The sequence below is a fragment of the Astyanax mexicanus genome, chromosome 9, assembly GCF_023375975.1.
Source record: "Astyanax mexicanus isolate ESR-SI-001 chromosome 9, AstMex3_surface, whole genome shotgun sequence".
NCBI lineage: Eukaryota > Metazoa > Chordata > Actinopteri > Characiformes > Acestrorhamphidae > Astyanax > Astyanax mexicanus.
In genome coordinates this window covers 26,857,708-27,001,886 of record NC_064416.1, presented here as the reverse complement: position 1 = coordinate 27,001,886, position 144,179 = coordinate 26,857,708, and the positions used below count along the sequence as shown (strand labels likewise).

Here is a 144,179-nt window from a genome sequence, read left to right as displayed (position 1 = left end):
CATGTTTTTTTCTAAAGACTTATGGGTTTGATGATGGATATTTACATGTGGAATTATATTTATTTTAGATCATTTAGCAACATAATTGCATTAATCACAACAATATTAGTACTGATAAAAAAGGAATCATGCAGCAGTTTGTTTGTGTGTGTGAGTAAGAGCGAGAGAGAGATTGAGAGAGAGACAGAGAGAGAGAGAGAGAGAGAGAAAAAAGAGAGGAGGGGTAGTGAGTGTCATTTATGAGATTTAATCCAAATTTTAGCATAAAAAATAAATCATTTAGCTTCCTTCTGAACTCAAAAAACAAAAGTGATGCTAAATAAATACATCACTAAATAAAACTAACCAGACTCAGTAGGACTTAGAAATGGGATTAGTTTGCGTAAAAAAATATATGGTTAATGTGTTAAAGTTTCCAAAATATGTATTAAAATTGACATCACTACATGTTAGTGTTTAAAGATTGTGTGCTTGACTGAGGATTAAAAGTTAGCAGAGATTATTTGTGTGTGTGTGTGTGTGTGTGTGTGTTGTTGGGGGGGGGGTGAGGGTGGCGTGGGGGGACAGGTTTTGAGTTTCACCAGGTGTATGTGTGCCGTGCCAAATGCCACCCTCAGTGCAGGGCGGGTGAGCTGTGTGTACGTGAGTGTGTGTGTGTGTGTGTGTGTGTGTGTGTGTGTGTGAGGGTGTGTGTGAGGGTGTGCGCGCGCACTGTTTTACGTTCCCCCAATGAATACTAATGAGAGCATGTGTGTGTGTCTAAATGTTATTCACACCAGATCAAACTAAGCCTGCAAAGAGGTGCAAAAGCGAAGCTGGCAGCCTCCCAACCCAAAACACCCTGGAAGCATGTCAATACATTACATGTACTTAACACATGTACCAGTGGAAAGTGTGTCAGCTACAATAACAATCATTCTGTGAGCAAGTTTTTAGGGTTATATATCTGTCATTCACGTAAACTGCAAACATGGCAACAACTGCTCATTTCTGCACCCTCTGTAAATACTGTAATGCACTAAAAATGTTATATTACAGTAGCAAACGATGCAGGATCAGTGAGGCTGCAAGGCATGTGTGAGATATGAGGAATGAGTCTCAGAGCACATTACTAGATTAGTTTAGGGGATGTTAAATGGTCTCGCAAAGTTTGAGAATTAGGTCACACTTTAGTTTGGAAGAGTCTATTGTACTCTATTCTATTTTATATTTTCTACACTATGTTTTTTTTCTATGTCTAAATAATTATGTTATCAATTTGGAATAAATACAGAAATGCAGGATATGGACATAACGTCAATTATTGTTGCTCACTTTTCTATTGGCCATTGTGCTTCCTTGTTAAGAATATCCAATACATTGGTTATTTATATTCCAATTCCAATGTTTTAATATTATTAATAATTTAAAGTTCATTGTTTTTATAAGAAATGTGTAATTGCAGTATTATGATACTATATTAACATATATAGGTACAACATGATCTTCAAATGTCAATAAAATAGCTAATCACAAAATTTTGTCCTAAAAACTAATACATATGGAAGAGCATTGTCCTGTTGGAATAGTAAATGTGGTAAATGTGGATGATCATTGTCCTGTTGAAATAGTAAATGTGGTAAATGTCCTGCTAGAACAGCACAATGAAGTGTGCATTTAGAGAAGGCAGGACCATTGGTTAAATGACCTTATTAATGGGGACTAAAGTAAACACAAATACAGTAAATGTCTAAAATAGTCTTTGAAAAGCAGAAAACTGTATTTTAGGACATTTTACAGTCTTAACTCTTAAGACCAGATCAATGCATTTCTCATATTCAAAACAATGCATGGATATAAAGTTTAGTCATTTGGTATATATAAAACAGACAACAACAATCCATAAAGCACAATTTGTATCTCTTTACCTATTGTATAATATGTGAATTGACTTTGGTTTGACTACAGAACAGTATTGCACTCTGAATGCCTCCAAAGTTGTTCCCAACACAACACAGTTAGCATCCATTAGCATGTATCATTGCAGTATTCTGGTTACATTTAGCTGGTAAACCACAAAGCAAACACTACTGGCCAGCAAGACATCATATATAGATACAGTATAAACAAGACATTTCAAGACTATTAACAATTTTAACGTTAAATTCTCACGCTAATTCTGTTTAGCGTACTTTGCAAGTAATACCTATTAATGCATAACACATAGTCCAATCATGTGTCTTTTAAAGCTAACTCTCACCATATGAGACAATGCAGTATGAGAATATTGAAACATATATGACACATCATTTTCCTTCTCAATCTGTAGATATATAAGTATACAAATTTCACTCCTGTTAAGAGTGCTAGCACAGCACTGCGGCTGCTAGCCATAGTGGGCAGCAAAGTCGTCATAGGTGTCAATGTCATTCAGAGTGGCTTCGCTATGCTCACGATTTGGGGCAGAGAGATGTGGTCTGGATAGGATTCATTTGCCTCAACCTTCTGATTGGCTGACAGCTGACAGCCTGACAAGGTCATTGGATGTACAAGCTCTCATTTAAAAAGTAGACGTTTGAGCGGGGCTCGGGTTAGTTGGGTCTATCAGGGCTGTCAATCAATTAATGACAATTATTGAGCAAGGACACCCAGGGGAGGCGAGAGACAGAATGTGAATGACGGTGGAAGGGAGAGCAAAGGGAGCAGGATAAATTAAGAAGATTGGAAAATAATGACGGAAGCTCAGTGGCGGAACAGCCCACACATGCAGATTTCTCACACAGGACTCCCGCATTGGGTTTTTTTGAGAATTGCTCTGTGCTGTAATATATTTAAGGTGCTCTGAGTTCATTTTTTTCACTACATTAACAGATGCTGTGACTGAGAGTTAGCAATAGGAACCAGAAACATCCAAAAGCATCTTAGTTTTTCAACCGCTCCTGCGCCCGCAGAGATAGGATTTGCTTTTGTACCTACAACATAATATCCTGTATACGTTATAAAAAGTTAATGGTTGCTTTGTTGTTAAGAACTTGCTAATATATATAAGAAGACGTAAAACTAAAGAGAAGGTTAGTAAACACAAAGCATATCAAAACCAAATCAGAGTCTTATTAACTGTGCTCACAGCAATGTTTCATTTGAACAAGCTCAGTTAGATGGTTAAGCAATTTGAACAAGGAAGGATCATGCATTTCAGTATGAAAGGAATACCTTTTGATTAATGGGAAAGCCTAGCATGGAAACCTGGTTAGCACATTTTAATGAATAAAAGGGAATACTTATGAGACTGTTTGTGGGAGGGAGAGATTGCAGGGAGTGGAGGACCTAAATAAATAAATATCAAACAAGGCATAACACAATCTCGAATACACACAGAGGAGAGAATGGGGAGGAGAGAGAGAGAGAGAGTGAGAGAGAGAGAGCGAGAGGGAGAGAGGGAGGAAGCTTTTTGAAATTCTCCAGCTGGCAGGCTTTAATTTTCCACCATTCTAATTAAAATGCAAATTAAATTTATAATTAGCAACCACAGTATCCGAGAAACCACCTTGTGCACAGCCCAAACATATGGGGCAGCCAGCGGTGGGCAGAGCCGGGCGTCCGTAGCGCTGGGGACGGCAGAGCGGAGGGGCTGGAGGGGCAGCCGCGCCCTGTCTGTAGGGCAGCGAGATGCTGGTGAGCATTGCAACAGCAGAGGACCCTGATTAGGCCCTGGTTCTCCGTAGGTTTCTCAACTGTAGGCTCTTCAAGCCCCCCAGACCCTGAGGGACAGTACTCCTGTCGCTGCGTGTGTCATAGGTCAACGACCGGGTCAGGCATGTTCCAGCAGAAGCATAGGTGCTTCTGCACCGCCTCGATCGAAAGGGCTTCATCCAAAATTAACCTCTGAAACAGCCAGATAATTTATTCCTGCTGATGGAGAAGAACAGCAAACACATCAGATGACACATTCTCCTGTGATCATGTTGTCTTGTGACAAGAAGAAGAGGAAAAGGCGAAGGCTGTGCCATTTACAGTTTTAAATGATCATCTTCTAATGGGTTGGGAGTTGCTGCATTTTCTACAGTTTCACAGCAGCCAAATTGGTAGAAATGTTTGACTCATATGTCATATGTCTAGCATTCTGGCATTTTAAGAAATTGTTCAAAGGTCGAAAGGATTTTGCAAACCATATTTTTTTGGCTTTTAGATGAAAGAGGACAGCGGGAAATGATTGATTTGTAACATTTGCTTGAGATACTGTGAGAAGCAGGAAACTGAACTAAACAATAACAATATTTGATTTTTTTTTGTTGGTGCATCCACCTAGTTATTTGTGACAAGTCTGTAAACCAGAGACAAGCTTGGAACCTGCAGTTTGTTCCATCATTAATTTCTCCTTTAACTGCCAGTCATGTCCGTGCTCCTTCAAGTCCTCTGATCTGTATGGGTCAATATTTCATTTTCTTTAAGGTGACTGGGCTGGACACTGATACCAGCCAAATGGCAGCATCAATCTCCTGTCAGCTGTCAAAGACTGAAGTGCAGGGTCAAGGCTGTTACACATCAGAATGAAAGCCACCTCTCCCTTTGCTCTTTCGCTCTGGACAGTGGAGGCTGACGCAAGGGCAGGCGCACAGGGACACCAAACAGACACCCGGCCGTTCTCCCCCTCATCGACCCGCTGGGTGCAGAGGTAACCAGTGTCGCGTATGATCTCCTCAACAGCTGTGTCATTCTGTCACCTGTGCAGGACCCCTCCGTTGTTTAGAGCCCTGCCGCCTGCAAGTCACTGTCAATTCGCAGTGCAGATCCAGCGGTGGCGGTGGGAAAATGGGCAGTAATTGTAGGTGGTTTCCGGCGATGCATGTAAATGGGGAGAAATGATGATCAAGAGATAATGATTAGAAAAGGAACGAAATCTAAGAATTGAGGTGAAATGATGGGAAGGTAAAAACAGATAAAATGTGTTAAAATGTATAGAAGGCCTTTTTTTGAGGTATGTGCTGGCAGTGAATTAATAAACACTAACATCCCTTACTACAAATGCGTAATCTGCTGCTGGTGTGATCTGCTCTGTTTTTTGGTTTAAAAGATAATACCAGACAAAAGGCCCGGGTTTAAAAAAAATACATGTTTGCATGGTGTGGATGCACTGGTGCCAATAGTGCCTGCTTAACAGTTTGATTAAATGCTTTAATCAATCACTATCCCAGCCTGTTTATTAATCACTTTATCAAGCATTTGATGCATTGCTGCCTTTAATGGACTCCATTTATTTTGATTTCTCCCCTCTTCGTCTTATCGGGAGGCTCTCCCAATCTGGCTCTGATAAAAGGGAGGGACATTGGTCTGTATGCGTGTGTGTGTGTGTGTGTGTGTCTGTGGGTTTGTGTGTCTTAGTGTGTGTGTGTGTGTGTAGGGGGGGGGGGGGTGTCGAGGCATGGTTAAGCTCCTGCTGCTAAGCACACCGGAGCCCACTTCCCTTAACTCTATTACTATCACTGCACAACTGACTTAACCAATTTATTAGAGGCCGCGTGTGCCCCGGGTGCCGGGCGCCGGGCGTACCACACAGCTCAGCTCCGATAAACAGCGAAACCCATTCGTTTGCCTTCTCACCTGACGTGATGCTGATATACGATCCTAATAAGATTAATATCCCCCCTCGTCTTATTTTCCCTCCCCTTCTCTATAGAGTGTCTCTAATGTTCCCCCTGGCTGATCGCAGTCTGTTGCTTCAAGCTTGCCATTCAAAGGAAAAGCTTTGATACGGGACTTATCGTTTTTTTAGGAGGTGGATGTCGGTCTGTTTTTTTCTGTTAGAGCAGTTCAGATAGTTCTATGGGAATACATGTACATTGGGACAGAAGGTGCTTGGGGGTGCGTTCTAAAGTGTGGAATCCGATAAGTGCTACAAACTCAATACAGCCGGGTGACAAAATGGGCGTTAATGGCTGGCCTTCTTTGTTGCACCTTGAAAATAAACTCTATTGCTTCTCCTTTTGGTGCCCTTTTCAGTAGATCTTTACACACAAATTTCCACCCCATTTTCTCATGTGAAAGCTTCGCTCGGTGTTGGGTTTCAACTATTCTTTCATGTGTTTTTATTCATAAAGCTTGGCTATGTTTTTTTTTTTTTTTTGGAGTAGTCCTTGAACTTGCCATGTTCTGGTCAGGAATGGCCATAATTAGCAAACAATCCATCCCTCTTTTTAGTCTGGCCATCCTCCCCTATACCTATCCCCCGTCCCTCCCTCCCTCCCCACTCCACTCTCCTCAGCACTCTGTGTCCCATCCATTTCTCTACCCTGTCTGGCTCTCTCTGCTCTCTCCTCATCACTCTGTTGTGTGCTAAAAAGCTATTGTCTGCATCATCTGAGCCTCTGTGAGCTCTCGTCAGACATCAACGGTGTAAAAAAAATGAGGGAGAGAGAGCGACAGAGCCACAGAGAAAGAGACTGAGAGAGAGAGAGACAGAAAAATGGGGGAAAATAAAAAAAGCAGTGAACACAGGTTGGAGCGTTGAATAGAAAATTGCACTTAAGTGGCCTGCTCCAGAACATCACCAAGAGCTGCTCCCCTTGCTCCTCGTGAGTGGAATGGCGAGCTTGGACTGGAAGGCCTGACCGGGGGGTCGGGTTATGTGGGAGGTTGGTGGTGCATTTGGGGGGGGTGGGGGTATGGGGGTGCTAGAGGCAAACTTTAAAGCTGCCATACATTTACAGCACTCTCACCCACCTCCCCACACGAAAAAAAAAATGTTTCACACCTGAAGCCTTTCGCGCATGGGCCTCCAAACGTCCCCCTTCAAGACATTTAATTGGCCATTGCCTCGCCGCTCGTTGAAGCGGGCCCCATTATGGGAAGGCGACAGGCAGCCAAGTATGCCGAATGAAAAGGGCCCTTCTCCCAGATGGGCCCCGGTGGCATTAAAAAGTGCCAGATCACTTCTTGCTGTTGACTGACAGGGAGGAGGCATGGCTCACATGTAGACACAAACACCTCTGTGAAAAGAAAAACAAAGGTGGGAAGAAGACGATGCTGTGAAAGTCCGAATGGCAGGCGAAGATATTCACGGTATCCGATTGCTTAGCGGGTGACTGGTAGATAGATAGATTGTGTCTCCTCCAGGATCAGGTATTAGTTATCTTCTGAGGCTGAGGGGACAATGGGTGATCTCTGAGGTTTAATCACCTCACCTTTGTGGAATAATTAAGTCTGAGCGAATGGGAAGGGTAAAGAGAGCTCTGCAGCGTCCTGTTCTACTTTAGGCGGGTGGGCGCCCACCTCTCAGATATGACTTTTTTTTCTCTCACTGGTGCGCCATCTGCCTCCTTCATTTTCTCTCATTTTTGCCTGAGGCGCCAAAGCCCTTCGAAGGCCCTGGTTGTGGAATGGGAGGGGTGCATTGCTGACTCTGACTGTGGATAGACAGTGAGGGGGCAATGAAAGTAGGTGCTAACACTCTGGGAGGCATTTTTTCAGGGGGGTATAGGGGGTTGAGGGGGTTTGTTGGTTATGATGTGCAAAGGCTCATGGGAAATCTGTCCCGCAAGTCGAGCAAGGGCCTCAACCAAACTGTGTGATTGCAAAATAGCAAGTAGATGAGCATTTTTTTTTTTTTTTTGGTTTAAAACAAAGGACAGTGAGATTGCACATTGTCATTACTGGATGTGTATGTCTTCATTCATTGTGCTCCTAAAGTTACACAGTTCCTTCAAGAAAAGACCGTTATTTATCAGGTGTCATTCTTCATACTTCATTCTAAAACGGCCCTTTTTTTGATGATATTTAATGACCTGAACAGACAGGCAGGAGTTGTAAACCTATGTCAGGAAAGTTGGGCGTTTCTGCAGCTTTGCACACAAGCCACCTTACTCAACCTACTCTCCTCACTAGCCTCCCAAATAAACCTCCCACCACCCCCATGTACCCCCTGCTACCCCAAATTCCCTCCCCTGCCCCTCCCACCCCAAACAAATCAGGGGCATGCGACAGCACCCATCTAATTATTCCTTCTATGTTTCCCCCACCTGCCAGTCACACGTTTTTGGGGACTAAAGCTTAAAACAAGTTAGCTCACAAATTATCTGCTATATTTATATTAACACCTCAGCTGGTTGCACAGACGGCCCCTGAAGGAAGGCAATCCATTAGAGGCATCAGCATGCTGGATAGGCATGCTCTGCCTCCCCATTATGCTGAATGGCCTAGTCTTAAACAAAATAACAAGAAAACATATTTGTCTCAAAACATGATCATAAAACCCGAGGACAGATTTATGTTTTCTCTCATTCTGGAGAGGAGGGGGAATATATATTTTCTAATATTTACAAATAAGACACATATATGCACGCATAAATTTCAGAGTGGGCAGTGCTGATGGTAATGGAGTTTAAATCGGCTTTGTGTGCCCCATTACTTTTATTGCACTGTTGCGTTTCATTGCTTTTATCGCGTTCCGTTGCTGATGCTTAGCAGAGGCGCTTATGGTTAAAGCAAAACTCAGGGCCGCACGACAACACAACACTTCTTACGCTTTTTTCTGCCTTTGTTTTGATGAAAACCGTAAGAGTTGTGTCACATGACCACTCCGTGATCTTTTCAGCCTCCCCATTCAATTTTATCCTCTGCAGAACGGCAGTCGGACGGATATTACAAGAGGCACTGGAGTCTGAGACACAGATCTAATCGCAAGGCGCTGCGGCAGGGCCGGGCGGCCGCCTCTGTAGCATCGGTCTTTGACATGGCGCAACATGATATCAGGAGAGTGTGTGTGTCTGTGTATGTATTCAGTGTCTTGGTTGCGCTTCCTGAGACCTCATCCTTCCGAAGGGGCAGACTGGAGTTGTGGTCAGGGAGCTGAACTGGTGACAAGAGGGCTGCCGGTCTGAGCTCCCAAGTGAGAGGTTCGAGCACCACACTTAACCTGAGTGCCTTCAGTACGCATCCGGCTGAATAAATAAACGCCATGCAAAATGTCAGAGCACAAGGCGCAAGACTCCCATGTGATACCAGCACACCCTACTCTTACTGACAGTGGCAGTATGGCCACGGTCTTTCAAGCATGCTTAAAACAATGCTTTGTTTTCAGCCTGGGCATAAGGGCCTTCTGGGCAGCTTCAAAAAAGCAGCCATGATGATTTTAGAAAATTAACAAAATGTGTTTCTCTGTTTTTCCTCATTCTTCTAAGCACAAAAAAATAAAAATTTTGATATAAAATGAAAATACATGAAAAAAGCACATAGTCAACTTTACATTACATTTGTGGCACTTGGTAGATGTTCTTATCCAAAGTTATTTTACAGTTTAAACCATGTATACATACATAAGACCCAAACACTAATTTATCATATGGTCGTGCAACAACACTACATATATCAACTCTACATAAACCACAAGGTTTATTGCATAACAACAAATTATGTAAATTACAGGCTGTGTATGAAGTACAGATGTGATAAAGACAAGTCAAAGTCATTTATTTATTTATTTTTTACATTTTAGGGTCTGTTTTCCAGAGCCAGATTATTCCTAGTTTTGGACTATAAAGCATTTTAATATAGAAAATATAGTGTACATCAAGCTATATTTCTTATTTGGGAAACTGAACCATAGTACAACAGCAAAATATTTAAAATAGCAAATGTTTAATGTTTATGTTATGCCTACCACAGTGTGTTGTGTTTTTCTGTATATCTGAATGTATGGTTACTGTCCAAAAAAGTTCTAAATATATTGTGTTTTAATAATAATTATGTTATTAACGGACATGGTCAGAAAAAGTCAAGAAAACTCTGATTTAGAGTTGGCAGTACTGTAAGACAAGAGGTAAGGAAAAACTTTCTGCACAGAAAACCAAATAATAATAATAATCTAACCTTAAAACACCTGAAGCCTAAGCATAATTGCATAATAAATCCAGCCCTAAATGTCAATAAGTACTACTTTCTAAACTCTGAATGGTATATTATAACAAATATTTTTCACTATTGTTATTAATATTAATAATAGTAGTATTAGTAGCAGTAGTAGTAGTGTTAATTAATCTCAAAAAAAAAAAAATATATATATATATATATATATATATATATATATATATATATATATATATATATATATATATATATATTGTACTAGGAGACCATCCAATAGTTAAAAATCAAAGTCAATTAACAGATTTAAACATTTTATTTTCAGTTTCTGTTTCTCATTTTTTCTGCCTTTTTAATTTTAGCCATTTTACAAGATCCCCATTTCTTCAGCAGTCTAAGGAATTATTTAATTATCACAAGCTTGTGAGTAGAGAATTCAGCAATCTACATCTGGCTCAGCTCAAGACAAAGAAGTGCCTGATGACACAGTGATTGAAAGCTGAGGTTGAGGAAAACATTTAATTTGGGTGAACTCAGATTCCTTCAAGATAAGTTACCTCAAACATAGCTGTCAAATATGTTCCCTTATAATTTATAAAGTTTTCAGTGAAAAGCCCCAGTGTTAAAAACACAAGCAGAAGCCCTGACGATTACCTCACTTCACCTCACAGCACAAAACCCACTTAACTTTACATAAATAAATAAATACAGACCCATTTTTTTATCGCGCAAGGCACTGTGTGACCCCTTCATATGCTAGGCTACATTATCACCATCCATACAGTTGAATTTTGAATGTATTTATTAGACACTGTAAATAAATATATTTTTGTTTGAGGAAGTAGATGTTTGTATACTTTTGCTCAGTGTGCGTGGTTTCAGATTCCAAATTATGATAAGTATTTTACAGTGCTGTGTTTTATGTACTCATTTTTTTTTTTACTATACTTCGTCATACATTTAACATAGAACAGTGTAAATGTTTTAAATTCATGTAATGTTATTTTATTTGCTTTTGAACAACAGAGAATTTTATTGTTATTCTCATTATTATTGCCAGCATTTCAGTATAAACAGAATATGCAAAGGATTGAAATTGCGTTACTCTCTGACCCAAGGTCTAGAAAAAACTTTAAATCATTTACACAAAACACACAAATACAGCTATGGAACAAATTAAGAGACCACTTCAGTTTCTGATTCAGTTTCTCTGATTTTGCTATTTCTAGGTAAATGTTTGAGTAAAATGAACATTGTTGTTTTATTCTATAAACTACAGACAGCATTTCTCTGCAAATTCCAAATTTCAATTTCATATAAATATATTGTCATTTTATTAGCATTTATTTGCAGAAAATGAGAAATGGCTGAAATAACAAAAAAGATGCAGAGCTTTCAGACCTCCAATAATGCAAAGAAACCAAATTAATATTCATAAAGTTCAGAAATCAATATTTGGTGGAATAACCCTGGTTTTTAATTACAGTTTTATGCATATTGGCATGTTCTTCTCCACCAGTCTTACACACTGCTTTTGGATAGCTTTATTCCACTCCTAAAGCAGTTCAGCTCCATATTACTCTTTATTATATTCCAGAGGTTTTCAATTTGGTAAAATCAAAGAAATTATTAAGTATTATTATTATATTATTATTATTATTATATATATTATTATTATTATTATAATTATTAATAAGTTATTTTAAGTGGTCTCTTATTTTTATCCAGAGCTGTATATAGAAATATGATACAAATAAGGTAATAATGTACATTAAGGTCAATAAGGGCTGCACAATATATTGTTTCAACATTGTCAATGCAATGTGAGCATGTGCAATAATCATATATTATATATTTTATATCATTATATTAATATTTGATATTTTACTTTAATCTTGGATTCGCAGAGTATTCTTGTATTTTTTTATTATCAATATATGTTGCAGAAAAAATGTAACAATTGTAGTCATAATCATAGTCATATTCCTCATATCATTTACAGACATATCCATATGTCCAGACATACTGTGGCCCTTTTTTTGAGTGAGTTGTACTAGTCTGTAAAGGAGCAAAATGCCACATTGTCCAATACAGTTACAAATGCCACCATCCAGGGATCATATGAGGCTAGAGAAAACTGCAAAGTAATATATGGTCAATATTTTCCACAGATATTGAATCATGGAATATATGACATTATATTTTTCAAGTATTTACTATATTATATACTAGATAATATACTCCTGCTGTTGTTGTCTATAAGCTCCTTTTAATTGTGCAAAACGTATGAAAAGGAACTTTGATCAGCAAATATAAAATATGTTTTTATTAAGGTAATCAAACTGGATCTGAACTCAAAGTAAGGCCAGAGCACCTCTGCCCTTCCTGAAGAAAAGCTTTTGGAAAGGGAACGGGACACTGGTGGAAGGCGTGAGTCGAGGCCACTCGGCCGAGGCAGGAGAACCTGCCCGCTTGCCCCACCGCGGCCCCTCCGCTCACCATCTCTTTGTTCCAGGTTCTAAGCAAGAGCAGGGAGACGAGGAAAGAAAATCAATAAAGCAGCAGGAAGATGGGCGGTCTCAATGGGTTTCAGTTCAGATTAGATACCGGGAGAACGAGGGGAAAGCAGGATGAATCGAGCGATGGAGTAAATGGCTGGATTTGGATTTTAACATTTTTATCAAAATCCCAATTGATTAAGTGGAGTGTAAGTGGTGACTGGTGATCCTGCCTGAACCGAAACGCAGTGGGTGCATGAGTCGCCGGCAATGATAGCCAATGACATGACATTTAGCAGAGAGAGGGTAGAGTGAGAGAAGGGGAGGGTGTGGGGGGGGTGCCAGCTTAAGTGATCTGGCAGGCAGTATGATGCCCTCCCTGTCAGAATCGATCAATCCCTGCTGAAATTAAGAGGTGGTAAGTAAACTGCACTTAATGCAGTGTTTTCTTTTTTTTCCCTTCCCTTCTCTTTTCTTCTCCACTTGATCTAGCTGTGAGCACCGCTGGCCTGGCTACTCTAGGGGGTGGTGTGGGTTGGAGGGGGCATGGACCATGACATCTAAACACACACTCAAACAAACAGAGCTCAGTCACCATCTCCCTAACGTTTCATTGACCAAGAACGGCTGAAATGGGTCTGGTTTTGGATTGGCTAAATGCTCCTCTCTGTATGTGTGTGTCTGTGTGTGTGTGTGGCCTGGCTACAATAATCTGGAGAGAACATCCCACCCAACAGACCCGCATGCAGCTTCCTTGATTCCTTGAAGCCTGAATCAGTGGCGGCCTGCCTGCCCTGTCCATAAATGTTAAAAAGGGTTCTTTACAAAAAAAGGACCCCTCTCTGTCTCTCTCCCTCTCTCTTTCTCTCTCTGCTGGAAAATAATCTGCTTACATCATTAGGCTAAGCTTGCTGAAACTAATTACCAGATGTTGTGTTCCTTTTTTCTCATTTTCTGTGTCTATGCAAAGTGTGTGTGTGCCTGCATTAAAAGACCTACCACCATTTGCCCCTCGCTAGCGCCCCCACCTTCTTTGGCACTTCCATACAATAAAGCCATTTGCAAAATAACAACAATTGAAAAAAGAGGGAAAGAAGTCCTTCCTGCTATTCAGCAGAGCTATCTTGAACCTTTCTTTTTTCTCTCTGTTTTTTTATATGCAGTAATGCGAAGCTTAATAACCTGAAGTGAGAAAAAGGAAAATACCTGGGAAGAAAAAAAGAAAAAGAAAGAAAGCAGAATGGACGAGGGCAATTGGGGTCTGCCTGTCGCATTTGCACTTGGGGGGGATTTTTAAGGGCCTAGTTTGGCTTATCACATTATTAGTCATTAAGAGATTAAAAACATATACACCCCCTCTCTTGTCATTACACCACTGAGGCCTGCTGGAGCACACAAACACTTCTGTCACTTTTTCTTTTTGGAGGAATCATTTCATGTTGCATTCACTATTGACTCTTTTAAATAATCCACTCCTCAAACTGCACAAAAAAAAATAATATATAGTTCTTGTTGTGTTATATATATAAATATATCTCAGCACATCAGCATGCTAACAACAGAAAAACACCTTTGGAACTTACTTTTTATTGTTGAGTAATATTTTTATGGTACTCATTTTTATTGTTTAGTAGTAGTATTAAGTTAAAAACAAAAGACATTTTATAATATTTTAGAAATATATATATTTTCACACTGAAACAAACGAAACTAATTGTACTTTTAATAATAATAATAATAATAATATATATATATATATATATATATATATATATATATATATATATATATTAAATATAATATTTTAAAAAGAATTTTACACCATTGTTTTAAATTAAATAATCAGTATATACAGTGTTTTATTAATTATATTATTTTCATAAACATGCTGATACATCTACAAATATTTAAAATAATAACGATAGTAGTAATAATAATAATAATAATAATAATAATAATAATAATAATAATAATAATAGTTATTTGCAGTATTTATTTATTTTTTTTTTTTTTGTGGAGATTGTGTGCAGGTGTTCTGATGGTGTTCTCCTGATTAAAGGCGGGCAGACTCACCAGTGTGTACCGCGGTGTGTTACTAGAGTAAAAAGAACGGGAACAGAAGATCCGCGAAGATTCTACACAACTGCTCTTTTCAGAAATAAAAGAATAAACAAACAAACACAACAACAACATTTCACTCAGGCCTGCGCGCGCCCGCCCGCGTGTGTGTGCCCGCGCGCGCTGCTTCTTTCCCTTATCACCGTCTGGACAGCGTTAGTGATTCATAGCAGTCATTTAAGCGATAATACACTCATTCACAACAGTAGCAAACACGAGGCCTCGGTTATCTGGAGCTGAGGCGCGCGAGAGGAGGGACGGGCTGAAGATGGTGCTGATTGATAAATTGACAGGTTAATTTTCAGTCGGATAATAAGAGGAAGAGGCCGCGGACGGAAGGAGGAGGAGAAGGCCCTGAGCTCCGGGCTCTAACTTTGGGTGCAGTGCCATCTATCTACTGCTCGCAGTAGAGCAGCAGGTAATATATACAGAGAAAAAGAGAGAGAGAGAGAGAGTATCGGTCAGTGTGGGGTGAGACAAACCCGGGTGTGCTCTGACAGATCTTCACACTCTCAGATCCTCTCAGAACAGAGCAGCGGTCAGTCACTGCACTGCCCTTATTTACAACTGATTCATCAGCTCTAAATAACAGCCAATTTCTGCCACACTTCTTCATCATCACTTTAACTACTTTTTTTCTGCTTATAAAACTCAATGTTAAAAAAATTATGAAATAAAAAATAAAACGTTATACCGAAAATGGAACCAGTGTTCAAAGCAATAGCGGCAGGCATAGAGAGAGTACGATCATATTAAAATAACTAAATAAATATACAGATGCAAATTTAAGTTACATTGGAGAACGCACTTCTGCATATCTGACCCGCATTACTATTTATTTAGCGCACTTGTGAAAAAAATAAGACGTTATTGCAGAAACTTAAAATTTTCATGTAAATTTATAAAACACATATTGCATATATAATATGACATATAATGCGTTTATTGTTATAAAATGCAAGTAAATATAAATTGTGTTCTAAAACTATAAAAAAAATAGTTGTCTTTCCTGAACAGTTTTTTTTTTCAAATATAAGATTTGACAATAAGTACCTGGCACATAATAATAATAACAGTAATAATAATAATAATAATAATAATAATAATAATAATAATAATAATAATGATAATAATGATAATAAAAAATAATAATAATAATAAAAATTACATTTCTTAAATTACCATTTATTCCTGTTTTAAGTAAGCTGGTATTGATCAGCTTAATAAAAAAAGGTCAAATGCGGTCTTTCTTCCTCTCTAGTCTATATTTATTTTTATCAACATCTAAAAAAATATTTAATATATTTTTTATGTTCCTTTTATTTTTTCTCATAGTTTACTTACAGCTCAGCGCCGCTTTCTAAATACTGCTCACAGATTAACACTGATTTCGGAGAAAAAGCGAACTGACTCGTTCCGGCTGGTGTTGTAAAGTGCTCGTTGTCTAAACACGCGGTTTTCTCGGCCTATTTTACCCAGTTTGCCCACTTTCTCTTTCCAACTATGGAAAGTTCGGTGACCCGACCACTCTCCACATCTTCTCAGAAATGTTCCGGTCAGAAACCTGCTTGAACTAATCTTCAAGAGTTCACCAAGACGCGGGTTTTCTCTCTGAGAGGAGACCCGCAGCTTTCTGGAACTTTTGTGATGTGAAAGAGAGTCGGCCGAGCCGCCGAACTTCCCCAGTAAAAACGTAAAGCCAGCTCTGCCCCAGTACACTCCTCACTGGTCTGGACAGTGTTTGTGTGGAAGTGTTTTTGCACATATTATAATATTTGTTTAGATCACTTTTTAATTTTGTTTATGTCGCTAACACATCATTATGACTTGTTTTTTTATTGTTATTCAATAAATATGTATTTAGTTAAAATTAGTTAACTTTTTGACATTGGGCCTCAGAATTGCCTTAACTTAAAAAATGTCATTTGTATTTTGTATGTTATAAAATAGTTAATAAATTATGAATGCATAACGTTATAAATATTAACAAAAAACAATCATTATAATACTACTAACGTCTAAATTTATTTATTTATGTATTTATTTATTTACAGACAGTGGTATATAGAAGAAAACTGACATTTCACCACAAGAAGTATCTACCGTATGGTAAGGAGTGACTGACTAATAGGAAGTAAGTCTGGGTCGCCATGAGCAGTACTTAAAAGGCAACCCAGTGTGACCCAATTAGTGTATTTCTCTGGAGCCTGCCTGTTGTACAGCTCCCAAGACCATGATCCCTTCTGGGTTGCTCTGAATTGAATTTGCTGGCTCGTGCATGCCTTTGCCCATCTCCCAACAGTGCCTTCATTGGCTGGGAGACTCTGGTTCGAAGTTCACAGCTCTGAACCCGCTGGCTCCTTTGCTATGCTGCAAAGCTGTCGACTTTGTGATCAAGACCCATGTTTCCAAAGCAGGTTATGAAATGTGACTCTTCTTCAATAATTTATTTCCAATCCCTTGAACCGGGCTGGAGAGGAGATTCTGAACAACAACTTCTAAAATATAGCTCACGGCAGGACCTTGTGCATTGTTTGTTAGCAGTGTTGGATCAGACATGTCTTTACCAAGCTTTTCTTCATTAGCGCTCAAATCACTTTCACTTTGTGGAATTATGGCTACAATGAAATGTACAATAAGTCAATAGTGCTATTTCAAAAATCAAAAAGTTTTTTTTTCATCATACTTCAGATTTCATTTGACCCGAAACTGTGTGTAGGCCTGTGTGTGTGTGTGTGTGTGTAAGACAGAGAGTGATAATAAGAGGGGAAAAATGAGAGAGCCAAAAGAAGTGGAAAATCTAGTTCATTAGCTGCATTCACTTCAAGGTAGTCCTTAAATTGTGTCCTTTGTTTTGCCGCTCTGCCTTGCCTGGAACCATCAGTCTATACCCAAAGGGGGAAATGCAAGCAGCAGAGCAATTTGGCATCATTGCAAAGCACAGCTACCTGGGTAGCTGTTGTGTTCAGACACACACTGCTCCAGTCTGGTAGGAATAGACCGTCCTGATGTGACAATGGAGGAGAGCAACGTCCCTGGAGTGGGCGGCTCCCTTGAGCCTTTGCCAAGTCTGCAGCGCTTCAACTTCCCTTCACTAAAATGTTCTTTCAGAACCGCCTAAAAAGCGAATAAAATAAAATGCAGAGAACTTTTGCAAAGAAACTCTTTGTTGTTTTTTGTATCCACGACAGAGAAATATAGGAAGTAAATAAACTTATACTCCATTTTACTTGAACTGGCCAACTACTCCTGCAGTCGTCATGGATATCGCATCAAAATCTTTTAAAGTTCGAGGCCATTTCATGGCTGGAGATGTACGTTAACATAGAGGCCATAGATTTGCATTAATCAGGCATTTGATGGATTTGGAGTGGCTTTGAAATAGCTGAAGTTCCAGTCTGAACAGGGAGGGGATGAGTTCTTGTGTTGGTGTCAGTCACCTTCTCCACAAGCGCCCGTCTGAAGGAGGCGGCAAGAGGCTCCGGTGACCCGACCGCTCCGACTGTGGGCCACACGACGTGGGACGCTGGCGCCTTGACGTCAAGTTGGACATAAGAAGCTGATGACCCACTTCATCTGGACAGGGCTGTAACTTAAACTTTTCCTATCGGTCAAGACCTCCGTTGAGTGGTGGGCAAGAATGCCCGCTTTCCCCTGCAACCCTTTGATTATTCATCAGGTCTTGGTGCGAATTCGACGTACCCATAAAAGCGCCACCAGTGACCCAATTATCTCAAGAGGGGGCCCAAAACAAGGATGAAGCAGAATGCAAAATGTGGCAATTCAAGAAGTTTGGCTAATATTCCTCAAGGGCTTTCATGAGTTCTGCTATTTTCTTGATTTTGTTTCATTGTGTTGATTGAGAACTCGAGCTTGTCGAAGTTGAATGGAATCATCGCGGGCAAATCTTCAGCCAGATGATGCGCATAATGTATTAAGACAGCTGGTTGAAGTACCTCTTGTTCATCACAACATCATCGTGTTATCAATTATACAAAATATCGCTTACACTTTTGTGTTGATTATGCTCTAGTTGTGCCCATCCTTAAAAAGGGATGGCAGGGGGTGGGGACTTAATAGGATGCTCTTCTCTTGCTAGTCTGAGCATGACAACAAACCCATGCAACAAAGCCAAACAAAACGACCTAATCTCGCAACTTTGCAGAGAAAGATTCATGGTGTGACTCGCAAATCTGCTGTGCGGCTGGTGGCCTTTCTTTCGTCACTTAGGGAGTAGCTTGGTGTCACCTGGGGAGGGGATGTGCTGGGTTCTTTCGCTCTTTCACATAAGCTGTTTCACCACCCCCCCCCCCTCTTCCCCTGCCTGTGATGGATAGACAGCCCAACAACGGCAGCCATTGATGCCATGCTACTGAGGGAAGGGTTGCAGAGGACACCTCTTTGAGAACTCAGCCAATCTTGGCCTCCGAAGGACCCAGCAGCTTGATCCCATGTCACTCGAATGGGGTATAGCTTGTCTTCCCCCACCACTCCAGTTTTGTCATTGAAAGCTAAATGGTTAATTGTAGTCAGAAAAAAAGACGAGAGTTCAAGCAAATGTTTGGCCAGAAGAATATGGATGTGGGAGGAGCCTCTTGTGAAAGAGCCAGGCTGCAAAATAAAGTATATGAAAAGATAACGAAAAATAGAATCAAGGGGGAATAATAAAATTAGTGGTGAGGGAAGAGAGAGAGAAAGAGGCAGCGAGAGAGCTAGAACAGAGGCACAAGAGAACTCAAGGCGCTGACCCTTATCGTCGCCAGTGAAGAGCAGGAGATTAGAAAGTGTTTCATGCTAATTTCCATGGAGATTTCTGTAATTTCTCCAAAACGACTCCTTCCCCCTTTGATTTGTCTGTCCCGCCTGGCCCCCCTGCCAGCATGGCTGGGGTGGTCCGGCCCGTCACGCTGCTGCTCTCATGGGTCTTGCCTCGGCCCCTCGCTGCGCCCAGCCGTCCCCAGATTACTGGAGCGGAGCTGACGTCTCTATCAGTCCACGCCACTGCCGTGCCCTTCCCTCAACAACCGCACACACACATACTCACCCTCCCCTCGCTACAAAACTCCACACACACACTCCCAGACCTGTCACATGACAGCTTCATCAGTTCATGCTGCAAACTCCCACCAGTCTTTCACTTTTTCCTTCCCTTTTTTCTCTCACCCCACCCACCCATCACCCCCCACCAACCCCCTTGAACACCAGAAGACCACCCCAACCACACGCGCTCGCACGCCCGCCTTACTGCAGACCATTTCACCTTTTGCTATTGCTGTGCCGTCTCCCTCAGACTTGCTGCCTGCTTCTCTGCCTGCCACATCAAAGGAGAGGCAGGGGTCAGAGAGCCACAGGCATGGAATAAAAATGCAGCCGGCAGCGTGGCAGTATGGGAAATCAATCCTCTAAAGATAGCAATATCTACCTCATGAACCCATCATCATCCTCCATCATGTGCAGCGGAGGATCCTCTGGGAGCTCCGGCATACGTGCATGAGATTACAGAACTTGCGGAGTAGTTCCATGTTGTTCCATTCTACACATAAGTTCACAATATACTTTTCTCATACTAGGAGTTACGATGCGATACGAGTCCAAGTGGAAAGTCTATAAATTCTTGATCATAGTGTATTTGAACAGTTAATATCAATCCTGCACTGCTAACCACATGTGTCTGCTTTATCGAAGCTCTTCTGAGTGAGCACAAATATGTTTTATAGACAAGGATACGGATAAGGGACTAGATTTTGGCCAGAGTAAATGTTACAATCAATACATCATCTTGGGTTGAAGTAGGTTATAGAAACAATGACTATTCGGTGGACATCTTTTGACTGTGAATGTTACAATCATAAACATTTCCTTGTTGGCTTTGTTGGGTTTTATTTGATAACTTCCCTAGTTCAAAAACATTTGAAGTACTTTGCAAAAGTTTAAGGCATAAATTAAAAACTGGAATGACCAGAACTCATTGTCAGTGCAGTAAGTGCTTATTTACTTAGTAAAACACACAAATAACTTTCAAACAGAAAATTGTTTTTTACTGTGTTCTTTACCATTTCCATAGCTCTCCTTATGGGACTCAAGTATTATTCATAATTATTATCCAACAGCTGGTTTGGTAAATCAGTGATTAATGATGTTAAATCAGGCAAGCTTGTGATGGAATGATGGAACACATTCTAGTCCTGACTGGAGGCAGCCTGGAAAAGTCTGGACCTGTGCTTTGTTTAAACTAGTTCACAAGACTAGTTCATCAATTATGTTCTTTAAAATTAGAAATTATTACTATGTGCTGCATTTTGTTTAATTGCAACTGTTCTAATGTGATCTAGATTCTTTACAAGCAGTAACATTTTTAATGCTGAGAGAAATAGATTTAAATTATACGTTCAGATGCCTAAATTATGTGCACTGTACTGTATATTTAGTGAAAAGTAGAAAAGTAATGTCATTACCTTAACCTTAACATTGCTTTATGGACCAGTGTAGGTCACTGCGATAGACTGGCCCAAACTGAACACCCACAGTTGTCTCATGTCACACAGTGCTCAGTGCTTGGTAAGTTGTTTAAGCGAGGCATACTGACTGGACAATGGATTGCTCTAACATTCTTCACGATTGTAGGGTGGTACAGATCATTGCTGGCAAATTTTGTAAAGTATAAACTAGTCCTGAAATATTTCCAATTCTTATGTGCATCATTTGGCTCACAACGATAAACACTATAAACCACATGACACCTTTTTTCTGAAAGGAAAGTACTCATTTTGAGCGACAGTGGCCAGAATCAACTTTCTATTCACGCAGCACAAGCCTGCGCCTCTCGTCGCGGGGGGAAACCCGATGGCATTGTGCAGTTTCTGGATTCATGGGAGAGAAAAAAAAAGTCAGACAGCTTATTGAGCAAAACACTGCAGTGGAAATATGTAAACAGCCTTTGTTGGAGGCCCTCGGCTGAAGCCCGCTGCCAGCCGGGAGTAGTCAAGCTTCCCGCTGTATGTCAATATCATGCTTCACTTTGATTTAAACATCTGTGAAATGTGCCTGTATCTTTTACCACGGAGATTGTCTCCTTGGAAATCTTCGATAACGGTCCTGGGGTAGTATTTTCTGTTCCGGTAAATGGTTGCGCAACCTAGCGTGCAACAGCGATAGTGTCCAAAAGATAAAGCTGGGAGAATGGGGGAAGGGGGAGGGTGGATGGGGAAGGAAAAAGGCAAACAAACTTGTGGAGCTGCTGAAGTCTGTGACAAGTGGAAATGAGGGAAATGCATTTTTTTTTACGCTTGTCACTAGACAACTTTGTTTGTGTAGGAAGCTTAATGTAGTGATTCCATGTGGGAGCTGTTGGCTTCGGCCTAAGCGTCACGATAAAAGACGTCTACGTCTCTGTTAACAGTGGGGGGGGGTCTGTTCTTGAGTGACACTGTGGTTTGTGGGGTGTGACAGAGAGCTTGTGGTTCTGTAACACCTGGGAGCCAAAGACCCCCGAAGACGCAAACAGATGTTGTCTCTTTCTGCTCTGCAAACACTCCCAACGCACAGTTTATATTAATGACAGATGGTTAATATTTGCTCAAAATTAGGTCATTTATGATAGCTGAGACTAGCTCCTAAGCTTACACAAGGTTTGCATCAAGAAAAGATATGCTTATACAACCAAAAATTGGCAAGATTACATCAAAAAGGCTTCCACAAAGTCCTGCTTAGAAGGTCAAGCGCATTTTTTGCCTGTACACAGATGTGTTTTTTTTAAAGCTATGTTGCATGACATTAGTGATAAGAGAAGGCCTTTAAAGCCTGCGGTCAGTTATCACTCTCTAGCACCCCCACTCTGAAAGATTATCCTTCTCCAGTGGTATGTCTACTGCACAGGGCCTTCTCGCTGAGCCGCAAGAAACCACAATATGAAAAGCTGTGCATTCAGCACATTGGTAATGCACTTAAAGCATGCCACAAGCGCACGGCCCAGCAGCACAATGGCCAGGATATGGGTTTTTCCACGCTTTCACAAAGTGGACATAGAGTTGTTCCAGTCAGAAACGGAGCCATAGAGTCTAGAAGATTTTTTTTTTTTTTCTGAAGTGCAGACATTTTCGAAAAATTAAATCTTGGCCGGCCCCGCGACCCATTTACCTTGAGCAGAAGGTGTGAGGAGGGGTGCTTGCACCAGCCACAGACCCTCAAAAAGTACCAGGCAGTGATTGTCCTGGTAAAGTGGCACTACATGATGAAGTATTATGCCAGATTCAAATGCCTCAAAGCCTGCCAGAGCACTTGGCAGACTCATAATGGGCCAAGGCAAAATACTATGCATTGAGTGTTGATATTGATTTGACAACGTGTCTCAAGTATTGCACGCAGCACTGTGTCAACAGAGGGCGATACAAAAAAAGACCCCTGAAACTTTTTCCCCCCACGGAGAGAGAGGATGTTTATTCAAATCGGCATGAAGTGTACTGGAAGCAATCTGCCCTTTGAACACAAGCAGAATTTCGATTGGTTTTGAATTTTGAGTTGGTTGGCTTTGGAAGTAACCATGTACCATTTATTTCTTTCCAAAGACAAATGTACAGTGTTTGTCCTTGATATGCATCTGTTGAGAAAAATAATGATCCTTTTTTCATATCAAACACTACTGTGCTGTCATTCACAACAGGTCTGTGGGTCAGTGCTGTAACTCTTCAATATCTCTTTATTTGGAGACCAGCTAAACAGGCACTTCATGATGCATGAAAAGGCACTAAATAATGTATTTTTTATGATATGTTTGAGGAACATTAAAGATATTAGCTGTTATGTGCTGTTCAATGAAGTAAATAACATTGCAGCCAAAATAAGAGATCTTAAGCTTAGTTATGAGTTGGTGATGAGTTTTATTGCACTGAAATACATAACTGTTATTCCCAAGTCATATAAATTAGAAAACCAAAGCCTAGGTGAGAATGTTCATTCATGCTGATTGTATCAAGGTCTCTGCCCCGTTCACATATGTTTTAGTATTATAAATGAATGAAATAGTGCCATTATGCCTTAATACACTACTAAAAATAAAAGGTTCTTTGAGCAGTGTCATAGAATGACCATTTTTGGTTCCATGAAGAATGTGTTCCATGTGTGCAAAAGAGATTTGTAAAGAAATCAGTTTAAAGCGGCTTTTAAACAAGTAAATAAGTAATTTAAACAATTAATAAATCAACTTGCAAATACAGCCATTCATAAATACTCAGAATTTGCTTTGTACATGTTATTCTATTCTAATGCATGGGTAATTAGCTATTTATATAAGAAAGCTCCAAATATGTTTGCTACCAATTTTCCCATCTTGGTCTGTGGTAGAAGTGTGTGTGTGTGTGTGTGTGTGTGTGTGTGTGTGTGTGTGAAGTGTGTGTATATGTTGGGAAGTATAGGGGAAGGAGGGTTGACATTAACCCCATTAACCTCTCCCTTCCATTTTAGGTTTCTCCCTGTTGGAAACTCTAACCTTCTAACCACAGTGCCAGCTGGGCCTGTTCATATGTTCATAGTAAAAATGAAATTTTGCATAGCATGCATTCCTTTATGCTATGCTTGTTTCTGACAGCAATTCATCAAAGACCCTTCTGAAAAATCCAGCTTTAAAACAACTTTTGCTGGTTTTAAATTGTCTACATTGGTCTGTTGTGGTCTACCAATGTGGTGATGTTGGCCATGTTGATCAACCAGCCTGGTCTAATTGGTCCACCAGTGTGGTCATGCTGCTCAACCAGTATGGTCATGTTGATCAACCAAGCCTTGTCTATTTTGTCAACTATTTTGATCATTCTGGTCAACTAGTGTGGAAAGACTGGTTAACCAGCTTGGTCATGCTGCTCAACCAGTTTGTTCATGTTGGTCAACAAGTTTGGTCATGCTAGTGGACCAGTTTGGTATTTTGGTTAAACATGTGGTCAAATTAGTAATGCGGATCAACCAGATTGGTCAAGCTGGTCTACCAATGTGGTGAGGTTGGCCATGTTGATCAACCAGCCTGGTCCAATTGATCAATCAGTTTGGCCATGTTGGTGAAACAGCTTAGTTATGCTGCTCAACCAGTTTGGTCGTGTTGGTCAACCAGTTTGTCTATGCCAGTGGACCAGCTTGGTCTTTTTGGTCATGTTGGTCAACCATGTGGTCACATTAGTAATGAGGGCAACCAGCTTGGTCATGTTGGTCAACCAGTTTGATCATGATGTTGGACCAATTTGTTCTCTTTGGTCATGCTTGTTGTCCAATGTGATCATGTTGGTCATGCTGGTCAACCAGTCTGATCATATTGGACAACCAGTTTGGTCATGCTGGTCAACCATGTGGTCATATTAGAATGTGGGTCAACCAGTGTGGTCAAGCTTGGTTAATGTTGGTCATGTTGGTCGTTTGCCTTAGTTGAGTTCATCCTAATCTTGTAGACTAGGTAAACTATTGAATGCTATCATTGCTAAACGATTGAAAGTATCATTGATAGTTTTGGTGTCATTCATAGCTGAAGACTATTGTTTCATTTTTTTTATGTTGCACAGACACAAAAAAAAAACACAAATTTGTTGTAACAGTGAAAACAGTGAAAAGTAATTTGAAGCTAAACCAACACAAGAATTCAAAAAGGCCTCGACAGTCAGTGCAGACATGGGCCCATTTCTGCCAGTCAACGACCAGCCCTCTTAAGAGCTCCTTGGTTGCCTGATGGCAGGGCCAGCCAGAGTAGTGTACTCTTCCCCTTAATGCCCCTACTCCATTGATCTTTCCCGTAACTGCAGCCCTTCATACAAACCCACACTGGAGTGGGGAGTGCTCCCAGCCAACACCTCCCCCCCTCCCCCCTACTTCAAAGGTACATATTTACTCTTGGAAATTTAGAGAAAGTGTAGCTGTGGATGCATCCAACAACCTCAATCAATAATGGGACTGGTCCTTCTGACCCCCCCCCCCCCTCCCCTCTGCTGTCTAATAAAGTGCTTCTCAGGGCCCAGTGGTTTTCCCTGCTAGTCTTTTGAGGTTGGCTCCAAGCAGCACTTAGAGGTTCCTTTCCCCCATACCTCTTCTCGTAAAGACCGTTTCTTTATTCTATGTTTTTTTTTTTATTATTGAAATTGGAAACTGAAGTTCTCTAGTTTTGTTGCAGCACATAGACAGCTGTAAATGATAGGATTTATTTTATTAATAGGAGAGAGCAGGGCACATTTGCAAACAATTCACACTAAAACAAGAACAGTGCAAATGTAACATTTACGCCATAGGCAAGTTTTTACTGTTACAGATGGCAGGGGCCAGTTCTGAAGGCTACAAAAAAAGTGTGGCTGTAGGTGCGTCAAAATCCAACATAAATAATTAATGATTTGATTGAGAACAAAACAAACAAGCTTTCCAACTGATGTGCAAAAAATACACATTTCACATAAACATGTATTTCACAAGCTTGGTAACATATAGAAATATATTTAGCACAGTGTGTAACACAATGTATTGGAAGTATTGTGTTAAAACCAAACTCCAAGGTGTGGAGGCCGTATTATAGCCTGGCTAGCTCTCACTGTGATTATACAGCATTCTTAAAAATAACATCATAATTATTTTCTCTTTTTTCTTTTTGTTTACAAGGAAAAAAACTCAGAAAATGGCAACTTTACAGGTGGTGGAAAAAAATCGTGTCAATTGTCAACAGGAGGCAATGTAAACTGTTTTATTCTAAGTATTTTACACTACTGGGCCTTTCTACGCAATGTCAAATCTATACGATCAATGGTGGTTGGATTGAATATGAGGTCAAAAATATCTTAACAGCTATATGTGAAGTAGTTTATTTATGATATATTGATTAGTTATAATACATATAATATCTAAGAATAGGAGAGTAACACTAATCAGAAATAAAGGTATAATTAAATTATTTCTTCAGTAAGTTTGACATTTTTCTTTCTTTATTTAATTTTTTTCTTAAACCGATACGTGTTTGATGATTGTAAGGATCCAAAGACTCCTTTGCCTTCATCCGTAACATCATTATAAATGCTTTCATTTGTTCTTTGATGATTTTAGGAATGCGTATTACATCTACTTGGGAGATCTCCTTCTCTCTTGTTTTAGACAAAAGTTTCCTGCTGAGAAGCAGATTATCGTAATTGTCTTTGCCACTTCTCCAAAACAAATGTGTATTAAGACAAAGGCTTCAGATAGAGCCCTCTGCAGTTGCAGGATTGAGACAATCACAATCTTTTGTAATTATGTGCAAGGATATTCTAATTACTGATGATTAAGGCTACTACACGCCGCTTGCTTCAGTTCGCTGCAACAATTAGGAAAACATATATGTCAGCTGTGCTTTGCCCATCATTTTGCTCAAATTGTGAATCGTGTGAATCTCAGCAAGAGATTTATTTTGGAACAAAGAGAATAGAATTTAGAATTTAGAATTAGAATTTTTAACTGCGTTTAACTTCAGAAGGTTTCATTCGAGCTTGATATTATGGGTAATAGTGACTGTGATTGCAGCATACTTAAGAAAACATCTTAGATATTAAAAAAGGTTGCTGTATATTTGTTTTGCAACTAGACAAATTGCTTCTGTGCTTATTGTATATATGTATTGTACACAGCTTTACCAGAGCTTAGAATATCATAGCTGATGTTTATTTCTGTGTCTGTGTGTTTGCTGTTGTAAAACCAACCAAACAAATGCATATTATACGTATCACACAGAAGTTTGGGAAAAAATGCTGTCAACATCCAGGGCTGGGATGAAACTAAATACAAATATTCACAATGCATTAATTAAGTATGCGTGTTTAGTCTGCTGTATATTTGGAAAAGGCAGTGCTAAAGCCTGAGTAGACTGATAAATCACTGAGATTGGTCAAAGAGGAAACCTAAGTAGTGAATGCAATACATTTCTAGGCATTTGAGGTGATGTGTGTTTGAGTAGTTTGTTGTTCAACATGGTTTTACTTCTTTGCTGTGGTTTTACTTAATTGCTGTGAGGATATTGTTTGACAAAAAGGGAAAAATAGCTTTATTTGAGTATATGTGAAGCTTTTGTTAAAGTGTTCTGGTGCATTCACTGAATTGTGGTCTAAAGAGGTAGATTTTAGTCAAATAAGTAAAGAAGCACATGAGGAGTGTTTGAGATTTTCAGAACTTTTTCAAGGCTAGTCCTGACTGGAGCTCTAATATTAAGTAGATTCCCCCCTAAAATGCCTTTATTTTTTTATTTGGTGTGTAAAGTATGGGTTGCAGCTAAAATATGCAAACTGGTAATGAATAGGATTAAGAGTAGGACAAGTAAAAAATATACTTTTTGAATAAAGACTAAAAAAAGGCTGCAAAAGAATCTCTCATACGCTGTATCAAGATATAATTTAGATATGTTTTAAACATTGTGGGAATATCCTTGCTGGTTATGTAATCTAATGGAATACGTTACTGCATTCAGCTATCATCACTACTTCATCACTACATATCTGGCCTAACAATGTTGCGTTGATTGCTCTTCATACTTATAGAGATTCCGTCAGCATGTTCAGTGGAGGGACACCTGCCTCCGCTGCAGTTGTTTGTGTTCTTAGTCACCGCCATATCTGTGTCAGCGCTGAAAACTCAGTCTTGGCTCACTATCATTAATCCTGACAGTTTATTCTGACTAGTCTCACTTTTTCTCTCTCCCTCTCTTTTTCTCTCTCCGTCTTTCTACCCCCTCTCCCTATGGCCTGCTAACATACTGACAGCCGTTTGTTAATAGGTATCAGTTTGCAGAGAGCCGGGCTGGAAGGACGTGTGGTAATCATCTTTATCTCGGGGCTGTGTTGGCAACGCACCTCTCCCTCACTATGCTGGCGGACACTTGCCATTGAGTGGCTGTCAGGCAGAAAGGGGGTGTGGGATGTGGGAGCGGGTGGCGCTGGGTCACGCTCCCTTCTCTTCAAAAGGCGCTGCAGCTAAAACCTTAAGTGGCGTTTTAGCTACCTGCACTGTCAGAACTGACACTCTCCACTCCTCTAACGAGGAGAGACCACCGGAGCTGCGGCCAACTCCATTACCTCTCCACAGCGGGTTACTCTCTGCAGCGTATGTGTCTGCGTTTTTGTGTGTGTGTGTGTGTGTGTGTGTGTGTGTGTGTGCATGTAGTGCAGAAGGATCTGCTGTCCATTACTGTCTGTAAAAGCCCACTTCAGCAAAACCCAATAAAAATGTTTTAATCGTGTTTTTAATGTAAATGCAAGATATTTGGCTTTTTTGGTTGTGAAGCTTGAGCTGTATTTAAAAAAAATGATATTACTTTGTCTGTTTTCACACAATCAGCAAATTAATCCAAACAAAAATGGGTCTTTAATGCAATGCCATATAAGTTTTGGGTATTTTAGGGTTTTCGAGACTTCGCAGAGTAGCATCTGAGAGAGTACTTTTATTGCAGGTTTATGTAAGTTGTTTTGTAATCTCTGTGTGCAAATTTCTTTTTTTTTTTTTTAATGGCATTGTTTTGCTCTTTTTTTTTTTTTTTAAATACTGTCAAAATGTAGAGAGCAGTTACATACAGCAAACCTGTCAGACCACTCTGTTTTTAGAATGAATGTATTAGATGTTACAGGGAGAGTCGCACGTGGAGCATTTTGATAGACTATTTTAATAGTCTTAATTAAAAAAAAAACATAGGCACTGGTGCATTAAAGTTTTTAAATTTACAATACATTTCTTTGTTTAATATTTTAATCTGTGATTGCAGTTTTATTATTGCATCTAATTCATTTGGCACATTTAGTAGCACACCTCAGTAGATGGATACAACTTCCTGACATGCATTGCATAAACTGAGCTGCATTAACAAAATGACAAAACACTGACATGCCAAATGTAATAGGAGAAGAGACATCGTATAAAGTCACATGAATTTTTTCCATGTTCCATGGAAGCTAAAGGACATTGCACTGACCTGTGTGATGTGCATGTGGGGCCTGTGGGGCACCAGTCACAATCATTACCACCCACTGCACTGTCCACTGTGGGTGGTAATGCCTTCTGTAACGTATTCCTGGTACACATGGCACTGTGGATAATTGTTAAGGAATGTTTAATGCCTGCACATCTTCATAGATGAAATTTACCATCCATTTGGTACCCACTATCAGGCCTTGCTTGAATTTAGCAGTGGGCCTAGGCCTGACTGTAAGGGACTGTAACTTTTTAATAATGCTGTAGCGCTCACTAATCATGGGATATCTACATAGAAATAAGAGTTCAGTAAGCTCTTTAGAATCACCCCTTCTCTAAACCACTAATGTAAGTATATCCAGTTTGCATGGCTAGGTGAGTGAGTTTGTACTATTGCGGCAATGGAACTAAATGAAACATTCAAATTCAGTAATTATGAGGGTGTGTCCCAATACTTTTGTCCACAAATTCAATGCAATTTTGGTAGTTGCTAGTCATGTCATGTGAGCGTGAGAGGCAAGCGAAAGAGAAAGTGAGAGATTGTGTGATAAATGAGGGGCAGGCAAGGTTTACAGACCTGTAAGATAGCAGTCTGACGCTCTCAAGAAAAAAAAGAGCAAAAATCTTTGTGCATTGTGTTACCCGAGTCAAGAACATTTTACAGGTTTTAGACCTATAAACCTCTTACAGCTGTTAACCATTATCCACTTGGGTTTTACTAATCTATAAGTATATGGTTTATAGTTTTCTTAAAAATGAAGAGTTTTAATTTAGTGTTTAGTTCCAGTGTTAGTTTGGAGTATTCTGATAAATTCCTTCATATGATTGTAGTTTACATGCACTCATCAACAAAATAATAGTTGCAAATATAGTTGAAAACAGATGGAAAGGTTTGTTTCCAATGTTATTCATAAGGAAGATAAAGTTACCAGGAACACTGATTAAACATATTAAAAATGTAGACTGATATGGGCAACTCTTTGTCATAATTATTTAATTAGCAACACATACAAACTAGTGTGTAACTCATGTGAAACAGCATGGAGTTGTAAAGGTTCCTAATGGTGTCCTGTGATAATCCATCTCATGCAGTTTGAATGTTCAAGAAGTTCCTGCAGATAATGCATACTGGATGTAGTATTGACATTGCGTCAAATAGCATCTCTTTTTTACTCTGAAAAAAAAGAGGCCACTTAAAAATGATGAGTTTCTTTGATTTTACCAAATTGAAAACCTCTGAAATATAATCAAGAGGAAGATGGATGATCACAAGCCATCAAACCAAGCTGAATTTTTTAATTTGAATTTTTGCACCAGGAGTGGCATGAAGTTGTCCAAAAGCAGTGTGTAAGACTGGTGGAGGAGAAGATGCATGAAAAGTGTGATTAAAAACCAGGGTTATTCCACCAAACATTGATTTCTTAACTCTTTGAACTTTATAAATATAAACTTGTTTTTATTTGTATTATTTGAGGTCTGAAAGCTCTGCATCTTTTTTGTTATTTCAGCCATTTCTCATTTTCTGCAAATAATTGCTCTAAATGGCAATATTTTTATTTGGAATTTAGAACAATGTTCATTTTACTCAAACATAAACCTATCAATAGCAAAATCAGAGGAACTGATTCAGAAACTAAAGTTGTCTCTTATTTTATATGTTTGTATGTGTATGAACATTGTCCTTTTGGAATAGTTTAGAAAATGTTAAATCATGAAATGTTGAGAATAAATAAATTAATATGATGACACTGATCATAAAAATTGGAAAAGAGGATCATATTTCTGTGAGTGGAATTAAGCCTCAAATGGCCTTAAATAACCCAGCCTGGGTTGGTATGGTAACAGCCAGCTGTGAAAGAAGAACATAGAGTTTTATTATAAAGGTGTACAAGTGTATAAAGTGTACAAAAGAGGGTTTCTGCACACAGCTCACTGCTGTTTTAATACATGGAGCTCCACAAAAGTAAATCTTTAATATACAGATTACTCGGTCCTCCTGAACCCATTCAGCCCGATTGTGATTTGCATTTTTAAATGCGGTTATTTCTAATGTGACATTATTTTTTACCCAGTTTGAAAGGTCAATTACCCAATCCACTTTTGTATAAATTCCCCTTATTACTAGTGATGCCCTTAACACTAGCAATATCAGTAAAGACTAGACTGCATCGCTAGGTGAAACATCACTAGGTAGCCATTGTTCAGAGGAAAGTGCTGGATCTTTAGCTGATTCATCAGCTAATAGATGTCTGAACTGACCAACATCATGCTAGGAGTGATTTTTTTTTTTTTTTTTTTGTAAATTTCTCTATTTTTCTAAAAAACAATATAACATAATAAACACATGCAAACAAAGACATTGAAAGCACCAAGTTTCTTAAAGACTTTAATAAGATTAAACCAGTATTTTGGACAGTATCTTCCTATTGTTGAAATGCTAGAGAGACTTTTACTACAAACGCTATGCAGCCGATGGCAGTCCAGAAAAACTGGGCATTTCTAGTCTTGGTTTAATGTTATTCTGCTTAATTTTATATATATATATATATATATATATATATATATATATATATATATATATATATATATCAACAGACCCTTCAACATATTTAGATGTTAGTTTTGCCTTTTGTTTCCTCTGTAGCTACATATTCAATCTAAGAACTAAGTATGGATATTTCTTTCTTAGAGTACAGTAATAATATTAGAGAACATTGGAGCTCCTGTCAGAATCCATACCTGATATATGACTTACAACAAAGGAGCCATTCAGCTGTCAGCTGTAGTGAGTTTGCGCTTCAGAACGTGTAAGCATTTGGCGTCTGCTTCTCGTGTATCATCCTCGTAGATGGCCTTCTGCTGCCCTGGCTTATTCTGAATACCTGACAGCAGCCTCCAAGAATGGCTTCGAGCAGTACGCCTGGAAGCCCGGCGGGTAAGTCGTCAGGCAGTAACAGTCAGAGCCATGTCATTGTCGGCTCTTTAGCAATGGTGACGGATGTGCTGTTGAATGGCTATTGGGTCTGGCTAAACACGGGCAGCCAAAGATTTACGGCTGCTGGCCTGAGGGGCTTCACAGAGGTCCACGCAATGCTTGGCTGGTCCGTTTTTGCGTCAACGTTGAAAGTGGCTGGCCGAAAGCGCTGAGGTGGTAATTGGCCCTGAAAACCACAGGCGAAAGGTGACTTTGAAGCGAGGAAAGGTCGTTTATTAGGATGACATTTGGGCCTTTTTTTGGGGGTGAGCGCTGTTTCTTGCCATGCGCTGACATTCATCTGCTGACAATATGCTGGGCCAAGTGAGCCAGAACCTGTGCACTTGAACTTTGTATAAACTTGTTTGGAATGGTAGCAGCCCTGCAAGATTATTCTTTTCTCATTGGTAAGAAATTTTAGTGAGAAATGCATTGTGAATGTGTCCTTATAATCCACTGCAGAGAAAAAGTGCAAGAGAAAATGGATTGCACTAGCTTTGCCGCTTTGGTGGGAAACTATTTGAGAAGTTGTTCTCTTAAGAAAAACTGGCAAGGGCTTCAGTGTTTTCCTCGACGCAAAGGGAAGAAAAAACAACACCTCCACTGTTGCACTTTGATGCAGAGGACACTCCCAAAGTTGATGTACTTTTCTGTGTTGTTCTTCTGCCTCCCTGTCACAGTTATTCTGCATTAATGCAGGTTCTTCCCTGGGTTCAACAAGCGGGGCCCTTGCAGTTCATGCTGTGTTATCTGGCAACAAAACTAATTAGCAATCAAAATCTCAAGTTGCTCCAAGAGGTTATCTCCCCAAACAAAAACTGCATATGAAAGAGAGCTGAGAGTTGCATGGATTGCGAATTGGCTCCTGCTCGATATGTTATGAGCTCTCGTAACCCAGACCGCGTGATCTTTTGAGGGATACCCTCAAGTTCACAGCAACAAATGCACTCAGTCACTTTGGGAGAAGCCGTGTCTCTCTGTAGGCCAATTACTGGTTTTTGAAAGCCTGGGGCATCCCACAAACTTTGACACTTGGAAATAAAGACCAATCTGAGAGAGAAACATGGCAGCTATTAAAATCTTTATAATTCTGCAAATCGCAAATGATTCGTTTTGCCCCCCGGCTTGTTGGGATACATCCTTACCGCTATTGCAGGGGTCAAAAGAGCACTGCAGTGGAGGGAAGCAGGCTTATTTTTACAACTGGGCCTGAAAGAAAACGCTGGGCTTCTTTTTTTTCCACTGTGTTTGGGGTGCCTGCAAACAGCCAAAGATCTCTTCTGTGTCATAATTGCCTGCAGTGAGTGAGCAAAAGCTCAGGCCTCCTAATGGAGGAGGGTGGGGAGGAGGTCTTTCATCAGGGCTTTGGAGTCAGAAATGTCTTTTAAAGGATCATCCTCCTGCGAGGGTTTCGGCCTGTGTTGTTTATGTAATAAAGCTTTTTTTGAAAGAGCAGAAGAGCAAACTCCTTTTTTGCTGTACTTCAAATGTGCTTTTATTTTACTACAGAAAGTGATTTTTTTTAAAAGACAGTGCTTTTTTAGTTGTTGTTTTCATCAGTCTTGGAAAAGCATTGGTTTGGCCTGGAATCATTTAAATTTCATGAGCTAAATATTTTAATTTTCAAATACTGAATGATATATATGTAAATTAATTAGCCATTCATACAGCGGTGTTAGATTACTTATCTCAACAAAGTGAAAGCCCAAAGTACCTGAGAGGGTCATGTAATTATGTGTAAAATCACTCCAATTAAACATTGCCGTGTTAACTTTTGGAGTGCACACACTCAGCTTTCAACTCCACATAATATAATTAGGATTCAGCGCAAAAAAACGCCTAAAATTAGGTGCAGGCATTAGCACTGGATGGGCTCATCTTGTTTGTGATGCTTTCGAGTTAAGAATGGTACTCTAACCCTGGCTGCTTCCCTGCTGGAGTGCTGATAGGCCCTCTGTTAGGCCCTCTGCGAGTGCATGAGGGCCCTGGTTGAGGAGGCTCTCATCCCACTGGTCTCTAATCAGTAGCCTGTGCCTAGTCCCCGGTGCCTGGCTGATGGACCACATGGCTCGCAGCAAGGATATCCCACCCATAAATCAGGTGGCCAGGAGGGGTGACAGCACACAAAATGTGCTGGGATCCTGGAGGTGCTGTCTGTGGTCCCCACTCCATCTACTCTTCCTCACAATGCATACAATTCTCCTGAATGTGCCTCCTGCAGGGGAAGAGTAGCATGGGTGCTCCACTAGATCCCCCATACCTTCCACCCCAACTCACCCCAACCCCTACCCCCAAACTCAACCACCAACCTCCATCTGGGTTCCCGCCTCCCCGACTTCTCCCAGGCAGACCCAAGCTATGAACTGCTTCCCGAGTCAGTTACCGGCGTAATTGAAAGTGCTTTGTCATGGCTTTCAGGCCAACACTGATGGATGTGAAGTTGAATGAGCATTGGGTTTTAGTTATACTGGGAGGAAGTCGGGGGGAGATTTATCATCACCAGCCCCTGAGGCCACCAGGGGCTGTTTGAAGCACAACCTCCCTCTACCTCACTGTGATCTGTTAATTATTACTTATTTAACCTGCACTGCTTAAATCACCACGCTTTATCTTGTCTGGAAAAGCTAAAGGGATGCCATGGGTGACGCCTCAGAGGGCAGGGAATTAAAACAGAGGGGAAAAAAATAATGCATTAGAGTAGATATAGCGAAAAGATGTTGATGTTGATAAGTAGTAGAATACATTACTTGGACTGGCTTCACTTGCTTTCGCTCTTGTTTTATAAAACACGCTGATATGTCGAATGACTTGGGACAGAAACTTGCATCATATATGACTTTTGCGACCTGCAGAATATGTGTGTGGAAGTACTCCTCCTCCTGCACTGCCTGTACTGACAATTCTAGCCAGACACTGCTGGTCACAATCATTATTACCCACTGTGCTGTCTACTCTGAGGGGTTACGCCTTGTACAGCTCTGGAAACCACTTAAAAATGATGAGTTTCTTTGATTTTACCAAACTGAAAACCTCTGGAATATAACCAAGAGGAAGATGTATGATCACAAGCCATCAAACCAAGCTGAACTGCTTAATTTTTTGCATCAGGAGTGACATAAAGTTATCCAAAAGCAGTGTGTAAGACTGGTGGAGGACAACAGAAGAACATGCCAAGATGCATGAAAACTGTAATAAAAAAAGGCTCATTCCACCAAATATTGATTTCTGAACTGTTAAAACTTTTTACATATAAATTTGTTTTCTTTGCATTATTTGAGGTCTCAAAGCTCTGCATCTTTTTAAATTATTTTAGCCATTTCCCATTTTCTGCAAACAAGTGCTCTGAATGACAATATTTTTATTTAATGTTGTCCGTAGTTTATAAAATAAAACAACTGTTTATTTTACTCAAACATATACCTATCAATAGCAAAATCAGAAAAACTGATTCAGAAACTGACACTGTGGATCAAGGAAAGTTAAATGCCTATCGACTTTGTAACTTTGGAAATATAATGTACTATCCACTATAAGGCCTCGTCCAAACTAAATAAGGCCTCAGTAATAATTCACGTTGCTGTGTCATGAGCATGCTAGCGAGTTTTTACCCTCAATCCCAAGATAACTCACAACTTATACAGGTGTTGGCCTGTATATCCGTGTCTTGGTATATCCGTGTAATGACCTCTTCACTCTCTTGTCCCTGTTTGTAGGAGATATTTGTAATTAAATAAAGCAAAGCAAAATCAAGCAAATAAAGAAATTCTGTTCTCTAATCCAACTGTGCCAATCCTGTCCCCGCTCATCTCTGTCTTTGTGCAGCTGAAGCCTTAAGTAGCACATTGGATGTGATTAAGTAAATCCAAGTTAAAAGAAAGTCCTTGACAAAAAAAGCACTGCCAGTACAGTCTTTCCTTAGCAGAATTTCAGATTTGATCACTACATGATTCAAATTCACCTCAGCATTGAAAGAAACTGGCCACTGTCCATTAAGACGGAATGAGTTTCATAAGAAGCAGTACCAGTGAAGGAACCTTTATATGTGGGTACAGAGCTGCACTTCTTTCATCAGCTTTATTTTTATGTAACCTGACAAATCAAATTTGATTTGTATTTCAATTTATATATTGTGTACATAATGTGCTTACCTGACCTGATCATGAAGACCTTATATTAATTTGAAACCTACAAGTCCTCGTTTAACCTTTCTGCTTCTGCCATTCATCTACACAGTGTTCATTATCTATGCAAGATGGCCTTTGTCACAAACCAAGCCAACACTTCTCCGATTTCAGGATACAAGCAGCAAACAGAGAAACGCTCAACTTCTTCGCACCCCAGAATGCAAAGCGCAGGAAGTCAGCAAGTTCTCATTGTCTCTTCTGATTAGAGCACGCCCCCAGCTGTCTGAGTCCTGGCGCGGGGCCAGTGTCGGGGCTAGCAGCTAGCTCGGCTCTGATCTGATCTCGCCTCCTTTGTGAGACAAGGAGCTGGGAAAGGCTTTTCTTTTCTGTGTTTTTTTTTATTTTTTCCTCTCGCTCTTCGCTGGGGCTGCTGCTGTCCTAGAGCCATGTTGGAATGCTGAAGCGGCGATGGAGGTGCAGGGGAAAGAAGTGACCTCGCCTTGTGATGTGCGAGTTGGGGTCGTGGCGCGAGGTTAGCCAGATTATAAATAAAGCCCAGCTTGGCGATGGGAAGATGGTGAAAGGTGAACGGCAGTGCTGGCAGCAGCGATGCCCTCACTCACTCCAAACCCTTGGCTCAGGGCTGAAAAGGCTCCATGTGCGAGAGAAGGGTTGTTTGATTGTTCCTTAGCGAAACTGTACTTTTGCGAAATGGCTACTTTCTCTAGCGCTGCTTTTTTCACCGCTCGATCCTCGCGGTCAGAATCGGTTCAGATACAAAAAGACATCATCCGCTGGCACTTTCCTCACTTTACGCGCTGTAGGTTGAGCTTGTTTTTTCGATCGGCCGTAGTGTCTCAGTGGGGGCGATACGTAAAGGACAGGAGCCTCAGAGTCAACAGAGCAGATAGGACCGGGGTGTTCATTGCATGAGAAAGTGAATTGGAATGTTAAAGTCACGGAGGAGGCCGACGTGCTTGGCTGCAGGCGAGCTTTGTGCATGTGTGTGTGGGTTATGGCAGCGTGAATGTAACGTATGTGTGTATGCTTTCTCTTGATGGACACAATTGGACAAAGAGCAGGACTCCGCCACAGGCATCAACACCTGGCCAGGGAGAGGGAGAAAGAGAGAAAAAGGCAGACAAAGGGAGGCAGTCTCCTGAGTAAACACAACTCACCTGCTTTAACCAGCCAACTTGTGAAACTGAATACGCCTCAGTTTCACACCAGTGTCCCCTTATGGGATGTCCCCCTGGACCGACTGCAGGCCAATAGCGAGGCTGTGGAAATAAGGACAAGCCTTTGCTTATTTCCACACCGAGCTTGGCGAGCTGAAGTAGGGGAATCAGATAAGCCGGGCTCGGATTTATCTCGGAGCTTCTTGAGAACACGTACAAAGCAGCACATGCATCTCGGACCGGCAAGTTTCGAAGGTAAAAATCCAGCGCGATTGGCAAAAGCCTGTCTCTATCTCATTCTTAGGTGTGAAGAAATTCACAAGGCAAAGCAATCAATGGCTAGACTGTTGCCTATGGGAAAATTAGCATGGTAAATGAATATTAACTTGCAGATGGTGTGGTATAGGGCAATGCGGCGGCTCCTAACTAACAATTGATTAACTTGTAAATTCCCATCGCCCAGCTGTTGTTCAGGCTGTTTACCATAAAGAAGAGAGGGGAGGGCACCGAGAGAGGATCCAGATGCTTTGGGTGCAGAGGAAAGGCAATCTGTTATTATTGGGAACTAACTCTGATGGATGTTGCTTTGAATGGGTATTGGTTTTAGTTAAACATGACAGAGTGAGGGATGATACGTCATCAGTCACAAAGGTTTCTAAAGGTTCGCCGATGACTCGGCACGGCCTCTTCTTTTTTGTTTTCGAGATGACCTCTTGTCCATGTACCAGCTGCTAATTAAGTCAAATGAGGCTTTTTTCTCTCTCTCCCTGTCGCTGATCGGGATAAATGGAGAAGCAGACTTCACTTCTTGGGACTGTGGGACTGTTCTGCCTGTCATTGTTGAGACATTGAGCTGAAGTAGTTAACATAAGGATGCAAAGTTGTGTAAATCCTTTTGTGCTGATAAAGTACTTAAAGCAGCAGTTCTTAAGTCATTTTCTTTCTAATTAACATATAGGTGGGAGGGGACAAAATATTCTAACTAATGTCTTCAGTGATTCGGCACATCCATCCCTGCAACGTCATATAAAGTAATTCATATATCAGAGCGTTCTGGTAGGTTTGTTAGATGAAATTGCTCTCCACATTGTGCACAGAATTCTCACCAAAGACGTTTGTAAACCCTCAAATCTCCAAAACTGACATGCTGTTGCTTTAAGGAAAATATAAGTGTATAAGTATAAGTGTAAAACAAACACTCTCACAATTTTATCTGAACAGACTGAATTATAAATTGAAAAAAAGCCCAAATTTCCATGAAAGTCATATTACCCTTGCCTCTGTTGCACAGTAAGACAGTAAGCAGTAAATTCCACTATTGAATCCTGTAGAAAGAAAACCAGATCTCATGGTGCTTAGGGTGACTTCTCAAAGAAAACACAGCACTTCAAAAGACTCGCTCATGGGGTTCTGCACTATACGCTCTGCCATCATGTGTGTGTCTGTGTGTATGTGTCTTCAAAAGGCCTGCTCATGGGGTTCTGCACTATAAGCTCTGCAGCGATGTGTGTGCATGTCCGTGTGCATGACTGTTCCTGTGTCTGCGGGAGGACAGGGGGTGCGCGTCCGGATGGAAACTCAGTCCCACTCGGTCTCCAGACAGGCCCGAACGAGCCGGGGCACGGTGAACGGTCGGCTGCACCCTGCGCACCCCGCTGACCCTCAGCTCCTCAGGTACACGCGGACCTTCCGTGCAGCTGCACAGGATCAGACGCGCTTCCAGCCAGCCAGAGCCACCCGGGACGCCACGAGGGGAGGCAGCCAATCACTGACCTCACGGGGGAGCCCCCCGACCGGGCCCCAGGTGAGGCCTGGTCAGCCAAACACAAGGCAGAACCAGCAGAGGGTCTCCACGGGACCGTATAAACAACACTTCTGCAGAACTCATCTCACACTCACCTCACACCAGCTGCCAAACCTTGTTAATGTCTCATCTCCATTCTTTAAGAGGATCAGAAGTCAAAACGCTCGCGTGAAGAAGAATTTGAGAGATTTCACGTTACCCCATTCGCGTCTGATGAACATGAAAACGATTAGGTGAAAATAAAAAAAATAAAGGATGGGAAAGGCATTGACTTATGTCCAGTGACCGTGAAGTGCACCATAGAATTTATTTATTTATTTTTTTTACTTTTGCTAAATTTTGACTTACTCCAAAACTCATTCCAACCTGTATCATTCACTTGAAATATGCACTGTGCCAGTACACAATAAAGAGCTATAATAGAAAGGCTTCTTAGACTCTTCGATGGTCTATATATCAATTGATAAGCCTCAACGTATCCAAGCAAGGAACCATTTAACCCTTGTGTGGTGTTCGGGTCTGTGGGACCTGTTTTCATTTTACATCAAATGATATTAAAAAAAAAAAATTCTAACTCAAACTCATTGGCATTGGCTCATTTTTTGTGAAAAACATATTTCAAAACACATTTTCGATGAACACACACTCTACATCCCCCCCAACCATTTATATTACATAGAGTATGTTTGGCCAAGGGCTAATAAACATTGCTTCATTTGTAAATTTGAAACTAAACACATTTTCTACTCATATCTTGAGTTTAATCCATTTTCTTTTACATTTTATTAAAAAACTAATAAAAAGAGTAGTACATTTTTGAAAGAAATGTAACATAAGAAAGGTAAAGGGTAAATATTAACCATGTAAGCTGTTTGTTTGGTGAAGCAAGCATGTGTAAAGCATTTTAATGTTAAATTGCTTAATTTTGCTGAATTAAATACAAAGTAACAAAGTAAAAATAAAATCACCAGCAGACAATTTATGCACAGACCATTCACGCATAGCTTGAAATACGTAGGAACACTACTTCATTGTCTGATCTCATAATGGTTCAGAATGGTACAGCAATTATATACAGGACAAGCTATTATTGTAGCTTGATAATCTAGCTAGAGGTCTGTTTTCATAACATGCTGATGTCATGATGGTGTAGCCAGAGTCACCTTTTAGTTGTGCATAAAGGCTGGTGTAGAGTTCAGTTCCCTGGTCATATTCAGGTCATTTTCAGTGTGATAAGATTATTAACTGTTCTTTTTCTTAGAAGCCATCCTTTTAATGCTCTGTCATTTGGAGAATCATAATTTGGTGAGAGATCTTCTTGTCCAGATCCAGGAAACATGCTTAACAATAGTGCCAATAAGCACATTTCTGCACATCTGATGATTTTGGGAATCATTTTATAGGCAGTAGCAGCATAGTTTTGGTTTTGCATATAATACAGCTTTGGAAAACATTAAGAGACCACTTTAGGTTCTTAATCTGTTTTTCTGGTTTTGCTATTTATAGGTATATGTTTGAGTAAAATAAACATTGTTGTTTTATTCTATAAACTACAGACAACATTTCTCCCAAATTCCAAATAAAAATATTGTCATTTAGAGCATTTATTTGCAGAGAATGAGAAATGGCTGAAATAACAACAAAAAAAGATGCAGAGCTCTCAGACCTAAAATAATGCAAAGAAAACAAGTTCATATTCATAAAGTTTTAAGAGTTCAGAAATCAACATTTGGTGGAATAACCCTGGTTCTTAATCACAGTTTTCATGCATCTTGGCATGTTCTCCTCCACCAGTCTTACACTCTGCTTTTAGATAAATTTATGCCACACAAATATCAAAAACAAAAATACATTTATTTTTCTTATTCCATATATTCCTATCTTTTTGACCATCATCAGTTCAAGCTAGATCACAGGTACAGTAACTAGGCAATATAACAAATCAAGACCTCTCCTCCATGCTGGACTGGATGGGCTGGAGTCACATAACAGCACATGAGGAAGTCGTTTTGAAGAGGACAGTACACAAACACACACACAGGGGGGGAAGTACTAACAGTTAACAACAAAACAAAATCGATGTAAATGCTATAAGCAAAATTAATTCAGAACTTCATTAATTCTTAATTAGGTTCTGAATGTTGGTTTCAATTAATTTTTGATTATTTTCCCACCCCTATTTACAGTGCAAACTGTCCCCTGGAAGCCATTTGTAATACACTGGATATATGGACCCCAGAAATCAAGTTTTAAATATGTGGCATTATGTACACCATAAAAACTATTGATTACCAATCAATTATTTTGTGTTTATATGGATTAGAAATCATTAGTTAATATGGATTGGGATGTTCTGCCTTTTTAGTTGGAGAAGAATCCGCTGATTAATTTATCAAATATCTGCCAATTACCGGGTGGCCGAAATATCAACATGGTCAAATATGAGTTGTTTTGTATGTGACTCTGTGTTTATTTACACCCATTTCAGGTCACATTGGGGGTTATTGCAAAAAGGCTGAGTAAAGGTTAATACATGTTAATATGGCAATTATGTTGACATGACTGTAGACAACTGTAGATCGTTGGACAGTCCTGGTTGGTGAGCCATTAGGTTTATATTTAAATGGTTTATAATTAGATGGAAAATCATACTTGCTTCTTCTCGTCTTCTCAGTTTCATGAGTGAAAAATGTGAATAGAATATTCAACGCGTTATGATTTATTTCCATGTTTCACTCTGGATTCCTTCATTAAACAATAAACAAGTCATTTTACTCTATTTATGTAGCTGTTTTGTAGCAGAGCAGTGGGGAAGGACAGAAGCTGTGGTGTGTTTTATTGTCTTGTTTTACAGTACAGCAGAAAGCAGCAGGGTTCTGTGGAAAGTATGAGCTGGTGCTTTAGTGTTTTAGCTGTAGGCCGTTGAGACATTGAGAGGCAAAAATGGGAGGAGATCCTAGGCCAGAAGTGGATTTATCTGCCCGGTAAGCTTGGATAGAATGAATTTACTTTAATAATGTGAGGACATCAAGCTGCCTTACATTTGTGTTACTTGTGTTGATAAAATTTTAAACTTTTGAATTTTAAAGTTTCTATGCCTAAATTATAAGTTAAATTAATTTAATTTGTTTTTTGTTTTATTTGATTTTGTTTCCAAATTGCTTTGCCGTTACAGTTAGGTTAATAACATGTATATTTTTGCTTTCAATAAACTAATATATTGATTTGAAATACTGAGATGGTGAAAGAAAATGCTATATAGAAGATAGCATAGCACACAGCCAACACATAGTTAGCAGCTCAAAATATGAGCCAGGTTTTTAATTATAATATATAATTTACAAGTTTGCCTAAGGTAGCCTGGGGGGAACGACTACACACTGACAGTCAGTGTCAGAAACACATGGAGTAAAAAGTCAATAGAAAAGAAGCTGAAGGTGGCAACAAACAAACTTGTTTATTAAAGTTTGATTTAACCCAAAGATCCAATCAAAGTAGTTGAGTAATGTTTGATATTTGATAGTAATGTTGATATTTGATTTTACATACAACAGACTTATTAGACTTTCTTTGTGGGTTTACAGTGTGGGTTTACAGTGCAGCTCGTCTTTATTTATGGAAATAGGAAAAATGGTGAGTGGTGGGGTTGGCGGGTGGGGGTCCTGGCTCTGTCTTGGTCTGCAGTAAAGAATGTTGGATCCAGGCTTTTGAAGGCCCAGCTTTGAGATCCCTCTGATCCGGACCCATGTGGCCACAACGATCGTGAACATGGCCACTAGCTGCAGCTGTCTGTCTGTAGCAGGTAAAAGGAAGAAGGGTCTCGTCGGCTCGTTTGAAAGGAGGCATGAGGGGGGTGGGGGGGTAAGGAAAAAGGGAGGCAATGAGCGTTTCAGCCAGCAGGCTTCAGACAGGAGGACTCTGGAGGAAACAGCAGAAAGCCATTAACTAACCACAGTATTATGGTGATCTATTTGCAAGGATGAGCTACAGACGGCTAATGAACTAGCCTTAACGCTTTTTCCCTTTCTCTCTCTCTCCCTCCACCACTCTATCTCTCTTATTCCTCCTCCTTCTCTTTTCTATTTTTTTTTACTCTTTCCCAGCCTGTAGCCTGGTGCTGGGGGAAGCTTTCGCCTGTACAAAACAGCATGACAGATCAATGCCCGATTCAAAAATCAAGGGAAAAAGGTTATTCTCCAGTCTCCGTGGGATTCTGCACTCTTCTTTCCCCTCTCCTATATCTAATGCCCTCCCCCTTTTCTCCATTTACAACCAAACAAGTCTTGCTCTCCCCCACACTCCCTAATTAAGACCAAGGCAGTGGGGCTTTTTTTTCATTCTTCTGCCTCTCACTGTTTTTTTTTTTTTGTGGTCTTCTTGGTTATGCTTGCAATGTTGGTGTGCGGAGTGTGAAAACAGATCTGATGGACTGCGTGCCCTTGGCTCCACCCCGCCCAGGCTCCAGCAGGTACAGCCCGCGTGATTGACAGCTCTCAGGTCAGCCGCCCATCTCCCAGCCTGGTGGAGGGTGGGCGGTAGAAAGGGGAGGCGGGGGGGGAGAAAGAGAAAGATTTGGAATGCCTGGGACTCTGATTGCTTTACAGCCGGCGCTGTCACAGCCATTGTGCGCCTCCGTATTATTAGGGCTCGCCATCTTTCACCGTCTGGGAGGCATCGTGTTTGCCGCTCCTCCAGCATAAAGGGACAACGGCGCAAAAAACCATTCAAAATCTTCTCTTTTTCTCTGGCTTAAAGGGAACTGAGGGGTATTGGTGGGCGGGTATTGGTGGGGGTTACATGGTGGGGGGGTACAGGAGGGGGTGGAATGGAAAAGACGAGCAAGAACCGTTCCAGTTGGGTTGTCAGGCAGTGTCACCATCAGGTCCCTTGGGAATGAGTGCCTGTGCCGGAAGATCTCAAATCCAGATTGAACATTCCGTACTGCTGTCGCATGCGTCTCAGATCATACGAGGACCACCAGTCGATGTTGGGTATAAGTGTGAAACAGGCGGATGCGAGTTACGTCTGGTTCAAAAGCTGTGTTACACTGTACAAAAAGAGTTACGACTATAATTCTGTCCTTGATTTTATAATTTTCAGCTATGCCTTACTGTATTTATTGCACTCTTTGATTTTTTTCTTCTATAAATATCTGCTCTCTTGGTGAAAATATGAACATTTGAATCCATAGTATAGAACCATTTAGAAAATCTGTCAGAATCATAACGCATCATAACTAAGTTATACTGTCTTAGTTAGCTGTTTTGATTATTACTATGTCATAACCAACACACAGTACTTCATTATTCCATTAATGCATTATTGACACTAAAAGCTTAAAATGCTAACATGCTAACAAAATACTATGCTAACATAGTATTTAATATAGTTATGATTTTTATACGCAAAACTTAATGGTGGACAGTAGTCCATTCACTCTATTAGTGAATGTATGTATTAATGGGTTTCCCTTTTTAAATTAGGGCAGCATCAAATGATTTTTTTAAGCAATTCATTTCATTTTTTCAATCATTTTCAATTAGTTTGCTATTCTAATGAATTTCAGTTATTGTAAATATATTTCTTTTAAAATTTTATATTCACCTAATAATGTTCTCTTAAAAACACATGGCACTTCATGGCATTATTCTATAGCAAAAAAGGCCTTTGACCTAAATTCTAGACTTAAATACTAACAAAAATCATTATTGAATATTATCACTGGGGTTAATATATAGTTAAGGTAATCATTGGAAAATGAATGCTAGCATCAATGCTGTGCCAGAAAAAAATATTAAAACTTTTTACTTAAAAAAAAAACCTCTTATGGTCAACAGCAACTGAACTAGGTTTATTCAAATCAAATAAAAACTTTGAATGATATTATACCTCAATGTATGCCCCTGAGTTAATGATTATACCCAGTTAATTTGCTTGTTACCACATGAAGTATTTTTTTTTAAATTAAACAGATTAACCACATACTGTAATAAATGAAAACTGAATAAAATGCTTGACTTCATGTGATAACAGACAATTGTATTTGCTTTACTCAACCTACATAAATAATTGTGGATTCAATAATGGTTTATTCAAAAGTAGTTACTTGAATTGCATAAAACCAGTTCAATTGTGTGTTGAAACATGAAGTCATTTTTAAGGTTTAATGGACAAAGCCTTGTTCCTGTGTACATTTTTTCAGTTTAACAACATATTCTGATGTTAGTTTAGGTTATTCACTCAGCTGAACACTGCTATTAAATTAAACACAAAAATATCAGAATGACTATATTACAATGTTAATGTAATGTTATACAAAAATGACAAAACTTGCTTTTAAGACGTGTGATGAAGGCACAGCGCTGTTATGCTGACCTCTCGACAAAAGTTATCCAGAATGCTTGTGCCTCAAGTGCTTATGCATAGCAGCTGTAGCTGCAGCCTGCTCCCCAGAGAAAGTATAGTTTTGCATTCTGTCAGTTTTAGACTAAGTGGGAAAGACATCATTCATATATGTCTTTCTTTTTCAAAACTTCAGTTATTTCCGGCTGTTAAAATCAGATTTTTAGTGGCAGCATTCTGGACCAGACTAGCGTAGATATAGGAGCAATTCTCCCTACTATAAACCCATATACACAACTACTATTGTGAGGTAAAATATTGTATCATTTCATTTAAATTTAACATTAGCAAGACTTGTTTTACTAGCAAAGGACTGAAGCCAGTTGTTTTATCAACTGCAACCATTTACCGCACATCAGATATTTGTTTCATGTTTGACTAACTGAATTTAATAATGGTGGTGAAGAAGGAAATATGACGCTACCAATCACAGCTGTTGTGGTCTGACTCTTATTATATTCCTAAAATATAATAATAACTATAATGCTACTGGAAGCTACAAACTACTAAAAAAACTCTACCTACCTACCTGTTTTGCTGCTTACAGGTGCTGAGCTATGATCGTTTTCCTAACAACGATGCGCATAGACTATAAACCCGATACAGCAGCAGAAATCGGCCTTTAGTGCTGGGCTAGCTAATGTTACTGTGGTTTTGACAATGACTTCCCATGACTGACCCAGTCAAGATTATATAACTTGGAAAAGCATCCAGTAACTATGAAGGAGGAGTGGAAGAGAAACGTTCTTTTTGTCATATAATTAAAAGATTTGAAACTACCATTGTCTACTCCAGCACCTAAACACACGTCTCCTTACCAATGCCTAATATCAATCAGACAGGTGTTTGTGTTGTAGTTTTTGGTAGTCCATCAATATCGTGTGTCTTACTCTCTACACAGGCATAAATACACCCCCACACACTCTACACACACTTCCCAACCCCCCCCCCCCCCCATCCAGTTTCTGTCTCCTGATTCCCCTGGCCAGGATGACAGACTGGCAGGTTGCTGGAGGTCAGTGAAGCTGCGGCTTCTGCGCTCCCCAGAGCCGGCCGATAGCCTGTCCGTGTCTTCAACTGCAGCTTTGGTTTGTGTGTCAAGAGGGTATGTGTGTGTGTGTGTGTCTGTGTGGTTCTCTCAAACTCTGTTGCTGGAACCCTGCCGACAGCACAACCTCGTACCGGTCTCTGTTGAGACACGACGGCGGGGGGGGACTGTGGTGTGGGGCGCTACCTTCTCACCTTTCTGGTCAGCGCCTTTCCTAGCAACCTCTGTGGGGACACCAGCCTAAACCAGCAACAGCTACTTCTCCTCTTTTTTTCTCCTCCATCCAGCTCCCACCTCCCCTGTACATCTTTTTCATTTCTCCCCCTTGTTGTTTTTTCTTTCCGTCCACCGTACTTTCCGATGCTGACGGTGGCTTTCCGGGCATGTAGCAGGGACACCCCTGGCTTGATGGAGGGTCATACACCGGTGAGATGTATGTGAGATAGGAGTGTGAAATAAGCAGATGCAAGTTCTGTCTGGTCCGAGAACTGCACTGCTTCACAATGTTTGTGTTGGTGCCCTGGCACGGGCCGGCCGCCACAAGGCCTGCTGGGACGGTGGACCTGCGAGTCTGGGCAGGGCCTGGGAGGGGGAGCGGCGGCGCGCTGGGACCGGCCCACGCTAATCTACACGCCCATCCCGCTCCTGTTATGTTTGGGCCTGGGGGGGTGGTGTGAAATCGGTCCCCGATGGTGTCTCCTGCTGAAAGATCATTTCGGAGTTGGCTGGAGATGGAGGCCCAGCCAGTACCCCCTCCTTTTGTCCCGTTATCCCTTTCTGTTGATCCAGCCCGGGGCCCTTCAGGATGTGCCTTTGTCACGTCGTCAGGTTACCGTGTGCACTGTGCCCATTTCTGTGTTTTTCCGCATACGCCACAGACAAGGACTCTGGGCCTCACGTGAGGCAGAAAGGTTTCGCGTCGATATTGATTTCGAAGCGAGTTGCGGAGCGACTATCCTTCGGCATGCACTGGTGCTTGTGTATGTGTGTGTCCTGATCTGAGAAATAAGTGTTAACCTGTTCATCGCTCTGCCCCGGCGTGTCCTCAGTGGACGCCATATTGATTTAGTTCTCGGCGAGATCTTCCATTGTCCATGCCCTTTACCGCTGGGATTAATCTAATTGTTTATCTCTGGATCTCTTTCCTGCCTTCGCTCCCTTCTGCCTCATTATGTGCCAAGATTTGACAAGTCGAGTCTCCACACTCTCCAATCGCGCTTTACAGCATGTCGATCAGCAGAACACTACAGATGGCCTGCCTCTCAGCAGACCCACCCACATGGAATGTTACAAACATGACAACATAGCACACTTGCGCACATTCAGCAGCACATGCGCGCGCGTGCGACAATCTACGGCGCGTATACTGTTGGATGCACTCGAGCACGCACAGGAAGAACCTCGCAAACGGCACGCTTGGTGACATTCTCACACAGACACAGATGCTCAGGTACACGTACAGACGCGTGGCGACGCGTACAAACTCACTCTTTCTCACACACACACATATTGTAGGTGCTCAAATCTCAAACACACACAAAAACACACACCTTTTCTCTCACACTCGAGTAGACTCACACACACTCTCGAAACAAGAAAGGCGCCACAAAAGGTTCTTGGAGTGAGAAAACGGAAACACACTTTGGGCTCGCTTAAGAACCATTTTTGTTAAAAATGTAAAAAAAAAAAGACATTTTATAAAGACAAGTGTTTATGCTGCATAAAGGTTCTTATGCCAGCTTCCTAGAACCTTGGCGTAAAAAAAGAGGCTATCAAAAAAAGTATCATCCATTTTTAAGGGAATAGCGGATTTCCTACTGTTTTAAGGAAATAACCTATTCTGGGACACTTTACCTTTACCTTGCCAAAGTGAGAAATACTGTAGTACCATATACTGTATACTAACATGCCAAAATCATGGAATAGCAGTATGTAAATTAATCATGAAGCGTTCCCTCAAAGAACGGCTTGGGAAGACGTTTGAGCAGAGGTTGAACACTCACAGCCAGAGTGCTCAAGGAAAGCTGAAGTGAATTGATAGTGGTCTGATAGAAGGTGCCAGATGGATGGTACATTATATTTCCAAAGTAGTGTGGACATTTCTTATGCTTATATTTAAAGTGTCACGATACTAAAAATTGTGTTTCATGACATGTGGCATATTAGTGTGGTAGCCACCCATATATCTGTGCTTCTTCCTAAAAAAAAAAAATATTGCTCACTTTATTATCATTCCTTTCTTTTTGTTCATTTTTTGTAAACTAAAAGTAATCAAAAATGAATCAGAAAAAATAATCAAAATAATAAAACATTATCTTCTAATTAAATCTTATTAAAATCTAATTTAAAAAGCAAGGTGTTGGACACCGATTGGACAGAAATCACATAATACTTTTAAGCTCGAAACTCATAGTTACGAACTTCCGCAGTGGACCTAAAGACATAATTTTACTAGGTCTAGAGTTTACCAAAAGGCTGATTGACTCTTTATATTGGAAATCGGGGCTTTCTGTAATATGTATACCTTGTGGAGCATTGCCATTCATATTTCTATCAGTGGTGAATCTCGCCCACACAAAGAAACATGTGTTTGCTCACACAGAGGCTAAAAACACACAAACACATGCACATTATATACCTACATGAATAGCAGCACAGCACACAAAGACACATCTTGAGTACAATACAAAAGGTAAATAAATGTACTTTTAAATAAAAGTACTTTTAAAATCACTGTGCTGAATTTTTTTATATGCAGTACGAAATGCACTTGGAGAGATCAGTCATTTGAAGTGTGCTGCAGTTGGGCTGCAATATAGACAAACAAAATAAATAAAGAAATAGATAAAACTCCTGCCGAACAGACAGAAATGTATCTCCATTTTTAGAATGTACACTCAAGAAGATCAACAGCTCTGGAAAAATGTTTTGAAAGATTAAGAAACCACTTCAGTTTCTGAGTCAGTTTCTCTGATTTTGCTATTCATAGGTATATGTTTGAATAAAATGAACATTGGCGTTTTATTCTATAAACTACAGACAACATTTCTTCAGAATTCCAAATAAAAATATTGTAATTTAGTGCATTTATTTGCAGCAAATGAGAAACGCCTGGAATAACAAAAAGATGCAAAGAAAACAAGTTCATATTCATAACGTTTATTCAATACAGTTTTATGCATCTTTATCATGTTCTCCTCCACCAGTCTTACACACTGCTTTTGGATAACTTTATGCCTTTTACACTCCTGGTGTAAAAATTCAAGCACTTCAGCTTGGGTTTGATGAATTGTGATTATCCATTTTCCTCTTGATTATTACAGAGTTTTTAATTTGCTAAAATAAAAAAAAATCATTTTTGTGTGGTCTCTGATTTTTTTCCAGAGCTGTACATAGCCACATATTCTTTTAATATGCTTCAACCATTGTGCTTCATACCATTATTTACGTCTGAACTATAGAAATATTAACTTAGGTTCAATCTGTCACATCCTAGCCATGGGATCCCATGCTTAATTTGATGTTCGTACAGCTGTTTTAGTGTGCCACAGAATATATATTGCTGCTGTCCAATAAAAACTGTCTCTTCATTTTTGGAACGTACATTCTGGGAGATTAAAGTATGCACACTATCCACACAGAGTTGTCAGTCAGTGTGCTGCAGCCAGGCTGCATTGTACATAAAGAAATAAAATAAAAAAACTCCTGTCGAAGAGACAGAACTGTCAGAGTGCTTCTCTCACCAGACATGAGGAGACTTTACTTGTCTTACAGGCTGCGATCTTTTTCCTCTCTGCTTTATTTATTTCTTTTCCTCCTCTTCTCTCTTTTCGCCCTCCCTCCGTATTGTTCTCCAGCAGCATCCCAAACGCTCTCAGGCCGCTGGTAGCCCCGTGGTCAGGTTTTATCAGTGAGTTAACTCTACAGAAGTGGGCCAGATCAATACCTACGTTCTCCAAGAGGAGTGGGGAGAGGCATGTTGTGTTTGTGTGTGAGCGAGCGAGTGAGTGAGCGTGTGTGTGTATGTGTGTGTGTGTTTGTGTTTTTTTTGTGTGTGTGTGCATGTGTGTGTGGGTGCCTTCAGGAGCGAATCGATGGGCTGACAGGGGCCTTGCTTTGTTCTCTCGCAGCACTCAGATGTTCGACGTGCTTTACATGATTGCTTAAAGGTTTTCGGTTGCTGGCTTGTTTGTTTGCTGCACACATTTTATCCTTGTTTTCTTTCACTTACTCTTCATTGGCGCTTGGTATGATACAAGTGCAGACGAAGACATGTCACCGCATTCAATGCCAGTTATCCCATCTCAGCTCGTGTTTTCAAAGTATTGTTGGGATGTTTCTAACCCGGGGAGAGCAGAAACCAGTCTGTAAAATAAAATAAAAATATTATGAGTACACTGTCATACCTGTGTATGTTCTCGCTGTCATAACAAAACCTCCCATCACTGAAATGGTAATGACATAGAAGAAAATAAATGAGTCAATTAATTACAATAAACATGGATGTAATGAGATTTTCTAGCAGACAAGTAGAGATGTGTGGATATTTATTCGCTAAATAATATGTCAAGTACATCAAACCATTGTTTTAGTCAAACTACAGAAGTTTTAGCTTTGGTTGGTTTTGTCACCTCCAATAAGGATGCCATGCTTAATTTGATGTTAGATACATACAGCTGTTTTACAGTGCCACTGTTTATACATACAGCATTCAATTCCATATATCTATGCTTAAATACTATAATTTGTTTGTTATAAATTGTTTTCTAATTATCTATCATTCCGAAAATAGCCTCATTCCAAGAAAATCACTTCCTCAAAATATTGGTGATATTTCTCCCTTTCTCCCGTTCTTTTCCAACTGCTACCTCACTACTGAAATAGAGCATTGGGGCCTTTTCTTTCTTTTTCTTTTCTTCTAGCCTTTCCATACAGTGTTCCAATGTGTATATGCAACATAAATGTACATATTTTACTATAGAAGCAACACCAATTAAATAGGCATTAAGACGGAGATAAACAGATTCCAAACACAAATGAAGATTACACTGTATAAAGAGACACTAGGGAAGTTTTTTTTGTTTGATTTGTTCTTGGGCAGGTCCCAAAAAGTATAAGCACTAACACATTATTCCTATTAAAAATGGGCTTCAATGATAGCACATTACATATAGTCAGTTTTTGATGTTATAACAACATAATGTTATAAGGACATAATGTTAATCTGTCAGTTACAAATACCTAAACCCATTAAGAGTTAGGAAGGCTTTCTTCCTGTAAAACTGCTTATACTATTGGGATTATAATAAAAACACTTTACCTCATTTACTTGAATGAAATGTAAAATATAAAAAACAAGTGATGATTCCAAGCTAATTATATGGGCTGAATTAAGGATGACCAGGACAAATGGTAGAGGTAAAATGGTCCAACTCTACTTTAGCTGTACTTTAGCTATCGGCTTGAAATGAAAAAAAAAAAAAAAACATTTTCCCCCCTTTCTAGGTAAACACAAGTATGACAGAAATGGATCATCTTGTTAGCTATTTTTCCATCAAGAAATCTTTAAAAAACTGTTTAAATTACCCTTAATTGACTCTAATGTTGATTTCACTGATAATAATGGTTAAACTGTTTCAGCTTCTCTATTGCATTCGATTCTATCGCTTCCACTACGCTTTACACCAAGCAGTGCAAGTTTGGCTAAAAGCAAGAACTTGTGTTTAGTAGCTGTTCATTTTCTTCAACTCTTCAAGTCTCTTAACCGACACTAAGGAGATTGCTTGATGAGCACTTTTGGAAATAATAAGCAAAACCAACAGGCCTCTCGTGCATACAGCGCAGAAAAACTTTCGAGATGCCGCCTGAACAAAATTCCCCACTCCAATTCTCAACAGCCCTGATAATGAACGTCGCTGAGAATGGTTTGAAGCCTGCAGCTGAGTGGCTGCGTCCTTGTCCTGCACATTCATTTGAAGGACTGTGTTTTTTTTTTTCTTTCCCTCTCAGACCGGGCAGCCCTTTGGTGCCCTTTGCCATCTTCTTAGTTTAAAGGATTTTTTTTTCATTCTTTCTTTCTTACTTTCTTTCTTTTTTTAAAGTTTATCATTATCTCCGGTCCGCCCCCTTGTGTGGCCACCTAAACCGAGTTAAGCGCTCGCCTCTGTAAATAAGTCCTCTGAAAATTACTTCCCACAAGAAGTTGCGCGCGAAGGCCGCTCCTCTCGTGAAAGGTGCTGACCGCCGAGGACAAGTAGGTGTCAATGGGATGTGCTCGGAGATTTGGCGGGACCTTGAGAGGAGCGAGCTCTTCTGGGCGCTGCTAATAAGGCGGGCACAGATGCAGCCCTTGTTTGAGCTTGGCCTTCTGTGTCTTGTTGTACTTTAGCCTCGCAACCCTCAGCCTCGGCGAGAGCGTCGCGCTGGCCTCGCGAGAGGGTCTCATTAGGAGAGGCGAGGGGAAAACCCGAGGGTCAAGGTACATAAAGGTGGCCCTGAGCTAAGGAGCGCGCTCACAAGATGAGCCGGGAGCTCCTCGGTGGATCAGGGGGGCAGCCACCTCCAGACCTCTCGCCCTCTCGGTGTGACCCCTTCCTAGCTCGGGCGTTACTTGATGAAGCGGGGCTTGATAATTATTTTGCATGGATGGAGAAGAGGGCACGCGGTGTGAAAGGAGAGTGTCACTCGGAGGGGAAGGATAGCAGGGGGATGACAGAAAAGAGAAAGCAAATCAGGGGAGAGAGGGAGAGAGGGACATAAGGACACACAGACCAAGAGAGAGGGAGAGAGAGAGAGAGAGAAAAAAAAGATCAAAAGCAGGCCTTTTGCTTTTCATGCCTCAGAAGGCTCCAAAGAGGATAAGGAACAATCGGGCCTGGGGTCTCCTGTCCTCTCTGGCAATTAGACTCAGCTGATGAAGTGAAAGGGATGAATGGCAGGGTTCAAGGCCCTTCTCTAGGATTCACACAACAGGGTGTGTTTTCCCCCCCTCTTTCTCTCTCTCTCTCTCCTTTTCTTTTGCTCTCCCCTCTGAGTGGCACGAATGCAGCTGAAATATTTCCAAATGAAGACAATGTGGTCCAAGGTGCCAAATCTTAATCACGGGGGCTGATGAGACTGAAGAAGAGGGATAGAAGAAGGGAGGGAGGGAGGGAGAGAGAGAGGGAGGGAGGGATGGAAGGAGGGTGTGAGAGCTGCTCAGGAGAAAACACACAGACACACACTTCTCATACACATACACACAGAAACACACACACACACACACACACACACACACACACATACATTCAGTCCTGTGCATATTTGCACCTTATCAAATCATCCAAAAAAAGAAAAGAAAAAAGAGGGATTTACTTACTGCTAAAAATCCCCTTTGTTTGTGAGGTTCGCTGTTGTTCGACTATATGAAAGAAAACAAATCGGTAAAGGACAAAAAAAAATGTATCTCAAATCACGACAATTACCAGCTCGCTTTAGAGTGAATGGACCTCACAGATGGAGCTTTGTCTGAAACTGATAGCACTCTGGTCTTTAAAAGAAATGGGGTGGTATATATAAGGGTGCAATCGTGGAGGATTAAATAAGGATCACTAAATATTTCCAAGTCTGATAACGCCGCCTTTAATGCCGCTTTTAACCCGACAGTACCAACAAAGCTACGTTGCAGAGTAGGCTAGATCTAGTTCGCTCCATAATGAACACGGAGCAGGAAAGGTTAGCGAAAGCACTCTGAGTCACTAAATATGGCTATCGGTCTCTCTTTAACCTTTACTCCTTTTCTTTCTAGATCATTCCTCCTATTCTATCTCATTTAAAGCCCAAACTCAATTTAGCATGGGGCTACGCTCTTCCTCTTTCTCTCCCGCAGCCCCCTTCAGTGTGTGTTCTCAGCCATTCCTAATACAGTATACGGCAGTAAATGGCTGCGGAGGCCCGGCCCATGCCGCCACACTGCACTAAAACCTTAAGATGCTTAGTGATATTCTTTAATCTGGCCCACTGATAATGTGTTTAAAGAAGCAATTCAGCTTCTCCAAACTTTGAGGGTTCAAAGTCTCAGAGGCATGGTGTCAGAATGCCAATGAGCTAAATACAGATTGGCCCGAATAGGCTTTCGGGGAGGATTTGAAACTTAGGCTCAGTGAATCCCTTTGATCTTAACAGAGTCGCGGGCCACAATGATGCCGAATATCAAATGCCAAGTTGCCCCTTCCGTAGGGGGAATCTAAAAGAGCTGCCCGTCGTATGGAGCAGTCAAGAACATTTACATAAGGGGCTCATCTCAGTGGTAAAGTTTGCTGTTTTTGTAGATGTTAATGTTCTGCTGCAGGACCAGCTCAGGAGATGAGGATGAAATTAGTAGCAGTAGTTGTTAATGTGAGTGTGCCTGTAAAGCAAAACAGCAGAAAAACCTGAGAGAAGACGGTCCCATGAAGCCTTTCTCTGTAAGCTCATTGCTCCAAATCTGCATGCTGCTTGTTCATTGTCCTTTAAAAAAAGAAAAAAAATCTGTAAATTAAATACAACCAAAGTTCCATCTTCAATTTACGGCACTATTTAAAAATACATATTTTAACAAGAATAATTAAATACATTATTTTTTATTAAAAATTTTAAAAAGATTTGTAAAAATAATAAAAGCCTATTATTGTCAAACTCCTAGCCACTTAATTATTGTACTTACCTCAAATAAACGAGAACAGTGCACCAACATCGCCTGATTACAGAATAATACAATAATGGTTTCATGTGAAATGCAACAGAGCTCAAAATAGTAATTCATTAAAGCATGCCTTAGCTGCTTTTAATTATGATTCACCTACTCAGTAAGAGTCAGTAAGATGTTCTCATTTAGAATGCAGGGCAATTTGAGATAACATGTCTTGAAATGTGGAAGTATGCGCATGTGTTTTGTGTGTGTGTGTGTGTGTGTGTGTGAGTAAAATAATATATCAATTTTAATTTAATTAGAATCAATATCATAGGATGTAATGTACATGCTACATGTTCAAATGTATCAATGTTTTGTGCTGTTATATCTTTTATAATGAAAAATATATTGAAATATTCTATATAAAGACGAGCAACCAGCAAGTTTCTTTTTTCAGTTAATGCTGGAGATCATGACTATATATAGGAAACATTACATGTGCAGCCCGAGTGTGTGTTGCTTGATAAATTCAGAGAAAAACAAACAAACTAAATAAATAAATAAATAAAAAACACAAAAAGAACAGTCAAGCTAAGAGTATTTAAAGTTTAAGAAAGCTGTGTTATAATGTTTTTTTGTATATACAAACGGGCAGAAATGTATTTTGTTAATAATACAGTGTTAATTTTTATAATTAACATACTGAATTGAGCTATTTTTCTCACTTACTAGAAATGTGCATTAGGTAAGGTGTATTATTTTGCAGTGTAATATTCTGCACTTATCAGCACTGTAAAGCACTAATTCACTAGCACCTGATGAGCAATTGTTAGGACTATATATTACATAAAGATAATCCAAAATAGCGCTAATGAAATGTGAATAGGCGGCCAAGATTTTGCAGATAATGGCTGTCTTGTTTTAATTGTTCACATATTTTTTCTTTTCCTGGGTGACATGGTCATTACTTGGCAGTCAACACTTATCGGCCAAATCACCCAGGATTAATGGTCTCACTCGGGCTGGTAAAAAAATGTTGAAGTTGTCCCGTTTATCAGTGCGGGAAAAAGAATAATGGTTATTTGTCATTGTGTTAGGCTGGGAGAATAAGTAATCTAAGAAAACGAGAGTTAAGCAAACTGTTAACCCTTCTCTGCTGCAGAAGGCTCTTTTTTTAATGTTATTTTTTTAGAGGATGTTTACAGGATGTGCTCTGTTCTCTGTTTACAACTTCATTGCTTTTCTTTAGCTGCCTCATTAAGGCTTGGGTGAGGCTCTTAATCACAGTGGAAAGTAATCCTGGTCAAGGTTAACTAGCACTCAAAATTGCAAAAGTACAATGTACTAACAGCACACAGCCCTACTGTACGTTTGAATGACTTGATTCACAGAAGATGCTGAAAGCCCACCTCAATGCCAAGGACGTGACAAATCGGCAGGTCAAGCGAAAGGTCAAGGTTGTGTTGCACATTCTGAAGTGACTGGGTAATTCAATTTTATAATCTGAGTTGTCAGCAAGTCTCTGTGCCAAAAGAAATGAGAATGACACAATAAAGTTAGAGATGGAGGAAAAGTACAAGTCCAAATTTCCAAGTACAAGTTTTCAGAGTTTACAATGATTAAAACATCCTGCATACAATTATAGATCACATTTTATACATAGAAATCTAAACTGTTAATTGTAGCTGGTCTGGTCTTAGTTTCTGTCCAGACAATTCATAGTACTGTTATTATCATTCTTATTATCATTCTTATCTTCAATAATCCTGCCTATGTTGATCACCTTGTTAAGGGCATTAGTGCTTCCCCTGAGCTAACATTAAGAAGCATGGCACTGTGGCAGAACGCCAACTATATATGTGAGGTCTCACAGAGATAAGTTATTTGCACGGTGTAAAAATATAAGAAAAAGATGTGGGGGCTTCCGCCAACTAGCATGGAGATATGGTGGTTGACACCTGCAAACAGAACTTACAGAACTTTATTTTACAGCAAAGTTCACTGCTGAATCTAAAGTGTACTCTTTTCCAGCCTTCCTTATAGACTTCACATAATCACGATTCGTGTTTGTTGAAGTAGCATTTTTCCCCATTACCCAGAAATGCTGTGTAATAAAACGAACGTGTTGACGCTGAATGAATGAGCTGACATTCGCAGCGGGGTCTCAAACAGAGGTGAATCCTCCCGTCTGTAACTGCGGTCACCCCGGCATGGCCCGCTGCACAGCGAGGGTGGGACTTTCCTATCTTCGTGGCAGAGCCTCCACTTCATCCCTGCCGCCGAGTGCAGCCATGTCCCTGCCTCTTTTATCTACGACATTCATTTTTCTTGTCTCCCTCCTTCAAAGTATCTATTAGCGACGCGCCGCTATCTGTTTGTGGGGTATTTGCTCCCCCTCTTTTTTTCCCCTTTTCCACATGAATGTTTGATATATTGGAGAGAGAATGATTGTTCGCCGCAATGAGACCAGCCCATGGCCTCAGTAAGACAAATTGCTCCAGAACGCCTAAATGGCAGTCAATGATAACTCATTGTAAGGAGAGTAAGTGACTTCCAATGGAGTGACTGGGGGGACTGAGAGTAATGGCGGAGCACGGGTGAAAAATAGATGTTTGGCTCTCTGTAATTACTCCATTAGGGGGCTCTCTGTTAATCTACCAAACCACTGCAAGTGTTTTCACCGCAGCAGCCAGTAAACACAATGGGCTGCCGGTGGACAGAACGGAGCCGGTTATGCTATTGGAAGTACCTTGTCAATAAAGGAAACTCTGTATAGTACACAGCACTGTTAGCACTTGATCGGGACCATAACAAACAGGGCTGCATGATATCATAATCACATCATGATTGGCAGATAATTGCTGAAAAAATGATAAATGGTTGACACTTTTAGGTGACTATATAGAAATTAATAATGTATTTTATTGTATAAGTTCATATACGTATATTTTATAAATGATCATCAAACGAAAAATTACCTAAAAGGGTAATGTCAAAGGAAAAGGCAAAAATGTGTAAATTAAAATTAAAAAATAAAAGTAAAATTAAAATGTAAGTAAACAGATTTTATTCCAAATTGTTCTAATAACAATGTAATAATATTGATTGACCTGATGTAAAAAGGCTGTTGCTTTATTTTAATTTTCAACAGATGCATTTTGGTGCATTTCTTCCAAAAAAAAAACAACAAAAATGTAGTCTGATGAGACTAATTAAACAGCATATTTTGTACCTTGCACTTCTATTTCAAACACTGTTGATTGATTCTAAAGATGTACATCTGGACCCCCTCGTCGCCACACAATATTCATAGCTTGATTAGCTTATTTTAGAAAAAAAGCCAAAACAAAGTTCTAAAAGTTCTAAAACATATTGAGGCCAATTATATTTCATTGAAACGTGTGTGGACCTCATCAACCTTCTACATCCCTCCCAGTGAGGGTACTACGCAACTCGAGAGTGAGGCACCGAGGACAAAAGAGGACAATCTGTCCTTTCACCATCCAAAGCTGCCCACCCTTCCCCATCCCCAGACAAACATAATGATAACAATTTTTTGACCATTTGGTGTCTGCAACTACTGCCTGTAGCTCTCTGGACAAAGACTAGGGAAGGGAGGGTAGCAATATGGTCTTAAGAGTTTGGTTTGACCAAACAATCTGCTTTCTTCAGCGGACTTTTAAAAACACTGCTACGAGCGGTGCCCACAGCTTTGCCATAAAGTCTAGAGCCGACCTAGAGCACCTCTCAGCCTGCACCTCCCATCTGCTTGCGTCCCCCACCCAGGATTCACTGATGGGCTTAAACCTGTTTTTTTTTCCTTTCTCTCCAAGCTGAAAGTCTTGACCTGCACTCTTTTTTTATTTTTTTCGCCTGAATGGCCTGTAAAAATAAACTGCCTTTAATATGTTCGCTGCACCATCTCTAAAGCGAAAGAGGACAGACCTCTTGCTTCTCTTTGCTTCGACACTCAGCCTTTGTCTCTGAACTTGTTGTGACACTGGTCTGAGGCGCCATGTTTGGGCTGTGTGGCGTTAACAGGTTAATAGCCTGTATTAATTATGTGGTCTACCTGCTATTACGAGGGCCTTCCAGTGGGGAAAAATGAATTAGTTGCGGTACAGCTACAGTGCTGAGAGAACTGCAGGCACCATGACATGATTCCTCCAAGAAATGTTTTGTAGAAATTGTGAGGTATCGGCTAGAGTGGACGAAATATGCATTTTCAAATATTCATGACTGATATGTTCACTGAGATTTATTAAAACACACAAGATATTTTTAAAAGACATTTACTATACTTAAAATTAAATAAAAAGAGTTAAGTTATAATTGTTGTTACTAATAAAAAAAATGACAGTTGCACACTGAGGGAATTAGCTTGCTAACAACATAACTCCTGTTAAATTAGCATCCAGTAATTAGCTAGAAATTGAGCTATAAACAAAACAAAAGCTATGCTATGAGAAATAAAAGTGTAACCTAGCTATTTGTGTACAAGAGAATATCAAAGTTATATCAAGTTATATCATATTTTAGAGTGTTTAGCTAACTAGTTAGTCGAATCAGTGTCCTAACACTAATAAGGCTCACGCTTGAGAACACGTGGAACATTATACACACTGAACAGAAGCATGTGTGAATTTCTATTAGTTAGTATTAAGGCTCTTTTTCAGTTACCTGATTATCTTACTTTATTAAGACTCGCTTTATTATTTTTTTATTTATTATTATTTAATAAAAGAAATAAGTAGCAGACATTTGCACAGCGCCTTAGTAACGTCTTGACATAAAATAAATAAATAAAGAGTCTCACAGCCTGTGTTTCAATTTGGTGGACTATAGCGCCGCCCAGTGGCCGAGACCCTGCTCTCACCTTAAAGCTCTCCTTTTCGGCACTTTCACACACACGCACACACACTGTCCGTACATATACGTTTATTTTAAACAAAATGCATTTGGCTGGTAGAATAATATTTATACTTTCACTTTATGTTATTTTTAGAGCATTAGTGTAACAAATAAAAACTCAAAAATATATATATATTTTTTAAACCTCAGGCCCTTGTTTTAATAATGTCACTTTCACATTTTAGTACATTTAATATCCTTTATCCAAAAGAACCCATGGTATCACAGACCTTTTAAAAGCTGTGTAAAGATCCTTACAGCACTATGTCTGTACTTCACTTTACTCAAGTTCCTAAGTGATTTATAACCTATTGAACATCCTGAGAGCATCACTACAGGACAGTGTGTGAGTATGTGTTCATTTATCTCACCTTATTTAACCTGCCTCTTTTTAAAAGTGTTTATTATTATTATTATTATTATTATTATTATTATTATTATTATTATTATTTGCTTATACAGCTCTGTTACAACCTTTTAACCATTCAAATGCTTAAATGTTGTGACCTGATTTTTAGAATAATCTGTTAAAATAGTTAGGCAATTGTTTTTTTTTGTTTTTTTGTCTTGTATTTATTTTAACCTAATATTTACAGTCATGTGCTCTCTCTTTATCACGGTACGAAAAAAAGTGTGCTGCTTGATTAATTTAACAAAATAGTTTTAAATTATTTTCAATATTCAGAAATATGGATCTTTGCACTTATTAAAAAAATGTACCCACAGTCTCATTTACAGTCTATTAGTTGACTTTTTACAAGATATATGTATGTGTTTTTGCTGATATTTAGTCACAGTTAAAGTTGCAAGAGTAACAAGTTTTAAAATATTACTCAATATTTTAACTCAATTTGAAGACATGGTAAAACAAACAAACTGAAAAAAACTAATCTGCAAAAATGTATAATCATATATTTTTCTCAGCTGTATATAGTGCTGTATTTATACAGCATATTTATGTGTGTTGTAGTGTTTTTCAGTCTAAATGCCCAGGGACTACTAACAATTTTAAATAGCTTATTAACTAATAAGCTAACAAACATAGATAGCTAGTGTTAGGCTAACGTGACACATTGACTTTAATATGGAAAGTAAAAATGTTTAATTGTGGGCTGTAAGTAGAATTAGGTAAAAAAATATATATATAAATAATAATAATACATAGAACACAAGCTAAAGTAAACTTTAGCCAATTTAATCTTGATAATAACTAGCTAACTAGTTAAGTTAGATGCCAAGCAAGCTGGCTAGCTTTTATTAGCATGAAATGTTGTTGTTGCTAGTAGTGTAAAAAGTGATATAATAATTTTTTTATATGGACAGTACAGTGTAAAAGACAATGGAAATACTAATTTAAAATAAATAGTCTGGATACAAATCAGAAATACTTTGTGATTTTAGATGTGTGGCTTAGATATGTTAGCTAGCTAACTAGATAACCTACCCAGTGCTGTGATAGATAAATTCATACCAGCTGAACACACACTAACACACACCACCAAAACCAAGTCAGTCTTACTGCAGCGCTGAGAAAGATTCACCACCCAAATAAAAGCTGCTCTGTGGTGGTCCTGTGGGGTCCTGACCATCGAAGACGAAGAACACAGTGAAAGACAGCTAGCTAACACAGAGTATGCAGAGAAGACTACAATCTGTAGAACTACAAAGTGGTAAGTAATTAAAACTGATCAAAAATAAATACAGCAATAAATGTAGAAACAGGGAGGTGATGTGTCTAATATTAATATGTGTATAAATATATTTGTGTGTGTTTTTTGTGGGTGTGGGATATTTGTTTTGCTAACACAGTTAGACAATGTCTTTATATGGAAAGTGAAGGTCAATGAAGAAAGCCTGGGAGTTTTGTAAATAGGTTTGACTTTACACTTAACGTTTAACAGTCGTCATCTCTCCCCTTTCTAGAAACGTGCTGTGTTGCTTGAAAGGTAACAGGGGCAACTGGCTCCAAAAGTAGAGCAGTGTGTGTTCTGACCTGTTTAAAAAGCAAGGTTTACCTTGATTAGCTTTGATTGATTAATTAATAACAGATCATTGAGCATGCATGCTGGGATCTAACTGCGAGCTGGCCCCCATGGCAAGGTGGGGGTCAGGTCAAGAGCTTGCTGGGGGTGTAATTGTGTGCAGCAGGGTGGCCTGGTGCTCAGAGAAAGAGCAAGAGAGAGAGAGGGAAGGATGGAGAAGGAAGGAAAGAGAGAAAGAGAGAGAGAGCACAGGAGTGAGGGATAGCGAAAAAGAGAGAGAGGAAAAGAGAGAGTGAGTTAGGCCTCCTGCTCTTGGGAGAAGCCTGTTTCAACATGTCCGCACGACGCCTCCACTCTACGACACCTAACTACAGGGGATGAGGAGAGACTGTGCCAGTTTAATGGTCTCCAGCCATATGTTGAAGGGCATTGTGGAACGTGACTTCTTGCTCTAGTAATCACGTCCTCTGTTCCTTTAATTTTTTTTTTCAACAACTCGTTAAAGGCTGTGCTGTGTGGGCAAGCTGCACTTTTTCAAAACTGTATTTATTTTTAAAGCAGGAAAATATCTCGGAGCATTTCGAGCAGCCCACAGTTCACGTTGCATTATTTTTTTAAGAACGGTTCATGAATAGGTAAAGGTTTCTGCTGAAAAGACTGCTTTTTTTCCACGCTCGTCCATTCTGAATCGCCACAAGAACGAGTAGACATCCCTGCTCCCTCGCTGCTTCCAGCTCGGCTGCCTTTGTGTGCGGTGGAAGACAGGTTCACAGGGTCTGTGGTCCGGGTTTCTCTGGCCTTCTTTTGCATTAGATCTGCCGCTCTTTATCTCATGCTAACATTGCACACAGAAAGATTTTGCTTTTTTTAAAAAGAGATCTGTTTAAGAAGAAAAGAGGTGGGAAAAAAGACTGCGTCTTGTGTTTGAAGCCTTAAATATGAGGGGGGACTTCAAGAGAGAGGCCTGAGACAGGCGGTCTTCAGGATGAGGGAGAGGAAAACAGGCAACATGCCTTTTCCTTTTTCTTGCCGGCCAAAGGAAGAGACTGTGGCCAGGCTTGATTATCCGAGATGAAGGATGTGCTGAGAGGAGCCGGGATTGCTAAGACTTTCAATTTCGACACCAAAGTCCCCCATAGTAGCCTTACTCTGCTCGTCTCTGTGTGCACATAGCTCTGTATTATTATATATATTTTTTGTATTATAGTGTATATAGGACTTCTATACATCTATCTAAGTTAGACTATAACTGTTTATTTATTTATTTGTTTTTTTTTGCTGTTATGTATGATATTGCATTACTATTACAGTTTCGCCAATTTAGTTTAATTTGAGCAGCAGTTTAAGAAGCTAAAACACAGCCTTATATTAGTCCACAGTCCATCATCAGACATAAGTACACCAACTGGCTAGTCACTGATGCATAACAGCTGGTTTGCTCAAAATTAATTCATCTCAGCAAATGGCATACATTTAGATGTGCAACCAATCCATTTGGCAAATGTGTCTACAATGTTATGACATATTTTAAAATGCATTTTGTCAGTCCTCAACATCCGCAGCCAAGTATGTGGTACATCATAAGGCCATTGTAAATATGCTAAGCCTAATGAACGCAGGCTGGTCGACATATTTAAAGAGACTGCTCTGTTTTTGGATTTCTGCGCCACGACAGGCTGGTAATAAGTCCACTGTGGTGTTATGTGACATCTCAAAGCGCGGCTTCGGGATCTTTGCTCCCTGGGTTTCGGGTGCCACTCAAACCCTCCCTGTGAAAAGCTGTTTTTCATTTGATGCTCCTGCCGCCAGTTATTGTCAGCATATTCGAGAGGTCCTAAGTCCTGAAATGAGTCCCGTATTATTTTAGACCGGCTTGAATATTGCTCGGCAGGAGACTGAAAATGAGACCTTCCATCAAAAGATTGCCTGCAGCGCGTTCTACTCTGTGCAGCATTCGGGAGATCTCACACAGAGAGAAAACACACTCTTTGACCACATGATTATATATTTATTAACAACTCTTTTGATGATTTTTTTTCTCCTCCTCCATCTCCCCCCCTTTTTTTTGCTTTCTGTTGTTAGTCGTTGGAGTAAAGGAGAAGGGAGGAGATAATAAAATGCAGTAAGAATATGGGCGGCCTTGCAGTTTTGGGAGCGTTTAAAGATTAGAGGCAGCGTTAGCGGCTCACGCAGGCGGAACTTAGTGAACCTTAAAATAAGGTGTTTTGTCACCTCTCTAAGCTTTGGTACACACCACAAACCAAGCCTTGCAGTGCAGAGTTTTTTTTTTCTATAGATGTAAATAAACAATTCTACGCCTGAATTGCCAAACTGCATTAGGCCAAATATGATACGGAAGAATTCTTATACATTTTAGTTTGGGATTAAATTGGATTTAATTATTACTAGACTTTTTAGTTGTATTATTTAGTATAATTAGGACACTGTAATTCTCATGAATGATGGATAATTTTTCCTCACCATCATACTTGTCCATAAGGTGAACATAACAGAATCAGAGAAGGTTTGGTGAAGTAGGATTGTACATAGCCCTGAATATGTTGATGGGTTGGCTTTAGCCATGCAGCATAATTGTTTATTTTTTCAATTTTTCAACCTGTCATTGTTGAAATCTTATCTATATCTTCTTTTTCACCACTGTGTATGTATTGTCGCTCAAAAAAGGCTATAACAGAGCCACTACAGCCAGGGCTGATGGGGTAGTCAAGTCACTTAATCCCACAGGTCAACGTAAAAAAGTAAGAAGACGGTAAAGACTGAACTTAAATTAACTCATCTGAAGAAAAAGGAGAGATCAATTTTTTTTGCGAGAATGACTTTTAAAAATTACATTACAGGTGAAACCTAGACAAATGGCAACCCTAAGTATACCATAGCTTTTTATTGGTGATTAGTTTCTCAGGGGGACGTCTTTGAAAAATATTTCACACTTCTACTCAGTGATAAAACTCTTGCATCCGGACTGCAGTATCTCCTCCATTTCCACTCGCTGTTGTGTTTATGTGAATCTCCGTGGAAACTGGCACCCAAAGTGTAATTATGGTGCATGGCAGTGGACAAATAGCTATTTTATTATGAGTTCTGACAGGACCAAAATTACCGGAGCACCACGGAGTTCAGCGAAAAACAGTAGGTAATTCAGCCTGTAATTTTCTGAAAAAAAAAACATGGTTGTTCCGGACGGAAATAAAATCACAGAGGACCCCTGTATCTGGCAAGAATTGCCCATATTTAACCCATATTTAATGCATTTAAGGGCCCACACACATATCCCACAGTGCAGTGTTCTTTAATCTCCTTGGGACGTGATATTACATACCAGCTACCAGCTGCACTGATACATATATATATATATGTAGTTCTTATAAATCTTATACATTTTTTAAAACAAGTCAAATAAACTACTAGTTTTTATAACAATGTCAGAAAAAATAATTTGATAATTTGAGGCATTTCACACCACAGCATAATCCAGGAAGATGATTATTTAAGACCAGATTCAAATCCAGAAAAGGTCAGAATTTCTCAGAAAGAATTTCTCAGAAAGGATTGGCCTGATAGTCCTGCAACGCTATAGCAGATAATTTTGTATTTCTAGTGTAAAAGTTCTTGTGTGTTTCACCTGAAAGCCAGTAGTGCATGATAAATATTCATGGTTATTTGACTAAACTGTATTTCATCAGTTGGTCAATGTTACGCTTTTCCTGTTCGTATCATCATAGGGCATGCACCATGAAAAAAAAATAACACAAACTTCCCAGGGATGCTCATTTATTTTCAAATAAACATTTCCTGGCGCTTTACTGTATGTGTTGACCTATGGAAAAGGTTAGTTCGATTGAGCTTAAGTTCAGTTCGTTAAAGAAGGCGCTGCCATTTGCATGGCAAAGTACTGCTTTCAGCAGGGAAAAAGTCAGACAACAAAACCCAAGGCTTAATCAAGGCAACTTCAACTGGCTGTGACCTTTGGGAGGGATCCATATCTCTTTTCCCTGGAAGAAATGGTGATGATGGCAAGCAGTAGTGTCCTTTGTGTCTAGTGAAGATATCGAGTGTTTGAAGTGTGAACACTGACACTAAGCCTCTGGGGCGAGCGGGCGAAGGCAGCGTGTCACACAATGGGATGGGACTTGGATCTTTACTTCCCCTCCAGTGACCTCTGACCCTGGCTGGTTTTCAGGGTTGCGCTGACTCCCGCTCCTCTGAGGCAGTGTCCGCTTTGATCAGATCACCAATTGCTCTGCAGAAGGAGTATTACATACCCCATGCTGAATGTTTTACAGTTTGCTGCACCCAGACCGGACTTGCTGGAGATTTCCAGCAAATTTCTAGATTTGAAAGATTATGCAGTCTGTACTGTTAGGTACACATCTCACAATATGTGCATCATTGTGTAGTCAACAACGTATTAATAAGGAACTAAGAAGTCTCAGCATTAGACATATGGAGTTTAATGAAAACAGTGGAAAACAAAATGCTCCAAACAAACCATACAGTATTGTGTGTTGACTTGGCATTACATTAAAATAGGTCTTCTGCTACATTTCAGCTTTTTATTATATATTGCTGCTGTTATTATATACATATACAGATTGTGTGCTGCTACTGCCAGAAATATGTAACTACCACTCGCTAAACAAAGCTGGCTGGTGAGAATATTATCTTGTGATCAAGTGGAAGAAAATAATTGGGTTACTGTACAGTACTGTATTGTACTGAATTATATATATATTTCGAAAGATTCTTTTTAGAAGTGTGTTGAAACTGAAAAAATTACTTAGTATGTTAACTATTTTTACACTGACATGCCCAAAGTCATACGATAGCTAAATGTTAACTCGTTGTCAAGTGTCAGCTTGGAAATGCCTACAACTGTAAGTTGTGTAGTTATGAAATATTATCTTGTGAGTTAGAGTGAGCACTGTAAAGCATGTTCATGGCAAGGCAACTTGAATTATTGACATTTTGATTCTTAGATCCAATATTTTACAGCACACAGGCCTCACTTATTAATAATTATATAAATATAATATAATAATATAATTGTAGGTGGTCACAGCACCACCTGCAGTACGGGAGGGCTCTTACATGAAAGCCAAAACGAAACCAAGTTTGAACACTTCAGAAGCAAGCTGTGTTTTAATAAATATAGCAAAGTTTTAACTTACTGAGGTCTTCACTGGAACCCCTGGTCAGCTTAGCATGATTGCAGTTTTCTGTCTGCCTCTCTTAATGTTCTTCTGTAGGATTGTTCAGCTGTCCAGTGTGGATGCATTCACAGGAGTTTTCAAAAGATGTTAGCACTGTACATAATAGAGAGGGAGCACATGCTAGCCTTTATTTTGCCAGCTTGGTAGCTTCATGTTATTGGTTCATGGGATAGCAGTATGTACATTCATCACAAAGTTTTTCTGCTTGGGAACACCCACACCAGTGTACATTGTGAGGTATTATCTTGTATCAGAATTCAAATGAGCCTAATAGTGGGTGCAAGATAGATGTGATTTCACATCACTGAAGGCATTACTACCCAGAGTGGAGAGTGCAGTGTGTGGTCATGGGATATAATGCTATTTCCTCTCCCATGACTTAGTATTAGTATGTACCTTTTTAAGTATCAGTCAAATCAGTCTATAGTAGTGTTCGTTTTTTTATGTAGGAATATCCACAAATCAAAATAATAGAAACATTGTGGCAAAAAAAATGGCTTACACCCTGAAGTAAATTTTTTAGACTATGATAAGCTATATCATTTGCAGTTTACTGTATATAATTAATACTTGATCTAAACATGGTCTATTTACAAACTACATATACCATTTTTTGTTCGTATTTAAACACATCCCTGCCCCCACCCCCCACAATAGGCCCTATTTTTTTTTTTTTTTTTTTTTTTTTTAGCAGTTCCGCCTGGTAGCTGCTGTTGTGATTGCCTGCAGTAGCCAGGCTGGTGTGATCCATCGAGGCTATACATGAAAGGGCTTGCCATTCACACTTAGAACATGGCTACCGTCTGCCTTCTCTCCCCCTCCTCCTCCTCCTCCCTTCGTTTTCCCGCTTCTTTGCAGCCTGACCCCGCTCTTCCCTTTTCCAGGCTACAGTGGCCGAACACGAGGGAGCTTTCAAAGGCACTGTCTGCTCGAATCAAGTCAGGGCTCCCTCTTAGACTGGGCTCAGAGATAATAGCGAGCTGGAGTCGGGGAGGATGCTGACCCTTCCCTCCAGGCTTGATCGGATCTTGGCCCAGTCAAAGCTGGCGGGGCCGCGTCTCTGGACGGCCATGTCTCCACGGGCCAAGGCTCTATGATAGTAGGAATGAGAGAGGGCACCAGCCCGAGCTGAAGCCCCGATGTGTCAGGTTCTGTGGCCCCGGCGGTCTCCCAGAGCAAACGGAGAGGGGGAGGAGAGCACAGCCAGCAGGCTGAAGCCCTGCGGTCAGACCAGCACACTGGGGCATGTCATGCTGGGGCTGTCCTCATGCTATTAGTCGTGGACTCAGGTCAGGCCAGAGATGGTGAGCCGTTTGCTTGAGACAAAAGAGTCCCTAAAAAAGGATATTTGTTCAGACAAGCCCTGCTGTAGTTGGAGTAATCTATTGTGAATGTCTTTCAAATATTTTGCCTCTCTCTTTTGTTTCTCTGTAAATAAGAAACTTTTAACTAGAGATGGGCTGATCTGTGTTTTTGGGCCTGATTCTGCTCAACAGCACATCAGTACAATCAGTCATTTGCCAATACCGATCAAGTGTGCGACTGATTGCCACATTAACCTGTCCAGGCATACTTGGCAGTGCATCATTGTGCAGGGCTTCTCTAATGTTTTCTAATGTAATGTTTTGCAAAATCAAATGTACTTTACTTTTTGGAATTTGCCACATTCAGAATGTACAGAACTCCAAAAGGTTGCTTATCACATGCTAAAAACTCAATTTATTTATTTGGTTTTTTTTTGGTTAGTTGTGTTTCTTAGCTCTGCTGTGTTGTGCTAATAGTTAGTGCTGTACTGGGCTGAGTGATGTACTCACGAGAGGGGTATCTGGTTAGGGATGTGTTAAAAGTCCTTACTCTGTTTTCTGCCCAAGAAATTTTATTTAGTTTTACACATTCTACAGATAAACTGTATGAGTTTAAGTATCAGGTCAGCACACCTTTAGTTTTTAAGTGTTGATTCCCGATTGCATACACTGTTTTGACCAGTATCAGACTGATACTAAGCTGAAACTAAGGATCAGATCAGTACACCCCTATTTTTTATGTATTCATTCCCAGTACAGTGCATACAGTGAATTTGATAAGTATCATTCTAAAACCAATATTGAGTATTAGATTAGCACACCCCTTAGGTTTTGTATGTTGATCATTTAAAAGGAAAACCTTCTCAACATAAATGAATTGGGCTGTTTATGTTAAAACCTTTTTTCAAAAACGACTGTAAGTTGATGTATTAGGCATTAACAGGCATATTCATAACCATTTCATGTCGTAACTTTCTATGCGGGAGTTCTTGTAGGCATTAAAAATGTGGACATCTGTTTTCCATCACCACCGAGAACAATTCTGTCCCAGTAGGTTTCTCAGCGTCTGTGCATTTAAAATTAAACCGCTCTGCATGACTTTATTTACATTGTAACTGTTGAATTATGCAGATATTTGGGAAAATTGTAGGAATTCCCCTTTCACAGCTTGTTGTGGCTGATACCACAACCAATAGCAAGCAATAGCAAGCAATAGCAAGTTCACTCTGTAGCCCATGTGTGAAGTGGCGCGAGCATAGGAGGACTTAAAGGCGTTTTATTGTGTTACGAGTTAATTGTCCATCTGAAATGATATTCCCTAGCCGGGACAAACGAGCTCTGTGTAAGCCCGCTCGTGCGCTGCAGGATATTGTTTGCTGGCATAAATTTCACAGCCAAGCGTAAGCATTAGTGTGCGGCCTCATACTTCATTGGTGTGTAGATTAAGCCCATCAAAGGCTGCCACGCCAGGCTGCTCTTCACTGTAAATTTAGCTGCAGGTTGGGATGGTGGGAGCTAACAGTCCTCATGTTGACACACAGGATTATTCCCTCTGTGATTTTGACCCTGCCCCTGCTTGACTTGGACCCCCTTCCAACACGCACTTGCGCACACATACACTCACTCTTCACACAAGATTCGTGCATTCATTAGGCTTCCGTATTCACTTAAAGCCCTGCTCCCCTTTACATAAAGGCGTGCAGGTTTTGTGGTCGGCCCACTGCGTGTGAGCGCGAGTGCGTATGTGTGTAGAAAAGGGGCTGAATTTCAAATGCAACGGTGCCTTGCCTTCCCATTGACCTCGCTGAAAAAGCCCAGTGATCTCATTCTCCGCTTCACTAGAATGCTGCTGATTCTCTCTGTTGCAATGTTACTCCTGCTTTAAAAGGAGCCTCAATGGAAGCTGACAATAGCATACCACTGCAGGCTACTTCTCTTTGCGTGCACCAAAACGAGAGGTTAGGAAAAATAGCTTAATTCATGGCGCTTTGATATGGAGATCCATGCCGACCTCCTGTTTTTCGAAGAAATTAACTCCCAGACTGGTAGAAGACATGAGTAGTCCCTCTGTGGTTGGTTCCTTTTGCTTGATGTCTTTTAGATTAATAAGCACTTCTGCTTTTTTTTTTTGTTGATGCTGCATGCAGCTTTAATGCGTCAAAGAACTACAGCTGTAGTAGCTGCCACATTGTAAACAAACAATAAATGCTCCGTAACAGCAGTCTGTCAACATGCTTGGGAACTACTGAGCCAAACAGACTTTTTATAACAGATGCAAAAAAGGAGCTACACAGAAATCAGTAATAAGACAAAAATAACATCAAAAGAAAAAGCCTAAAACCCCTGATCAAGCAAATCAAAGTTGAAGAAACTTTGTGAGAAACCAAGACTCCTCTGGTAAAATTACTTAAAATTTACTTTTAATTTAGATTAAAAAAAAAAGTCCACATAAATCTGTTGTTATGCTGAGATATAGTCATAGTAGTGATGGATACAAATATAAAATGATACAAAAATACATTTGATGGTACTGGACAAGTGGGCAGTCATTAACCTGCAAATAGTAAAGAGATGGAGGCAGTACTGATTGGATTATTGTACAGAGGACATAAACAGATTATCAGAGTGTGCCTAACAAATCTGTCTATAACAGTCTGGTTAAAAGGAGAGAGACAGAAGGTAACGTAGACATAAAAGCACCCTAAAACACCAGCATCCATCTTCCTCACTGTCCACAAACAAGCAGCAAATAATGTCCGAAGCTCTGCTGTAGCCTCTGCCTGTCCGCCCCCGCATCCCAGAAGGTGGTTGTAGCAAGTTGATACTGCTTGGCTCCATTGAGTGTAACCTGAGCCTGGTTAGTCTCAAGGTCTGGAGACCCAGGCCCTGCGAGGTTACGGAGGTAACGGCCATGCATGAAGAACACATTATTCCACCCACTCGCATGGATCAAAGGCTTAGATCAGGTGGCTGCGAGCCCCTGCGTTACGAACGGGGCTGAGAGTCTCACTTGGCTCCCCCAACCTCTTCCAGAGCGGAGGATGTGAACGTCCTGATCCACTTCCACTCGCTCTCCTCTGCTGTTTGGGGACAAACAGAGTTAATAGGGTGTATCTGAGGTACTTGACAGCAGTTCTTCAGGGGAATCAGTTGGCCCAGGAAAGAGGATACCCTCAACTACATCAGGGGTGGTTTACATAATAGCAGTCACAAAGGAAGGCTTTTCCTCTCCAGCAGCATTTCGTTCTCTTTTTTCGCCTCGTTTCCTGTGCTGCACCCCCTCATAGTCGACTTTAGCATTACCTCTCACATTGTCACTTAAAGACAGTCATGGCGATTGACTTTTATGAAGTGCTTTTGGGACCGTGCGATGTGACTTTAAGTGCTCTTTTCCCCTCATCTCGGTGTGACCGAGCGCATTTATTAAAGTGACACCCAACAGTCACTTTGAGACTCCCTCTGTCAGGCATCATGGCGCGCACAGCTAAGCACTCAGCATTCAGAGCGAGTGACAGGAAGGGCATCTCTGACAATGGGTAATTGTTGACCACGTATTCTTCTTGTCAGAGGATGTATTTGAGACGAGCGTTTTGTCAGACGTGGTTTACAGCTCATCCCTCACTGGGCTGTCTTTTCATTGTGTCTGCATTCACTGTCCACGGGTCAATCTCACATTACCAGCAATTGTAGGAACAGATTAGAAGGGATCTAGGTTAAGTCCCATAGGTTACAAACTGATGCTTGCATACCTTCTGTTGTGGTTACCTTGGATGAATTATTGCAGGATATATATATATATATTGTTGTTTTGTTCTATAAACTACGAACAACATTTCTTCTAAATTCCAAATAAAAATATTGTCATTTAGAGCATTTATTCGCAGAAAATAAGAAATGGCTGAAATAACAAAAAAGACGCAGAGCTTACAGACCTCAAATAAAGCAAAGAAAACAAGTTAATATTCATAAAGTTAAAAAAAAAAAGGTTCAGACATCAATATTGGAATAACCCTGGTTTTTAATCAGTTTTCATGCATCTTGGCATATTCTCCTCCACCAGTCTTACACATTGCTTTTGGATAACTTTAGGCCACTCCTGGTGCAAAGATTCAAGCAGTTCCCCTTGGTTTGATGGCTTGTGATCATCAATGTTCCTCTTAAATATATTTCAGAGGTTTTATATATGTATATATATATATATATATATATATATATATATACATATATATATATATATATATATATATATATATACATACATATAAAATAATTGCAATTGTGTCCTGTGATCTATAACACAATATAAAAATATCTGGTGAAAATTAATAAGCCAACATCACAATATTAACAACAACGTCACAATATTAATAATGCACTCTGTGTATCCAGGATTGAAGTAAAATAAATTGTAATATCTGTCTTTGAAATATATTTAATGAAAAATGAGACCAATACTGAGTTTGGCTTTCTGCATATTCTAATATTAAAGGCCATCTCAACATCTCTCTTTTTTTTTTTTTACTTTTGTTTTTCAATGTTTCTATCTACAGCAAAGAAGTACCATCTGCGTTAAAACTACCTTGACATATTTTCAGCAAGTCAGTTTTGTTCAAGTTTAACATTTCCCTCCCCACAATGTGCAGCTCCATGTATTATAATAGTGAATTGCTAGGAGCCAACACTCAGGCATTATCCTAAGAAACCTTGCCCCTTCAGGTCAGGGGTCAGAAGGCGTCCAGTCGTCTAGTCATGTCTTGTTCCCAGTCACTGTAATGACCTTTAGATGGAGACGCCAGTAAATGGAGCAGTTGTGATACCTCTGGACTGTCGCGCACAATGTGGCCTGATGGTTATCAAATGCGGCCTCTTTTGGGAACCCTTGGCCTCTGACATGGCCCGTGCCTTGTGGAGGGACATACAGCTCCATTTTTGCCCTTTGCAAAATTTAGCTGGAGGGGAGGATAGGGAGACCTTCAAAGGATGAGGGCATTGTGTCATTCAGAGACATTTCAATTGGCTATATTCTGAAAAGGTAATTAGGGCTATAAAAATACAAGAGCACAGGGCATTGAACATCAGAGACTTTGGGCATTAAAAAAGAAATAAAAATCCACTAGCAAGGGGAAGTCCAACTGTTTGTAACATGATATTCATGTAATCGGAATGGAAAATGGGGCCTTCTCTTATTTCAGCAGTTTTATTACAGTCTTATTTTTTTTTCTTTTGAGAGTGTAGAGTTACTTGTTTTTTGCCTTTTTAGGCTAGCCTAGTGTGTACAATGTGTGTACATTTTATTTTATTCTTTGTTGACAACCAACCTTTGGATGTGCATTTTAATTAAGTTTGTAATTTTATTAACTGCAAGAATTTTGAGTTAAACATAAAGAAAGGAGACAAGAATATGGGGCGGGGGGTGGTTGTGGTGGTTGGTTGGGCTGGAGCCTATCCCAGCCGGCATCGGGCGGAAGGCAGGACACACCCTGGACAGGCCGCCAATCCATCGCAGGGCATGTTCACATTTAAAAACATATAATTCATATTTCCTAACCAGTACAGTGTTGGATGCCAGTAATGACACATTGTCTTTTACATGAGATATGTTCTCCTTAGTGACCCATGTGCCAACATGGCAGTTTGTTGAGAAAATATTTTTGTTTTGCTTCTAGTGCTTCTGTTCTGAATCAATATCATTAAGAGCAGGAAGTGTTAAGGCATTTGAGTTCTAAAGCAGTCTAGGCTAAATTAGTGCTGGACAATTTAAAAATGTCAATATATACAGCTCTGAAAGAAAAATAGAGACCACTTAAAAAATACTTTCTTTGATTGTACCAGTTGAAAAGAGGATTCAAGAGGAAGTTCACAAGCCATCAAACCAAGCTGAACTGCTTGACTTTTTGCACCAGAAGTGGCATAAAGTTATTCAAAAGCAGTGTGTAAGACTGGTGAAGGAGAACATGCCAAGATTCATGAAAACCGGGGTTACAAATCAGGGTTATTCCACCAAATATTGATTTCTGAACTCTTAAAACTTTATGAATATGAATTTGTTTTATTTGCATCATTTGAGTTCTGAAGGTTCTGCATCTTTTTTATTATTTCCCATTTTCTGCAAATAAATGCTCTAAATGACAATATTTTTATTTGAAATTTGGGAGAAATGTTGTCTGTAGTTTATAGAATAAAACAACAATGTTCTTTTTACTCAAGATTATACCTATAAATAGCAAAATCAGAGAAACTGATTAGAAACTGAAGTGGTCTCTTTTTTTCCAGAGCTGTATATTGTGTCGTAATATGCTTCACTGTATTACTTACTCAATATTATTACTCAACACATTTCCAATATTCCAATACATTTACTGAATATCTCATTAATTAACATTCATTACAGGGTGCATTGCATGAACTGGCAAATTTATTTTTATGATGTTTTAAGATGTTTGGCAGTTTTTCTGTGGCTTTTAGAATGTTCATTTTTAAATCAGAATTGTATTATATACACTGACAATAAGAAATATATTGTCCATAGTGTCCAGCTCTAGGCTAACCTAATATAAATACATTTGTACAAATATACAAAACAGTCCTGTCCAGTTATTTCTAGTCCTGTTAAAACCTTAAATCTCAGTTTGGACTATAGATTTCTATAAACTTCCCCAGGATGAATAGTGACTGAGTATCCAAATTGTGAATCATAATTTCAACATAATTCTCCTTAGACTGTTAACTGGGTTTTTGAGTGCCTGTGAACATTCCTAATGTGCATCATGTACTTACTGTGGCTTTATGCTTTTAATTTAGGTTGATTATGTTTATATGTGTCTGTGCTGCCTAAATAACAAAAGATTGTTTAAAGCGTGAATGGCTGTTGGTAGAAAGGCCTGGTGTAACTACACAGGGAGAAATGATCTTTTGGTTCGCTCCTCAACTCAGCGGTTGTCAATTTAATGCACCTGATCGAAAGCACGATTTAGCCTAGCTGTGACACTGAGGTCAAGTAGTCAATATTTATAATTGTGCAGCCCACTGTGTTTCAGGAATTAATCTAAGATCCCTCTTTTTATCTGTGCAGGCAGTCTGTACAGAGCCCAGTGCACAGTTTCCTTTCCTGCACAACCTAGAGCCTGTAAAAAGATCGTACTAAAATGAGCTGTTTGCTTTTGGAGTGGATAAAATAGCCTCAGGGCTGTTAAACCTTTGGCCTGACAATGAATTGATGAATTGATGTCGAATTGACATGCAATACAATATTTTATTATTTAAAAAAAAATCCTCCTAATAATATGATGTATTTTTACACAATATATCTTATTCATACTATTACCACTATTTATAGTAAGTTTATTTATTTATTTATTTATATATTTATTTATTTATTGTGTGTTTTTGATTAAATTTCTTATTGTTCCTTTTTGCTATTTTTTTGTTACATTTTTAATTAATTTTATGTTGGAATATACTTGACTAACAACAAATTAAACAATTTTGCTTGTTGCCCACCTGCCACATTCATAGAATTCACTATATGGAGCAATACAAACAGTTTATACAAAGTTGTTATTGAGTTATTTATTTATTTGTGTTTTTGATTTGATTTCTTATTTCTTTGTCCTTTTTATTTCCCTTTTTTCTCTTTTTTAATCTTTTAGATCTATCTATCATTAGTCATTGTTTAAAGTAAGATGTTTTTTTTTTTTTACCTACAGCACTTGATTAAATGTCAATAACTTTGTTTTGCTGCCGCATTCGTGAAAATAAAATGTCCAATTGTATGGGATCTATTTCTGCATGTAAGGAAGTAGTGATGTTAAATTGAGTTGGATTGATGTAAAAGTCAAATGAATTCCAGTGTGGCTTTTCAGACTTGATGTATATTGGAAATATAGTATATCAGGTTTCAGTGTTCCGTGGGTTGGTCTAGAGTTGGACAGGGATTAAGCATAGTCTACAGACTACATATGTTTCAATGGAGAATCTCCATTCATAATGCTTTATAGTCGAGGACTAGGCCTAAACCTTGTGAAGGAAATCAGCTGATTACTTAATTGTAGTTTGACTTTATAATAAATAACCACATGACCCTGTTTATCTGGTGTAAATTGTACCTCTGTACAATAAAAAAATCCATCTTCCCATTTTACAATATTAATGTTGAGCTAATTCTGACGTTCTAAAACTTTTAAAAGTCTACATACAGTATGTTGTAGAATTCAGCTAATATTACAAAACTGGCATTTCATTTACAAAATTGGATATACAAAGTGTCAGCAAAAGAGTGAAAGCTGGAATAAATAAACGCATTAGACTGGGTTTACAGGTGCGAAGAACATTCACAATTTAACATAAAGCCTGTTATTTACAATGGAGGTATGCACGCCACAATAAGTTACAAGTTAGCTAAGTTAGCTCCCCTGACATTAGTATACTAGCCATGTACAGCTCATATTCATTAGCTGAAAAACAGCCAGAGGTCAGAAACTAAGTAAACTGATACCAAGCTTGATAAGTGATTGTGATGGTTCTTTATTTGATTTAATTATTTTAAGTAGAGAATAAAATGAACTTGAATCTGCCATTTTTTTAGCTCTTACTGCCAGAATTGTATATAATAGGGTTTGTGAAGCGCTGAATTTTTGTGCTGGGTGGTGCTAAAACCTTTAAAGAAAATCTTCTAATTTCTTTATGATCAAGAAGGACTGTATAAACATTGTGTAAATCTAACCATAGCATTTTTATGACAATACTAATAACCCCTTTTAATATTCCATAAATAGTACCTCTTAATACCTTCTCCCAAATCGTCAGTGATGTAGCTGAGACATCCTGAAGTTGAAAAATGAAAGATTTGTATTTAATCACATTTATCTTTAAACTATCAATATCAAATTCATAATCAGACCCACAATTAATGTCTCCATGTCATAGTTAGCCATGATTAAGAATGTGCAGAAAACATAATCATCACCAGCTTAAAACCCTGGTTTCCTTTACAGTTGAGGAACCCTTCTAGTTCCTTCAGAACTGCCCTACCCCCACCCCCACCCCTGACTACATCACTACCCTGTGCAGCTATGAACCATCGTTACTGACTAAGGCCATTTCATGGTCAAAGAGCATTTCAGTGCTTTAGTCCCCAGGGCTATAAGCTCACACGTGTGTCTTTCAGCTTTATCTGTATCTTTAGCATACACATGCATTTTCCCTTTTCTTTCTTGTTATGCCTTTCATGCTTTAGAAGACCAAAACATTTTTTTACAACTCTGAGAAACAAATGTGAAGAGAGGTTCTAATAAAAATTTGATTTAATGTTTTTTTTTTTTTTTTTTTTTTTTTTTTTAATAAGAGCTGCTTGTGTCACCAAGGCCCGGATAAAACTTATGAAATTCTGCCTACTTAGATAGCATTCTAAAACAGGGAGGCACCCAGTCATGTTTGAATTGGAGTTTAGTAATCTAACCCTCTATTTTGCTAAGCGAAAATGCTAACTTCTAATAAAACACAGCTGAATGCTAATTTCTAGCTAACTGTAAGCTGTGCATACCATGGCAATGCCAGTGTCACATAGAGATTAAATACTACCCTTATTTCAGGTAGTGTGGAAGCAAGGCATTAAGTCTGCATGTTGTAATTTTCCATATTTTTTCTCCTAGTTTGACATGTATGTGCTAAAAAAGGTCAGCTTCAAATGCATTGTGTAGTGTTACAAGTAGAGATACATGAATTGCAATACTGTTATTGGACTGTCTTTGTCTGGTACTATGCTCATTTACTTGTATTTGTATATTCAGTCCCAGATCCACAGCACAGGATAAGAGCAAGAGAATGATAGAGAGAGCTCCTCTTTGAGCTTCCAGACGGCATCATCCCTCAAGTCCAACAGAATCCAGAAATCCCAACTCTTCTCTGTCCTGAAAAATACCTACGAGTTCACGATGTGAAGGTACAGCAAAGTTTTTTGTATTCTGTTTATTGTTGATGTAAAAGTTGTGTTTTTGCAGACTGTTGACATCTGCCTAGGTTAATCTCAGTCATTTTCAAGACCAACACACCCATTGGCATGAATATATTCTAAAGCTCCATCTCTATTTAAATGAAAACGATACAATGCGTAGCAACAAGCATCTCCACACGCCTTGTGCAGGGTTAAGATAGGACCCGCTGTCTTCATATGCCGACTGAGGACTCATCATTTTATACTGATCCTAAACTAACACTTTTCTTCTAGGTGTCTAAACATTATTGAAGCTTGATGTATCTTTCTGATTCTTATTTCCACCAACAAGCTATGGATATTTTCGAAGTAAACAACGAAACCCTCCTTAGCACAGCAAAATTCATATATTTTCTTTGACCTCAAAGAATTCAAGTGAAATTTTCTTCAAAACCCTGCTTGCTCCTCTTAACACTCCCATTTACTCCTTTTACTCCTGAAAGTCTGTGACTATTCTATAAAACTTTGTAATACATCTTCATCTGTGAGAGACTGAATGCTGAAGTATGATCTCAAGTAAGGTCTCTCTCACCCCGGCTGTAGCTTTCACTTTGCCACACGACTTTTGACTCTGCGTGCGTATCAAAGAATATTCACAATAATCAAAAGGTCAAATCGTTCATGTACAAATCGTTCTCTGTGTCCACTTCTTTCTTTCCTTCAACAGTGTTGGTTTGTAAGAGATGAGCTCATGTTCATGAGTGATGTGTAGCATTGAGATGGACTAAATCATTCTTTTTCCATTTAGAAATGTACACAAAGGTAATTCCAGCGTTTCTGCTCTTTGCATTACTGCAAATGGTGAAGAGTGATTACATATTGTATAGTGCTGGGCTGATGAACCAATACAAATTTTGATTTCACATCTAATACACATTTTATTTGCATACCAGCATACTGCTTCAAGCACTGCAAAATGCTGCTAACACAATTTGTACTGTAGCTTACCTATCTAGAGTGAAATGCTCATCTCACACTGTCCTACCGCCCTGATATGAGAACAGCACTTTTTCAGAGGAGGTGCTGCTGCTGCTGTTCCACGCAGGATGAGTGTTTTTACCTGAGTAAAATAATAAAAGGTAACAGCAAACAAACAAAGCTTTTGTGATTATTCCCCTAGAAAAGGGACAAATGGAATTGCGTGACTGAACCACAGCTCAGAAAAAAGTTTATCTTTTATCCCTAGGACCGAGCCCAGAATCATTTATTCAGTTAGTGATAAAACTTCCACACCTGGATATGAGGTGTTAAAATACTTCAGGAGTACCAAAGTATTTTTAATCCTTTAATACTGTAACTTGAAGGACATAAATTATTAATGTCCATTAAAATGTGGATACATAATAATAATGCACAATAAAATGTGGAGTGTTTTATTTGTTAACTAGAGATTCAAAGGAATTGACACTGATAAACTGCAATTTAATACTTTAATGAATTGGCTTTAAGGAAAGCATGTTGCAAACTGATATTGTACCCGTGTGTACCTTGTGCAATAGAACATTTATGAAAAATGTCTTTGAATACTTAAAGAGTTGGGTATTTTTGGGTCTGTTTATTGAACGTCCAATTTCCACTTTTTTCTTTGGTTTTAAAAAGGAATCAGTGTTAGAATTATTAAGTTTTTAAGTTATATTTTTTTACATTCTGCAACTGTTTTTTTTTCTACAAATGCATATATTGTGTAATTTTGCGGGACAAAGTAAATCCTATAATAAAAGTAGCCTTTATTTAATGCTTTAATGTTTTATATCATATGTACTCCTGGCAGTAGAATAAGTCACAAACGTATATGCAAGCCCAGTCAGGCAAAAAATAAAAAAAATAAATAAAATTAAAAACTGGGATAAACTGTAAAACCGTCAGAATCTTGGTAAAAAAATCTATGGTATACATTTTTGGTCAAACCGCCTAGCCCTAGAACTCGTTTTGTGTCCCATGAATTTCGTCATGACATATGGAAGCTAAGGACAGCTGCACTGACCTGCAGAGTATGTGTGTGTGTGTGTGTCCTCCTTCATTGAGTGCAGATGTGATTTGTGTATTTACAGTTGCTTGTCTTATTTGCACGAACAATTCTGGCCACCCACTGTACATGTTAATACCTTCTGTGTCATATTTCGGAAATTAAAAATCCCATGCTTCTAGCACCCACTATCAGGCCTCTCCACTTCGCAAACGATAATTCACATTACCTTGCTACGAAAACGCAGGTCAGTGTTAAACCTCACTCAGAAAATAACACCTCACAACTTATACATGTGTAGCCGTTCCCAAGCCATTTACTGAGGTAAAACTTTAATTGCACAATTCAGTTTACATACTGCTATCCCTTAACTTCTGGCACGTCACTGTACAGTAGATCAGTAGATTGTATAAGCCGACAATTTGCATCCGAACACACACCAATCAGTACAGTGCTTTGTTTCCAATCTCTAAAAGCCTGTATTAAGCCTGTAATGCTGTCATGAGCACGCGGAAAAGTGATATGCTGCGCTAGCGTCGTAATTGGCTCCAAATGCAAACATTTGGACCTCGCCTGTACCCTATCTGCAGCATCCCCCTGTGAGAAGACCCAGTCACAAATCAGAACATCTGGAGCTCCTCAGAAATAAAGTAATCAAAATTGACGCCAAGCTGCTCTATGAAGTTTATCCCCCTGAGAGAGCAATCTGGCTTTAACTCCTATAACAGTGCTCCGCGCTATATGATCGTGTATTTCGGCGTGCATCTGTTGTCAGCGGGTCTAGTGCACAGCTCAGAAGTTCTGTACCGAGACTGACGCTGCTGTCTCGTGCTTTTCTTTCTGGGCCTATCGTCGCGGATGTCTTCTGCTGTTTCTTTCCGCACAGCCTGAAGTAGTAGCGCTTAGAAACCGAGCTGTATGGCTGTTATGGCTGGGGTTTTTTTTTTTTTGCGCTCTCTTCTTTTCCATCAGAAAAGTCCTTCTCACTCGCTGCTGTCTGGGCTGTCGGTTCGTTTATGTGACTTTGTACAAAGGATGAGTGAAGAAAGAGAAAAGCGTCTGTTCGCTGAGTTGGCATGGTGGTGAAACTTATTAGTTTTCCTTCTCTGTCTGTCTCTATCTCTGTCTCTCTCTCTCTCTCTTTTTTCTCTCTCCGAGCGAGAGAGTAGCCCGCCCACTGTCAAAATGCACACAAACTTAACAGCCCATGGAGCTCTGACAGTCACCACAGCTGTGCATTTTATGCTATGTGAAGCCCAATAATTAGCACCCGGACTTAAGCGAGGGAAAGTGGGGGGAAAAAGCTGCAACAAGAATGCACACATACATGCATTCATCCATTACTGTGCACAACACGCCGCCTTCCTTGAATATGCCCATTTGTTCCCAGCCCTTAGCTTTCTCTCTTCCTGTCTCTCGCTTTCTCTCTCTCTCTCTCTGTCACACACACACAGTCTCTCTCTCTGTAAGAGAAAAAAGCTCTGGACTGATTTGAAATGATTTGTGTCACTGTTACAGTTGTCAGCTTGAAGCTGTCAGGACAGGGCTGTATTCTTCCTCCTTGAATGCAAACATGCCAACCCTGCCTTGTATGAGAAGAGCGAATGACAGTCCAGGAATATCTCAGCATGCGCTTTTCTTCCCTCTGTAGCCTGCCAGCTGTTTGGGTCTTGGAAATATATTGTTCCAAGATAATGGCAGAATATTTATATTTGATGTGACAAGCTGTGCCTGAATCAGGACTGCTATAGCATTGCTGTATATTAGCTGGCAGTGTTATAGGATGGATGTAAAAGGAGTGCGTTTTTACACTATATAGATAAATGAGTTATTGTAGTGCTAGTTATTACTAAGACACCATGACACATTCTCAGCCTTTCATTAACACTATCCCTTTCAGAACAGCAGAATTGGTGGCATTGGTGTCAAATCCACACACCTGCAGCCACACTGACTGACCCAGCATGGGCAGATTTGACACCCCTGACCTCTAGACAATATAAAGTGAAGACCAACATCTCAACTTTCTTAATTAATTTTTTGTATATATTTGTATATATTACATTTAAACTGCATGCATGCTTGCGACATGAATGTGACATGAACGGTCAGATGTTGTGCTTAATTTCAAATATACGAATATCATGCAGCAGTATGGACACAACAGATTACACCCGTGATTCCTGTTGTTTTTGTTCATGAATAACTATTAATATTAAGTTTTCCTTCTCAACAAATGACAGAACATCGCTTAAGGGGAGTCAGATTCGGGCAGGGAGCCAGATTTTGGCACAACTCTGGCAGCATGGCAACAGAGGCGACGGGCATAAATGTGTCATCGTGTGCAGGTGTGCCGTTCCAGGGACAGATACATTCAGTGAATGTTGTGCTTTTATTAAAAATAAATGCTATAAAGAGTGAAAATAGAATTATTAAACTAAGATTGTAATGATATTTCATAATATATGTCTGCATAAGAAAGCACTGGAATCCAATAGGGATGCAGTGAATATTTAGCAAGCAAAATTTGGCTAGAAATAATAAAAAGGGGTAGATTTTTGGTTTAATAAATGAAAAGACATAATAATTAATACTTAATTAAATTACTTTTTTATGACGCATTCACAACCCAACCAGTGTGAGGCACTGCTGTAAATTCAGTAGTGGTGAGAAAAGTGAAAATGAATGAAAATTCGCAAAAAAAAATGCTGTTTAGAATTCAGTATTCTGCTTCCGGCCTTGAGCCAAATGTTTCAATTTGTTTGTCTCTGGATTTGGCCAAAATAATTCATTTTCGTCCACCCTAAGAACCAAAATGATTTTTTTTTTGAATTGTTAAACTTATTACTTGTTATAGTTATAACTATTACAGTAGCCCCCTCTACAAGGTAATGATAAAACTAATCCAGTCTAAACATGGATTTTAAAGTCCATAAGATGCCTATTTATTTAAAGAGTCATGGGGAAAAGAGAATTGAGGGAAACTAGGGTTGTTGTTGTGTGTTTTGTCCTACAGGCTATAGTGGCAGGACGAATCAGCAGGCCTCAGGACAAACCTGGCTGTCACAGGAGATAGAGAGCCTGGCCAAGCACATTGACTGATTGTTAGCATTAGTGGCTGTGAGGGTGATTAATATGCTAGCCCCTGCTGTACCACTCCAGAAAAGAGAGAGAGAGAGAGAGAGAGAGAGAGAGAGAGAGAGATGCTTGCTTAAAAATTGAGTTGAGGTGGCCGACGTTCATCCCTTTTATTTTTTCACTTTTTTTTTTTTTTTGAAGCCGATAGTGCCCAGACTGGGCGTGGGGGCCACCGTGGCAGAATGAATGGCTGTGTGATTCCAGGTGCCAGTGCATTAATTTTTCAAGCCTAAATAAGAGTGAATGTGTAAGCAGGCCTTAATGAGCTTGTTGTGTGGGTTGCTGAGAGCGCTGCAGAGAGCCAGCGAGTGCATACTGCGCGGTGCTGTGCTCAATTCTCCCTGCACATAATTGCTGCACTATGAATCCCCCCTCCTCCCGAGAAGCCCCAGCATCTGCTCATTTGTACCAACTTAGTCTGCAAGGAGCATGCCAATCCCCTGCTAACATATGATGCTCCTTCAACTGTTAGGGCTGTACATGGATACCAGTAAATTACAGCAGCATTGTCTTGTTACATCGACACCTCAGAAATACTGGCTGAAAAAAAAAAACTGCAGCAGTAGTGCACCTGTGACTGACTCTAATTCTAAGTGTATTCCACCTTAATTATTATCTACAGTTAAAGCAATTTTTTCTATCTAATAAGGATGCAGTGCTATGGGAATTCTGGGCCAATTAAAATACTCTCTGCTTGTGTGTGCACATAATGATTTAAAATTTAGAAACTAAAATTACACTCCGATTAGCAGCAACAAATAAAATAACATTTAATGATTATTATGGATTATATTTTCTGTAGTGAATCATAATATGAACAGGAAGTGTCATCAGATATTAAGGAAACATGCTGAGTTTAAGCACTGGCAGCTCTTGACAGCTGAGCCAGTGTTTTCTTATTAGAACTGTGCTGTACGACATGTATGGGCTTCATCAATGGAAATGGGCAAGCTATCTATTTTTTTTTTGCTGAACAGGTAATCACCGAGCTTCAGAATGGTCTCTAACCATAGCTAGGTAATAATTTACTACCACCACTAGCATAGTAGAGATGGGCATTTTGGTCACTGGAACCTATATATTCACTGATCAGCTACAGAGTAAGAATCGTCATCTGGCAGAAAATGCAATAAATAGTCCAACAATGCTTAAATGTTCTATTAAATAGGTGTTATCAAACATTTAGGTTAAATCTAATTATCCACAAATATATCACTATGGATGTACTGTACACTCGGTCTAGTAGCTAGTTAGCTAGTATGTTGGTGGCATTATTGTATGTGTTGTTGGTATTTGTGGACCAGACACAGCAGTGCTGCTGGAGTTTTTAAACACCTCAGTGTCCTTGCTGGACTGAGAATAGTCCACCAACTAGAAAAGAACTCAGCCCATAGCATCCTGTGGGCAGCTTCCTGTGGGTACTGATGAAAGACTAGAGGCTGAAAAATGCAAACAATTTTCGGCAGCAACAGTAAACAGTTTAAAAACTCCAGCAGCACTGCTGTGTCTGATCCATTCATACCATGCCTGTGTCACTGCAGTGCTGAGAAGAATGATCCACCACTCAAATAATACCTTCTCTGTGGTGGAACTCTGTGGTCCAGAGAATTGGAGAGTGAGGTGAAAGGAGAATAATAAAGTACGCAGAGAAACAGAAAATCTATATTATGTAATTCTAGAGCTACAAAGTGTTCCTATATGGTAATAAAACTAAAAATGACAATGAGTGTAGAAACAATGAGTTTGTGTTACTGGGATGGCTGATGTATTGGTGTAATTCCAATAAGATGAATCCATTGTCCATCACGCTTGTATGAGTATTAGGGTATTCTGATTTCAAGTCCTGGAATAGCAGCATCTCCCCATGATGTCTTTGGGTTTGGTTCAAGACGGTAAGATTTATTCCATAATTGTTGGAATGAGGCCAGTTTGAAAAGGAAACCTTGTTTTGTCACGATGACTAATGTTTATGCAACAGAATCTCCTCCAGTTAACCCTTTTGATGGCACCAATATGTCTCTGCAAAGTTGCAGTCTGGGATAACCTTGTTTGCGCAAAGTGAATAAATTACCCTTTCTAAACATGTCCTGAAATTACGCTGATTCATACTGCTGTCTCTTTCAGAGCTGAAAATACTGCTGTCTAGCCTGAAGAATGACTAGATAGTTAGGACCTCCAGGGGAATTCTGCTGTTTGCTTAGAGTTTCTGTGCAAATGCAGTCATTCAGATTGATTTGGTGTTTGCTGCTTTGTAGAGAAACATGTGATTAAAACAATGATGGAAGTAAAATGCAAATACAAACATTTGAATGGCTTTACAGTGACTGTTTATGGTGACCATGTTTGCTATGTCGCTGTGCAGTTACTTCCTGTCACATAAGGCCAGGCAAGGACTTTTCCAAAAACTTAAGAAATGAAGGCCAAATAAGCTCATTTTATTTAAAACAGAAGAGATTGAGAGGAGAACTACTTCCAGGGAGGCTCCCAGCTACTCTAGCTACTTCAGACCATACTAAGTGTTTACATGACTAGCAATATTTTTAGTCTACTAGTTATTAAAATTATTTAAATAGCCATAGTTTCCATATTTAGAACAAAAAAAGCTAGAAGAAACTACGGAGGTTGCTATATTTAGTTTATTGTAGTTATTTTTCCTTTAGTGCCGTTTAATGCTGGTTGACACCAGCAACAAATGTGTTAAAAACATATTACAAATAAGAGCTAAACACTTTACATTCTTAACTTCCACCTTCAGTGCTTCTTATGCTATGATTTTAAAGGGCTGAAAAGCGAATTCATGATTTTTGTTCATCTTCATCTTCATTTGTCCATGAACAGATGTTTTAAAAACTCAAAATAATACCAACCTGCCTGTTTTTAGCGGATCTTTCCAGCACGGGTGTTTCCAGCACTGGATGCTTTTTTTTTTTTTAAGATTTTGCATTGCAGAAATATATTAATTGTATCTAAGCGTAGTTTTACCTTTTCTTTACCTAATCATCTTGAATAAATTCCACTATACCAAGGTTAAATTAGCACAATCGTTTCTCTTAAATGTTGCGCTTCCCACAAAACCTCTCTGAATGACTTTCTTTAGCTTGTATTAATTGAATTATTCAGCTGTGTTTTAAAAATCAATGAAATTCCCCTTTTAAAGTGTTTTTTATAGCTCTCAAAGTGGTATTATTAATCCATCCAGTGCGCAGCATCTGCGTGGGCTTCATCTGTGCCCCACGGGTCCCGAGTTCGAGCCTTCTCCAGTAAACCCTACAGAGAAAAAGGGGCCTGACAGAATGAGCAATGACGTGGTGGCACTTGATTATTAGGATTAATTGTCTTTTAGCAGTGCACTGGAGCACACAGGCCAGGGCAGAATTGGCCACAGATAATGAGGGCCAGCGAGCAGCCTTGCTTTCTGTGAAATCAACCCTTACTAGAGATGTGTTTAAAAAGCTCTTTTAACGCCATCAGAATTGGCACCAGTGCAGTGTTGGAGGTGGGTGGGGAGGGAATGACTGTGAAAACAGTGGTCTGTACAAGCAGAGTCTTTCTATAAGAAGGCTTTATGCTTAAACTTGCACAGAGGCAAGTTCACTGGCAGTTAAAATGATGCCAAACAAGATTGTTTCTGCAAAAGTCCAATGCTGTGTGGTCCTGTCCAATGTACACACACATACACACACACACACATAGATACATACCTGCCAGAGTCAAAGGCAAGACTCAGCCTGAGCTAATACAACCTTTGCTCTTCATTACGTTCCCCCTGACCTCCTATACATCATCGCTATTGATTATCATAGCAGCCTTAAACCCCTCCACTCCAGCACTCATTGCCCGTGGATGTGAATCCTGACGAAGATTCATGGGTTTTTGAGTGATAAAGTGAAATATTTGTGCTGTCTTTTGTCCGCGGCTGCCCGAGGGTGTATTACACGGGCGTTGCTGCTAGCTCCTCTTGTTGGAAAAGAAACGTGGGTTGTCAAAACAAATGTGAGCAAATATGAGGGATGTTTTTTTTTTTCTGATGATCGACTTGTAGGTTAAGGCCTCTTCATTTTCCACAAGAGCTTTTGGAAAGAGCTTGTATAGGCTTACCAGTATTGGGCTGAACACAAAATCTCTTACCTCATATCTCCAAACGAGGCAGTTTCACAAGGGACATTAAAAACAATGTAACGTTAAGTGTAATTTAGTACAATATAGACTTTATTTTAGATCATTTTGGAAGTATTGGAAGTTTTTTAATAGGTTCATTTATAATGAGCATTTGCTATAGTATAAAGGGACTAACACAGTTTGGATTATATGAATCTAAAAAATATAAAAAGTTCTTCCATTCTCAGGGTCATGGCAGGTCAGGAGCATACCTGAAAGCATGTAAAAGTGTAAGGTTTAAAGCACCCAACTAATGCAGACTACCACATACAACCATTCATTCACACAGATCCAGTTCACCTACCACATCAATACATAGAGGATAGAAAGATGAGAGCATGCTCTGGCTCTCTCTCTCCGTTGCAACCATCTTTATGCCCCTTTCTGGGTGGGACAGGACATAACATTCTAGAATAATCAATACACATTACATTCATCTGCCTTATTCTTCTAAATCATACAAAATATGACCAAATTTGAGGTGATTTTCTATTCTAAGGTTTTATTTAGAGTTTGTTCTGTTCTTTCCTCGCCAAAAGAAAGTAAAACTTGCAACTTGTAAGGAATATAACTGGAACATTACATTCTGTGATCACACAGTCAGACAAACATACCGTATTTTTCGCACTATAAGGCGCACTTAAAATCCTTTGATTTTTATGTATAAATTCTACCACTCAGGTTGTAAGGAGCGGTAAAGTCACTCTGCTGAAGTACAGCGTTATACAGAAGTTTCAGTTCCAGTTCTAAACAGCATTAGCATTAGCCGATAACTGCAGCGCTAGCTCTTTCACTGTTCAGAGGTGAGTATATTGGACTTTAGTCTGCATGACAACAAGCCGTCATGTGCCATTTACTACCACAAGTGTTGCTAATAAAAAAAAAAGGAGAGAAATCTGTGTAGATTAACAACATGGCGACACCCTTGTTCCTTACTATTGTCAATTAAAATGCGGTACATTGAACACAGTTTAATGCATTAATCTTACAAAACAGTGTAATGTGATTTATTGTTTTAAATGGGATTATTTAAATTTTCCTCACACATTTAATAACACTCATACTTGGGGGCAGTTGTATCATCGTGAAAAATGTATTATTATTATTATTATTATTATTATTAATAACAAGAAGGAAGTAAACTCCTGTTTATTTAGCTTCTTATTTATTTTCCGTAATTCTGAAACCACTTTTTTTTCACATGCCGCTCCGTACTTCTCCACATCGTACTGGGTGACAGCACATCCGTTCAGCGCTCAAACCTGTCTGTATTCAAATGAAGCTAACCTAAGTAGTTTTCCGCCCACATCCTCAAAGTCAAACAGACATGGTTTGAGGAAAGTTACAAATAGATGCCTCACTGCAAACAAAGCATCCAAACAGCTGTCACTTGCAGGCATGTTCATTCATCATTATTAGATAATAAGTGGGGAATAGCCCCTGAAAACCTCTATTACCTCCCTGTACTCCGCGCGAGTGTGCTGCTGATAACGAATGAGGTTAGACCCGGTGTAAAATTAAATTGCCTTTTTTTTTTTTTCCTCCTCGTCAATTAATGCCTTTAAGAGGCAGTGCAGCCCTGGCGCTTTTGGGGATGTCCCCTATCACCCCCTCCAGGGATGGCCCCATCAGCTCTACATGCATGCTCCTCATTCTAATCTATTCACATTCACTCAGGCTTCCTCCCCCCCCCCACCCCACACCTCCCTCACCCGGCAAGTAACTTTCACCAAACTTTCACCACAGTGATGAACTGTCTGTCATCTGCTTGTCATTAATTCTGCACTTGATTAAGTGGGCTTATCTGACACGTGTCAGACTGGAGTTTAGGAAGTAGGAACTACTTTTTTTTCCTTTTTCTTTTTCTTTTTTTTTGGGTTTGTTTGTTTAAACAACACCACTGCCACCACCATTACCATCACCCCCCCACCCTCCACCACCTCATCTCCTTTCTGTATGACAGGCCTAGAAAGTACTTGAATAATAATTTGCAGTTTAAGGAATTTTTTGATAAGATGTCAACAGCTGACGCAGTTTATGTTAATTTGATTTGTTGTACTGGCCGTTGTCTGTTTCTAGAATGTCAATTCAATTAAACTCGTCTCTGTTCGCAGCAGCAGCGTGGTCCTCCAACCCCTCCTCAGTTTTAGTGTAATTAAGTCTGTACTTTTCTCTTTCTGGTGATGAGTTTTGTCTCTTTGCAGCTCGTCTTTTGTTGCACATGTTTATTAATCAAGACTTTGGATTCTAAACTAATTGTTACTTTTTGTGATAATGCATATGTGCTCCTTAAAGTAAAGTGTATTAGGTTTTATTATATTTGTTTTGTTTATGTGTCTTGTTTATTTGTTTGTGTTCTGTCCAGGCCTGCTATGCATATCTCTATGGAAGCTGCTGACCATCTGATGCTATGGGCTAGAGGAACTGGACAAGAGCAGCAGTGTTTGATTTAAAGCGACAGTCTGTAAGTTTGGGAAATTTGGGGGTTTAGAGACCTCTCTGGTGAGAATGTGTAATTGCACAAAACATGTGGAAAAGTAACCTTTATTGCAGGTTAACCTAGATACATTGCTGGGTGAAATTATTTGTTTTTGAGGATATTTTTTGTTTATAAAATAACGTCAAAAATAGAAAGCAGTGATATCCAAGAAACCTACCAGACCACTCTATATTTAGAATGAATATAATAGACAAGTCATGCGTGGATAGTGATACCTTTTGCTTAGTAGATTTTGGAATATAAAACTTAGGAATATATTAATTTTCCTTTTTAAATAAAAAAAATATATATATTAGGGACTGCTACTTTAATAAGCTTTAAAAACTACCTGTAATAATAATAATAATAGCTTTAAAGCTCCACTAGGTAGGATTGAGATTTTGTGCTTGTGGGCTCCCCCTACAGTTTCTTTTTCTCGTTTTCTGTCTTTCACAGACATGTTCAGTCTCTTTCCAGCTTCTGACAGAGTTTCTGTATGTTAGTTTGTAAAGAATGAACCAGTAGTCCTTGTAGAACTGTCAGAACTAAAGGTTGGAAAGCAGGTCGCAGTTCTCGCGAGCGTTGGTCGCGGCCGCCTCGGAAAACTTACAGAGTCAGGTTTGAGCTCAGGGGAGCTCCGACACAGACACGAGAGCACCTATTACACCTCAATGCAGCGCTGCAGTGAGTTTCAAGCTGTAATTTTACTTCTTTAAAAAGATCAAAAATCAAGGAAATCCTACCTAGTGCTGCTTTAAGGGTGAGTTTAACACTGTCTCAAGTGAGTGTGTTTTAACACTAACACTATGTAATAAAGGCAGTGAGTATGAACTAATCAGAGTGTGGGGAGAAGGTGTGACTCTCTCAGGCTTTTAAAGGGATGTCAGCCTTTGTATTGAGAACCCTGTCCCACTCTAACCTGCAGTACAGCTGCTCTCGTCCAATAATAGAACAGTTCAAATGCCAAATTGTACTTTTCTCAGACATATTGCCCACACCATGTGGTAACATCATTGTGTTTGTGTCTTGTATGTATGTGTGTGTGTGTGAATGTGCAAGTATGTGTGTGTTTGTGTGTGTGTGTGTGTGTGTGTGTGTTTATGTGAGTATGTCTGGTGGGGGTTTGTGTCAGCGCAGCAGATAGCCACGAACCTAGAAGACTCGGCTTACCATTTCAAAGACGCCTGTTTTTCTAAAGTTTACACACACACACAGACATACTCGAACACACAGACACACACACACACATACACTCTCTCTCTCACAAGCGCACTCCCACACATTGGTACCCCAGCTTGCGGACATGCAGCGTGGGCCGCCGAGCCTGGTGCGAACAGATGGGAGGAACAAACCGGCGTAAAATAAAGTTAAACTAGAACAAAATGACTATGCGAGTGCTGTGGCTGCCCTTTGTTTGCCAGGAAGGTGATCCTCAGCATCTGGGGATGATGGAACGCATGATTAAAATTACCAGAGGGAATGATTAATATCTCCTTAAAGCTCACACTTCCAGCATATCAATCATCCCATTACACTGCAAAAAAGTTAATTGTGTGAGGGGAGGGTTGGGCCCCCTGAACCATGAAAAAGTAGCCCGCCCCTCGACATGTTTACTTACAACACTAAAGATCCAGAAATTTCACTTGTTTATCATAGTCTTGCACTTTATTAAGCATCGTAGAAGCTATGAGCACTATGAGACTGTTTTAAAGAATGATGGCCTGTTCAGATGTATGAAGCACCTGGTTTATTTCTTTCTCACATCAGCTTTTATAAGTGCTTTTGTTAGTAAATAAAGACTAAGAGGTACACGTTTAGTACGACCTGCAATAACTCTTCTGTTTCTTTTTTTATTTAACCCTTGTGTTTCAAAGTTTTAAAAACTATTTTGGAGCATGAAATCTTAAGCGTAACTACAGCAGGGCTTAATTTCTGTAACAGCTCATTTTATATGCTTATACAATAATATTTAAATATGTGTATAGTATACACACATATACTGTTCTGGTCTGGTTGATTTGTTCGTTTTAAATTACTATTGTTAATCATCATAGATAAACCATGATCTGTAAGCAATGAAAATTTCAAGGTTTTTGGAGATTTTTTTTTTCTGATTATCTTTGATTGTTAAACCTGGGAACATTATTGCTGCTCCATAGCTGAACTTAGCAGGTGGGTTCAAACTATTTATGAGGCCAATGAGCCTTTATTTGCTCAATAAACAAAGTCCAAAACTTATGAACAGTACAATATCTTACAGAGGAAGATTTATTTAATATTTGTTTAAGTATGACAGTCTAATCCCGATTTGAAAATTGTTTATTTATTTAAATTATTATTATTTATTTAAATTAATAATAGTCAAATATACACATATGTTGTTATATACCCAATTGTTGCAGATTACACCATGTAAAATAAACTGTAACTAAAAGCTGCCTTGCCATATTTAGATCATACTTAGGAAATTAAATTGATTTTAGCTTTAAAAGCATATTTTCTATGAATACTTCTTTGTTAATTATAAGTTCAAACAAATTTGTAAAATTTAGATAGCTGACCAAACATTGCCTTTTAGACCAAAAATATTACAATAATACAATGATTTGTATACTTGTAGACATTGGTATTTTTTAGACACTGTATATATCTATACATATACATATATACATGTTTATTACAAAATAGATATGAATTGAACTAAAGTACAACTTTTTGGTTAAGATAAGTACAAACCTTCCAGCCTAATATTTAAATAAAGTAACACAATACAGTCACTCTGACATTGGCATTCCCTTAACTTACTTTTAAAATTAAAATATTCGATCATTTATTTACAATCTAGTATAATAAACACAAATATTCTTTATTGTAATAAATTGTGATATCACTGTGATAACCATATTTATGTCAGTGTGTTTCCTCAGGCAGCCCAGTATTGGTAGTTTTAATTCATTAATTGGTTTAGTTAATCTAGACTTACTACTGCGACACTTTTTATTAATATGAAGCTTTAATGAAAAAAGTAAAATCATAACTGAATAAAAAGGTATGCAGTATGATGAATGGAGCAGATAACAGTAAAGTGCTGTATAACAAATGCCATTTAACATTCAAATAGAAAGTTCATAGTCAAAGTGCCTTGACTTTGACCTGTATTCTGTAGATGATTTTGTAGATGATTCATTTAATACGTTTTTTTGATCCCTAAAGACTTTTTGTTAAAAAAATTAAAACGTCTCAAAATTCCCTTATGGTGTGCTGCCTATAGTATATTAGTATATAATTGTACATTATAACAGAATAATGTAACAAAATTATTAATGTGGCAGGTGATTCCAAACATGTAGATAATAGTTTATTATATTAAACTTACTGTTTTTTTTTTAGCTCTTTCACATCATTATACCACTGCTGTGTATAATAGAATTCTTTACAAATTATATTTTAATTATATTCTTTTATTTTAGTGCTATAAACAACCTATGGAAATACTGAATAATATAACTTGGTTTAAATGGATATTATCATATTATTCCCTTATCAGTCAATAAGCGAGAGAGAGTGGCCCATTCTGAGACTTGTGAGATCATTGTAGTTTCTTTTAAACCAATTTTCTTATCTGGCCTAAGGTTTTTCGGCACAGTACTGTACATTAACACCTAACTAACATGGCCTGCCTTTACTGTGCCTGTACCCTTTCAGCACTGTGTGTAATTGTGTGCTGATGCATGTGTGATGGATGGAGATTATTTCTAAACTGAGCCTCAGTAATTATTTCTGTAGATGATTCACTTAAAAAGTTTTTGGTTTATCCCTAAAAACTTGAAATATTAAAATGCTTTCTCAAAATGATTTGATGGTGTGCCAGTTATTGGTAATAGTATTTTAGTATATAATTGTACATTATAACTGAGTAACAAAATTATTGGTGTGGCAAGAGAGGCCAAACTTTTATTCAGTAGTTTATTTAAATAGTTTAACCAGTAACTTTAACTAAGCTTTAATTTTCTTGGCTGGCCTATATATATATTATATTATATTATATATTATTATTATTTTTTTTTTTTTCCTCTTTTTGTTGGAGCTCTTAGCTTACTGATTCGCATACTATGTCACTGCTGTGTCCATTAGAATTCTTTACATATTGTAGCCTAATATACAGTACTTATATTAGGGTAATGAACAACCTATGGAAAGTCTGAGCTCATTGTTTGTTGATCAGCCAGTGGGAAAAGGAGAGACTGGGCAAATATTTGATTTTGCAACAAATTGACAAACTACTAGTGTTGAGAAAGTGTTTTTTAATAATGAATACACTTAAGTACATTTCATCATATATTTTTTAGCCATTTATTTTAAACGTATTGGACATGCCCACCGTTCTAAGACTAGTGAGGCATCTATAGTGGCCTAAGTTTTCTTCACAGTACTGTACATGAACCCCTCGCTAACATGGCCTGCCTTTACTGTGCCTGTACCCGTTCAGCACTGTGTGTAATTGTGTGCTGATGCATGTGTGCTCTGGGTTGTGATGGATGGAGATTATTTCTAAACTGAGCCTCAGTAAGCTGGAAGGGTGCTTGTGTGGAGGTTATGCGCTCCCACGCTGAGCAAGGGAGAGTGGTGGTAGTAGTGTGACGGGTCGGTTTGGTTGGGGTGGTGGTTGGGTGGATGGGGGGGGGTGTTGAGTCTCTCCTCTCTGAGCGGCCCGGCTTGCCCTTGCCTTGGCTCCCTCCCCCTGGCTGCCGGTGTGTCCTCCTCTTTGCCCTCTCTGCTCCGCTGCGCTCGCTCCTGTCTCTCCTCTGCACCCCCCCATCCGCCCCCCGCCCCTCCGCAGCCTCTCCCCGCATGCCTGCGCAGCCTGAGCCAGCTGCTCCCACTTCATCTTCTGCAGCGTCACTAGCTGGGGTATTAATCATGTTTTTCGAGAGGGACACTCTGCTATTTATCTCTCTGACACTTCCTGCATTCAGAGGCCCGTTGCCGGGCACAGCCCATTGAGTAGTAAGATTACACATTACCGCGCTCCATTGCCTCTCCCTGCCCTCTCCATTGACTGGCTGTTCGACGGTGGCATCGCCGTTCGCACCACCAGACATAATTTATGCCTTACATGTATGAAAAAGACTACACCGTTCCCCTTTTCTCTCTCTCTTTCCTCTCTCTCTCTCTTTTCCTCTCTCTCTCTTTCTGTCTGTTTCCCCCTCCCGCCACCCTCCGCCTTAACTTAAGCATAAGCGTAGCATGTGCGGCGGTAATTGGGGCTATTCGTCTGCGCCCCGCGTACTGTACGAGACGCAGAGGCTAACAGATTTACCGCGTGTTTACTCACAGTGATGCCACTGCTCAAAACCTATTGTATCACCCGCATTAGCCCGGATGCCCTCCCCTCCATCCGACTTTAAAGTAATAGTTCACTCTAAAAATGCTAATGCTGCTAACAGTGAATGACTGTATAACTGTATAGCCTCTAATTAGCATTATCCTCATGCGACATGCTAATTGCTAGGTAGTAGATTCCGTTCACGGTGAACCAAACCAAGGAAATGAACCCAAAATGAATAATAATAATACAAAAAAAATCTAATAGTCTAATAGATTAGCCTTGTAATTGTAAACTGCACCAAGGCAAATTTCAGGCTTTTCATCTCATTTTTGACTGGCTTAAACATTTGTTTAAACAAGTGTTAAACATTTACTGTAATTGTATACTGTAAAATATACACTATATGAGGGACTCATAAGCGTTGCCACTATGATCAGGAGATCGCCAGTTCGAATCTTGTTCATGTAGCTCGCCATCGGCTACCGGAGCCCTGAGGGAGCACAATTTGCTTTGCGTTCTCTTTGGGTAGGTAGATTGTGCTCTCTCCCCTCATCACTCTAAAGGGTGATGTCGAGTAGCACAAGGCTGCGTCTGTGAGCTGATGTATCAGAACTGAGTTGCTGCGCTTTCCTGCAAATGTGCGCTGTGATGCTACTCGGCAATGCTGCATCAGCAGCAGTTAGAAAAGAGGAGGTGGCTGACTTGACTTTACCTCCTGGTGATGAAATTAGCCTTGTAAATTGGGGATAAAATGGGATAAAATAATAAATACACTATATGGACAATTGTATTGGGACAACTGCTTACAGTATATATTTTGTGTAGTTTTTTTTCTGAAAGCAATAGTAGTAAAACAAATTTTTATCCTGCTTTTGTTGTAGAAATTAGCTACAATGAGGTCAAGATGTTGGATGATCCCCACCCTACCTCACCCTCAACTTCTCCTAAACTCATCCCCAACTCGTCCTAAAAGCAATAGATCTATTGCTTTATACCCTTTTACTAACACATGCATGTTCTGCAATACCTTACATTACATATAGAAATACAAACTGAACACCCTTTGTTCCTCATAATTTAGCTTACTTTGGTAATTATGTGTAAATATTTTATTAAAAATGTTATCTCCAGAAGACATTCGGCATGTTGTGTATGTGGCTTATGAAGCTGTGTGTTAAGTTTGGACAAAATAAGATAATTAGGCCTTAACAAACCCCCTAAAAACTGTATTCATTAATAGGTGTGTCCACAAACTTTTGCACATATAGTGTATGTCTCAAGATACTAGCTATACATGCTCAGTACTTCATACCTACATATACCATAAAAACATCTGTTCATAAGTTGATTTATTTGTTTTCTCTCCACATTTGAGCAGATATTTGCAAAGTGCAATATCTTTCTTCTCCAGATGAACCACTATCCGCTACTATCCACCACTATTTTCCTGGAGTAATTGCACATAGTGTGTGCTAATGATTTCTCAGGGAGTGGATATGTGAGAACTGAAGCATCTGTTAACTCCAATTACCTGCGCTGACCTCTTGAGGCACCCTGAAACTCTACAAAAAGGAGTCACTTTGTACAACTTCTGTCTTTCTTTGTGAGTTTTGTAGCAAAAAGACTCGTAGCGTTATGTTTTTTCAGCCATACAGCTGGCATGTTGATGGTGCTGCTCAAGCCTTTCAGTGAAAATAAAATGAAAATTAAGAAATTATTCACTATTAATTTAATATTTTCCTTTTTACATGCAGTTCATAATTTGGTTACTATAACATAGAATTTGTCAGTAATCCAACTATTACATTTACTAATGGAAGTCAGAAAAATTATCGTATTTTTGCTTTTTGAGCCAGTCGATTTTGCCAAACTTGCAGAATCATACAATTCATATCAGTAAGATGATGACGAATATTTAAATCCTTCAGGTTCCTTCGAATGTTACTCGGGACTGGGCTGAGTGATGTACTCTCAAGACTAGTATCCAGTTAGTGGTGTTAAAAATCTTTACCTAGCTTCCTCTACATGTTACGTTAGCATGTTAGATTTATACATTCTACTGAAATGAGAGTTCAAGTCAGCAATACAAAAGCCTAGTGTCCCCAAGCCTAGAATGAAGCCAAAATGAAGCTCAATTGCTCTTTCATAAAATGCAATTTCAAAATGAAGGACCCTTCGTATACAGCCAAGAAAAACAGCCGATATTTAAAATAATTTTGTGGACACAAATGATGTTTCACGGCTCTTGGTGACTCACAATTGCCAGCACACCTACGAAGTAAACAGAGAAAAATACAGTAACACAAATATTGTACCATAAAAAGTCTTCATAGCAAAATTAATATATTTTTTTTAACAATTATAACATTTCCAGGATAAAATGAAAAGGCAAGGCACAATGCAATGGGCTCAATTTTCTCCCACAAGTTCTCTAACAATTTTCTGGCTGTAAATAGTAATACGTTTTCATAGGACAGTCCTACTCATGACCTGCCCTACCTCAAATGCAGCCTATAGACTTTTGGAACACAAATTCAGACTGATAACATTATCAGCAATGGATTTCTGCACTGGCTTTAATGGGCCTCTGCAGCTGTGAATGTGTTCAGTATTGCCATATGGAGGACTACAGCTCCTTGTGACCCCAGACAATATTTCAGAAACTCTCAAAATATAGATCACATTATTTGACTAGCTCTTTGATTATATGTTTGGGCTGAAAATGCTAAGAGAGTGATACATGGCCAATCAATCCTTCCATCAAACTTTCTCTACCATCTCTTTCCCTAAATGCGTTGTAAAGAGATGCTAAGATATAAATAGCTAGCCTATAAAGAAGCCAAAGCAGCAGCATTGTAGAACACTGCTGTCCCCCTTGAAAGTCTTCACTGCGACAAGAAATCACTATACAGTCTGTACTCATCAACTGCACTTGCAGATCTTTAAAGTGCTGTGACTGCAGAGCAACATGTGCTAAGTAGAGGGAAGCAGAAATGCAGGAATTGAAGAACAGCGAGTGATTTCCATCATCAGGCTTAACCTTTTGTGGAGAGTGAAAAATCTACATTGCTCTACCATTATCCAGGGGTGCTGCTTGCCACCAGGCCAGGTAGGCAACTGTCTGGCATCCTTGGACAGTTTTCCAACTTCAAACAACCACAGTGGCAATGTGCAAAGTTGATGTGCAATGATGGTAAAAGAAAGATGAAGACCTTCTTAACCTCCTAGGACCTGGCGTCCGCATGTGAGGACATCACATTTTGGGGTTGTCTTGACCACAACACTAAATTTTGCTCTACAAGGGCCTGGTGTCCTCTTATGAGGCAATTATATACAGGGGTTGGACAATGAAACTAAACCTGTCATTTTAGTGTGGAAGGTTTTATGGTTAAATTGGAGCAGCCTGGTGGCCAGTCTTCATTAACTGCACATTGCACCAGTAAGAGCAGGGTGTGAAGGTTCAGTTAGCAGGGTAAGAACACAGTTTTGCTCAAAATATTGCAATGCACACAACATTATGGGTGACATACCAGAGTTCAAAAGAGGACAAATTGTTGGTGCACGTCTTGCTGGTGTATCTTTGACCAAGACAGCAAGTCTTTGTGATGTATCAAGAGCCACAGTATCCAGGGTAATGTCAGCATACCACCAAGAAAAACCAACCACATCCAACAGGATTAACTGTGGATGCGAGAGGAAGCTGTCTGAAAGGGATGTTCGGGTGCTAACCCAGATTGTATCCAAAAAACAAAACCATGGCTGCCCAAATCATGGCAGAATTCAATGTGCACCTCAACTCTCCTGTTTCCACCAGAACTGTCCGTCGGGACAATAAATTATTGTGGTCTAAAACCAGGTGTTTCAGTTTCATTGTCTAACCCATGTAGTCACCTAGTGATGGCAGAAGTTTTTGTTCAGAAATTTAAATGAACACTAAATACACAGTAAATAAACTGTAACTGTTTTTTTTTTTTACTTTGTTTTGTCTTCGTGTTGAAGCAGCACTTCAAATTAGCCATATTGCTGAAAGGGGCACAATTGTTTTTTCTACTTTTGTTTTGCGCTCCAGCAAAAAATGCTGCTGTGTTCAGGCACAAAATAAATGTTTTGCACATCATTACTAACTGCAGCTTCATTGTGCTCTATTGAAATATAAAACTCCCCACATATGGACATAATTTTTGTCAGAAACTACATCATGTAATATGTAGATAATTCTTTGTTTTACATTAATCATTGCCATTTGACCAGTGGTGTCCAAACGCTTACATGCCACGCTATACACATGTTGAATTCACCTCTTGCAGGTGGACAGTGAAGTTGAGAATGGTTTGGGGAAATATGGCCTGAGGGTTAACCCTGTCATTGATCTCTTAAACCACAACTGAAGATCCAAGAGCAATCCCACTCATCCTCACTGAGATTTGACTCTCTGACCCTATAGTGGGACTACTGCTAAGTCAGCTACGCCCCTCCTGTGCCGTCAGTGAATATTTGGGAGATTAGAAAATGCACATTCCTCACCCTAATACCACCTGACATTCTACAGGAACCCAAATCATTTCATGGTAATTTGCCCTTTACTTATCTTGTAAATTTTGGAGGAAAGAGTGAGGGGGTGATAGGTGGTCATTAACAAGAGAAAACAGCCCGAGGCAGCTCAGAGGGGCTTTAGGGGTCCAGACTTTTACTTTCTTCCTTTTCCTTTTCCCCTCTCCTCTCCTAAAGTCTCAGTCTCGGCAGAGATGTCGGGGCCTGACGTTGAGGGAGATGTAAGAGGAGGGGAGAAGAACGTAGGAAAAGAAAATACTGGCCATCCTATCAGCATGTGGGCACACTGTATCATTTTCCAATCATAACTGTTTTCTTTGGCCTGGGGACTCCAATGGGCCTCCAGAGAAGTGATTACAGTCAAAGAGAAAATCCAGCCCATAAACCTTCTCTCCCTTTCTTTTTTTTCTCTCCCTCTTCCCCCCTTTTCCTTTGCTTCTCCCTCCCTCTCTCACTCCCTCATTGTCAGGGGACTTGTTCCATGCACATATGGTTCAAATTCCAAGTGTGAAATAGGCCTAAACACCAATTATTTTATGGTATAAACATGGGAGAAAGATTTTCAGGCTTGTAACTACTTACCGTAGATTAGCCTTGCTTAAGTTTGCTTGTGCATAAAATGGAAAATAAAAACGGGGATTTTTACAGCAGACTTTTATGTCTGAGTTATTTCAGTTTGGGGCTCCCCAGCCCTCCTCTCCGCTCCTGCATTTTTATAGGGCTGTTTGACCGCAGGCCCTTCCCAGGCTCAGTTGTTCTGGCTGTGCCAACTAATCTGAAACAGGAAATAGCAGCATCAGAGCGGGTGGGGGGTGAAATGCTTGCTTACGCAACCTGTGTTGGGTTTTTAAGCATGCGTGAAGAGGATGGCCAAGCATGGGGGGGGGGGGGGATTACTACTGACAAATTACTAGCCCAGCTTAGCTGGTTGAAATTGCAATTAAAGAGGCTCTGTCCTTGCTCACTTTTACTTACTCTTTTTTTTTTACAGTCCTGATTCAGATTAGAATTAATATTCAATATAATATAACATTCTGACTCATTATACCATCTAGTGAAAAAGCAGACTTTGGTGAGGAAGGCCCTTGAAATGTGCATGGAAGGTTTAATAGCCTCCTTTACCAAAAATTGTAGCTGATTAACTGATTTAAAACAATATCAAAATAACAACAACCAGAATAATAACCAATCATATATTTGGGTGAATATGAATGGTGGATGGTTTCTGTCATAGTTGCTTGTATGTTTGAATTGACAATTCTGGCTAGATGCCGCCGGTCACAATCAATATCACCCACTGCGCTGTCCACTCTGTATGGTAATGCCTTATTGGACATATTCCCAGTACACGTGTGACACTTTGGATTGAAGAATGTTAACTTTGGAAATGGAGTGTTTCATCCATCTGGTCCCAACTGTCAGGTCTATCAGATAATCTGTAATTCAGTATCAGATGATCACATTGTATTGCTTTGACCACACTCATCAGTGTTCAGCCTCACTCACAAGATGACACCTCACAAATTATAGAGGCATAGATGTTTCCAGGGTATCCCCTATTGTAATATTTACATATTTTCTCAAGTGTTCTTTATCTAAAATGTAATCTAAGTTAAAAGTACCCATTGATTTCAGTATTCAAGTACTGACACAACAAATTCTCAACCGAATACTGCAGTCTGAACAGAAAAGTTTTATTGGATTGAACACAGGAAAAAAAATCTTTACCACATTTTTTTATCCATAGTTTGTTAGTAAATGTCTCTACTATGCAGAGAACCAAGTTACACTGCTCCATGGATCATTGCTTAGGGGTTTATGCTAGAGATGCACCAATCAGTGTTTTTTGGCTTTTTTTAGTGCATATAGCTGATCAAAGTTACCGATTGAGGGCAGGTTCATATGCCTTTATTACAGATGTTAACCTTCTCAGGCAAACCTGTTAATGCAACATCATGCAGAATCAACTGCATTTAAAACACTGTGGAACTGAGAAAGTCTGTGAATCCAGGTAGCTAAAGAACTGCACTGTGGAGCTTAAAGTGGAAACTTAACCAAAAACTGAGGCATATCACATATAAAAACAAATATTTTTATTGTTTGTATTTTAAAAGTTTTTAAACTTTTGTATTTAAAAGTCGTTGCATTGCTTCCTCCACAAGGCATGTTAGTTTTTCACGCTCTACAAATATATGACATTTAGTCAGAAACAGCAAAAACTAACAAGCAGTGATATTTGCACAGCGCTGCTGTAATTTTTAATTCCTGAATATTATCTATTATCAATTAATTATCTATGATTATCTGTTATTTAACCAACTGAAAATCAACTTTTCTTTATCTCTACTTTATATGCTTCCTCTAGTCAACACCTAACATTAGACATGCTTCTAATAAGTTTTTGTTTATCTGATCAAGAGAGTTCTATTCTATTAACAGAACTTTTTTATACAGGAACTAGAACAGCTGTGTGTGAGTGTGTGTATTTGCAAATCTGTGTTAGCAATGGGTGCCACCTAAAGCAACTGAATGCATTCATTACAAGAGTTATCCACACATTTTGGGATATAACATGTATATTGACTAGCTTTTGTTTGTTTTAGAGCACTGAATTGGTTTAGGAATTGCAGTATTGAAAAGTTTTGGCTTCAAAACTTTGTGCAACTCTAATTTGGGATTGAAATATTTGGTGAGAAATATTTTCTGTTGTATTCTTTTTTGCAGAATACTTTCTTAATGACAGGCAGTGATGTACCAGAGCATGATTTGAATGAAGAATTCGTTCTTCAATTTTACCAGACATCTCAGTGCTGGTAGTGGCAATCAAAAGCACCTGTGATTATGAATGGTTTTAATGTGTAATCCTAAGTTATATTTAATTTGGCTGAATGTGTGTGCTGAAAATGAAGCAGAAGTGCTAAAGCAGAGAGTAATTTTAGAACTTGTACAGGCAGTCTGTCATCTGCCAGTCATAACATGCCTTACACAATCCGTTTGAGGGCCGCTCATACAGTCAAAACATGTCTGTATTTCCTTATTTAAATCTGAGTGCTGTTTTCAAACTGCCTGGTTTCAGTGTCTTGTTAAAACAACGCCTGTTTTTTCACAACGTGTCAAGATTTCCAGACTATTTCACCCTGGACATCATTGTCTTCCATGACAAGTATATTTTCCGCAAATGGCTGGAACAGCTTGATCAGAGTACAGAGGAGGTGGGAGGTTTCTAAAGAAAAGCTATGCTGTCTTTGAAACAGTGGCATTTGATTTTATATTATGTACATTCACTGATCAACCATGGTGGAGTTATTAAGCACTGTGTTCACTCACGGTCATTCTCAAGTCCTCACAGGACACTGCCCATATGATGCTGTTGAGAAACTATTTGAGTCACACTAAGGTGTTTAAATACAGCACTACTGCTTCTAATCCACTTGTACCAGCTGAACATACAGTAACACATGCCTACCATGTCAGTGTCAGAGCTTCAGTAAGGTTGCTAAGTTAGGTAATGTACCACCATCACTGGCATAGTAGACACGGACATTTTGAACGGGCATTGCAAACGCATATATATAGTAAATATATTCAGCCCATCTATATCAGTACTTAGTTGAGCCACATTTTGCTTCAAACATGTGTTTCTTTCAACAATAGTTTTCATCTTGCCACTCTTTCATAATGGCCAAATTTGTGGAGTGCATGATTTTTCTACCTGAGCTGTGGATTTCTGCAGCTCCTCCAGAGTGACCATGGGCCTCTTGGCTGCTTCTCTGATCAGTGCTCTGACCTTGCTTGATCTGTCAGTTTTGGTGGACAGCCATCTTTTTTGGGTTTGCAGTTGTAGAACTTTTTCTTCCATTTATGGATGATGGATTGAACAGTGCTCCTTTGGATGCTCAAAGCTTGGAATAAGGATTTCTAACCTAAACATGCTTTAAACTTCAAGATGCTGTTTGTTCACTAGTGTTCTCTAACAAAGAGGCCTCCACTGAGGCCTTCACAGAACAGGTGTATTTATACTGAGACTAAATTATACACAGCTGGACTCTATTAACTAGTAAAGTGACTTCTGAAGGCAGTTGAATGCAATAGATTTTATTTAGCGGTTTCATAGTGTGTGTGTGTGTGTGTGTGAACCTTTATCTTGTATAATATTCCACCAACTATTCCTTTTACTAGATTTTTTACTGGAGAGGTTCAGAGTAAGCCCTTTTTTTGCTTGCATTGCTATGAAACCTGATGCTCGTGCATGCACTGTGGTCAGCATGTAGGTATTGTACCTGTCATGTGTGAGCCCTAGGCAGGCGTGTTGAACTGATAAGCAGCTGAGAGGCAGTGCTTATGCTCTGCTGGCTTCAGCAGAGAGAGTGTGAGTGTGGCTCTCACATGAAAGCCTCTGGCCTCCTCTCAAAAAGCCAGGAAATGGAGCCCAGAACAGCTCTCTGATAACAAGGATCTGGCTTCAAACAGGGGCAACATCAAATACCCTTGTGTGTGTGTGTGTGTGTGCGTGTGTGTGTGTGCGTGTGTACGTGTGTCCATTCGCCCGCCCTTGTGCGGCACCCTATATGTATGCCCTCCCTGTCTTGTCGCCTAATGACACCGCATGTGGCCGCAGCCACGGCGCGAGGACATACATTCACCTCGCTTTTGATGAACTGAAATTTCCTGCAGAAGAAAGGAGACAACACAGACCACGGGGAATTCTCCAAAGGGAGCGAGATGAAAAGGGCAGGCCTGTCCGTGCGGTGGAAATACTGCCATAAGTATCAGAGCTCTGACAGAGAGCTTCATTCTTGTCCTGTAATTTAGGACATTAGGGCCTCACAGGATCATAGCTGTTGTGACTGCTGTTGCCGTGTGGGGGGGCTTGTCTGTTTAAGATACTGGCGGCTGTTACAAGTCAGTTCTCAAGTGTTTTCTTCCCCTTTTTTTCAGGGTGGGCAGTGTGATGGTATTTTATCTTTATCATGATGACGTTATGATATGCACTCACTAAGCACTTTATTAGGAACACTACACTGGGCAGGGCTTACATTTTCTTCCAAAACAACCTCAGGTTTTGGTTGGCCATGACATTAATACCACACAATTTCTGTAAATCCCACAGATTCAGGTCCATGTTGAAATACTTGATTTATGCAATTACTGCATAATGACATTTCAGAAGGTCTTTCATTATTTAATACTAAATGTGTTCTATTGGATTTATATTTGGTCTCTGTGGATTTCTGCAGCTCCTCCAGAGTGACCATGGGCCTCTTGGCTGCTTCTCTGATCAGTGCCCTCCTTGCTCGATCTGTCAGTTTGTTAGGACAGCCATGTCTTGACCTAACCCTGATTTAAACTTCTCCATCAACTTTATCTCTGACCTTTCTGGTAAGTTCATTGGTCTTTATGATGCTGTTTGCTCCCTTTTGTTTTCTAACAATACACTAAACTTCTACTTTTTTATACACTACGATAATGCATCATGTCACAGAGCAAACTGCAGTAAGAACATTTGTGGATCTTTGTGACGTGGTGGAACAAGCGATTTTTAGAGAAGAATTGCAATTTGTAGTCGTGTTCATGCCAGAATGCATCAGAATTTTAAAGAAGTGTTCAAAGATGCAGAGACTGCTTAGTGATGGATTTGTTTTTTCCAAATGATTGTTTTATCATTTTCCAATGAAAAACATGTATCTTCAAAACCTTCTCAACCTTTAATGGATGTCAGTGTAAAATAGTTAATTTAGGTATTTCTAAAGATGTTTTATTGATCCATTCATCAAGAACACACAGTGTAAGGAACAGTTTGTGTGTTCAAATTTTGTATTACACTAAAATTAACAAAAATGGAAATACTTGTTTTTTTCTGGACTGCAACGATTCATATTCATGTTTAGTATTGAGTAAAGTGTTCTAAATGTTTTAAACATTTATTTATTATTTCCATGTTTTTATTTCTTTTCATATTTAACAATATTGACTATGCCTTTATGGTAAAGCTTACTCTGCAGATGCTCTATTCTGATCGTAGCCCTAGAGCAGTAGCACCAGCAGAGTCTACTTAAGTGGGAAAAATTGTCTGTGTTTATTTCAGCATGGTGGTTTATTTTCACATGGACTCTGGTTACGCTGCAGCCATTTGATAACAAAGTCCTGCTATAATTGAAACAGCAGTTGTGTGAAACAGATATGGAGATAATTATGCATTCCCATCGCGCATTCACCTTTCATTCCCCTTTTTCTTTGTGATTATTACGCTGAAGCCTGAGCATGTGTGCCAAAAAAGCTGGAACCCAAAGAGAAATCAGAGCAATAATAACACACAAGCATGATGAATCACCCCTATCTATCAGAGATTCCTAGAGGACCGGAGGGAACCTCTGTTTCCAAATTTTCTATTGATTCTGATCATGGTGTGTAAAGCTGTGGCGTGACCCCTCTTTACCCACCTCCCTAACACCACTCCCCCCTCTGCATTCGGGCCTCCTCCTCCTGGCGAGGGAGAGGGATGCGGGGTCTGCCCGCCTGTGTGTGATGAGCGCAGTCTGTCTGTGAATTTTAAAAAACAGGGTTAGATTTACTATTGACTTTCATGAACAGTGTCAGAGGGGCAGTCGGCTGCTAATGTTATGCTGAGATCTTTTTTATTTTAGTAGAGAGACTGTATACTCAATGTGTGTCTATATATATATATATATATATATATATATATATATATATATATATATATATATATATATAGTGTATATAGATAGATAGATAGATAGATAGATAGATAGATAGATAGATAGATAGATAGATAGATATATAGACCCTTAGTTATTTAAAAAAAACATTATTATTTGTTTGATCAGATTTGCTTTAATTATCCTCTTTTATAAAAAAGAGAAATTTATCTTTAATGCACAGTGATTCACACCACTCACCTTATATTGGCACAATATAAAACGTTTTGTTTACTCTGCTGACAGTTATGAAATCAATTAGATAGAATATCTATAAAGAAAATCTATATTTTCTGTAGAATATGTGATGTAATTTTAGTAAAAAATTATATTTTTTGTCTCCACATTCTGTTACATCCGTAATAAAAAATGTCACATCGTCCTGTTTCCTGGTGGGAAACATGTGAAAGTTAAGTCAACTTCTCATTATATCTCATTATATTGTATAAAATGTTATACAACATCAAATCTGATTATGATATTGTCTAAATATCCCATTCAAATTGGAATAAACAAGAATATATCATAAAATCATCCATAAAATTGAGTTTTTTGGATGTAATATTATTAATATGTGGAATCTAGTTTGAGGTATTTAACAAAATCCTTGAAAACTAAAAAAAAATGTTTATTTTTAATTGGTTTAAATGGTTTAATTCACAGTTAGTACATAAGTAAGTAAATAAATTAAGTAAGTAAAATTATTTATAAAACACATTTTAAACCAACTTGCTGTACATTTTTAATCCTTAACAAAATTAAAACACACTAAGACTAACTACTAACTACTAACATAGAGTAGATAAAAAGATAAAAAATGATAAAATTGATTGATAAGAGTGGACTGATAATTTGAATATAATATTAAATGTTTAAATAATTGTGTGCTTGGGTGTGGGTGTGTGTTTGTATATGAGTGTGTCTTTTTTTGCATTAATCACTTAATTAATCAATTTTAACTTACAAAAGTGCTTAGTTATTCACTTAGAATAGCCAATGCGAGTGCAATAGACCCCAAACTCAAGATCCAATAAATGAAGCACACAATAATTCTAACAATAACACTATTTTGTAAGAAATGCATAATAAGCACATACTAAAATCACATCATAACACATACAATAGACAATACTCTATACTATAAGTAACTAGTGTACTGGGTACTAGGAATAATACATACAGTGAATTAATTAAATTAATTGAATTTAGATAGTGCTGGGGGACCTTCTGTTCCACTGGAATCTAAAGCTGCACCCTGTTCAGTCAAGCACTGGTTCAGTAAGTGTGAATCAGTGCTTGAATTTAAAGATGAAATCTGACATTTATAAAAGTTTGAAATACAAAAAAATATATATTAAATATTCTCTCGCCTTGCTCTCAGTTTCTTTTTTCCTTCTTCTTTTTCTTCCTTTTTTTTTAATCCAGCACATCTGTGTGTTTAATCAGTCTAATTGAGGTGTTGTGTGCTTAATGGGTTGTTCATTAAAGGTTTTGAAATAAAATACCATCACGCCATTTCTACTTTTGTTGAAAAATGATATTAGTTTTGTTCATTTATTGTAATTAGATGAAAATGAGATTTGAAAGTAGAGAGAGAGAGAATTCTGCTTCTCTCCTTTGTGTTATAACTAATTATGAAAATGTGCAGCAAATAAAGTCACAAAAAAAACGAAAAGAAAACATAGATAGATGGATAGATGGATGAGAGGTGGTTGTCTCCTATTATTTCTCTCAGTAATTAACAAAATTCACACACCCAACTCTCATTTAGGTATTTCTGTCTGTCTGTGTACAGTACCATACGACTTTTAACTTTCCATTGTAATCATACAGAGCTGTGAATTAATTTCACAAGAGGTGTGTAATTAATATCACCTTTAATCTCTCTTTCTCTTTGTCGTCTGTTTGATCATCTGTTTGGTCTGTGGGAGAGACTGAAAGGTGGTGGACTGAAAGTGTGTGGCGGCGGTGGGGAGGGGCATTGATCTGCTCTCCTGAAGGTGTCTAGCGTATGCAGATATCCCATGGGCTCGGCTGGTGAAGTAAAATTAAGAAGAGCTTAAACTGTGCAATTGGCAGTAATGAGCTATCATTACTCAAATTACAGCAAGCACTGATTGGGTTTAAAGTAATGAAGAAAACAACATGATCAATCATCATCAAGGTGCGGGAGCGTCAGGGTGGTGGCCAGGGCCTGAACTGCTGCTATTGGAGCACAGCTCCATCTTCAGGGGGCTGCTAGCCTGGAGGAGACACGGCGGCCCTCCAGCACACGCTAACGTGAAAGCCAAGCTTGCAAAAAGAAATCCTTAATGAGATTAGAGGCCTGGCTCAGATGTCCCCCTCCAACAACATGCAGGAACCATCAGTAGAAGATCCTGTGTGGCATTTTTCCACCTCATTGTCCTTGTGTTTAGAATAAATGAATGAATGAATACATTTATTTCTGGGTATGCAGGTAGTATCCTGCTCTGTGTCCAAAAATGTAAGTATATTTGACGCTGTGTTTCTGCTGTGTCCTCCTGGAGCTGAATTGGTTTAAAGAGAAAAAAGAGAGAGAGAGAGAGAGAGATAGAGAGAGAGAGATAGATAGAGTGAGTGAGAGGGAATTAAATAGCTATTTTTTCCTCGTTCCTTTTTTTTTCATAATCCTCATTTTAGTGAATAGGTATACTGCAAAGCACTTGCACCGCCTATTATCATTTTAATACAGTGCCGTACTTATTTCAGGCAGGGCTGCTGACAAAATGGTTTTCTAAAGTAAGTAGTCTTAGGGTAGGGGAAGTCATTTATGCCACAGTTCACCAGCAGATAACTCTAATAAGATAAGGGAGTCACATAATGGAGCAAATCTAAGTAATATTAAGAGGAATATGCAGATGGCGACTAGTGAAATCCCTGTGGTGATTAAGTGCTATTATGAGATGAATAATGTAGCTAATCACCTGAAGAGTTGGGTCTGTGTGTGTGATAGAAAGCCTCTTTTGGGAAAAAGGAAGAAGCAGGGGAAACAGGGGAGACAAAATGGACAAAAAAAAAAAAAAATTTGGGTACATGTAATTAATGCACTAACAGCTCTCTCTCTCTCTTTCACTCTTTCTCTCTCTTTCTCTTGTGGATACACACATGCAGTGTGCAGAGATGTATTTTCTAACCTATTTGGCTCGACATCTCGTCACGCGTTTGATTTCACTTATGATATCAACCTGCCGTGCCCTAATCTTCTGTCCAGACCCAGATCCAGACCCCCCTCCACCGCTCTTGGCCTCTGTTCCCTTGTTCCCCTCGTTTGAAGGAAGCAAGTTTTCTAGCTGATTGAACGGCGGCAGGCCAGCATTAGTGTGCATGAAAGCTTCAAAAGTTGCCCATCATCAATAATGAGGTCTCATTTACACAAATTACTCCGAACGCTGATTAGGTATTATCTAACGGAAAGGGCCACCTCGATCAATCATCATCAGTGCGCCAGGCGCCGATGGACATCGAAAGGTTAACCCAGATCCAGCGGGCCCGTGGCAGTGTCAGCACAAATCAGTGCGGCAGGGGCCGCCACGCTGTCGATAGAGCAGCTAGACAATTAGGTAATGATTAAAATAGCCGCGCACAGGAGTCAATAAGAAAATGAGCCATCCCGGCATAATTTGAGAATGATTTGTTTACCAATCCATACCAAAGTAAGGGAAAGAGGCACTCAAGTGCAATTGCTTAAATCACACTTCATTCATGTGTTGGACAACTTCTGCTGAAGTGCTACTCTGGAACGCGACTGAAATTCAAGGGGAACTTGTGCTTTAAAGGAGTCTCACACTTTTTGACTCTTTGCCTGAATGCAGGATTTAGCAATTCATCAGTGTCTTCCTTTGTGTGCAGTTGTATTCAAACTAAACTGTGTGCAACATTTACTGAAGAAGATTAGAACATGTTCTTGGTTCAACCTCCATTTATTACGTAGATAAAAGTATAGATACTAGGGTTAAAAATACTTCTGTAGAAGCTGAAGAACTCAAGCTTCTTATTTAAGTTAAAACATTGGCAAAAGTACTGATTTCAAAATTACTTAAAAAACTTTTATACTCAAAATTAAGTATAAAAGTACTTTTTTTTTAATAATGTAAGAGGAATCACAGGCCGCATCACAGAAGCCTACAGTGCTTAATGAGGCCCTCCTTAATAAACACACTTTTCTAAAAGTGTTTTCTAATATTTAAATTTTAATGTTGATAAATGTGGAATGCACTAGGCTCCTTGTTGCAGCCACATATGTAATAATTGGAAGTACAATGCAAATATATTAAAGAAGCTTAGTTGGGACATTTTGAGAGCTTGAATTCTCTTGAGTCTCTTGAGCCACATATCATCCTCATACTAGTCTACAGGCATCTGTTATGATCTTGCTGGATTTATCTAGACATGTTTTTTTTTTTTTTTGACGATGAGAAACCAGAATGAAAACAAGCTGAAATGAAATACTATTTATAAGGCTATTTTTAAAATGTAAGGAATAGAAGTAAAAAGTCACTTAAAAAATATTCCAATAAAGTATAGACAACCTACATTTCTTCTTAACTAAGGTAACAGATTATTTATACTTCATTACTTGACACCTCTGCCTCCAAGCACAATGAGCTTCAACCCTCCTGTTGTGCTTATTTAGGGTTTGCTTGGTTTGCGTTTCCTTTCAGACATGACTTGGCCTTTATAGCTGATAGCTGATAGTTTCACATTAATGCATCCTGTATATCATCATATAATGTTGCAATGGATTTTGTGATCATTACCAGTTTTTATTTTATAAATTGTCAAATTTCGTGAATATATATTTTTTTCTCTGATAAGATTTTTGTCTTACTAAGCATTGTAAGTGCAATATTGTTTTGCTTAGGAATAATGATCTTAATCAGTCATACTTACAATTTTTTTTATGTAATTTGAACCCACAATAAGCTGAAAAAGTCACCAGTCAAGTTCTGATTCGTGTTTTTGCAATCATTGCATAATTTATGTATTAAGTTGACATATTTTGAGACTTTGAGATTATTTATTTTAGGAAATCTTAGCAAGAAAAATTAGTTTAACCTATTGTCAGATTATCTTACTCAATATAAGCATATATGTCTTAATTGACATATATTTTGTCTAGTTTTTGCCAAAAGGTTTTTTGCATTGTAGTTTCAGGTACGCGAATAGCGAAACTCAAATTATTTAGTTCGCTCAATTTTAAACACAGCAGTACCCCATAGATTTTTCTGAAACAGGATAACGTCTTTCATGCTAGTTTTGCCAACAGGCTATAGATAGCACATAAAAATACAGTGACTACAAACTAGTTGGAAGCTAGTTTGTGAAGAGATTGTGGAGGATTCTAAATTTACGCTTACTACTTAAACACTAAAGAATAGCCATCATTTTATAATGAAATGTGATGATATAATAAAATAAGAGCAATCCTTATCAGACTATATACAGTATAATATCCTTAAAGAAAGAAGACAAAACTAACATTTAAAAAATGAAATAATAAAGAAACGTTTGGGAAAATAAAATGTAAAAATGGGTTTTAACTTGATTTTATATTTTTAGACAGTTGCTCATGGGAAGCCATGTTTGAAATGAGTGTTACTACAAGACTTAAAAAGTAAAGAATGTATAAAGCCTGGATAGTTCCTAATGACAGTTGTAAGCATCACATTTAAGCATCTATAATATTTGTCATGTTTTTAAGCAGTTATGTGTTCATATCAACTGATGCATCATAGTATTTTTGCTCTTTTTAAAATACTGATTAAAAATTAAAATAAAACAGCCCTGAAGGACTGAAGGACTGTGAGAATCTGTGAATATTTGCCTCTTCTTTGTGCATCAGTCTCAGCTCGTCTTTAATCTGTACATTTCCCTCCATATATATATAAAAAATACATTTTACCATGTGTGCCGGTTCCTGTATGTGTGAGCGTATGGGAGTGCTTGTATGCGCATTTATGTTGTGTGCTTTCTGGTCTGGTGTCAGAGTGTATTGTGGTGTTGTGCCATGCGAGTGTGTATGTGGGCGGGCGTGCTTTAGGTCAGAGCAGCTTCACGGGCGGCGTGTGGAAGAGCGAAACAGTTGGCAAGCAGCTAGAAAAGTACTAATGATGGCTGTGACAGGGAAGATGAGCACGCAGGTCTAAAAATAAAGAGCAGATTTAGACTGCGCGTGTTGTTTGAAATTACGTGAAAGGAAACAGCGTAGGAAAGGACATATCGCAGAAGTGCGGGTGAAAAAAGGACAGTAAACAATCACTGGGGAGTCCTCGTGTGTTCATAAACAAGCGATGGAGCATTCCTTTAAAAAAAAAAAAATCCCTTGTTCATATCAAGGCTAATTAGAATACAAAACCAGGGTCACTTGACTTTTACTCCCAATCAGGAGCTGCATAACAATCTCTGGTCCTCATTTGTCAAAGCCGTGGCAGTAGAAATTACATGGATTCCATATGCTGTCAATAGGCCGTAACCACATATTTCAGAAGAATATGGAAAATGCCACGCGGGCAACACTCAATCTGATTCATTATTTTACAAGTAAATAGAAGAATATGGAACATAGACATATTGCTCTTCATATCTGAGCAAATTCCTCTCCAATCGCAGCGATGAGATCCAATAGCAGAGTCTCGCTGATTTGAATAAGGAAATGAAAGGCCATCTTGTCACTACAGTGCCAGTGTTTGTCTACCACTTTAATACACTGAGCTGGAATATGAACATGTGTCACCTAATTTTGGAAATTATTTGCACTGTGTTGTGGAAGAAGTGACTGCAAATATGAGAGTGGAATGAGAGCGCGAAAGGTCCTCCAGAGGCCAGCGTGCATATATTCACCTGCACCCGCTATAAAAAATGTCTAATTCCATTGCTAGCTGCTGGGTATATTGGTATTCATGGTATGTGCTGTCTGCCGGCTTAAAGAAACCCTGCTTTTGCCTTTGCTTCACTTTCCCTGAACCCACAGCAGTGCTGGTTGGTCTTCCTCTTTCTGGTAAAAGGGAATCGATTTGTACCATAAATGTAATCACTGAGAAAAGATACCGAAATGAGCAACTCCAATCACTGTTTGCATTCAAATCTAATTGCTAATTGCTTTCTGGAGAGGCGACTCGTCTCCTTCCCTTCCTTTCCTAATACCCCCGGATGGCCCGACAAGGTATTTAGGCGTTTTGTCTTGGATTACTTGAAAGAGAGCAATGCGCTCTCCGCCTGCACTAACTGGTATCAGATACGGAAGCTCCAAAGCCCTTTAGTTGAAATCCAGTGGTGATAATTTCATTGAAAACATGTTTTGCGAGGAGAAAATAGCATTATTACCTAGTTATGTGGATTATCTCGTCCATAAGGCCTTTGATGTGTGCACAGTGACTGAAACACAGCCTCTGATCTTTAGGGGCTAAGATGAGTAGATCAGATACAATTGGGGGAAAAAAGCCCTTCATTTCAAACACAACAATATGAGCTCTTGCATTTCAGTAAAATAGCCAAATCATATCATGAGGACGCTTGAGCATCAAACTGAGAAGGAGAGAGGAGTGGGCTTTCGCTACAATAGAAAGCTACTCGGCTGCCTTTTTCTTTGAAGCCGTGTGAATAATTATGTAAGGAATGCTGTTGTTATTTCCAGCGAAGTTAGTATTCAGGTCTAGGCCTATTAGTGAGCTTTTATTATAAATGTTTTATTGTACAGAGCCATCTTATTGGAATAGATCATTATGAAGTTATTAATTTAGTAGAATTTTGTAGAGTTTTTTTTTTTTTTTTGAATAGTTAAAATGATTAGCTCCTATCCAAGGACAATTTTGTAAGGCAAGCATATAACCCCTGACTTTGACCTTGATTCTTTTTATTCATGAAAATGCTATTCATTTCCAACAGAATTCTCACTTTTTAAGTGAGACTTGTTTTATCCAAATTCAAAACAAGACAAAACAAAGATTGTTCAACATTATTGTTTAGGGGAAGGATACAAAAAGCTCAAATCTCAGTGATTTCAGCCATCAGTTTCCACTGTGAGGAACATAGTGAGGAAATGGAAGATCACAGGCACAGTTCTAGTTAAGGCCCGAAGTGTCAGACCATGAAAAATCTCAGATAAACAGAGGAAAAGGAGGAAGGAACTAACTATTCAGTGCACTTTGCACAAGGAGAGGCTGTATGGTAGATTAATGCAGAATAAGGCTTTTTTTGTACTCATGCCACAAACAGAGCCGCTTGAGGTATGCTAAAGCACATTTGGAATGACCATCTCAGTCTCCAGACCTGAATATTATTGAAAATCTGTGGTGTGTTTTAAAGTGGGCTGTCCATACTCGGAAACCAATCAAACCTGACTGAACTGGACCAAAATACCTCCCACCAGAATCTAGACTTTCATTGGAAGCTATTGAATTTGTTTACAGGCTGTTATTCCTGCAAAAAGAGGATATACCAGATACTGATGTAATTTTTCTTTTTGCCCAAAATGCACCTGCATAATTATGTTCAAACATCTGCCTAATTTTGTTTAAACACCTGCCTAATTAAGTTTTGAACCCTAATTCTCTTATTTTTTAAGAGTTTCGTTGTAGGTGTTTAGTTTACCTTTTCACTTTATAATTATTAAAATTATACTTGGTATAACATGGTATACCCATTGCTTGCATGCTACAGATCTAACAAGTTTTTCTCCAGGATTGCCCTGTATTTAGCTCCATCCATCTTTCCACCAAATCTGACCAGCTTCCCAATCTCTGCCGAAGAAAAGCATCCCCATAGCATGATGCTACCACCACCATGTTTCACAGTAGGAATGGTGTGGACAAAGTTACAACACAAAACATTTTGCATTTAGGTCAAAAAGTTTAAAAAGTGTCCCCTACATGAACTTCTTATGGCTTGCTATTAAAAATTCCTTTCTTTTTGCCCCTCTTAAAAAATTTAAGTTATCTGAATACTTCAAGGCACTGTTTCTAAGTATTTATAACATATTGTTGCACATTTATTAAGTTTTTAACATTACCATTACAGATAATACATGCACAAAAATGACCTTTTAGTTTCAGTGGTTACATTGACGAGTATGTTAAACATTTAAATTTGATCTAAAGATCTGTGTAATGGAAAGACTTTCTCACTTTGAAAATGAGTAAAAAATTATTTTGACATGCTACACATTTTGTTTTTCCGGTTTCTATCTTTATGATGTTAATAACAGTTGTGAATAGACTTAAAGAAACATTATACTGAATGTCGTGTTTTTAATCTCCCACTCCAACACTCCTTTCTTGTATCCCAGTTTGCCCATAATCATAATAATCAAGTCTTCTGATTAGCTAACCCTTCACCATTGTCACTGAAGGGAGGCTTAAGCCTTCATCCTGTGTTTGCTGTGGTGCAAAAGCTGTTACCCATATCAGCTGGTGGTCTTTAGTCCCCTTTAGTCTGCATTGAAGAGGGGAAGCGCAACGCATGCTGTGTGCATCCACATCCATAAACGGACTCCTCCTGCCTAGGTTCACTAAATGGAAGAGATCTAATAGACTGGAACAAACACTGTGGTCACCTTGCTTAATGGATGCCAGTGGGGCAGCAGGCTGATATGATGTGAAGGGGTAAGGAGAGATGACGTGCTCTAGAGTGGGATTAAGCTCCTGCCCCCCTCCGACGGCCAGGCACCACGCTGCTCCTGCTCTTCACCGCTCAAGTAGGGTTACAAGTGTTATTACTCCCGCCATTTAGAAGCACCTGATCCGCAGAGATTATTAAATTAACCACAGGGCACTGGCCATCTATTTAGGGGAACAGAAGTCACTCCAGGGGCCACATATTCTGTGCAGGAAGATCATAAAAGGCCTCGCTTTCTGCTGCTTTGGGGGGAAATGACTTGTACAGGTTCTGACCTGATTTGACTCTCAGAGGCTTCATATTTCCTTTAGTCAATATGTCCTTATGAAAGGAGATAATACATGTATTACTGTGGCTGTGGCGGTGTTGTGGTAGACCTGTGAGAGAGAGAGAAGCTTTTCCACGTAGCAGCAAAAGAATAACAATTTTTATTTTTTTTGCAGTGCAGTTTGATGTAAAACACTTTGTTTTAGAGACAGAGAAAGTTAAATATTTAGAATTAATGGTTATAGAAATATATAGAGACATTTAAAGCATTTCCTTTCTCTAAAATCTACTTCACAGGTAAAAAAAAAAAGGTATAGTCTCCAACATTTACTTTGACTTTTATTTCATCTTTTGTCTGACCAACTTAATTTTAATTGTTTATTTAAATTCACAGTCATAACTTGGAACAGTAAAGCGACAGTAAAATACTTTTTTTTTTTTTTTTTCAAAATTCTGTTAAAACTCTCTATTGGGGACAGGTCAGGACTGCATGAAGGCTAGTCCAGTACCTATACTCTCCTATTTCACAGCCATGCCCTTGTAATATGTGCAGCATTTGGTTTTGGATTGTTTTATTGGAAAAATATATGGATGTCCCTTTAAAGCTGTCTCAATGTACAGTATCTTTCTGCATGAATGTAGCTTCCACAGAAGTGATGACACAGCCCCATACTGTGCCTTACAAAAGTATTCATACCCCATTTCTACCTTACAACCACTGGGAATATCTTAAATGCATTTTATTAAGATTTTATGTCAGTCTGCCTGCTCTGGACTACACAACAAAGACTCCAATTCCCAGCATGCATTCACATTAGACTTCCCTGGTTCTGCTGATCATGTGATGCTACGGCGTTCCCGCTCTCCCAGTTACTGATTGTTTGCACCTGACCTGTCTTGTATATATACCCTCTGTTTGCTCTGTCCCTATTGAATCTAGTTAGCTAGCTCTTTTACAACACATTTTCTTTGTTTATTGCCTTTTTGACCTGTTTTTTTTATTTTACTACTACCACTTCTTGACTTGCCCCCTTTATTGTTTGTTTTCATTATGTACCTATTTTTGACTACTCTTTTACCTTGCACCATAACTGCTGGATTTTCTGTGTATGGTCCTGTTTTGCCTGACTACGCACTGTTATGTTGAATATATTTGCTGCCATATTGTTATTGACCCAGTCTGTCCCAAACTACTCCTGCCTGGCCCTAGCCTAGCCCCTTTTTTACTAAACAGTGAGTTTTGGTATTTTCAAAATTTGAATCAAATTAAAATCTAAAAAGTGTGATGTTCCATTTTGTGCTACTTTGTGTTTGTCTAGCACCTAAAATCTCAATAAAATACAGTTAAGTTTGTGGTTGTAAGGTGAAAAATGTGAAAATATTCAAGGGGTACTTTTGTCACTGTAATATATATTTGCAGTATATTCAGTATAGACAATAACTCAATCATTCAATAACAAAAAAGACAATAGAGTACAGTGTTTTGAAAAAAGTAAACTTTTCCAAAGTTTTTCACGCTTAGCTCACAAACATAAATGTATTTTATTAAGATTTTATAAGATAGACCAACACAAAGTAGCAAGTAATTGTGAAGTGAAAAGAAAATGATCCATTCCACTGTAGCTGTGTCTTGCTGTAGGGTCAGTGCCTGGCTGGAAGAAGAACCTCATTTCAGTATCCTTATATTTGAATTACCATTACAGATAATACATAAACAAAATTAGCTTTTAGTTTCATTGGTTACATTGGCGAGTATATTAAGTATTTAAATTCGATCTGAAGACCTGTGTAAAGTATGACCCCTTATCCCCACATCATTTTTCAGTCAGTTAAGTTACCTTAAGTAAGAGTATTCTTAACAAAATAGGTGCTTAGGCTTGTAATACTGGGTTCAGAGTTCAAGATAAGTTGAATGAGGACAAATTGTAAGTGTATCCACGTCACAATCTACTGATAAGACTAGAGCTGTGATTGATGTATCACTTTAAATATGATGGTGGGGTTTGATTGCTAGTTTGCAGTTGTGTCAGATGGCATTATTGAAGCTGATGGAATGAAGCTGATTGCACCCTGTCAAATGTGTACAATTCACACTTTTGTATCATATTAAATTTTGATTTAATAGTGTTATATATATACTGTATAGTATAAAATCATGGTTTTATATTTATAGATGTCATGTTTTTGTTGTGTCATGATGTGTAAATCACTTATCCTTTAACATTCATTTAAATGATATGTATTACTGCTGTTTGTTTTTTTTAAATATGATTTAGTTTATATATACAGCCTATATATGCACATACATACTGTATATACTGTATGTGCAGCTTTTTTAATTGATTGAGTATTTACAAGCCATGATTGGCAACCGCTGCTAAGTGCTTCACAGTGTAACAGCATTTATTAGCATCATCCCTCCAAACCGACTGGACAGGATGTCCTACTATTTAAGCTATGCTTCTCAAACGGCAGATCCGCTAAATCATTGTCAGTAAATAAATATGATCATTCCCCGCGCAGACAGCTGTTTGTGACAGCTTTGTTGTGTTGACTGGCTGCATGCTGTCAGTCTCGCAGCGCTAGAAGTGAGTTTTATACACTCTGACTGCTAGCCAGGGAGCGGAGGACATTTGCACATGAATCAATTGTCAACATCACTGCGTCCTGACAACTCGGCGACAGCTCCGAATCTCCGAGAAACGTCGCTCTGCACTTTCCCTCTTTGCCGCATCTAGAGTTTGCTCGGCATTTCTTTTTATTTCCACACACCTATGTGATCTGATGGCAGAATATCAAGGTGAGCTCATTATTATAAAAGAACAAGAGTGCGGAAAGCCTCAGAATTATGAAGGTAATCAGATGAAGCCTCGTTTTTTTTTTTTTTTTTTTTTTCCCTTCCACATCCACATTCGCTCTTTCAACAGCTACTTGAAAGTGAGTCAGTCAGATTATGATTGAGGCTCTTGTTGCTGAAGATAACATTTGCTAAATCAGTCACTGTCTGGCTCGCGCACTACATTCGCAGACAACTTGAAAAGCCCTCTCCAACTTAGCTATTCTGCAATGCTCTGTCATTCATGCAGCATTTGCCGGGGGATGAAATGAATAGATAAGCAAATAAGTATAGGCATGGCCTGACCGTTTATGGTAAGGGAATCTGCTTTAACCATAAATAACATGTTTTTTTTTTTGTTTTTTTTACAGTCTCCTAAGCAGTCATCTGAAGGGCAGATCTCATCCTTTTTTGTCTGCAAAATACTGTAAATGTATAGAGTTACAAACATTACAAATCAGTCTCTCTTCTATGGCTTAGGTGAAGCCTAGTCCAATTACTATTGATTTTTCTCTTTTTTTTATTATTTCTGTAACAGACAAGTTCCAACCAGTCAGCTAATTAACAAGCTTCTGTGTGTCAAATCTAGGGTCTGAAATATTGTGACAAATGAAGTTTAAACCTTTAATACTGTATCTTGCCTAAATTGTGTCTAATTGTCTCATATTAGGTAATGCATCAAAATAGGGTAGAAAAAATAGGATTTATTCATGAAACCTCCATAAAAAAACATGAACAAACTGCAAATTGCCGCTGAGTAAAGCTAAAATTGATGGATCACCTTGAATATGCTGGTACAGGTTGATTGCTATTTTGCAGTAGTGTCAGATGACATTATTACAGAATGAAGCAGAATGCACCCTGTCCACGGTAAGCATTTCACATTTCTCAATCATATTCAATTTCCAGTTAATGGTTTTGGAGTATAAAATTATGATTTTATATTTATAATGTCATGTTTTTCACATCATGATTTTATATCATGGTTTTATCATGGTTCAGGTGTAGCTCAGTCCAATTAATATTGATGTTTTTACTTCTGTAATAGACAAGATCCAACCAGTAATAATTAATTAGCTTCTGTGTGTCAGGGCTAGGGTCTGAAAAAAATTGTGACTAATGCAATACAGATTTTAGACCTTTTATATCTTGCCTCAATTTTGCCTAATTGTCTGATATTGAGTAATGCATCAATATAGGGTAGACAAATAATAGATTTATTCATGAAACCTCCATAAAACAATGAACAAACTGCAAATTGTCGCTGTCCAATGAAAAACAAATGTCTCCATTTTTAGTTTACTACATAATTTGAACACACAAACTGCCCCTTACACTGCGTCCAAAATTGCGTTCAAAATGACGTGAAATTAACTAGTTTTACATTGACTTTATCTCCTCTGAGAATAAATTAATAAAATTTACCTTCCTGAAAACCTTTCATTAGATTTGCATATGTTGTGTAAACACCATATTTATTAGTAAAGTGTGTCTATGCTAATGAATCTAAGTGGTTCGCAAATTGGTTGCATGTTCCTTTTCACTTACTAATCAATTACTGAAATACATTACAAATTATGAATGATCACCATAAAATGAAGCCCTTGGACTGAGGATCACTGCTAATCACTGCATTCTTCACTCACAAGAAAAAAGGGAATATATGGTCTTCATTAAAGGCACTTTGACAGCCTAATTTTACATTATTAATAATTAATAAGGTTCTACAACTAGTGACCCTATCTTTTCAAAACATCTCCACTGTTGTTGTTTTTTGTTTTGTTTTTTACACGCAACAATTTACACTCAGCATTCAAAAACACACACACTGGTGAGAAGCGGCAGCCAATTGTGCACAGCATACTCTCAACCAGAAATGTCCACCCACCTGGAATACTGCATCCAACACTGAGGAGCTGACCCAGGACAGAGTGCCAATCCATATCTGTGCACATAGTCATACACTTGTTCACACACATAACCACACACAAACTTTTACTCAATACACTAATACACATACAGTACACACAATAATTACACACACCAATTTTTTTTTGTGATTATTAAGAGCAGGTAATATTTAGGTGGTGGACCAGTTTTAACACTGCACATGGTGACACTGACACAGTGGTGGTGGGCTGGCTGTAAGTGTGTGTCAGTGGAGCTGAAAAAATGGTCATAATATTATGCTTAATCAATGTAAATGTAAGCAGTTTTGCAGTCTTCTTAAAATCCTCTTGCCTTAAAGTAACAACCTATAAGTGAGTAAGTATGTCTTCAAACACATGGAATTTGATATCCTTCTGTTGGTACAGCAGACGGCGTTACGGCTGAGGAAGTGGTGGATTGATCTGTATATACTGAGGAAAACCACAAGTCCAGGCAAGAGTCTCACCCCCAAGCCACTTGTAAATGTTTGTCCAGTGTCAGTGCTCTCACCGTGCTCTCGGTGAAAAGCTAATCACAGTGATCAGTGTTCTTTTAAAGCTTGACCAGCCACAGTAATCGGTTCACACTCTCTGGCATCTAATGGCTCTTAAGTTGCACTGCCCCTGGACTTCCAACACTCCTGCCTCCTCCGCCTCCTCCTATTCCCGCGCGCAGCCCGCTCCGCTCGAAGGCTGATCAATTAAAATGACTTTAGCATTTACAGGCCCATCAATAAGCGCTCCCCTCTGGCTCAACAGTTCTTGCCTACGCTGTACTGGAGGGCTTTGCGCTGCATGTGTGGAGTCAGTTGTTTCCAGTCAATGGGCTTCAATGTCATAAATAAAGCAAATTTGCAGCCAGCGATCGATGGGATGGGAGCTAAATGTTGATTTACACAACACCTTCTCTCACACCTCTAAGAGTTTTTCTTTTTTCTTTTTTTACTGGGAATCTGTACAGTTAACATACCTAAAAGAAGTAGCAATAAATGCTATTGAAAGGCTATTGAAATTTTTCTTACAGAGACCTTTGCCTAGGCCTTATCCAAAATTTTAACATTTTAAACTACATGATTCTCTTCAATCCCTTTAATTTCTTCTTGGGATGGAGCTGATTATTGTGACATATCAGAAGCATACTGAAAAAAAATATGAGTAAAATTTATTTTAAAAAAAGTTTTGCAACTTTCTGCACTTGCTTTTTTTAAGTTTCAAGACTTGTTACATAGAGTAAATAAGTGAATTGAACTTCAGTCAATCCTTGCTTTTAGTAAACTTTACTTATTTTTTATTTTTGCTGAATTAATCCTTTCTTTTAGTAACCTTTGCTTAATTTCTGCATAAAATATTACCTAATAAGAGTGACTTAATTTATACAATATTATTATATATAATTTTAGTTAAAGCACACATTCAAATATTTACATAATCTCAAAGATTTATTTTGTTAACAGTCCAAGTATACTAAAAAGAATATATTACAGTTGAGACAGTGTAATATGTGTGTTTTAACTAAAGATATTAAAATTTCAGCAATTGTAATTTAGTATGTATCATAAATTATTTGAATAATATTGTATAAATTAAGTCATTCTTATTAGGTAATATTGTATGCAGAAATTAAGTAAAGGTTACTAAAAGAAAGGATTGATTCAGCAAAAAATAAATTAAGTAAAGTTTACTAAAAGAAAGGACTGACTGAAGTTTTAAAGTTTTTTTAAGTAAATTTTACTCATGTTTTTCAGTGCACCAGAAGGAGTGATATTTACATTGCAGGATTAGTGAGGAGCTCTGTGCTGTGTGTTCTTCATGTGTCTGCACAGGTTTTCTCCAGGTAATGCACATGAAATTGCCTTATGCATTATACTAAATTGCCTCTAGGTAATTGTGTGTGTGAGTAAATCCTTTTGTGTAGTCGCCTATAATGCACTGGCTCTCTGTCCAGTGGTATTTCTGCCTAGTGCCCATACAGGGATATGGGTAGCCTCTGGTAGCACAGCGATGTTGACCAGGACTAAGGCCCTGTCCTATTTCACCCCTTGGCCCTAGTACTTAGCCCTACCCCTCTGTTTTAGTGTGTACATGTGTAGGGATAGAGTGTCCCAATTCTTGTTAGGCTGGTGTGGTAGGGGGAGTATTAGGAGTATATGACCCTTTAAACTGAGATTTTTTAGAGGCACACGCATATTAGAATCACTGACAAGATGCCGGCATAAGCGACCAAAGACACACAAATTTGAGTATTTTCCTTTTTAAAAATATTATAACCACTATTTTACTACAGTTTAATGTGTAGTTTTAGTGTTTTATGGGCATTTTCTTCATAACAGTATTTAAGTTGGAACAGATAAATAAAACAAAATGAAAGCTAATAAAAGCTCATTTCAGCTCCCCATCACAGAAGAATTAAGGAATGGACAATACTTAATAATTAATTGCTGCATCTCCTGCCCCCTATATGAAAACATACGATAACCTAAAGTTAACAAGTTAACAAGCAGTTAGTTTGCTTAACTTTAGCCCTTCACTGCTAAATATCTGTATAGGGTACATTAAGGATTTCACCCCTACTTTTTGTAGGTTAACTCTGTTCCAAGGGGAAGGGTTACACTTAAAAAACAAGGGGTAAGGGTACAAATGAGAAATGGGATTGGGTCAAAGTAGTAAGGGGATCTATGGATGGAGACAAGTTGACAGCTATGTTGAGTATAACATCCTTTAAAATACAATCTCTTTCTCCCTCACATGTTAATGACTAGTCTTCACCTTTTACCTGTCTCTTTCTGGACATGCGCTAAACAGCATTGTTTCATGTTACTGTATTTTTTACACTATAAGGAGCACTTCTATTTATTTTCTCAAAAATGGTCTGTGCGCCTTTTAATCCAGTTTGTCTTATGTGTGAATTTTATCAGTCAGGTTGTAAGGAGCAGTAAAGCCAGTCTGCTGAAGTACAGAGTTATACAGGAGTTTCAGTTAAGTTCTCCAGCACAAGGGCGGGTGTAGCATTAGCATTAGCCGCTAACCGCTATTTCCCTGTTCAGTGGTGGGCAATATAAGCCTGTAGCCTGCTGCTAACCCCGGATAGCACTGCTGGAGCAGCATTAGCATTACCCACTAAGCGTGCTAAGTGCTAGTTCTTTAGCCATTCAGAGGTGAGTATTATTGACCTGTAGCCTGCTGCTAACCTCGGCTAGCACTGCTGAAATAGCATTAGCATTAGCTAATGCTAACTGCGCTAGCTCTTTCACCGTTCAGAGGTAAGTATATCGAACTGAAACCTTTGCGTTTACCATGTTAAAACAAGCTACATGGGACAAACCGCTAGCTAATATCGCCCTGGCTTACCAAAACACTTAGGGTTCTTCAGTGTAGCACTAGCATAGGGCATTAGCCACTAACTGCTAGTGGTTAGCCGCTAATGCTTATGCTTCAGCTTTAGTGCTGGAGATATGTCAGATTTAGTATGTTTTGCTGTTCACATTGTGTCACATTATATGATGTAAAAGATTGGATTTGAGCCACAATAACCTGCGTGTGAACATAACCTTATAAACCATTTTGCCAAATCAAATGTATATTGAGCAGTAAAAATGGACAGGGCTTGGCAGATAGAAAAATCATACAGATCAGAAATGAGCCCTACACAATTGTACTATTTGCCAGCTGCCATGACACAGTTAAGTGTGGATTCACTGTGATGCTGCAGATGACTTACTAAGCTTTACTAGTGGGATGGGAGCAGTAATTTGTGTACGGTGCAGGGTCGGCTGTGCTATAATGTGAAAGTGTCTGCTATAAATGGGCTGAGGTGCTCCCTGAAGAGAGCCTCACTTGACATGTGTTACTAAATCTTTTAGAGATGCCATCTGCCTGCTTCTCAATGCTGAGAACATTGACCCATGCAAAGGTCATACAGACCTGGAATAAACCTGACGAGAATGTTCCAGTTCTGGTACTGAACAGGATGCAGAATGCAGATTCAGGTTTGGAACGTATATGAGCTGTCTTTTGGCAAGGAGAGTTTTGGCAAATACCCAGTGGCAGACTCAGGCTTTTTGGAGGGTAGGGGTGAAAAAAATTAAAGGGCACCTCCTGCATGACATGGGGCTTGTACATTTTAGATGTAAAATTATAAAGAATTTTTTTTAATGCAATGAATTTTTAATATTTGTGTCATTATTAACAACAATTTCCTTTCTGCAGTTTTGAACTTGTTTTAACCTATTGGACACAATAAAGGTAGGAAAATACTTATGTACAAGTGAAGGTTTAAAAGAAGGACTACTACTTTTACTGGAGTAATATTTGCCTTCTACTTTAACTAATGTACCTAATTTGTGTGCTTCATCCAGCAAGTAAAGTAATGAGATGAGAGCCATTATGAGCTAAAAAATATTACCTGGTTACTAGTTAACAAAGTCTTCTAAATTTCAAGTCTACTCTCAGGCTGAATCTATAATAATCCTATGTGTGTGTGTGTGTGTATATGTGTGTGCTTGGTGCTAGCTAGCTTCAGCAGGCCTGTAGCAGAGGGCAAGTAGGTTAGGCACCTCAGGGTCTAGGGCACTCCTCAGGCAGTGAGTGCAAACAAATATGTGAGGTCATTCCACAAGGACTCCCGCTGTAAATTGAGGGCATTGCTGCTGGCCGTTGACATGATGCCAGTAACCTATTGGAATTTCCAAGTGTTGAGCACCCGTTATTAGTCAAGGAGCAGCAGCTATACAGTACATGAACACTTACAGTGCACTTAGTTCGGAGCAGGTCTACAGCTGTACAGATCTACAGTATAGTATGGTGAGTATAGTGCAGGGTGTTTGTGTAGGGTTTTTGTCTGTGCATGTGTGTGTATGTATGTATGCTTCTTGAGATTTTGTCCATGATTAAAAGAAGCCTTTGGAAGCGAAGCTGTGGGTAGGAACACTCACCCTGGAGCTCGGGGTCATGACTTTGACATACCGAGCCTTCCATCCTTAGCAGTGACTGACAGAGGAGGAAGCAAGCCTATGCCCTTTCGCATGGGAATCACAGCTTGCGGCAATTTGAAAACAAAAAAAGTCTAAGGATTTTGTGGGAAAATTAATTGGCCAGGCTTTTCTTCTCCCCCGTTCTGTTGCTCTTAAGAGCTCGGCAGCCCAAAGTTTGTTGATTGAAATAACATTTTTGGTCGGATTAAAAGACACAGCTGTGTTTTCCATCCTCCCCGCAAGGTCACTAACTGTGCGTACGCTAAAAATAACCATATCTGATATACACCCCTAGCGCCGATGTTGATGGTGTTTACCGGCCAATCCCCTCTTCCCCCCTTCCCGCCTCCCCAAGTGGTGGCGTGACACGAGTGTCATTTTCCGAAACGTGCGCACACACGTGAATATGATCACGTATGCAAGCTGGAAATATCCAGTTAACTAGATAACGGACCACAAACCTCATTTTCATGTTTGCGTTCCCGCAACAAAAGAGAATCTCGCCCCTTTTCTTTTTTTTCCGGAACTGAAAATCTTCTTCCCCCCTCCCCTTCTTTTTCCTTACGTGTCGCTGAAGTTTCTGTTTGTGCAGCACCGTTTTTGTTGTGCTACTTTGCGCGATAAGCTCTTCAATTAGCTGGCGAACGCTCAAACGGGTGCCAGCCGTTATTAATGAATGGCTGCTGAGCCATGAAGCTAGTGCAAGCTCAAAGACACTCTGCATGGGTGATTGGAGGGGAGTGGAGTATGTGTGTGTATGTGTGTGTGTGTAGGAGAGGGGGGTTCTGTTTTTTTATTTATTTTTTTCTTGAACTTCTTCAGCGGTTCTTCAGCAAGCAACTTTAGTAGGCTGATTACTCCAGAGTGGGGCTCCCCACAGTGTTTTTCCTGCCCGTCCCATGGGCGTCTTTTCCAGCAGTAATGAGGCCTTCAGGACCGAAGAGCTTCTCTTTAAAATGGGGGAGTAATGAGAAAGAGCTGGCAGAAGGAAACAGAGATTTGCACTCTTCATTGAGACGGAAAGGTCACACCGAGGAGTTTAATTTTTTTTGGAGGGTGGGGGGACGATATGTCCCGTTTTCAGCTGCAAACAAGAAAAGAAAAAAAAAACTAAAAGGGAGATGCTACAAAGACCCACAGCCCAGGAACTGAGAGACACTGGTGCTCAACACCTCCCTGACAAGAATTTGACAGACATGAAGGCTGCCTTCACCTTAATGACAGTTCGGCAGTGTTTTTTTTTTTTTTTCTTGGAACCTCAACGATTTTATTAAAAAAAATATAAAATAAAATAGAAAGGTGTGCCTTTGACTCAGGTTTAATCGCATGTGTGTTTGACATTTCAAAGATGTTTTTAACTTGAGTAATCAGAGCTCTGGGCAAAAGTTTCCAAATGGTGTCACTTCAGTCAAGCACTGCAGAGTAGTTCATTCAAATGTCACACATTTCTGTGTGCACAGCATGAGTTGCTCAAGGTCAAAATGAAGATTCACTTTAAGATTGACAATTTCAAGTGTTGATTGAGTCAAGTGAATCGGCAGAACCTGGATTCGCCTCTTTTGAAGTAGCGGTTTTCTTCTGCATATTCGCTTTGAGAATTTGCCACTGTTTCTTCAATAGCAGACTGAAGATATTCAGTTTTGCTGCATAAGCTTCGCTGCAGTGCATGGAAACCCTTTACTTATTTATTTATATATGTATACATATTTGTTGACTGACTTTTCCAGCATTGTAAACCAGTATTTCAACACTTTTCCCACACTCTCCTGCAACCTGCAATCTTCCACTGAAGGAAAAAATGCCCTATATTTTATGGAAGCCCATTCCCGCCACCTAAAAAATAAAAATACTCCAGCAATTTTTTTTAATTATTATTAAGTAAATTGCTATCTCAATATTTTGAGATACTAAGTCAATATTTTGAGATACTATCTCAATATTTTGAGATACTAAGTCAATATTTTGAGATACTATCTCAATATTTTGAGATACTAAGTCAATATTTTGAGATACTATCTCAATATTTTGAGATACTAAGTCAATATTTTGAGATACTATCTCAATATTTTGAGATACTAAGTCAATATTTTGAGATACCTTAAATGCTGGCTGAATATACATGCGGCCACCTGTAGATAATGACCTGGGAATTAGGCCAAAAGTGAGAGCAATAACGTTTTAATTCATATTTAATTTTATTTACATTATATTTCACTCAGAGTTAAACTCTGTCCCTCGCATTGTGTTCTCCCCTTTATTCAGAGCGTTTGCACAGCACTTTGCTTACATGCTGTTTTTTACTGTTAAAATGCGCCATCTACAGGCGGCCGCATGAATGTTCAGCCAGCATTTAAGGTGGAACGGAAATCTGAATAAGACACTGGCGAATAAGAAGCTAACTTCAGCCTCGTCCAAGATCCGGAGGCTTATTTTGATATTGTGTGATTCCTCTAAAAGTTCCAATATTTCATGATTTGTGAATCCACGTCTGAAGTAGTCCTCAATGATGGTATCCATTTTGCATCTTTGTCTCACCTGCTTCTGTCTCTGTACAGCCTACTAGTATCTCAAAATATTGAGATAGTATCTCAAAATATTGACTTAGTATCTCAAAATATTGAGATAGTATCTCAAAATATTGATTTAGTATCTCAAAATATTGAGATAGTATCTCAAAATATTGACTTAGTATCTCAAAATATTGAGATAGTATCTCAAAATATTGACTTAGTATCTCAAAATATTGACTTAGTATCTCAAAATATTGAGATAGTATCTCAAAATATTGAGATAGTATCTCAAAATATTGAGATAGTATCTCAAAATATTGACTTAGTATCTCAAAATATTGAGATAGTATCTCAAAATATTGACTTAGTATCTCAAAATATTGAGATAGCAGTTTACTTAATAATAATAAAAAAACATTTTGCTGGATTATTTATTTTTTTTAGGTGGCGGGAATGGGCTTCCATAATATTTAAACCATAAAGATCACTGCAAATTTTGGACACACATTTAACAGGTCATCGCTTGGCCCTTTGGCTGAACTGGGGGAAAAAGGACGAAGCTGCTTTAGTACCTGCCAGCCAGCCCCGCACCAGCAGCACTGAGGTACCCTACTCCCATCACGCCTCTCCAGCAGTAATAACAGTCTCCTGGCTCTCAACCCTGCCACATTCAGCCATAATTGCCCCTGACAAGAGGGCAAATCATCAGCGCAGGGGCCGTGATAAGCATTACAGCCAGATGACAGCACACAGAAGTGTATTAGCAACACTGTGACATATCGCATTACCACTGTGAATGTAATAAAGCTGATCACTGAACACTGAACATGGTGGCTTGAAGACAAGCTATTTTCTTCCACCTCCTGTGGGGCTATTATGGCCCATTTGCTGACACTGATAAGTTGTACGCCATCCCCTTCACCATCACCCCCCCATCACCCCCCTTCTCTTCTTTCTCTGTTCTCTTCTGCAGTTGTCACCATCACGTATAGATGCAAACATTCATACAGTGACTGATTAATTGAATGCGTGCCAAGCAAAGGTTTGAGATGATGACTTAAGTCACAGAAAAGAAAAGGAAAGTGGCACTGTGGTGGGGCTACAGTTGTTCAAAAGAAATGTTAAGATTAAGTTTTTCATTGGAATCCAACCTATGGTTAAGTTCCATTTCTGCTGTCTTTCTCTGTCTCCAGTTTTCTACAAATTAATGCCAAAGTCAAAAGTCATGGGACACAATACTAGTTCCTGTCCAATGACTTTTGTCTCCCATGACCAAAGTGTGGATTCTCCTGCATTGAATGTGAATGAGATATCTGATATTTGAGTAGGTTGTCTGTTGACATGGACAGTTCTAGCCAAATGCCACCAGCCATTAACATTACCCCTCACTGTGTCCTGTCCACTGTGGGTGGTAATAACTACCATGATGTCATGATGATTTAATTTTTTATCCATTTTTTCTCTCTAGTTTAGCTAGGCCGATTGACACCAGCATGGGGCATGTTTTTGATTAGATGAGCAGCTTTTCAACCAACTTGTTTATTACAGACCAGATTAGACCATCTGAAACCATCTACCAGGAGAAGCTGGTCTAGAGCTGTGGCAGTGTGTGTGTGTGTGTGTGTGTGTGTGTGTGAACTGCATTATCTAATCATGGTAATTTGTTTATGAAATTAGGAGTCTCATTGGCTATGCCTGAAATTGATCCCTATTTATGTTTCAGGGAACTACTGAGTACGTCATCCGAATTCTAAAATGGAATTTGAATGGGAATATAATCTCTAACCGTGCACTAGTGATTTATAGTAAATAACGTAGCTCACTGCAAGAGCTGAATATAGATGCATTGTACGTCTCATTAAGAAATAAAGCACATATAAGCCAATTATAGTTTTGAGCCTGGGGCTCATGTACAATGACTGGTTATGAATTAAATGCAACAACAAATGGTGTGTGCCCCTTTAAATACTGTGAGAGTCAATGCAGGAAAGTACAGGAAAGTCAAAGCTTCCCACTAGTTGCTAACAGTAGCCAGACAGTTACGTTTGTGAATTCTGCAGCTGGCAAAATATAAAACTTCAGCAATCATGAATCAGAGTTATCCTTTCACTAAACAAGTAAAGAAAGGAGAGAGCGAAGGTGGAAGAAAAGAATAAACAAGTGGATTGGATAAATTAGGCTTATGTGTCTTTTACAAACACTGTCATTTAGAAAAAATAGTCATGTAACTTATTAGAATGGGCTGATAACATGGCCACACACTGTAATATGGTATTCATAACAGAATAAGGAAAATACAGATCTGTTCTCAATTCACTGTTTATTGCATTTAATAACGTGAATTTGCAATAGCCTAACAATAGCGTTAAAAGGCCACATTCACTGGATGTCATACATTTTTTCACAAATTTCAGGTGTTTGTTCATGCCACCAATGTTAATCTTTATTAATGATAAAACGCATCCTAATTCACTTGTATTTCTAACAGAACTTAATAAACTAAACAGTCTCTCCCTAAATAGCCCACCACTAATGAGAGGGCATTAGGATCCATTTCAGTCACAGCCGTTGTTTCTGACATTTCAAAGCTGGCTAGAACTTTATTTAAGAAGGTTTCTAATTAGACACTTTTAATGGTAACGATCACTAAAATAAAAGCTGTGAAATCCTGGTGGGCCTGATTACTGTATAATTGGAAATATTCCTTTTTGTTATATTATAACAAATATTCCTCCTAGATTGTGTGAAGTCAATTTACATCCCTTAAGAGCCATTAACAGTTTAATAAGTCAAGTTGTAGTATGTTTTCATGTATCTAATTTCGAACATAAAGGCCATTTCATGACTTTCTGGCAACCAAAAAATGGCAAATTGTGATGATTGTTAGGGGAGTTTTGGCTTGTTTTTACAACCTGAAGCACAAAGACATATAAGTTCAGCTCTTTTTAGACATGAGAATGCAGTATGTAAATTTATCTTGTGTGCAACTGTTAGCTTAAGTCTCTGATATGAACTATTAGAGGTTGGGTGAGGCCTGATAGGGGGTGCCATTTCTTTAATGGGACATTCCAGTTCTAAAGTTGTGTGGACATAATATAGTTTGATCCACAGCATCATGTGTACACTGGAAATATGTCATAGAAGGCTTTACCGCCATAGTGGACAGCACAGTAGGTGGTAATGATCGTGACTGGCAGCATCTGGCTAGAATTATCCATGAGAACAGATGAGCAACTCTGGGAGAAATCACATCCACATTCAGTGCAGGAGGCATTAGACATATATCCCATAGGTTAGGTCAGTGCAGCCTTGTTTAGCTTCGGTATGACATGACAAAAATCATGGGACACAATGTTAGTCCTTGTCCAATGTCTTTTGGCATGTGAGTGGAAGTAGATACTGAATTGTGTGGTGCAACCTTAGTACTTACAGTAATACTAGAACTTCGGCCCAAAGCAGTGATTATTCTGTAAACTCAGTGTTAGAATATGGAGCTCATTAAATTTTTAGGTTTTAAGGTAAGTTATTAACAATTATGGATTATAAATAGTACAGATATACTTTGATGATTCATGCTTAGACATGTTTAGAACAGTGTCTATAACAAAGAGATAAAAATAAAATGATTAATTATTTTTACACAACAGACCTTTAATTGTTATCTAGTTCAGATTTTAATGAATGCAGCTTATTGCATAGTTCCAATAACCATTTTGACATGTATAATTTGAACAGTATTACACAAGACCTAAAAGCCCAAGTAAGCATATCTTAACAAGGGCAGCCTTTACTGTAAAACACAATGAACTGATGTTTTGTGGGAATTATAGAGAAAAATCTTGTCAAAAAGAACTCATTAAAGTGTTTAGCTTCTTAAATGAAACCTCGTGCAAATCCATTATGGATGTACACTTTTATTTACTTTTGTTTTCCATCCAAAAAATATATTTTTGTCAAATATTCCTTTTTCTTTTTCTACACTATATGGTTTTGGGGGCAGATGCTCAGAGGGTCGTTTTCTTTAATTGCTCAGCGCATGAGTCCAGAGCCAAGAGTAACCCGAGAGCTGAGATACTGGCGCGGGTCTTGAACCCTGATAACTTGTACATGTTTGATCGCTGTTGCATTATAAATTATTTCCACAGGCCGCTGGGCCTTGAGGGATCGTATTCTGTCAGCTCTGGTTCCTGGTAACATCGTTTAATGGCATTAACAAATTTGCCGCTCTAGTGTTTCCCTTTTATCTGGGAAATCTTAAACGCCTCTATGGTGAATACTTGGTTATGATATTATCGCGACTGCGCTGATTGTGCTCTGGGTGTATCGGATGGCTATTAACTGTGGGCCAGCAGTGGTAATAACCCAGCTCATAAAGCACTGTGACGCTGGCTAACAGCCTCGCTGCATTTCCTGTGGTAACTGAGAGAGGTCGGCCAGAAAGGCAGAAAGAACTGTTTTAATGGAGGCGGACATAACCTTTTACAATTTTGTTTCGTTTTTTTTTTTTCTCTCTTTCTCTCTCTCTCTCTCCCTCTCTCTCTCTCTCTATCTCTCTCTCACTCTCTCTCTTTGCAGCTCTGTGGGGTTCTGTTAAACCTCTCATTAACCTCCTTTTTAACTTTCCCTGCCACATTTGATACCACATTTCAGGCTAACATCAATGGTGTCATGCCTAATGAGGCCAACTGTAAAGCAGCGTGTCAAAAAATTAGTGTCTCTCAAGGTTCGCACTATTAAACAAGACTCTCTCACTTTTTCTGTAATTTTCAATTAGGTGCATATTTTGAGATGCGGTTTAGATATTACACGGGCTGTGCACTGTGGCTGCCTTTCCTTATCGCTTTCTTGTGATACATAAAGAGTCTGCTTTAGGATTTCCAGTTGTCTTTTGCTGAGGGTGAAATAGCATCATCAAAGGAGCAGTCTCATCAACTGATTTTATTGTTACACCTTGTTGTACTATGAATAAATAAATAATGTTTTAAAACGAAAAAAAAAATTGGAATAGAAGGCTTTTAGTATTGTAGGCATGCAACCAATCCAAGCACTACCTACAGAATGAACCATGAGCTCAAAAAGTTCAAGAAGATTCTGTTTAATAGGATTTTTATACAATACACTGAAATGCAAAAGGCATGACAGGAAAAAGCTAGAAATAGTATTGTGTCCCATGACTTTTGCCACTTCCCACGGAAGCTAAAGAATGCTGCACTGATCTGTTAGATATGCATATGGGGTATCTTTCTTGCACTGAATGTACAGTTTATGTGCTTGTCAATTTGCATGGACATTTTCCCTCCACTGTACTGTCAACAATGGGCTGTGTTATGATCTAAGGTCTAGAGTTAGACCCTAAAAGAAAGTGAATGGACTCTCTCCCCACAGACCCACTGTCAGACCAAGCACTGGACTCTGAGTGACTGAATAATCCAGAATATATTTACATTTACATTACATTACATTTACAGCATTTAGCTGACACTCTTTTTTAGAGCAACTTACAAGGGTGTTCCTCTTACAGAGGTGGGCCAATGTAGTGTTAGGAGTCTTGCCCAAGGACTATAATTGGTGTAGAGCAGTATAGACATCCAGACCAGAAATTGAACCCCATTCTGATGTGGTAGATCATAAGCAGGAGGTGTGTAAAGCAGCTCATAAGCAGGCGGTGTTGTTATCCACTGCACCACACCAACCACATTTATTGGCAAACAAATGACAGTTACTTCTCCACAAATGTTTATTTAATAAAGCTTAACCATGTAATGATATTGAAATTATATCAGTATTGGCCAATAATCGTTTCTTTTTTTTTTAGAATCATTGGCAAACCGATCCTTGTTAATGTATTTATTGTATGCCGGAAAAGCACTACCACAGTGGGGTAACACTGTCTGTGATACTTTAAAATTAATATATTTCATTTTTAGTTATACTGATTTGTTTTAAAGTTATAAAGTTGCACTGGGGTGTCTAGTTTCTTTGTAAGTATATATATATATATATATATATATATATATATATATATATATATATATATATATATATATATATATATATATATAAACATAAATATATATATCATCAGTGTTGGCATCGGCATCAGCAGATATATACATGTGTTATATAATGCCATAGAGGGTAAACCTCACTCACAAGATCACACCTCACAGCTTGCACACGTGTGAGCATTCCCAAATGGTCCCTTAAGCCAACCTTTATGATCAATTTACATGCTGCTATGCCATCACTTTTGGCACAGTCAGTACAGTTGTAAGAATAGATTGGGGAGCACTTTTTATTTTTATTTTTTTGCGTTGTTTTATATAGCACTCGCTCATTCTCCCTACCCGAATGTACTTTGTAGAGTTTTCTTGCCATGAGGCACACGCGGCCTGGGAATTGTTCATGCTTTTTTCATCTTTTACAAAACAAAGCAGAGCAGAAAGCTAAAATATATATATTTACCATGCTAGTTTGAACCTGCTTAGTTTGATGCAGTGTAGCTTAATTTCACACTTGGGATTGATTGAAGTGCTCAGTGGTTCCTGAGGGAGCCGAGTTGTGTAATGTTAGCCAAAGACACTTCAAACATGCGTGCGCCCTCTCAACAGAACACTGTCTGCATTGTTTAATCGAAAGAGACTTAACTTCACTCAAGGCTGGAAGAAGATGTATCTTTAATTGCTACACATTACAATCCCAGCTTTTTATTGCGGGGTTGCTAAACGGAATGGGTGTAAGTGTTCTAACTGGCTGGCATTCGGAGTGGTGTATTCCCAAGGTCTGAGGTAAAAATCACTGCTGCCACCTGACTGGCGTTTGTGACATTAATGGGAACGTACGTGGAATAACGGGCTGCCAGAAGTGATTCCGAGGGACCATCCAGACATGTCCCGCTTCTGTGACCACAGCAGACATGACACATTTTAATTTCAGCGGGAGGAAGTATGGCAAAGCCCATTTCATTCTGCACACACGGGGAGAGGGGGGATTTGCCGTGCCTAATGGAGTTCAATGATTGCAGCATGTCAGATAACTAATAACCATAAGGACTGTGCTGTGCATGTGCTGAGTGATGGGACAGAGGAGGGTGTCAGAGAAGACCAGAATGGGATGTACATTGGGCGGAAAAAAAAAAACGTGGGAAGGGGGTGTTGGAGGGTACTCCTCTGGTGGCCTTCGCTTGTCACACGGACCGGTCCAATCCGACAAGTTCCTCCCGTCTCGTCAGCGGGGATGAAGGAAACGGTGGAAAGAAAAACCCCTCCTTAAAACCGGACTTAAGGGACCGCTAGAACTGTCACCACAGACAGCTATTTATCGGAGATGACAGTTTGCAAATATCTCAATCTGTGAGGAGGCACGCAGGGTGACACCGAGGAGGGCCGTGAAATTGGAGAAGTCAGCAGCCAACGTTTATTTCATCAGGCCTTTAGCAGTCAGCAGCCACTCGCCTGACAGGCAGAAGTTGTAGGCAGAATACGTCATCGCTGCCCCCCCAGACAGTCCTAATCCATTCTGCATAGAATCCAAATTAAGCCATCTAATAAAAAAAACCTAAAGACTGCGAGAGGGGAAAAAATAATTAGAGTTAAGCAACAGCGGATTTAGGTATATTAGAACAGAACCAGCAGTGACTTCAAGATTATACAATTTAAAAAGCAGAAGAAAGGCAAAGACATCATCTTTTGCAAAGAGTCTTATACATACTGTACATACAGTGGAATGAATCAAATGTTATGTTGCACTACTGTGTGTAGTAGTACTTAACTTTTGGTAATCAACCACATTTTAAAACATTCTGGAACTCTGAAAACCAGCTGGAAGACCCTACTGTATGAATTTTCTCACAGTACTGAGGGATGCTGATACTTACTGTATACTTCGTTGATGAGTAATAAACTTTTGAAAGGGGTAGCCAGTTAGTGGAGTTTAAAGGTCTCATTTAATTGTTTTTAGTTAATTTTGCGGTGATCTTTAGTGTGAATGAATGTGCCCTGTTTCAGGCAGTTTTAGTTTAGTAGAGGAGTGAGCAGTGAAGAACGAAAAAAAATTGCGCCTCTGATTGGCTAACAGAACTGTGCTCTATAGCTCTGCAGTGGGGGGTCGCAAGCATGAATACTAATTTGCTGGTTGACGTCAATCCGGGGGCTTTTCCTGATTTGCTTGTTTTTTTCTAGCTATTTTCTTTTATTGGCTAACGCAGGTAATGGAGGTAGAAGAACAATTTTAACATGCAGCCTTCATATGCAGCCTGGAGGGGACCTATTTTATTTTTAAAAGTGCAGGTACTAAATAGTTTCTAGCGAAATTACACCTTTAAAGTCTTTACTCTGTTTCCTCCACAAAACATGCTATTTTTACACATTCTACAAATATTTACGGTAAAACTGTTATAATGTCTCATAGAGTAACATGGAGTAAAAATTTCAACAAATGGTGTTTACAGCCATGAGAGAGGTTTGTATTAACATCATACATTTTAATAAGAATTTGTATGTTCCTGTGACAGATAGGTCTCAATTCAAACTGCATTGACTTGCAGAATTGATCATATGATCTGTCCAGCTTTCAGGATCAGCTAGAAATCAATCCTGATCACCAATTGTATATTTGGACTGAGAATATGCAGATATCCATACATAGCTGATCAATCCATGAGATTTAGTCTTAAACCTTAATTAGCTTGTTTGGGCTATGGCATGTTCACAATCATTATTAGCAAAGGCCAGGGGATGCAATTTGTTTTTGCAAAGCTTTTTAAAACCACTGTCTCCTCAATTCTTGCCCCAAACAATCATCAGCCATAGGCTCCTTTAAGCAGTTGCCTTGCATTTTAAAAATAAAATAATCAATGCTCACAAAGCAAAAGAAGGACGATAAAAAGATTTTAAAAAGCACATTAAGGTAACCAGCTCCTTGACCTGTAATGTAATTAAGTGAGATGAAAGTTAACATCTAAGATTTCAGATCTGCAAAGGAACTGCATGTCTCCACAGCTGTACCTATAAGGTCAGAGTACATGACTTCACAGCAGGGAAGGGCCTGGGTAAATGTGAGTTTCACAAGAGAAACATCAGTGGTTCTACAGATGGGTGGGTATTTCACAGTAAGGATATCACAACATTTAAACATGGTGGTGGTAGTGGAACAATGTGGAGATGTGGAGATGGAGGAACATGACAATTTGCTATTATTAAATGCACCCTGACTTCTGCTCTGTCATCTGTCCAAAAACTATCCATCCATGTGCCCTTCCATCTAGTCTGCATAATAAAATTGGTTTAGCATTGTCATAGCAATGTACACATGCATAATAGTAAAAAGTACAAGACATGCAATGTTGCATAAGGCAAGTTAAATGTTAAATCATACACATTATGTTGCAACTTGCTTGATTTAAAGGAACATTTTGTATGTTTTTCATTTTACTATCACTGTGTACTGAGAAGAACATGGCAATGTGATATGGATCACAGCTACTACGATTTAATATACTGCAATATATGTAATTTATTTTAATACATTGACCCTTTGGCCTCATGTGGAGACAATGTTCATATCATCTAGTGGTCACATGACAACATTAGATTCAATAGACTGAACAAGTTGGCGGGAATCCCAGTCAAAGGTTTCTACAGCCAGTCCAGACAGAAACATGGGCCATCAAATGTTATGTTTGAAATTAGTTTATTTACTTAATCAACTAAAATCTTTATTTTTTGTTCTAAGTCATATTAAATTAGTAAAACAGAGCCCTTAAGTACATAGTCTTTAGTGCTGCCATGCAATCCTGATCACCAATGGTATATTTGGACTGGGAACAGGCCGAGTTGCTGTTTTTTCCAGTGCAGTAGGTGGGGCTAACCTACTGTTTCAATGGCTTTAAAACTTTTTGTTTAGTTCATGGAAAACATGAAAATAATTAAAATACATGATATTCATTGCAATGGGCACAGGGTCTGAAAGGGATAAACTACTCTCCTCATATGATGACACTGTTTTTTTGCACACAAAAAAAAATCCTATACAAAGACAAAGTTATTTTTTTTATATTTGTTAGGTCTTAGCTATAAGACATGTTGAAATACATTGGAACACTGATGGAACTAATCTGTCCAAAAGTGCGTTCACAACCCCTTGTTGAATTCCTGTTTTTTTGTTCTTATTTTTACAGCCTAACTAATGACACGCTCCCCAGAGAAGCCTGCATTTTCTTCTGCTGTTCTGCCTTGTTGTGAAAAACATTAGAAAAAAGATGGAACAAGAATACAGCACACAGGGTGCAGTTTTAAGCAGCTGTTCACTTTCAGACAACCCCCACCCAAACTCCAGACTCCATATCCCTGCTTAGTGGAAAAGGTCCTGAGGATCAGTGGCTAAAAAAACAAAGAAAAGATTCTGAGTGAATAGTAATCAGATTGTGCTGATAGATTTTGTGATTTTAGCTTAATTTCCAAGCCAAATAAATAATATGTGTATGATGAAGTAATGCTCATCTAGAGTCATTAACTGTACTTGCCAAGCATCTTGCTCGTGTTTTTGAGACACCTTCCAGCCAGGAGTTTAATCAAATGGAATCTTTTATTGTGTGTTTTGTATTAAATCTTTCTTTTGTTTTGGGTGAAAAAATAATATAACATTTTAACTTTTTGCGTATGAGGCATAGCTGTTTATGATTCTACACAAACTCTGTGCAACAATATAGTTTTCAAGATTTAATCTAAATTAACACATCATTACTAATTTACAGGAATGCTAACTTTATGTTTACTTTAAAGCACATTTTATACAATTTTCTTTGATGTACGGGGTTCTGCAGTGCTGCCTGAGTGCCTGGTTAAATGGTTAATGAAAATGTTTTTTTTCATTATAAATTAAGCATTTAGATTATTAATTTAACTATTTTAATAAAAATATCAATGTATTTCACTGGTTCTAATCCTGGGTCATGCTACTTTCCATCAGCAGCCGGAGTCTGAGAGAGCACAATAGGGTAGATGGCGCTCTCTCCCCACATAACTCGTAAGGTGATGTTGGTCAGCACAGGCCTCTGTTAGCTGATGTATCAGAGCTGGGTCGCAGCGCTTTCCTCTGAGCCCGCTGGAGCTAGCCAGTAATGCTACATCAGCAGCAATTATTAAAGAGGCGGTGGCTGACTTCATTTGTGTCAGAGGAGGCACCTTTGCACAGAACAGATCAAATGATATTTTTAATTAGACTAAGATGATATTTTTCCAAGCTTAATCATCTTTTTTTTTTTTTGTGCAATGCATGCATCCACCCTGTCATGAAGCTTGCCATGACAACTCAAGCATTTTACTCATATAAAAGGGTGAAATTACTAGTTTTAAAACTACATAAAGTATTTATCTGAAAAGTACAAATAAATGTGTAAAAATTTAAAGAGTAAAAATAAAAAGTAAGCTGAAAAAGAATTAATACAGTAAAGGATAGATAACCATAATTCGTACTTCCTTATATGACAACTCTGATTCTGTGTAGTCTAAAATCTAAAAAAGGTTATGAGGGCCAAAAGACACAGGATTCTGATAATTATAATGATGGGCGTATTTAAAGGCAGTGCACTGGGTGAGATGTCCTTAAGAAATAAAGAATTAAAAACTGGAACCATGAAAAGATCTGTGGCCTTGGTAGCTTTATTTCTATTACATTGCCACTTCAATTGATTGCCGTCTTCTAAAAGTATAGTAACATACTGTACATGGTGTAGAGCGATACGTTTTTGTCAGATGTTGTTATAGTTATGCAATATTTCACAAATTAGGGCTTAGCCTAGGACTTTTTTTTTACATTAAAGCATAACCAACTTCCTGTTCTTCCTCAAAGGATTTAACGTTTTACAAATTTTAAATCTGCAGACGCCGAGACCCGTGTGGGCGCAGCTGAAACCTTTCTTCTCTCTTGAGGAAAGTGGAAGTGCACACGGGTGTCTTGGCTCTAATCAGAGCCAGACTGGGTTTCTCGGGTCCTGAAGATCAGACTGAGCAGGAAACCTTGGGTCAGTCAGCAGGTATGTGCAGCTGAACCGCACAGCTGTACAAACATTATTAAATAAATGTGGGTAATATTTTCTAAACAAAGCAAATAATTCAGTTAAATAATGGAGAAAAGAATGTTGGAAGGAAGACGAGTCATAAATGGCCGTCCCCCGGATAATTCCCAGCATTCGGTTCTGTGTTGTTTGGTTAATCGCCGTTGCGTTCAGCCCCGTGCTCACAAAGCTCTCCCAAACACAGATGCAGTAAAATGCACATTAAAATGTAATTATGGTAAGTGCAGGCATGTGTAGAATTAGGAGCCCATTCAGTTGAACCACCTTTTGCGATGAACTCTGAGGTCAGAAGAGAACTGATATAATAATCATTGTGACTGCTGAAAGAGCTCCATTCAAAATAAAGCCTGCATTTTGTTGGACAGTTGTTATAGTCCTCAGCCTTTCCAGTGGTTCTCGGTCCACCTGGATTCCATTCGAAATGGAGGAATGGGCGAGTCGAATTGACCCCACATATGCAAGCATTCAAAGCCACAAGGTCATGAAGTGTTCATAGATGAAGAGGACCATCATTCCTGATCGTAAGTGAAAGTGAAACTGGCTCCAGCGCTTAGAGAGAGGAGCCCATGCAGATTCAGGTACCTCAGTCTCACTAGAACTGCACATAATGGCAGCCATGTCAGTCAGCCAGTCGGCCAGGCAGCCATCTTCAATTATATGTGATGGATTTCACTCAGGACAAATTGTCTCTAGACTGTCTTCATCTCTTTTTAAGTGTTTTGGCTAAAATAACTGTCCGGCTGCTCAGTGTATTATTCACTGTCTTTTGTCCATTGCTAACAGAGCTCTGGATTGTTTAGGGAAATCAGTAATGGAGATTTTAATTTTGTTCAAATCTCTGAAATGTTGGAGATCTACAAGTAATTTCTGTGTGTGACAGAAAAAAGGTGTGGCCTGCTTGAATAGCCTGTGTTGAATGTCTGATAATTATTAATTATAAAAAAATTGAGTGATTTTGTAAGTTTATACACTGTACTTCACATACATACAGTACAGGCCAAAAGTTTGGACATAACTTCTCTTTTTCAATGCATTTTCTTTATTTTCATGACTATTTACATTGTAGATTCTCACTGAAGGCATCAAAACTTTTAATGAACACATGTGGAGTTTTATGTACTTAACAAAAAATGGCCTGGCCTCCACAGTCACCGGACCTGAACCCAATCCAGAGAGCTGGACCGCAGAGTGAAGGCAAAGGGGCAACAACTGCTAAACACCTCTGGGAACTCCTTCAAGACTGTGGTAAGACCATTTCAGGTGTCCACCTCTTGAGGCTCATTAAGAAAATGCCAAGAGTGTGCAAAGCAGTAATCAGAGCAAAGGGTGGCTATTTTAAAGAAACTAGAATATACATTTTTTTTGTTATTTCACCTTTTTTTGTTAAGTACATAACTTCACATGTGTTCATTCATAGTTTTGATGCATTCAGTGAGAATCTACAATGTAAATAGTCATGAAAATAAAGAAAACGCACTGAAAAAGAGAAGGCGTGTCCAAACTTTTGGCCTGTACTGTACATCACATGCACAGCCTGAAAAAGGACCCAACAGCTCGTTACCTGAGCAACCAGATTATAAGGCGCATTTTAAGTGGCACTAGTAAGGAACAGGGGTGTCACCGCTGGGGGGCAAGACCTGTAAAGCTAAGAATTACGGGGGGACATTGGGGACAAATTTGGTAAATATATGGGGAAAAATAATGCACTAAAGATTCTAGATTAATTGCATTGACAGCTCTAATTAAAAGATAGAAACTGGTTTTACCCTCAGCTAAAATTACTAATGTGGATATAATTTTTAGTTTAGTTTAGTTTATTGTTTTTATTAAATTATGTTACAAAAATTACAAACCTCTTAATACGTTTCATTCACCTACTTTTGACTGATCTTTTTTTCTAAATACTCAACTGACTTTATGTAGACTTAAAAACTTCAGATTCTTTCATTCTAAAAGAAGACCTCACCACAACGCAGTAAGTGTCGCTTTAAGAATTGATATATTGTGCAGCACTAATGACCAGTTTAGGTTACGTGAACATGCCTAACTTTTATTACTGAATATAGATTTGAACATATGCAGATAGACTGAACTTTTCATGCACATAACACTGGCTGTCTCACATTCTTATGCAGCTGCAGTCTATTGAAAAGAGGGGTGTAAAAATAAATAAGTAAATAAAAAAAGAATGCATGAGAGTCTGTTTCCTTTACTTATTTTTTTAATTGCCTCTGACAAATTTGTTTTGAGACAGGCATCGAATCCGCCACATTAAAGTGTATTTCCAGCAGATGAGCACGTAAAAGGCGTGTCCTCGGGGAGCTATGCAATGTTCCCCATAATGAGTGAAGGTAATGAAAGACTTCACACAGACAGATGTATCCATTTAAAACAGTAACAACTACAGTTAAGATGGCAAAGAGCAAATTACGCCCAACTTTCATTAAAGCGCATGTTTATTCAGGCACTGCTGGGACCTACCGTTTCTTTTTTTATTATTTTTATTCCTTTCCCAGGGAGCTTGGCAAGCGTCCATGCACTATCATTGCCTCTCAAACAAGGTCAATGGAGTGATAGAAGCAGGACAACAGTGGTGGCTGCTTCTCTCCTGAGGGAGCAGAGCGTTCGCCGTG

At 39.0% G+C, this 144,179-nt stretch overlaps 1 long non-coding RNA gene across 1 annotated transcript; it reads left to right on the top strand.

Annotated features, from left to right (window-relative positions):
* Positions 1-61,816: 61,816 nt before the first annotated feature.
* Positions 61,817-140,197, top strand: LOC125804626 (uncharacterized). The gene is made up of 4 exons (XR_007440766.1): positions 61,817-62,151; positions 78,787-78,938; positions 90,617-90,715; positions 139,648-140,197. It is a non-coding gene; the product is annotated as an uncharacterized LOC125804626 (long non-coding RNA).
* Positions 140,198-144,179: the final 3,982 nt, after the last annotated feature.